This window comes from Magnolia sinica, chromosome 6 (genome assembly GCF_029962835.1).
Source record: "Magnolia sinica isolate HGM2019 chromosome 6, MsV1, whole genome shotgun sequence".
NCBI classification, from domain to species: Eukaryota; Viridiplantae; Streptophyta; class Magnoliopsida; order Magnoliales; family Magnoliaceae; genus Magnolia; species Magnolia sinica.
The window spans coordinates 26,801,361-26,945,539 of NC_080578.1; the positions used below are offsets into that span (position 1 = coordinate 26,801,361).

General features: G+C 37.5%; 3 long non-coding RNA genes and 3 other non-coding genes across 8 annotated transcripts; 3 read left to right on the forward strand and 3 right to left on the reverse strand.

Annotated features, from left to right (window-relative positions):
• Positions 1–17,170: 17,170 nt before the first annotated feature.
• LOC131250375 (small nucleolar RNA R71) lies at positions 17,171–17,277 on the reverse strand. The gene has a single exon (XR_009173301.1). It is a non-coding gene; the product is annotated as a small nucleolar RNA R71 (small nucleolar RNA).
• A 35,999-nt stretch (positions 17,278–53,276) lies between these two features.
• LOC131250488 (small nucleolar RNA R71) lies at positions 53,277–53,383 on the forward strand. Its single transcript, XR_009173410.1, has one exon. It is a non-coding gene; the product is annotated as a small nucleolar RNA R71 (small nucleolar RNA).
• Positions 53,384–63,276: 9,893 nt separating this feature from the next.
• On the forward strand, positions 63,277–65,178 carry LOC131248593 (uncharacterized). 2 transcript variants are annotated; one of them, XR_009172302.1, is made up of 2 exons: positions 63,277–63,968; positions 64,190–65,178. It is a non-coding gene; the product is annotated as an uncharacterized LOC131248593 (long non-coding RNA). The 2 variants fall into 2 exon arrangements; XR_009172301.1 differs by having other exon boundaries at positions 63,277–63,925.
• An 8,797-nt stretch (positions 65,179–73,975) lies between these two features.
• LOC131248592 (uncharacterized) lies at positions 73,976–91,985 on the forward strand. 2 transcript variants are annotated; one of them, XR_009172299.1, is made up of 3 exons: positions 73,976–74,634; positions 74,856–75,942; positions 91,736–91,985. It is a non-coding gene; the product is annotated as an uncharacterized LOC131248592 (long non-coding RNA). The 2 variants fall into 2 exon arrangements; XR_009172300.1 differs by having other exon boundaries at positions 73,976–74,591; positions 91,759–91,985.
• Positions 91,986–100,269: 8,284 nt separating this feature from the next.
• On the reverse strand, positions 100,270–100,376 carry LOC131250191 (small nucleolar RNA R71). Its single transcript, XR_009173120.1, has one exon. It is a non-coding gene; the product is annotated as a small nucleolar RNA R71 (small nucleolar RNA).
• Positions 100,377–136,848: 36,472 nt separating this feature from the next.
• On the reverse strand, positions 136,849–137,803 carry LOC131248591 (uncharacterized). The gene is made up of 4 exons (XR_009172298.1): positions 137,707–137,803; positions 137,420–137,604; positions 137,157–137,250; positions 136,849–137,038 (listed from the first exon to the last, which is right to left on the reverse strand). It is a non-coding gene; the product is annotated as an uncharacterized LOC131248591 (long non-coding RNA).
• Between the last annotated feature and the right edge of the window lie 6,376 nt (positions 137,804–144,179).

Sequence of the window (144,179 nt, forward strand, 5' to 3'; positions counted from 1 at the left end):
CCTAAACCTATATCTTATAACCTAAACCTAAACCTAAACCTTAACCTAAACCTAAACCTAAACCTATTACCTTAACCTAAACCAAAACCTATGACCTAAAACCTTAACCTATAACCTAAACCTCAACCTTAACTTAAACCTAATCTTAAACCTTAACCTAAACCTCAACCTTAACTTAAACATAATCTTAAACCTTAACCTAAACCTATAACCTTAACCTAAAACCAAAACCTAAACCTAAACCTAAAACCTAAATGTATTCTCAAATCCCTAATCCTAAACCTATATCTAATCCTAATCTCAACTCTTTAACCTAAACCTAAACCTAAACTTGAAAACCCAAACTTAAACCCAATCCTGAACCTGAACCTGATTTCCTAAACCTAAACCTTAACCTATTCTCAATTCCCTAAACCTATATCTTATAACCTAAACCTAAACCTTAACCTAAACCTAATCCTAAACCTTAACCTATATCTATAACCTTAACCTAAACCAAAACCTATGACCTAAAACCTTAACCTATAACCTAAACCTAAACCTAAACCTAAACCTTAACCTAAACCTATAACCTTAACCTAAAACCTAAAACCTAAACCTAAACCTAAAACCTAAATGTATTCTCAAATACCTAAACCTAAACCTACACCTAATCCTAATCTCAACTCCCTAGCCTAAACCTAAACCTAAACTTGAAAACCCAAACATAAACCCGATCCCCAACCCGAACCTGATTTCCTAAACCTAAACCTTAACCTATTCTGAATTCCCTAAACCTATAGCTTATAACCTAAACCTAAACCTAAACCTAAACCTTAACCTAAACCTATAACCTTAACCTAAACCAAAACCTATGACCTAAACCTCAACCTTAACCTAAACCTCAACCTTAACCTAAACCTAAACCTAAACCTCGACCTTAACCATAACCTAAACCTATAAACTTAACCTATAACCTAAAACCTAAACCTAAACCTAAAACCTAAATGTATTCTCAAATCCCTAAACCTAAACCTACACCTAATCCTAATATCAACTCCCTAACCTAAACCTATACCTAAACTTGAAAATCCAAACATAAACCCGATCCCAAACCCAAACCCAATTTCCTAAACCTAAACCTAAACCTATTCTCAATTCCCTAAACCTATATCTTATAACCTAAACATAAACCTAAACATATAACCTTAACCTAAACCAAAACCTATGACCTAAAACATTAACCTATAACCTAAACCTCAACCTTAACCTAAACCTTAACCTAAACCTATAACCTTAGCCTAAAACCTAAAACCTAAACCTAAACCTAAAACCTAAATGTATTCTCAAATCCCTAAACCTAAACCTACATCTAATCCTAATCTCAACTCTCTAACCTAAACCTAAACCCAAACTTGAAAACTCAAACCTAAACTCGATCCCGAACCCAAACCCGATTTCCTAAACCTAAACCTTAACCTATTCTCAATTCCCTAAACCTATAGCTTATAAGCTAAACCTAAACCTTAACCTAAACCTTAACCTATACCTATAACCTTAACCTAAACCAAAACCTATGACCTAAAACCTTAACCTATAACCTAAACCTAAACCTAATCCTTAACCTTAACCTATAACCTAAAACCTAAACCTAAACCTAAAACCTAAATGTATTCTCGAATCCCTAAACCTAAACCTACACCTAATCCTAATCTCAACTCCTTAACCTAAACCTAAACCTAAACTTGAAAACCTAAACATAAACCCGATCCCGAACATGAACCCGATTTCCTAAACCTAAACCTTAACCTATAGCCTAAACCTTAACTATAACCTATAACCTATAACCTAAACTCAATTCCCTAAACCTTAACCTAAACCTAAACGTAAAACTTAAACTTAAATCTAAAACGTAAAACCTAAACTTAAACCTAAAACGTAAATGTATTCTTAAATCCCTAAACTTACAACTGGAGTCGCAAATGCCAATAGGGAGAATCTTTCAGCGATTTCACAACCCGCCTGGTGAGTACTCAAGTTTGTATTTGGGTCATGTTATTTAGAACATTTGAATTTCTTCTAGCCATACTTGCAACTTGAATTATTTCATGGGTTTTGGTATCTGAAATTTAACAAATGTCTAACCATTTTTAAAAGAACACTACCACAGAAAATTTCTACATCAACAGTGTCTTAATGCTTGGTTTTGTCCCATTTTCATCTACATATCATTCCTAGGGCAACTAATAGAAAATCTGAACGGTTCTATACTAGCAAAGTAAGCATACATTAAGTTTCTTCCTATCCTATGCAGGGCTTTGACAAACTGAAAGGACATTTGAGAAGTGGGAGGGCATAATAAAGGCACCGACACGATTCAATCTAAAGCTTTTTGCTGACAAAGACACGTATGAAGCCATGGATGAACTTGCAAAGTTGTAGAATAAGACTGCTCACCAGCTGGCCATGGAAGTCATCCGCAACTGAAATGAAAGTGTTTCTCTTGCCTTGCTTTAATCTGAGGCAGCTCATATGAGGCCAGAGAATGGTTCTTGGTTCACCATTGCTGAATGATCTTGTAACTCTTCACCATTAGTAATTGCTTCAATCTGAGGCATCTCATATGTGATTGTAATTGAATGAATGAATGATTATGTAGGTGATAATTGAATGAATGAATGATTGTAATTGAATAAATGAATGATTATGCAGGTGGTAATTGAATGAATGAATGATTGTAATTGAATGAATGAATGATTATGAAGGTAGTAATTGAATGAATGAATGATTATGCAGGTGGTAATTGAATGAATGAATGAATGATTATAAATTTTTTTTAATGTAAGCTATAGCTACGGATATTAACCATAGTTGTTATAAAATTCAGGATATTGCTACGGATCCAACACTACTTTTAGCTACTAATAATGTACGTAGCTGTAGGTTTTTTTTGCTACAGAAAACTTTGCTATGGATTATATCCGTAGCTATTTTAACCTATTGCTACGGATTAGATCCGTAGCTATAGGTTTTAGACCTATTGTTTCAAGACCTACGACGACGGTCGTGCCACGGACGTGCTACGGATTTAATCCGTAGCTATAGGTCTATGGCTACGGATTAAATCCGTAGCCTTTGTCCATTTTTCTGGTAGTGGGCACACTCGGGGTGAGTGCAGCCCATGGAGGAAGTCTCATGTTCGAGACTCCTTACTGGGGGTGATTAATGTGTATTTCACACCAAGCTCGAGTGGGGTAGCCCGTGGGATGCGGGGACACACTTGGGGTGGGCGGCTCATGTGATTTGGGGCCCACGAAGGGGGTTTGGCCAAGGTCCTAACCCATGCGATGTGGGGCCTGGGCTATGAGATAAATGGATTAATTCACCATACTTTAACAGTTCAAGTTTTTAGAGCAAGTGGCTAATTATCTTGCATCAAATTTGGTATCAAAGCTTAGGGTTCTTATAGGGGAATACATTACTTGTTTATGGGTTAGTTGTTGAGTCCTTCATGCATCCAGTCCATCACACGTAGCTTTTAGGAGTCCATAGTCCCTTATTTTGTCAACTATATTATTGGATTTTAGTAACACTACATAGTCCCCTCATATGGAGTCTCATACAATCATTTAGTCCCATATAGTTGTTGTAGAAAGTCTTAGGTGGAGTTAGCAAGTTGTATGCCCACACGTACGGGTCATGGTTTTAGCTAGCACCCTATACTAAATATGGAACAACTGCTAGAGTCACTAAGCAAGCTATCCTATCAGATCGAGTCTTGGGGTAAGTGCTTGGAACGAAGCATAGATCAACGCATTGACCAAATAGAGACCTCCCTCAAGACAAACCCCACCATTAAGGAAGATGGTCAATCTCAGGCAGGTGGCCAGGAGGATAGACTAATGAATGGAGGTAACCAAGGAATCAGTCATGGGCGTGCACCCATACTCCCACCCCATAAGGGATATCAAGACCATTATTTTGAGGGGTACAACATATGCGGCCTCGTGGCTAGAGAGAGTGCACCAAAGGCCAGTGTAGAGTTACCTACTGAGGCTATTTCGGTAGTGGCTGAGTTTCATGATGTCTTTCTTGATGATCTATCGGATGAGTCTCCCCCCCTAAGAGGGATATAAAGCACACCAAAATATGGGATATCGTAATACCTATAGCCGAGTTTGCGTTTAATAGTTTTATCGATAGGTCCATAGGTCTTAGTCCTTATGAAGTCGTTACTGGTTATAAACCTGAGAAACCTATTGATCTTATCCCTATGTCACTGTCCCATAGGCCATCAGAGCCTGTAGAGTCTTTTGTACATCACATTCATTCATGACATCAAGAAATCTGGTAGAAGATCACTACTAGTAATGAACATTACAAATTTTTTGCAAGCTAACATAAACGTTTCAAGAAATTCAATGTAAGGGACTCTGTGATAGTCCGCATCAGGCCCGAGCAGTATCCTCCGAGGGCTGTTCATAAGTTATATGCGCATAGCGCTGGACCTGTCAAAATTAATTATAAAACGAAACGGTCTTAATGCGTATGTGGCAAATCTTCCAACCTTCATTGGAATTAGTTCCACATTTAATGTGGAGGATTTAGTTGCATTTTAAGGGGCCATTGATGTATTGTCCAGCCTTTCGCCTAACCATCCTGATTCATCAAACCTTTCTCTTGATCCATGACCCCCTCCCAACCCATTTTTCTAGTCTCTACTTCCCATACCTACCCGTCCCGACCCATCTTCCTAGCTATTACATCTCATACTTACCCCTCCCAACCCATTTTTCTAACCTCTACTTCCCATACTTACCCGTACTGACTCATTTTCCCAGCATCTACCTCCCATACCTACCTATCCTGATCCTTCCTAGCTACTATGTCCCATACCCACCCTTCCCGACCCATTTTCTCAGCCTCTACCTCCCATACCTACCCTTCTCACACCTAGAGAAGAAATAGAGGATATTCTAGACCATTAGATAATATCCATGTTAGACGATGGGTTTTAGAAATACTTGGTTAAATGGAAGTCATGCCCAGCTTCAAATAGCATGTGACTCATTGAGGAGGAGCTTCAGAGGCTTGATCCTGACATCCTGGAGTGGTTCAGGAGTTTTATTTCGCCAGTGGCGAAATCTTTGCAGCCGAGGAGAATTGATGGGGACATCATGTGCACATGCGCAAGCACACCACCCCTTACGCACATACGTACAAAGAAGGAGGGCCCCACTGTCGATCTGGCTCAATGACGACGTCCATGGAGGGTCTCCTAGTTAGAAGAAAAAGTTCGGTTCAAAAGAGTAAGCCCGATAGTAAAGTAAAGCCCATCATGTGATGTCATGATCATGGCCCATTAGTCGGATTGATCTCATATTTTAGGTCTTGCTTATTGATATTATTTTAAAAATAATAATAAATACTTTAGATTTCTTTGTTTGGTTTTTATTTTAGTTTACTTTATCGCCAAGTAATAGGTTGTGCACATGGCGCGAGTTTTGAGGTATAGGGTTTTCTTATAAATAGGCACCCCTTATAGTTCTTTTAATTCATTAAAGATTAATAAGAATTTTACGTTTTCCTACTCTCTGAGTTGTGAAGCCTACTTCGGTGCGAAGCCCTCCTTTCATCGAAGGGTTAACTACCGTGGTGCGAATCCACATCTATCCCAATTTGCCCCTATCCATTGCTATCTCTACTACTCATCTTCTACCATCTCTTCTTCTTATCTTACCCTATCATCTATACTTCGAATCAATCATCTATTACAACAATTCTCCTCCCCATAGCAGAATTTCAGAACTGGCTCAATAGGAGGGCTGAAACTTTGGTGGAGCACCATATATAAACCGTATATCAGATCGAGCTGAGATTTGAGAGTTTTGGAGTCCACCCCTGGCCGACTAGGGCCAAGGTGACCTTTTTCTGAATAGTGGGCCCCACACACGTGCGGCCGGGATCACACACACGAGCTTCTAGGCTATTGTTGTTATCTATGCGTGCGGTACTTCTCTGGTTCATCTCTCTCCTCTCTTTCACTCCGTTTTCACCCAAAATCCCTAAACCTAACCCTAAATTACTCAAATCTCAAATTTTATGCCCCTTTTCTTACCCTAGGATTCTCCAAATTGAAATTTCTGAATCTCTTAGATTAGAGACTGATTACTATGCATGTGTGGATGATTATTTCTTATCTTTGAGTATCATTTGGTTCATAATTTTTATTGATCCAGCCCTATCATGTGTAGGCCTGGACCCACATAGATTCCTCTTAATTGAATGTTTGGACTTTCATGTGGGATATGGAATTTGTGTAATTGTTTCTGAACTAACGTGATCTTAAGCCTGAAATCCCGCATATCATATTTAATTTTCATGTCCTGCATCAAATTTGGTATCAGAGCAGGAGGTCTCGCGTTTGAGACACATTGCTAGAGGTGATTAATGCAGGGGCATTTTCACATCGGGCTCGAGTAGGGTCGCTTGTGGGATGTAAGGGCACACTTGGGGTGGGTGCGGCCCATGGAGGAGGTCTTGTGTTCGAGACTCCTTACCGGGGGTGATTAATATGCATTTCACACCAGGCTCGAGTGGGGTAGCTCGTGGGATGTGGGGACACACTCGGGGTGAGCGACCCATGTGATTTGGGGTCCACGAAAGGGGTTTGGTCGATGTCCTAACCCATGCGATGTGAGACCTGGGCTATGAGATAAAGGGATTAATTTGCCATACTCTAACAGTTTGAGCTTTTAGAGCAAATGGTTAATTGTCCTGCATCATATGTGCTCAACTCGACGAGTTAATAGAATGAGGTTTAATGATTTTAAATTACATCAAATATATATCTATTAGAATCATAGAACAGGGACTATTGAAAATTCATAAAAACTCTATTGAATCATGATAAAGAGAACAATGATGTTTATCTTTATACCTTGTTTGCAACCCATTCGACACTTGTTTGGGAGAGATGAGTGATTTCGACCAAAATTGCTGTTTTCGACCAAAGTGGGTAATTTCGACAAAAAATGGCCATTTTCGACCAAAGCACATGATTTCGACCAAAATGACCAATTTCGACCAAAGCAGGTGATTTCGACAAAAAATGGTTGTTTTCAACCAAAGCAGGTGATTCTAACCAAAAATGAATGTTTTAAACCAAGATTGTCAATTTTGGCCGATTTTAACCAAGGTTGCCATTTACATTTGATTTTGACCACAATGACTGATTTTCATGCAAATGAAAATGATTATAATAACTGGCATCATAAAATTCAATATCTTTTGGGTGAGCAAGGGGTTTTGAAAACCCTAACTATGAGCATGGACTCGCTTGAAGAGGGCAATGCTGTTCATCACCGTCTCCATTAAGAAGAATTCTAGAATTTGCTAAAGAGGGATCGATGCATGTGTCTTACTATACTAGGAAGCATGCACAATGACCTCATTGACAAGTTCGAGTGATATATCACAGCTCGAGAAACGTGGAATGCCTTCTCTCTTGCATACGCTTGCACCATTGCTACTAGATTAAGATATTTAAGTCTCAAATTTGACACATACAAGATGGCTCCTAATGTCCCAATGATTCAACATCTTAGTTAGATTTCAACAATGATTCATAACTTGAAAGTGATATGAAATGCTCTTATAGATGAACAACAGATCCTAGTAGTATTGTGCACTCTTTTAGATTCCTGAGAATAAATGAAGCTCATTCTAATGCACAATAAGGGCATAAAAACTTTTCCCCAATTATCACATTATCTACAGTTGGAAATTGAACGCCAATCTACATGTAAACATGACGTCTTATTCTGTACAAAGTGTTGAGTGTGAAATATTGTATATTTCCCTCTCATCGTGCATTGGTTATATATATATAAGTATGCTTATTTGATATAATTTTGTGTTTTGCTATGGGAGATGATTTGGAGAGATAAAGATAAAAAAAAAGATGATTGAAGTGAAGAATTAATGATCGAAGAATGACCAAGTGAAAGATTAGATATTTGGAGGTCATTAATGAAGAATTCAAGTGCCAAAGATATAAGAAAACCAAGTGCACATGAGAGAGAAAAGACTGGAGAAATCACAAAGTTCATTAACAGAAATAATAGACTATTTGGTCCCACCTGAGGTTGGCTTGGTCCGACCAAAAGTGCACAGAACAGTCTAGCAATAAATTGTGATTTTTAGATGTAATTTAATTCGACATTCAGTCTAACTGAAGTTGGGTTCAGTTCTACCGAATGAGGGTTCGGTCCAACCTGGGGGAGACAGACTTCATAAGAATTTTTAGAAAATTTAGCTGAAACTAAGAGGCAAATTCGGTTCAACCGAAGTGATGTTCGGTGTGACCGATGTGTAATAACGTGTGATTTTTTGAAGTCGGTGCGGATCAAGTCTATTTAAGGTGATGATTTAGGATATTCTAAGTATGATTTAAGGTTTGGGAGAGTGAACAAGGAGTAGCAAAGCGTCTATGGAGTAGTTCTTCCTCTCTAATATTTTAGTTCTAAGTTTTTTTTAATGGTTTTCTTATATTTTAGTTCAATCATATGTATGGTTGGCTAAATATCTTAGCTAGGCATAAGGCGTGAAACTTGTAGTAGGTTTTTAATGTTCTAGTTTACTTCGATTTAAGTTATTTGGTTTGAATGTTAAACAACTCATTAATATTGGTTTAAATAAAGTTTCAATTTTAATTTACTTTGATCTATTGTCGACTCTATGCACTTTAGATGCTTAGAAGGCTAAAATTGATTGCTCATCCATTTTACAAGTGATTGATCTGTACAATTCATTGATTAATTATAGACTAAAGGCATAATAGATGCTTTAAATTCCTTACGATCAATACTTTGGTGCTTTATGTGGGAACTGAATCAATCGAAGTTCTGATCTATTTAGGTTTTGTAAATGATGAATTGACTGCTTTATTATACGGCTAGATAGGATAGGACTTCGATTTTGGTTAAGTTATTATAACGCCTCGATTTTTGGAACCCAAGTATATGACTCGTTCTCCAAAAACCCGAGTGCTAGTCTATAAAATTCAATGCAAATTTGAACCGCTTATCATTGATCAGAGTTAACAGCAACATAGCTAGAGTAAACCATGCATTGAATAAAAACATTTTGATCATCACAAAATTTTAAATGTAGTGCCCATATAGGACTTATACAATCCCAAATACAAAGTTCATTAATAATAAAAAAAAAACAGAAATCTATCATCTAACGGTGGAGCTCAATATGGGCTGCAGGGACCCCCATCTAGCTCCTTAGCTACCTGATCTACTCTAGCAACCCAGTGCACAGTGTCGGCTCACTCTACACCTGCATCAACTGTTACGGTTTGATAGCATCAATGGCTATCGCAGTGAGGAGCACCCTCTACGATTACACACTCATTATTCATAATCCAGCATAAGCCAAAATATATAAGGAGAGACATATTAAACAATGCAAATTAATATCATGATCATATATGTAGAAATAAGCTAGTTAACATAATCTCAACCTCAAGAAAATGGAATATAAATCGCAATGCAAGGGGACATATTCAGTTAGTCAAATAATCAATCGTACAAACTACATAAAATGACTAAAAAACTAAGCTCCAAACCTTTACTTCACCCGAAAATCATATCGTATGTGAACACCGCAAGATGGCTAAGAAATCGCTAAGTGAACACCCACTCCACCTGGAAATCACAATACGACTGAACACCGTAAGATGAAGAGAGAATAACATACAAACGTCTACTTCATCCAAAAATCATATTGTACTTGAACACCACAAGATGGCTAGGAAATCGCTAAGCGAACACCCGCTTTACCCAGAAATCATTGTATGACTAAACACCGCAAGATGAAGAGACAAGCAACATACAAACTTTAGACCACCCGAAAATCATATCGTACGTGAGCATCGCAAAATGGCTAGGAAATTGCTAAGTGAACGCCCGCTCCACTCGAAAATCACAATACAACTAAACACTGCAAGATGATTAGAAAACCAATAAGCCACAAAAGGGCACTAATAATCCATCAAAACCATGAGGGTAAATATGCGGTCCAAGTTGCGTAAGGTAAATATGCAATCCAAGCCATATAAGGGAAAGTGTGATCCAAGTCGCGTAAGTCAAATATGGACCGCAAGATGGTGAGACCACAACGAGTTATATTTAATTTATCAAGTAGTATCATGTAGTAAGTTTCGTAATTGGATGTAACATGTAACAATCAAATTATTCATGCTTGCTAGAATTAAGGAGATATATCAATTATATGTCACATGAGTCAATTACGCAATAGGTTGGCATATTCACGTAGTGAGATAAATTATCCAATAACTTAGGAGCTACTAACTGTAAGAAAGTAGAGCATCATCTATGACTAGATCGATGAATTCAAGTGTGAAGCTGAAAGGGTGAGTCCTCACCTCGATCAAGTAATCTAGTTACGTGTCCTGTTAGATAGCATGATTGAAGTCCGACTGAGTCAAACCTAGTTGGTAAACATGTGACCACAACCCAATTAAAACATCAAGGAAAGTAGTTAATACCTGGCTTCTATGGTCAGTACACTTAATGAAAACAAATGGAGTGAGTTGTGATTTACCTCGACTTGATATCCTATCTTGGCGACCTGACCCGAACTCAGTCGAAACCAACCGAGTCAACTCGATCGAGACTCAGATGAAAGGAACAACTCTCCTTCTCTTCCTTTCTCTCTCTTCTCTCTTTCTCTTATCCCTTTTCTTCTTCTACTATTTTTTTTCTTTGTTTCCTGTTGGAATGTCCAGTAATGGCCTGGATAGACCCAAACTCAACTCGTCTAGACTCGGTTCCAATTGAGTCGAATTGGTTTCAACCAAACAACAACCTTCTCTCTCTCTCTCTCTCTCTCTCTCTCTCTCTCTCTCTCTTTTTCCTTCCCTTTTCCTTCTTCCTTTCTTCCTCCCTTTCTTTTCTTCTAATTCTCCTCTTTTCTTTTTGCTAGGACGTCTAGCAGTGGGTCTAGACAACTCAACCCAGTGAGTCAAATCTGGCTGACTCAACAATAGTAGCCTCCTCATGGTCTCTCTCTCCCCCTCTCTCTATCTCTCGTTTTCTGTTTCCCTTTTTTTTATTGAAGTTCCAGGAACGCCTGGACTAGACGTAGAGAGTTAGCAGGTCTGATACTTAGACAGCAGCCCACGCGAGCACTCTTGTACTCAACGAAAATGCAGCACCACACCTCTATCTCTCCCTACTTTCTATCCCTGCTGTTTCTAGCAAAGGTTGGGCTCAACGTGAGACCCGGCCTGAACTTAGTTACCGAATCAACCCTGCTCAGGTGGTAATGGCAGCCGGGGCTCCACTCCTCTCTACTCTTTCTTCTCTTTTCTTTTTCTTTTTTGTGGACAAGGGCTGCCCTAAAGGAGCCTTTATAGGCACTAGAAAATCCAAAAACATAGGCTACTAATCTTAGGATTAGTCGCGGTTTTGTGATTCTGACCAGAACAAGAGTTCGGTCTGTTGCAGATTTATTCATGAACCTAGTTACATGGACACAATCATCTGGTATTAATAATATTCGAGTGATATGGCCCATATGCTGGACATTTTTTATTCGAAAATGGGGTCTACTTAAGATGATGGGTTTTCAGTCATATGAGGAAGATGATCAGTAGCACATGGCCGGTGTAGGTGGGTCCCATGATCACTATGGGACCCTCTAAAAGAACGGTTGTTAGGGCTCTTATGATGGGATTGGTTTTCACTGACGGCGGCAGGTGAAAGCTCAAGTCAGTTAAGGAAGCCCTCCATTGAAGGGCTGGGATCGCATGAAGAGCTTTCATGCAGATCGCCAACATGTAAAGGCAAGAAAATCAGAAACTTTCTATTTTTGGAAAGGGATTGGTTGCACATGGCCTACTTGTGCCCGTGATTGTGCGGCTGCACGTGGGAACTCAGATGTAAAACTTTGGGGTTTTGGACGTATTCAAATACCCTATAAGATAGACAGTTTGGATTGTGCATTTGGATGGTAATGGTGCGCCACAATCGGACAAGAATGGACATTGCTTGTCCATCTGTTTTGACGAGAGAAAATTCAAAAGGAAGGGAATTTCCTTCCTCTTTTGTAGCTGACGGGTCAACCGAGTTTGACTAGCACCCTCAGTCCAGTGCACAATGAGTATGCACTTGCTGTGCACATGCACCACATGAAGTGGGGTTCAACTAGTCCACTCTGTTCATTTGTTTTATCAGCCCATATTAGGGCCCAGTCCAAAGAATGAGGCGGATCCATGGCTTAGGTGGCCCATACATGCCAAGTTCGTGTTTGATTAGTGGTTTGTGTGGCCCATGGTAACGTTAAGAGAAATCTGGCCCGTCTATCAAACCCCATGGGTCCAAATATGACCTTGACCAAAGATCAGGTTGATCCAAAAACTCAGGTGGGCCATACTTTAAAATAAAGGGGTTATCTTGTGATATATGAAGATCTGACAGCCAGATTGTCTCAACACAGAACGTTAGTGGTCCACCAAGATGTTTTCACGTAATCTAACTTGTTAATCAGCCCAAATAGCTTAATATGGGCCACTAATCTGGATATGAGGTAGTCCATAGCCCTAGTGGGCCTTAACTGATAGTTTTGCATTCTATCTAGTGATACTTGACGATCCAACGGCCAGATCATGTCCATACTTGTTTTTTCAACATCCTTAAACCTTCCCTACATAATTTAGAGGAAACGTAATGGTTTACTCGTATGTTTTGGTTATAAGTAACACAGATTATAATTCCTTGGACTATGGCCTGATGGACTGCGAATTTGATAATCTAGAGTTTGATATTGACAATGGACTGTTAGATCTGTCTATTAAGGTGATTGAAACACTAGGATGGACTTCGCTTGTGATGTGATGACTCATCTTGAGAATTTAACAAATGGATAGGTTGGTCTACGGATGAAGATCACCATTAACAGTTGGATTTAGGCCCAATATCTACAACACAATCTTATATCATTCATGTCCCCTTTCTAATGCTAAGGATTAATGGATTCAATGATTCAGAGTTGTAAGCATAGGCAATGGATGGTTTGATTCGTTTGTCAAGGAGATTAAAACTCTAAAAGTAGGTCCATTTGGTGGCGTGATGGTCCATATAAAAAAATCAATGGATGGATGCACTAATTTATGGTTGGTAACGATCAATCTACAGTCAGATCAATTTTTAACTTGGTCATTAGTGACACTTCGGGTTCCTAAGGAAATCTTAGTTGGGATTAAACGGTTACCTAAGTATTCATTAGCTGGATTGCATGATTTTAGGTGTGGATTGATCATTGGGTCACCAAAGGTGTAGTGGATGGCAGATCTCATGATTCACGACCCAAGATCGATGGTGTATGTTCGATTTTGGGATGACATGATGGCCCATCTTGGAAATTTATGGATGGATAGGCTAGTTAATGGACAAAGATTACTCTCAACTGTTAGTTCAAGCTAGGATGAGGTCAAACATTCAGATATATTAGGTTGTGTCTATACTAAATTGGATTCTCATGTTAACACCCGAGTATAGAAAGTACGAGGTGTTACAATTTACCCTCCTTAAAGAGAATTTCGTCCCCAAAATTCAATACTTCTACCTTAAATGGGACGAGGACAATCTATTTTACCATGTCTCTTATCACTCACTACCTTCCCTATGAAGTATGATTGTATGCACAAGTGTTCAGGACTGTCTACTAGGACTGGGGTTGTTAAAGAAGAATCTCGCCCACGAGATTCGATCATGCTCATCCCAATTTCTTTCGGTACCAACCATGATCAAGGGTTTGCTCATATGACTTAAAGAAGATTTTTACTATTATTCTATATTTATATATTTGTGTGTGTATGTTTGAAGTTCACGATGACAATTCCACATCATCTAAAAGAAGATTAGTAGTTTTATGTTTTCGGTATTCGGGTTAACACAAACAGATGGTTATGGTTGGTCTAAGCCTGATACAATGATCTTTTGCATGATTAGGACAGTGAGTTCCTTGGCATCAATTCCTAATCCTGGTAAATCTTAACATTCTGCATGATTAGGGCATTGAGGTCATTAGCTTTGCTAGGATTTAGAAGTAGGACCAAACCACGTACACTTCACTTAAATATGATTCCATCTATCCGTGAACCCGTTTATTCAGGATTCATGTGGAATATCGTATAGTTTTTCCTTTTTTTCTATTTTCATATAAGGGGTAAGTGTATGTGGCCTATTGTGCTTTCTCTGCGCATTCTGATTAACTAAGCATTATGCAAATTTAAATTTAAATTCCTATTATGGATTCTTAAGTTCAAAGAGTGCTTATGTTCAATCTAATATACAATGAGGTGGGTATTTGTTTTCTTACAATACCTAAGTTTAGTTCCTGAATTTAGTAAGAGCCCGGGTTTCCATTTCTAAGTTCAAATGCATAACTCTAAAAATTTCAAGGGAGCCTAAAGTTTTGATTTCTAGGTTCACAAGATACCCTAAGGCTAAGGGAATGAAACCTAGTTTTAAGTCTCTAATTTCATCAATGAAACTTTAGAGTATTTAAAGTCATATAAGTCCCTTTTTTTCCTCCAAGGTCTGGTTTATCTAGACTCGCTCTAATACCACTTTGTAATGCCCCAATTTTTGGAACCTGAGTATATGACTTGTTATCCATTAATCTAATCTTAGACTTTGGTTCAGAGTTTGAAATTTAACTCCTATAATTAGTTTATAATAATAATAGAGTGAAGTAGAAATAAGTAATAATTGTCTATTAATACTAACAACATTATTCTTAAAATAAATAACCTACTAATGACAAAATAGGAATAGCATGATAAATGTTAATATCTAATATTTATAATAACTAATACTAGCCAAATTAACCTAACAATGGTTTTTTTTTTTTTAAAAAAAACCTAACAATGGTTAACCACATTTAATAATTGCAATAACTACAGTAAAACTAATAATAATAATAATAATAATAATAAATCAACGATTTACTTTGGGAGAGAAAGCCGACTTACATTAGTTGACTCGGTTCGACCCATAAGCTTGAGTTGCTCCCCATTCGAACAACATAAAACCAAAATGTGATATTAGGCTACATCTTAGTTAAGATTAGGAAATCTATTAACCAAACGAACTACTAACTAGGATTTTAATGCAAAGTGAGAGGAAAAGATGTACCTAGTTGGTTCGAGTTGAATCAACTCAGTTCGGCATCCGAGTTGACTCGGGTTAACACAACCACCAACACCTCTCCTTCTCCCTTGGTTCTCTCTCTCTCTCTCTCTCTCTCTCTCTCTCTCTCTCTTTCTTCTCTCTGGGGATTTTGCTAATGCAACGTCTAGCCCCACAACTAGGCTAAAACCGACCTAAGGGCGATGTGACTCAATGAGTTGAAGTGATCTAGTGACCTAGCTCAACTCGGTCTCGACTCACCCTCTCCCTCTCTTGCTTCTCTCTCTCTCTCTCTTATCTTTCTTTCTTTCTTTCTTTTTCTCACTCTCCTGCTGAAATTTTAGCAACAATAGGACCAAACCCCAAACCCGACTCAATCTAGACCTCCATCTCGAACTGCGATTCTAAGCCGAGTTAAGGCCACTTGACTCGGCAACAACCCAATCCGACTCAAAGAAGCTAACCGAGTCAGCAAGCATGGACTGGTAGTGAGCAACCCACATTCGGGTTCCTAAGGGAATCTTAGGTGGTGTTAGATGGTTACCTAAGTATTCATCAGCTAGATTGCATGGTTTTAGGTATGGATTGATCATTGAGTCACCAAAGGTGTAGTGGACGGCAGATCTTACGATTCACGACCCAAGATCAACGGTGTATGTTCGATTTTGGGATGACATGATGGCCCATCTTGGAAATTTGTGGATGGATAGGTTGGTTAATACACAAAGATTACTCTCGACTGTCAATTCAAGCTAGGATGAGGCCAAACATTAAGATACATTAGGTTGTGTCTATACTAAATTTGATTCTCATGGTAACACCCAAGTACAGAAAGTACGGGGTGTTACAGTTATTGAATTGAATTAAGTGAATTAGACATTAAGATGACTATAGTGGATCCTTAACACTTTAAGTGTTTTGCTTTTATTAATTTTTCTTTTTTACTTTACTCAATTAAATCATTACTTCTTATAATCCAATTCCATAGTTATTTTTAGATTTAATTCTAGTTTTAAATTTTTTTAAAGAACACACAAATATAAATCCATGTGGATTCGATCTCGGTCTCATCGAGTTAAAACTACATTGTAGCCTCGTACTTAGGGTTGTCATCCTTTTAGATAAATCAAGTTTTTGTCGCAATTGCTGGGGACTTTGGCTATATTTTTGTTAAATACTTTAGGGTTAAAATTTGTGTAGGATTAGGATTAGTTTTCTTTATATTTCCAGATTAGGATTTTTTTATAATTTTAGACACTAACATTGGTTGTTTGTTTCATAAAATCTAACATAGAATCGTCAATCGAGTACTATCCTTTCAACTCTCTTGCTTTATTTTAGATTTCTTATTTTTCTGTATAAGCTTTTATTTCTGTAGAAGTAGGTTTAAGTTTAGAATTAGGCTTTGAGTGGTTCATGCCTAAGTGGGTTCGTGGTAACACTCTCCATTTCTTAAGTGAAGGAGGAATAGTTGAAGGACTATCCATCCATTGCCATGTTAGAAAACACCTGAGATCTTTTGAATTGATTGAGAACATGGCTGAGAATCAACCACATCAGCATGCTGATGAACAACAAGATGAGAATGATGTATATGATAGTCCATTAGTTAGAACCTTACATGATTATTTACAACCAGCCAAGAGGAGCACCCCTTCTTACATGATTTTTCCACATAATACAGGAAACGTGGATTTTACACAGGGAGTGATCAAACTATTTTTGAAATTCCATGGACTAAATTCTTAGAGTCCATATTTGCATCTCAAGGAGTTTGTTGAGATCATAGTAATATTACACTTTAACAATGTGCCAGTTAATACTCTAAGGCTAAAATTGTTCCCTTTTTCATTAAAGGAAAAGGACAAGTCATGGCTTCACTCCCTGAGGCCGAGATCGATTGGGAGATGGATTGAGATGACCTAGGAGTTTCTTAAAAGTTCTTCCTAGTTCATAAGACCAACACTCTTAGAAGGGCCATCATGAACTTCTCACAGAAAGAGGAAGAAACCTTCTTACAATGTTGGGAGAGGTTTAAGGATCTTCTAAGTACTTGCCCACATCATTGCAACGAAATTTGGTGGGTCATAAGCTTTTTCTATGATGGACTGACTTTACCCATGCGCCAATTCGTAGAGATGATGTGTAATGAGAATTCAAGAATAAGGATCCTGATGACGCGTGGGATTATTTTGACATGTTACCTGAAAACGTGCAATCCTAAGATACCTCAACCAAGTCGACCCATCCAAAGTTGACTGAGTCCAAGGAAAGGGGGAAATTTACGTCTCAAGTGAAGAAGATGATGTCAATGCTAGGGTGGCCAACCTCACAAGAAAAGGCCATGATTTTGAAGAAGGTGGGAACAGTTAAACCCGAGGAGACCATTGAATCTGTTTGTGGTATTTACACAAGTAACATACACTTAACGTAGGAATGCCCTACAATTTCTGCGTTCCAAGAGTTGTTACATGAGCAATCCAATGCCATGAACAATTACCAAAGGACCTTCAATGATCCAATCTCAAACATGTACAATTCTAGTTGGTAGAACTACTCGAATCTTAGTTAGAGGAAGGGACCAATGACTAATGCTGATAAAAATCCTTAAGGGCCTCTCTACCTTTGATCCTTATCCCATTTTTAATGCCTAAGATAACCCAAGAGGACCTGTTGTAGAAGTTCATGAACGAATATGAGCAATTTAGGCAAAATACCATGCAAACATTCCAACACATTAAAAACATCATTAGGGATATTTGCATCCACCATTCCAAGATTAGAGTCACAATCAATTATTAGGGAGAAGGGGACTCTTCTAGCCCAACCTCTACTTAACCCAAAACCTCAATGTAAAATTAGTGACCCTAGTTCTTCGACTCAACATGTGGAGCAATCCAAGTCTATCACTACTCTTAAAAATGGAAAAATGATTGATAAAAGCATTCTGATAAGGGCTGAGAAGCCTAAGTTCTTGGAAGAATCTAAAGGTGAAGATGAGACTAGCAACACCCCACATGCGAAAGAACTTAAAAAAGAGTATAAGTAGGTGGGTCCATTCCCACAACAACTGATCTACCCAAACCTCTACCCAACACTTAGGATATCTTAGAGGTTCTTAAATAAGTGAAAATTAACATTCCTTTGTTGGATGCCGTAAAACAAATCCTGTCATATGCCAAATTTCTTAAGGACTTTTATATGGCCAAGAAACGACACAATGTTCATAAATATATATTCTCAATAGAAAAAGTGAGTTCCATCACCAAACAGGATGTCCCAAAAATACAAGGATCCCGATAGCCCAACCATCTCATGTGTGACTGGGAACCATCGGATTGAGCATGGTTTACTAGATTTGTGGGCAAATATGAATTTTATTCTCCACCCACTTTACAAACAACTTGGCCTAAGTGAATTAAAACCCACCAAGACCATACTCTAATTAGTTGATCGCTCGATTCTTATAAAAAGAGGGATGATAGAGGATGTGTTTGTCCAAGTCGATAAATTCTATTATCCAATGGACTTTATTATTTTGGACACGCATCTAGTTGTTGATGCTAGCACTCAAATTCCTATTATCCTTGGTCACTCATTCTTAGCCACATCAAACACTTAATTAATTGTAGGAATGCGATTATGAAGCTGTCCTTTAGAAATATGACACTTAAGCTAAATGTGTTCAATATGTGCAAGTAACAAGAGGATGGTGATGATGTCTACAAAATTAACTTGATCGATTTATTCATGGAAGATAAGTCTCTTTTGACTTTGCACTCTAACACTCTAGAGGCGTGCTTGGCCCACTCTACCGATTTAAATGATGATATGATCCTAGAGATGGATGCATTACTTAATGCGATGCCGGCACTTGAAACTAACCGGTGAATACCTGAATTTGAATGCTTACCCTTAACCAACTCAAAACCTACCATCTAGTGTCAAGGCACTAAAGCTTGACCTAAAACATTTGCTTGTTGATCTTAAATATGCTTATTTGGGTCAACATGAGACATAAGCAGTGAGGGAGTGAGATGTAATCAAGATAGGATTAAAATTATGAAAATTGTAGTGAGTGCTGACATGTTCTGACAGGGGACTTAATGAAATAAGAGACGACTGTTCATTTAAATAACAAGTTATATCTTTTCTTTTGCTGGGGGAATCGTTACTGACAGTCCTGGCCTGAAAGAGCCATTAAAGTCGGAATATAAAAATAAGTTGACTAGTATGTTGACTTGTACTCTCAAAGAACATAAGGGAGCCCTTAGATGGACTATTATAGACCTCAAGGGAATTGACCATCTAATTTTTACTCACTACATCCACTTCAAAGATAATACAAAAACATTTAGACAACCATAACATAATCTAAATCCATATATGAAAAAAGTGGTTAAGGTTGATGTCATTCCATAAACTCGGGAACCGAGCTCACTATATTTCTGGCCACCGAATTCGATGTCGACAACCTTCGTAGTATCCTATTCTCGGCTCCTAGCTCCCATACACTAGGTCCCGATCCTGGGATCATACAAGGAGGATTTCATGATAATTTTTTTTTTTGTAAAGGAATAACCATAAGTTTATAAAATCATAAAAAACATCATCATCACATGTCCATTAAATAATCTTTGAGTACAATATTGAAATGAAAATACAAAATATAACTAAAATTCAAAATATCAGGCTCATGCTCTGAGCTCAATGCTACTAATACACAATAGCATCACCTGAAGCGGAAACAAACGTGTATAAGCCTCCTACAAAGCTCAGTAGAGTGCATGTGTGCATGTACAATGCATATAACAATAATACATATATTAGAGTAAGCGAAAAATGATAGAGGGCCAAGCTGCCAAGTCATGATTTTGTTATCCATACCAAGGGTATGCAATGTAAGGCCTACATGGCTGAGTGTCATATGTTAGAGATGCAATGCAAACATGCCAATCCTCAACCAGTCCACATATCGGAACAGTTCGTAACTGGAGACATCACCAGGGTCTAGTATGCTCTAACACTAGTTGCCACCCATCGTGTGCATGACCAAGTGAGTGGAAAAGATTTCATTATTCGCCTCGTCAGTGGTATGTCAATGCCCACTAGGCTCATTGATAGTGAAAGACTCAACCTCGCCACCCATCGTGTGCATGACCAAGTGAGTGGAAAAGATTTCATTATTCGCCTCGTCAGTGGTATGTCAATGCCCACTAGGCTCATTGATAGTGAAAGACTCAACCTCTCTTACAACCCCTTACACCGGAGGGGGGGGGGGAGGGGGGTCGTAGCCTATTGGTATTTGGCATTCGGGCGCTCATGTTATCCACTTGGTCTCGACGTTAGAGCATCCTACTTATATCATAAGATTTAGGGACTTTCACTAAAGGACATCCATAATGCCCTTAAATCTTATGATACCAGTAGGATGCTCTAACGTTGAGGCATGGTATGCAATGCCATGTATGCCATGGATGGTATGCATGACCTCAACATGCATACCATCCATGGTATGTCACAATTACTTTTATAACACATATTTTCGATATGCAATGCGACCATCCATGGTATGCATGTGAAGGCCCCAACTCCATTGTTGTTAGGGCATAAAAGTAATTATGACATACATGATACGAAATGCATGAGTCATACTATCCAAGTCATGCAACAAACCTATGCATACCACGCAATCATGTAGAGTGATCCCATCTCATATAGAGTCCCCTAAGTGTTTCAAGTTGAATGACATGCATATACTATAAACAATCATTATCCACAACAGGCATATGAATGATGTATTTGGGCATATAACTGGGCATGATATCCATTACACTAAGCATGTTATCAGTATGTCCTATCAGGCCAAGTACACAATCATGTGATAATCAGCCTTAATTGGCATATCATATACTGAGAGAGAGAGACCCAAACGACAGGCCTCACTATAAATATAGAGGTTTATGTGGTGTAGCCTACATTAGACTAACATATTCTCTTCATGTAGCATGTCTATAAAAAAATTCTATTAACAGGATGTATGACATAGATAAAACACATACACCAAGGCGTGGCCAACTGGGAATGATCCAGATGGACACCTACATGTGCAACATGTATGCCATAATGCTACTGATCTATTGGGCACATGGCCCATTGATGATATCCCAAAACAATCATATTATCAATGACATCACTATAATTACTTTTCATAACATCCTGAATTTTCACAGCTAGAGTTTATACTCATGCCCGAGAAAACTAGGTGTCAATCATTAAATGAATTGGATGCTTCAAAATTGCACCCTTTTTTTTCATATAGATCACATCCAGTTACATTAATAAAGGTAACCATTCATGAGAATAAGATTGATTGTCTTCATTATTTCATTAGAGTAAAAGAATTTAATAAATTATCAAATGCCATCTCAATGGAAGCTTATTACATTATCGAGTTTGCAGTGAAAATATAAAATGAAATCATAAAACTATTTTCTTATTCATTTAGTATAATCTTTCATAGGGAAATGGTCCTCTAGGTCTTTAATTTATACATCACCTACATCATCTGTATGGTTAGAGAAGGTTAATGCCCTACTCATAGTGATGGTTATCTTTTAAGATTATCATTGATTCAAGAGATTCATAAAAGTAATGCAAGGGTTCTGATACATCCCGTACTCCACAACTATGAGGGATAGCAATATGCGCAAGCAACCTACATGAGATGCATGCCTAACAAAGTATATGTTTTTCATCACACTTAGCGATCCCCTCAATGTGTAAAATGATTTAGAGTTTTCTGGCTCACTCCACATCCCATTGTACGGAGATTCACCGGCGTGTCCCATGTTAATGTGGATTTACGTAGTTATTCTAAGATGATACAATGCATGACTTGGATGAAATACAGGACATAATTTGTTCATGGAGCGACTATTTGTGACATCTAATTTCAGAAGTGATGTAACACACATTGCGAATTATTTACATCAATTTGTGCACCATTACCCAAATTTTATGAAATTACGTGTCGGCCCAGGGACCACTACTCGAACCGCATTACGACCACGATATTTATTTAATCACTAGAAGTGGGATTTCCAACATAATACTTGCACCAAAGAGAAAATCAATTGAATCATGGGAGCTTTGAAATTCCAAGACATATGCCCAGGCCATAAAAGTAGATAATACAAGGCTAATAAAATAAGGAGGAGAGTAGTAATGGCCAACTCAATAAAGAGGAGAGTGACAATGACCAACTCAACAAAGAGGAGAGTAGCAATGGCTAACTCAAAAAAAAAGGAGAGTGACAATGGCCAACTCAACAAAGAGGAGAGTAGCAAGGGCTAACTTAATAAAATTAGTAAAGGCAAGGGCAAGGCTTGTATCCATCGCCCCATATAAAATAATGAAGATCACTCATAATTAACATCATACCATAATCCCAAATGGTAAATATTTATTGGTGTTAAATTAAACAATTGTAGGGAGAGAATCATAGTAGCATGAGAGCATGTAAAAAGGTAAGATCATATCAACTTAAATCAAAGTAAGCTTTAAAGGAATCCCTCATATAAATTCGGAAAGATCATGCATAATTAACATCACACCTTAACCATTATTCCCAAAGAATAAATAATTAATGGTGATAAATTAAATATTTGCAGGGAGGATTTAAAGTATGTGAGGGAATATAATAAATCAAACCAACTCAAGTTAATATAAGCTTAAAGGAATCTCTTACCTTAGCCTTAGATCTAAACCATAGGTAGATATCCATGTAGAAAAGCTTCTACGTAAAAGCTTCCACATGAATTACAACATCACTTGAGTAAGAGGAAGACACCATACATAAGGAGAAGGAAGAGGGCGTCTAAACTTCTCATTCTCATTCTCCTTCTCTATCTGTCTGTCTGTCTCTCTCTCTCTCTCTCTCCCCCCTTGGGAGTTGGGAGCTTGGGCATGTGAGAGGAGAGGGGAATGCACACTCCTTTTTAAAAGGAGTGGGCGTGTGAGAGGGGTCTGTTTCACATCCCACTTGGATTGAGTTTCTCTAATTTTTCTTTTTTTTTTGACAATCTTTATTTAAATCTAATTCATCTATTGTCTCAGGATTGTCGAGTAAAGACAGGGTATATGATTTTCTTAGTGCTCCAAAATTTAGATTGGCCTATTTTGAGAATTCTCCTAACGCGTACCAAAACGAACTTGATCTCAATTAATGGTTCACACTTAATGATCAGGGCCCAATTTTAGGATAAATGTGTAGTTAGGATAGACAAATGGTTAGAAAAAATTTGGTGGTTGATCGATAGTGGAAAAAGCCTCAATCTACAATTTCACCTTTTGTACCAAAAGGAATGAACTAGCTTCAACCTTCAACGGTGTAGGATCATAGATCGGGGCCTAAATTTTGTATAACCTCATAGTCATATGAGATGAGAGTATGGTCTAAATTTGAGTTGCGATGAATGGAAGTAACTAATTAAATTGGAAGATCTAGATTTATAAGGAGTTGTTAAGCCTTGACAAGATAACTTCTCGCCTGAGGAAAAGTTTACCAAAGTAGGGTCTTTATATTTTATACTTGGTCCATATGATGGACAATTCAAATCATTCATATGAAGGGAAATATCCTACTACGACTATCCATGAGGCTTCTTCACTTGATGGACACCAAAATCAACGGTTAAGAGGTTGATTCGTCAATTGGGTCACTTTTACAATGATCTAAGGGCTAAAATTTGACATATATGGTTAATTTATGATACATAGACATGATATAAAATTTTACATCAAACGAATTGTGGGAACCATGTGATCTAGAATTCAGGGGTCTAGGTTAATGGCATTTTCGTAATTATTGCTGATATGAGAGTTTTGAAAAATCTAATAATTCTATATAGTTGTAGGCACATTTCTAAGTAATTCTTATAAAATAAATTATATCTAAATCATTATGAATAAGGAATTATTCACCAAACTAATTAAGGGAATGTACATATATCAAACAATATAATGGATGGTTAGATGACATGTTAAAAATAGAAAACTTGATGGTTGGTACTCTAACAGTGTATATAAGTATATGTATGATTAGTTTTGTAAACGAAAGAACACAAGGTGGTTTTCTGGAGTAATTAGAGGGTAAAACATGTGTATCGTCAGATTTGAGTGTCTTGTTCACATGTTTAAGTTTCTCAGATTGTAGTTCTGATGGTAGGTTAAGCATATTCACAGGTGATTAACAAGATGAATGGATCATAATCTCAACTTGATGTGTGTACAAGTGGATGTGGGGATCAAGTATCTAGTTTACTACAATCGGGTGGTCTAGAATCAGGGCGGACGGTTAGATGTCTCTATCTATTAGTGCACATATATTTGACTGAGCGGTTGGTTATAATGGAAAAGTGAGAATATTTGGGTATGTGATGATCCTATCTGAAAATCAACAATCAGATTGCTTGATCTATGGATGAAGATTATTCCTAACGATAGGATTCGTGTTGGAGAATAGATGTAAGGTTAAGATAGTTAGATTGGTATCATACACATGTACATAATAAGTTAAATTTTATGCTAACACTTGAAAACTTTAAATACTCGGGTATCGAAAATTTCGGGATATTACACTTTTATAGGATGATCTATACCGTCTGAACATTACCGACTTAAATTGTCGGTTACAAATCGTTGGTTAGTCACTAGGATGTGATCCTGTGCTTCTGGCCCATTCGAGTCTTGGGATTTCATCACTTCCAGGCAAATTATATACTTCAAGTGATTTATTACAATCATAAGGTATTACATACACACACTAAGTAGAGATTAAAGTTGATTTAATAATTAAATTCAAACCCTTGAAAATATATTATGAATAGTTACCTATGGATTATAGGGATTTTGAATCTAGGGTGCCAAACATAGCCAAGGAATTTCGAATCCAGGGATCATAAATCTAAGAGAACTCAAAATCCAAGGGATGTCTAAAGCCAGGGATTCCAAATCTAAGGGATGCCCAAAACTAGAGATTTTAAATCCAAAGAGGTCCAAATCCAAGGAGGTCCACCCTCCAAAGGATCCCTGTAGTGTGGATCACCTAAGATCTGGATCGGTCTCATTTTAGGGCCCAAGGCCTAGAATGATCCGACGTGAAACCCACTCCCCCACGTCACATGGGTAGCGCCTGACGTGGGGGCTCTCAGCCCTCTGTTCGTTGTGGTGTGGCCCACCTGAGATATGTATCGACTTTAATTTTGGGCTTAATACCTGTAATGATATGGGGAATTAGATGGACAACATGGATGAGATATATACATCATGATGGGACCTATGAGTGGATCCACTCGGTGGAATTCCCAAAACCAAGCAACGTGTGCTACTAGGCATGGGTAACATGGTCAAGGGTATGGGATTCTTTGATTAATGGGGAGAGAGAGGTGATGGGTTGATTAATTAGACAATCTAGGAATTTATGCAAGTGGGGCTTGTGTCATTCATGCATTGTGTGGCCCACCTTGGGTTGCACCAAACTATAACTTCTAATCTTAGTGTTTCAATGGGGCATGCCATGTGACGTTGGAATTATAGCGCTTGCGTGATCACTAGGGTACAAGTCTCAAGGTATTGCAGTACTAAAATATGGTCACGATCGAAACTCGTCGATCTGGTCTATCTAGAACATGCTGATGCCAAAGTTGAAGCATACAATTAATTAATCGAGGTATGGGTCTTATAGTTAAGGTGTTAAAGTTGTTAGATATGGGTATTATACACCCTATATCCGATAGCCAATAGGTGAGTCCAACTCAAGTGGTGCACAAGAAGTCTGCAATTGCCATCATAGCTAATATGGATAATGAACTCATATCAATTAGAGTCACTACTAGTTGGAGAATGTGCATTGACTACCGGAAGCTGAATATTGTCACAAGGAAGGACCACTTTTCCTTTGCCCTTTGTTAACCAGATTTTGAAAAGATTAGCAGGTCATTCCTATTATTGTTTCCTAGACGAGTATTTAAGCTATAATCAAATAAAGAGCCCTTGAGGACTAGGAAAAGACTGCATTTACTTGTCCCTTTGGCAATTTCTCCTATCGGAGAATGCCATCGGATTGTGTAATGTCCCCACCACATTTTAGCGATGCATGTTGAGAATTTTTTCTAACATGGTGAGGTAATTTTTAGAGGTCTTTATGGATGATTTCTCCATTTTTTGTTGTTCCTTTAATGAGTGTCTTGAGCACTTAAAATTAGTGCTGAAGAGATGTGAAGAAAAGAGCCTTGTGCTGAATTAGAAAAAATATCACTTTATGGTTTATAAGGGAATAGTCCTTAGACACATTATATCGTCCAATGGAATTGAAGTGGATAAAGCTAAAATTAACTTAATTACTAACCTACCGGCTACCACCACTCAAGAGCATATGTGATGTACGATCCTTCATAGAACATGTTAGATTTTATCGAAGGTTCATAAAGGACTTTAGTCTCATCTCTTATCCTTTGTGCAACCTTCTTCAAAAGAAAACTCATTTCGAGTGGAGTGAAAAATGTCAAAAAGCTTTCACAAAGCTCAAGACATGTTGACAAGCACTCTATCATGCAAGTAACCGATTAGAGTATACCTTTTGAAATCATGTGCGATGTTAGCAATTATGCGATTGGGGTAGTATTAGGCCAAAGAAAAGAGAAGAAGCCCTATGTCATCTACTATGCGAGTAGAACTCTAAACCCCACTCAGATGAACTACTCCACTATAGAAAATGAACTCTTAAATGTAATGTTTGCCTTGGATAAGTTTAGGTCATACTTGATCGGATCTAAGATAATCATTTTTACCGACTACGCAGTACTGAAGTACCTTCTTTCTAGGAAGGATGTTAAGCCTCGTTTGCTAAGATTGATCCTTCTACTTTAAGAGTTTGATCTAGAAATCTAACACAAGATGGGAGTACAAAATGTAATGGTTGGCCATCTCTCACGGCTTGTTCTATCTGATTACATGGAGACGATACCCATTAATGACATGTTCTCTAATAAACAACTCTTTAAAGTCTCCCAATCACCTTAGTATGCTGACATTGCTAATTATCTTGCAACAGGTACAATTCCTACTCATTAGACTACGTAAGATAAGAAGAAATTCTTTATAGAGGTATGTAAGTTCTTCTAGGATGATCCTTATCTTTTTCAAATATTGTCCCAATCAAATCATAAGGAGATGTATTCCTGATCATGAACAACACAGTGTCATCTCCTTTTGTCACTTATACTCATGTGGTGGCCACTTTTTAACTAAGAAAATCACAACGAAAGTTCTACAGTATGACTTTTACTAGCCCACTATGTTCAAGGAAACGAAGGACTTTTGTAAAGCTATGAGAGATGTCAAAAATTGGGTGGGATATCTCATCGAAATATGATTCCACTGAATCCCATTTGAATCATTGAAGAATTTGATTGTTGGGGCATTGATTTCATGGGACTGTTCCCCCATATTTTAAAAATCTTTATATTCTCTTTGCCATTAATTATGTTTCCAAATGGGTTGAGGCAATTCCATGCCGGAATAATGACCATCGCATGATCATTAAGTTTATAAAACAAAACATATTATCTAGGTTCGAAATGCCTCAACCCATAATTAGTGATGGAGGATCTCACTTTTGCAATAGGTCACTTGAAACATTAATAAAGAAATATAGTATTTAGCATAAAGTGAGCACCTCCTATCACCCATAGATGAGCAGCCAAGTTGAAATATCGAATAGGGAAATTAAATATATTTTGGAGAAAATGGTAAACCCGGATTGCAAGGATTGGTCACTTTGACTAACTGATGTGTTGTGGGCTTACCATACGGCATATAAAACTCTTATTGGTATGTCGCCTTATAGACTTGTCTATAGGAAAGCTTGTGACTTGCATGAGGAGTTAGAACATAATGGGTATTTGGTTATAAAGAATTTCAATTTTAATCTCAACAAAGCTAGCTCATTGCGTAAATTACAATTAAAGGAACTTGAAGAAATCCAAAATGGGGCCTACGAGAATTCTTGAATATACAATGACATGATGAAGGTGTTCCATGATAAGAATATCCTTCAAAATTTTTTTGAACCACATCAGAAAGTCTTTTTCTATAATTCGAGATTACGTCTTTTTCCTAGAAAATTGAGATCTCGTTGGATCGACCCCTTTAAAGTTTTAATGATTTATCCTCACGAGGTTGTTAAGATAAAGAATCTGACGAATGGAAACATTTTCAAAGTGAACAGTCACCGCCTTAAGCCATTTATTGAGAAATTTGACTTAGAGGATATGTCCATTCCTTTGAAAGATCCTATCTACCAGAACTAACCTTCTATTGTGATGGAGGTCCCTCAATTCATTTCTTGCTTTCTTAGATTAGGTTAAAGTAGTTTAGGTTTTCTTGTGTTTGTTTGTGTTTGTTAAGCGACCTGGGCACCCCTTTAAATGTTGAAGAATTCATGCCATTTCTTTGAACTTTCTCAGGTACTCTCTCTTGCTCACTTTTTAAAATTTTCATTGTCGCATATTATGATGCATTGCATATCCTTTTACATTGAGGATAATGTATATTTTAGGGGGAGGGGGGAGATTTGGTGAATCATAAGCATTTTCTTAGTTTTTAAGCAATTTTATTTAAAAATTAATTCTCAAATTTCAAAACTCTTTTTGAAGATTGATTTTTTTTTTATATACTTGAATATATGTAGTATGATGAGATACAAAGTAATTTTTTTGAAAGTCTAGAATCTAGTTGAATAGTAGATTTTTGAATAAGTTACTTTAATGAATTGATTGATTGGAAGATTTAAACATCAATTGAGTCTAGTTCATAATTCACATTTGACTCATATTCTTTAAGGTTAACTTGAACTCCTAGTGTTTAGCTTGATGATTACTTAAAAGTATTAGGAACTAAGCATGGAAATCTTTATCTACCTTGATATAAAAAGAAGAAAAAGATCAGATGAAAAAGAACAGGAATAAAAACAGGCTACCTTTTGCATGTGCTTAATGAAAAAAGGAAAGAGAAGAACAGAAGAAGAAAGACGATAATGTAAAAGCTAACGATGAAAACTTAAAAGTTGGAAAAATAAGTGAAAAGGAGATAGGTTTAGAATTAATGACTTGCGTTGATCGAACCACTTTGAAGTAATCATCATAGCTAACATCATGGAGGGAAGACTGACTTTTATGGATTATAAGTTGAAATTCACTATGCAAACTAGGAACTTGATGTTTAAAGGTATTGCTGATAAAGAACTTAGTTTAATGGTTTATTAGTGATATTGGGTTTTGGACTAATGATATTTTATCATTGTATCTATGAATTCTATTTACATATTCATTAAATTATATACAAAATGATAGTTTTCTAAGAGAGTTTGAAGTTTGGGTTTTAAAGTTAGCTTTTCGCATATTATGCTCAAGACTAGTAAAATGCTGGTTGGGGTGTGTTGAGTGTTAATATTGTATATTTTTCCTTTATTGTGCATTAATTTTATGTGTAAGGTGTTCTTATTTGATATAATTACATGTGGTTTGCTATGCGAGGTGATTTGGAGGGCTAAAGATGAAAATAATGTTTGAAGTGAAGATTTAATGCTTGAAGAATGACTAAGTGAAGGATTGGAGATTTGGAGGTAATTAATGAAGAATTCAAGTGCCAAAGATTCATGAAAATCAAGTGCAAATGAGAGAGAAAAGTCTAGAAAAATCACAAAGTCCATTAATAGAAATAACAGACTATTCAGTCTCACCTAAGGTTGGCTTGATCTAATCAAAAGTGCATGGAATAGTTCATCAATAAATGTGATTTTCGTATGTAATTCAATTCGACATTCGGTCCGACTGAAGTTAGGTTCGGTGTCACTAAAGGAGGTTCATTATGACCTAAGGGAGATAGAGATTTCAGAAGAATTTTCAGTAAATTTGGCTGAAATCAAGAATCAAATTTAGTGCAATTGAAGTGATTTTTGGTGCAACCCAAGGCTACAATCGATGTGACCAAAGCATAAATTTTTTAAGTTGGTTCGAAGTCGGTGCAAATCAAGTCTATTGGGGGGTGATTTAGGCTCTTCTAAGTATAATTTAGGATTTGGGAGGAGAGAAAGGAGTAGTGGAGCGTCGATGGATCTGTTTTTCCTCTCTAATATTTCAATTCTAAGTTTTTTTCATGTTTTTCTTAAAGTTTAGTTCGATCATGTTTATGGCTGGCTAAATTTCTTACTAGGGCTAAGAGGTGAAGCTTGTAGTGGGTTTTTAATGCTTTAGTTTACTTTGATTCAAGTTATTTAGTTTGAATGTTGAACAATTCATTGATATTGGTTTGAATAAATTTTTAATTTTAGTTTACTTTGATCCATTGTCAATTCCAGATACTTTGGATGCTTAGAAAAGCTAAGATTGATTGCTTATCTATTTTGTAAGACATTGATTTGTAAAATCCATTGATCTATCTTATACTAAGGGCACGATAGATGCTTTGAATTCCCTATGACCAGTACTTTGGTGCCTTATGTTGGAACTAAATCAATGTTTGGATATATTTTAGTTTGTGAATGATGAATTAACTGCTCTATTATCCAGTTGGATAAGATAAGACTATGATTCCAATTGAGTTATCTAATTGAATAAAGTGAATTAGACATTAAAAATAGCTATAACTGAATCCTTGTCACACTCTAATGTTTTACTTCTATTGGTTTTCCTCTGTACTTTAATCAATTACATCATTACTTCTTATTATCCAATTCTGTATTTAGTTTTAGATTTAATTCTAGTTTTAAAGTGTTTTAGAGAATGTACAAACATAAGTCTATGTGGATTCGATCTCGGTATCACCGAATTAAAACTACATCACAACCCTGCACTTGGGCTTGCCATCCTTTTGGATAGATCACAAAGCCCAACAATCCCAATGGTAAAAGACGCCAACATAAACACAAGGGCCATAACTCCTAAGAGAATAACCCGGAAGAAGAAGCATATGTATAAAAGTCACATGATGGCAAACATAAGCGAGGGAAAAGGGGTAGTAAGAAAGACATGTTCAAGGCAAAGTGTTACAACTATGGGACTCTTAGTCACTTAACTCGAGAATGCTATGAGTTGAAGAAGGTATGAGCCGACTTTGATCCTTTCACTTGTGTTTTTGTATGTATTGGGGTTTTGATTGCTCATACATTTGACCATAATTGGGTTTCGATTCAAGAGAAACCTAGCACATGGCTAGGGATCAAATGGGGTTCTCGGGGGTACCGGAGGTGCCTAGCTAGTAACCGGAGAATCTAAATAGGAAATAGTTTCTCTAAGGATGTACAAGGAGTTGGATCATTCCAAAATCACTTATGGAAATGATACACTCTACTCCTTTATGACGTACTCCATGTGCCCGATGTTAGGCACAATTTACTTTATATGCTTTCAATAGTTCACTAGTAAGACTTGATTTTTCTTCTACTTTCTGTTCAGATGTGGTGGACATCTTTTTAGATTCTTCTTATTATGGACACAGTTATGTTTATGATGATTTATTAGTACTTGATTTTGATGATTTATATGATTATAATATACATACCTTTTTGACTTTAGCAGACATTAACTTGCACATTTGGCATGATAGATTAGGTCATATAAATCAGGATAGAATGTGTAGACTTCCTAGAGAAGGTCTCGTAGGTCCACTTAGAAACATAGTTCTTCATACCTATGAGCTTTGTTTGATTGGAAAGTTAATTAGGAAACCATTCAAAAAAGTAATATGCACTTCAACTCCTTTAGAGCTAATCCACCCTGACATTTGTGGACCCCTTAATGTTAGGACCCTCTATAGACAATCCTACTTCATTAGATATATAGACAATTTTACTTGGTACGGTCATGTGTACTTGATATTACATAGATCTAAAGCCTTAAAATGCTTCAGAAAGTACATGCTTGGAATTGAGAACCAGTTCGATAAAAGGATTAAGACTTTACGGACAGGCCATTAATGAGAATATTTGTCTGAGCACTTTTCAAGGCTTTGTGAATAGGAGGGTATTCATAGGCACCAAACTGTTCCTTACACTTCACAATAAAATGGTGTTGCAGAGAGAATGAGTAGAATATTGCTCAACATGGTAAGATCGATGACGGTGTAAGCTAATCTTTCTCTCAAATTCTTGGGGGATGCATTGCTAACTGCTACCTACATCCTCAATCGAGTACCCTCTAAGTCGATTCCAATGACCCCCTATGAATTGTGGTGTAGAAGAAAACTAGACATGACTCATCTATGCCCTTGAGATCAGCTAGTTTCGTTCATCTCCCATCTAAGAAAATTGGAAAGTTAGATTAAAGATCCCTGAAGTGCATTTTCATTTGATACCCTGAGCACTCTAAGGGTTATGTTATGATACATGAACGAGATAATGGAGGAATGATTCAAATAGAGTCGAGAGATGTCGATTTCATTGAGGATGATTTTCCAAGAAAGAAAATATCTCAGGACATTCATGAATACTTCGAGATGACAAGCTCAGAACCTGACTCAGTCCCAATCACCCAGCCATAGCTCGGCGAAGGTGAGGATATTGATCATCCACTTGTTGGTCCAACTGATCTACCAATCGCTATGGATAGTGGAAGGGATCTTTTGCATTGTGAGAGTATACCACATGAGGTCCAGATTGGCTCAAATCATGAACCTAAATTGAGGAGCATTTGTGGATCGAAATTCTATCGTCATTTTAAAATTGAAGGGGAATCATTCATGGTTGCTTCTCCAAATAACAATGAACCTGACTTATACGAAGAGGCATTGTCATTTCTTGTTGTGAAAGAGTGGATAAAAGATATGGAAGATGAGATCCGCTCCATGAGAAGAACCAAGTCTGGAAACTCATTGATCCTCTGACTGCACACAAGATTTTTGGGCTAAATGAGTCCTAAAAGTCAAGCGAAAGGCAAATGGAGTGATAAAAAAGTTCAAGGCCCGACTAGTAGCTAAGAGTTACATGCAGATTAAGGGCATGGATTGTAAGGAGACATTTTCTCCCGTGGTGAAACTCATCTCGATTTGCCTTATTCTAAATATTGTCACACATTTAGATTTAGATCTCTATCAGATAGATGCCAAGACATCATTTCTTAATAGAGACCTAGATGATGAAATCTACGTGTATCAACATATGAATTTCAAGGTCAAGGGATAAGAGAGCAAAGTCTGCCTCCTTAAAAAGTCCATTTCTAGCTTCAAACGATCATTTAGGCAGTGATATATGAGATTTCATCGAGCCATCACATCATATGAGTTTACGATGATCAAGGAAGACCATTATGTGTACGTCAAATAGTTTGGATAGAGTTTTATAATCATTTCTCTATATGTTAACGACATTCTTTGAGCTGAAAATGATAAGGAAATGTTAGTCACTACTCAGAAGTGGGTTATCCTTCAATTTTGTGACAAAAGACATGGGCGAGGTATCTTTTGTGCGAATTAAGATCCATAAGAATTGCTCTAGAAGACTTCTTGGTATCTCTTAAGAGACTTATATAAAAAAGTGCTCGAGTGCTTTCGAATACACTGTTGCAAACCCATTTACACTTTTGTCGAGAAGGGTGGGTTATGGACTTAGTCTAAATATCTACCTCGAGACGAATGTAGAAAAAGCTAAAATGGTACAATTTCCATATGTTAGCGTAGTTGGCAATCAGATGTATGCCATGATATGTAATTGACTAGATATCACTTTTGGAATGGGCTTCATGAGTTGCTATTAGAGTAACCCATAATTGGCTCATTAGAGGGCCAACAAGAGAATATTCTGATAGTTACATGGGACTGAAAATAAACATGCTATGCTACTGGTGTTCAAATCTTCGCCCAGGAGGATACTGTGATGCAAAATAGGGTAGCAATTTTAATGAGCGTAAATCTACTTCTGGATACACGTTCTTATTTAGTGGTGGGGCCTCTCTTGGAGTAGTAAGAAGCAGCCATGTATCATGCTTTATACCATGGAGTCGGAGTATATTGCAAATTTCTCTACCATTCAGGAAACTGTATTGTTAAAGAGATTTCTTTGACATTTGATATGTGTACCACATGTTGATGACCCTGCCACATTGCATTGTGATAGCATATCAACTATTACTTATGCGAATGACCCCAAATATTATGTTAAGTCAAAACACATCCATATTCATTATCACTATGCTCAAGATATGGTGGCGATGAAAAAGATTACCATGCGGCATGTACCTACTTACGAGATGGCTGTTGATTCACTAACCAAGCCAAACGCCTAAGATGTTTTTCAGACTCACATAAGGAGTCCAGCTTTTCGTAGGATCTGATTTTATGACGTGGACATTTTAGTAGGTTTTTCTTTGGCATATTGTTTATATTTGGATCTGTGTATATTTTTTGTTCTTCCAAGGACATGTTGATAGCATACATGTTCATCATGTCCTTCTTTGTGAGACATGGATTGAGATATGTCACTAGACAGAGGTTGTGTATCTCACACAACAACCACCTTGGTGCATGATTGTGAGAAAGATGAGATGTGTGATCGTGAAACTGCGACTATTCTATTAGTAACACATAAACTCAAATTAGGTTTGAGATGAGGTCCTTTGAGGACCGAGTGTGACCGTTCCCACTAGGGTCATGCACCTGAATAAGTCAGATGTTAGACTTTATCTAGATACTTATGAGAACAACTAATTTGAGTGGCTCAGACTAAGCCCCTGGATGACAGTTCTGTTAAGATCGGTATGGTGTAGAGGTTGACATACTCCTTTTTAGAAGCTCTATTGTAACATGCTTTTCATATAACATGTGCTAGAGATGACTGGAAACACCTACATTTGAGGAAATCGATGCGTAGATGTTATGCCCTTATGATTGTTGGCTATGCTTTGAAATGTAGGCTTAATGCTGTTACTCTAGCTCATGTCCAAAGCCATAAAGAAAATGGTATAATAGAACATGTCTGAGAAAGCGCTGAGGCCAATGTTGATAAGTATGAGCGCCATGAGAAGATTGTCTGGTTTTACACCTTACATGTTTATGTAGGAGAGCAAGATGAGTTTATCACCGACGAATATGTCCCTCAACTTGTTCTCATTCATAGCTGCAAATAATTACTAGAAAATCACTTGAGTTGAGAGTATCCCCAAGAAGTTATAGTATATCTAGTCCGGTATAACCGAAACAAGTCTGGGGCAGGTTAGTATTGTGGAAGATGAGATGCATTATTCCAATTGATGAAAATTGGGTATAGTTATTCTCTCTTGAAGTTATGCACTTCATTGGTCGCACAATACATTTTGTGGTATGAAGACCTCTTCTTTTGTAGTTTGAAATATGATCATTAATTGGGTTGATGCCCGACTTGTCCAAGAGGGACATGTAACATATTTCATCCAAGTGGGCCCCGCCTAGCTTGGAGATAGATGTGTGTGGTGGTTACTTCTTTTTTTTTGGAAAAAGAGACTATTTGTTTAAATCAAGAACAGGCCAAGAACGGCTTACAAATTCAGGAAAGGCCGATAACAGAAAGGGAATGGGCCCCCCTATCATATAGATTGAAAGAAGCAAAGACAGAACAACCTGGCTTAGGCCAGGCATATGGAACCTAGACCAACTTTATCGAGGAATAAGAAACCTTTGATGGCGCCTGGAGGGGCATCTCGAGATAGAAAAGTGGTGTTGGACTGGGACTCGCTCCTAAGACGGTCCAAACTGTCAGCGACCGAGTTCGCTTCTCTTGGCATATGGGCAATTTGTAGTTGAAGGGAACAGGAGAGGAGGGAGAATCTCGCCTTCTAGTACCAGATCGGCTAGTAGGCATTAACAGGATCAGAACCTTCACCATCACCATGGAATTGCTAGCTACCTAGATTTTAGAGTAGCCCAGACGATGTGCCAGCGTGAGAGCGTCCAAGATGGCTTTGGACTCAGCCCTCGTATTTGTGCCAATGTTGTAGCCACGAGCAAATCCAAAAAGGAATTTCCCTGATTTGTCTCTCCCAACTCCGCCACCTCCTGAAGGCCCCGGGTTCCCTCTAGATGAGATAGATGTGTGCGGTGGTTACATGGTGACTACCTGCATATTTGCTGAAGAAGTTATGCAACTGCACAACAACCTCTCTTAGTTATATACCATAGAGAAATAGCTTAAAAACAAGAAATTTTCAGCCCATGCAAAAAGATACAGTGATCATCACAAAGAGCCAGCAAAGAAAAGGAAGTTCGGGTTCCATTAACCACACGATTTGCAGTGTGGATTCTTGGCAAGAAGAAGGTTGTTCCTTTAGACACCTTGCTTCATCAGTGAACTAGCAGACCTACTTTTGGTGACATGAGACATATGAAAAGATCCAACATCCAAGCCTTCACCTTCCACTCCGGTTAGATCTAAAGAATCTCTTCGAGCCAGAGGATTTCTAACAAATCTAACATTATTAACGTAAAAAATCTAAGTCCCATTCCACACATGTCATACATCCAAAAACCTAAACATCTATTCAAGCTCAACTATCTTAACCTTAGTTGAAGACCCACCCATTTGGGGTTCTCATTCATATGTTTAGAGTTATTAATTAAATCAAATAATCATGTCCAAAACTTACAATCATAACATTATCATCTCAAACAACATATCATAATTGTTCCAAAAATAACAAAATAACACTAAATTAATAATTAGGACAATCCAAAGTAATCAATTCATCTTCCATTAGGTAAGGCCACATGTCATGTGAATTGTTCACTAGCTCAACAACACCTTATTCTTGGGCCAACTCATTGGCGTCCATTACATCTATATGGTTTTTCCATTAGTAAAACATAATTTGGCTAGGCCTACTGAGAAAACCCAACATAGTTCGTGCACATAAAAATTAAAATAGCATGGAAAACATGAAATGCATGGTAGTATAAATGCAAATGATACATGAATGCATCAGATGGGATAATCATCCATTTGCTTAGGTTGGATGATTGTTAACCCACATCCAGCACTTGGGCAAGCTTCCACCTTTTGGTAGGTATGGGCATGGTCTGCATCCGGTAATGATTCTACCATGATTGACATTTCTTTCAGGAAGGTCCCCCAAGATCAATATGCATATGTTATGAAATGGATGATGATTATGCTTTCCCATTTTTTAATGATTTATAATACAATATATTTTCCATCATATATACCAATGGTAATTAGTGTATAAAACCATAATAAGTTAAACATGTATACATAAGAACATGCATTAACAAATTAGCATGTGAACATATATCGAAAAATTAGCTTTAAACTAAATCAATCATCAAATAGTATATCAAAACAAATTAGACAAATAACAATCAACCTGTTTTAATTTTATTGGAGGGAAACATGTTGGGATTACTTACCTGGATTCGGGGAAAGTGATTCTGTAAAATACTCAGATTGGATCAAATTTAAACTCCTAATAATTATATAATAAAAATTATTTGCTGAACAATTTAATTCACATGGTGGGACCTACCTTTAATTGATCAAGTTCCCATAGTGGGCTCCACAAGAAGGATTACATGCTATCAAATTAAATTCTTTTAGACGCAATACTTAACACATGTTTTTCAATTATCATAGGCTAATATGGGGCTCACTTGATCTCATCAAATTGGCTTACCACTATTATGTGACAAATAATGGTCTCGACATGCTTAATTTAATCAAATCTAAAATTTTAATGGTGCGCAATTTTGGATTCCTAATCCTGGAATCAAACATATATGTTTTAGGTGTCTCTCGATTAGATCAACATCACTGTCGATCAGATCGATGCATCATCGATTGAATTAACTCCAATCGATGGTTTGTTGTTCGAATTGACATGAATCCAAGTTTGAACATTCAGTTTTTGAAAAACTTTCAACCCTTTCAATCAAATCGATTTCAATCGAAGGTCAAATCAATAGAAGTTAGATTTGGTTTGTTTTTGACAAACCGAATCGATAAATTGGGGTTTTTTCATAATTAGTGATTTAATATCCAATTAAGCTTATTGGACATATCCCCACCAATCATTGGCCCTCTCTTGATTAATAAAGCGAGGGAGGTCCATTGATCACTTGATCTGACCACCAATGATCCACTAATTCAAATTTATATAAATTTTGGATAATAGACACTGTCCAATTAGTGTTGCCCACTAGATGGTCAGATTGCTTTGATAACCTGGATGTTAGTGTAGTCTAATGTTAGGAATTTGATATATGGTTTAGATCGGATCAAATCTCACACATTTAGTGCTCAGTAGACATTACATGATTTAGTGGACGTTGGATCCTGAACGAAATTGACTCGCGACTTCAATGAGTTGCCTCTTTTAGGGGCTTTTGTGCTTGTATGTTTGAAAGGGTGTTATATTTGACTAGAGTTTCTAGTATCCAATTACTTCATTTCTACAGTCGGTGAGACCCTATAGAAATGCAAGGAAAGAGGATCTGAAGATTCTCCACTCTAAGATGACTCTTTGATTGGCGTTCAGACATTCAGGTTAAGGATCACGTTTATAGAGAGGGAAGGTATTTGGCATCTCACTTTGCCTGTATAAACATATAGTCTCTACTTCGTAGGATTAAATTATCTTTAAGGATTAGTTTTGGTTCTTGTATGTTGATGATGTGACAATGTGTAATGTTGTGTTAAATGAAATGCCTATGATAAGGTATAGATTGGGCAAGATAAATCTACCATAATTCCTCCAATTACCAAGGCAATTGACTAGTCAACAGAAGTTTCTAATGGGTAGGAGTCGATTACATCCGCAAGCTGCATAGCATATGTTTATATTGGTTGGGTATAGAGTGCTATGTATGTGATGTAATATATGATGATTATGTGATGGGGGCATGTGCAATGCCATGTTTGATGTGATGCCTATGACAAGCTCTAGTACAAGCTAGATAAATCTGCCCTAATTCCTCCACTTGCCAAAGTGTAAACTAATTGACTAGGGTTCTAATGGGAAGGATTTGATTATATTAGTAAGCCACAGAGCATATGCTCGAATTGATTAGGTGAGGGATATGGTGTAATGTAGGATGAATGATCTGATGAGCAGGGGAGTTTGAAAAGGGAGTAGGTGTTGCACAATATGAATGCTAGGTTACAAGAGGCTGATTTGAAGTTGGATGGTTGGATGGACGGTAATGTCACAAGGGTTAGATTGAGTGGCTTGGATTGGACTTAGTCGGCTCAAGAGGCTTAGACTAGGGCTAGACTCTTTCTTCCATTCTCACTCTCCTTGGTGGAGAGATGGGATTGTTGGGATGGCTAAGGAGGCGAGCTTGTTGGTTTCTCTGAATGAGATTCGATGATGAAAATTGAGGGAGCGAGGAATTTATAGCCCCTAAACATGATTTTATCATAATTCCTGTTAAGTCTAGGGTTAATTAGTTGAGATTCCATATTGCCACATGGCACAATTCGGATGGCTAGATTTCTTGGGAAAAGTGTGATTTTGGGCTCAAGAGAGGGGTATAGAGGTATTTTTTTGAACATGCATAGGAGTAGGGGTCTGACACTCATGAGGAGCTCCTCATTGAAGTAGAGGAGGTGCCACGTGTCGGGCGGTAGCCAGGCCACCACCCAAGGCATTGGTTTCCTTCTTCTTTGGCAAGGGTTTTCCCACACATGCGAGGAAGCTCCTCCTGCTGTGAGGCTATCTTGTTGTCTAGGCTGCGGATCCCTACTAGGCTTATGGGCTTTGATTTTGAACTTGATTTTGGGTTTGCTTAGGGGTTGGGTTGACTATGTGATTTGATTGAGTTTTATTTAACAGGTTGACTCAGAATGACTCAGTGAGTCAACTTGACGAGTTAACTCAGTGAGTCAGGTTTTGGGACTCTTAGGATTTAGGTGTCTAAGGTTTTTCAGACCTAGAGTTTGGACTAGGGTTTGGATTTGGGGTTTGAAATTGTGGTAATGGGCTGCAATGCGTCTAAGTGCAGAATATGGCGGAGCTATAGAATGTAGGCCATGTCCAAGGATTAGGACCTCTTTAAAATTTATGGCGATTTAAAATCCTAATTGCCTTACTTAAGCTAATTTGCAATTAAACTAAATTAGGCAATATAACTCTAAGGCTTCCAAGCCAATAGAGGGTCCAATCAGATAGGCTGCACTAGATATGTAAGTAAAGCAACTAGCCTATAAAGATAGTATATATGAGTGTGTGGGATGTGATTTTTATCAATCCTAAGCACTCATCTAATCATGCATAATAATTAACACATAAGCATAATTAAATAAATGTGCAAAGACAATCCCAAACACGATCATATATGGTGGTTCAACTACGTGCTTACTCCACTCCCGGCGGAGGCACTCAACACATGAGTGTACCGAATTTCACTATCGGAGGTTTTAAATCAGGTTCACCTCAAACCTTTACAGCCCTACACAAGGATTCTACAATTTATGCCCTACATAAGAGCAAATGTCCTAAACAAGAGCCTAGACTTTATGTCCTACATAAGGATAAGGGTCCTAATCCCGAATCTGACAATTTAGGCCACACAGGCCAAACTTCTACACAAGAACCTAACAGTTTATATCCTACACAAGGACAAAGGTCCTACACAAGAACCTAGGTTTAGGCCACACAGGCCAAGGTCTTAAATATGAACCTAAGTTTATGTACTACACGAGAATAAAGGTCCTACATGAGGACAAAGGTCTTACACATGAACCTAGGTTTAGGCCACTCAGGCCAAGGTCCTAATCCTAAACCTAGTTTATGTCCTACATAAGGATAAAGGTCCTACACAAGAACCCAACACATAGTCTCCTTTCGGAGGCCTATACAAGGACTTAAGTTGGTTATTTCTTCAGCTAACTAACAACCTAGTCCTACACAAGAACCACGGATTTATGCTACACAGGCCAAGGTCTTACACAAGAACGTAGTTGAGTTTATGGATAGCAAACTCTTAGGCTCAATCCTTCACAAGGAAGGAAGCTAACCTATGGACTCCTAATAATAACACTTACTTTGTAAGAGCCTGGTTCTCATAACCCGAGGATAGCCGCTCCTCATTGAGAACCCAAGTATTACGTTATAAAATGGACCATCATATAACTAATAAATGGTAATTCTCATGACACAAAGTGAGGTAACTGCTACGTAAGGTAAGGATATTATGAGAAACAACAAGGGAGTTCAATACAAGTAAAGGGAAAAATGAAATCTCACAGTAGGGAATGATTATCACATTTCAAGCTAAATACAAAATCTGAAGTACAAAAGCAAGCAAATCCTAGAGCTCCAATGGCTCGACAACATTCACATAGAACTCTTCCTCGCCAAACTCCACCTCAGCCATCCTTGGAAACCCAACGTAGAGGTCTCCACCTATCCTCATTCCTGCATCTATTTGGTGCAACCGCATGATTGGGTGAGTGAAAACTTAGTAGGAATTTCCCACACGAATTCGTACATATCATGTTACTCCAAAATAGTTTAAATCACATATTCAAATTACAAGGAGACGAATCATGAAATTATAAATGAATGTATGGGTGTATGTATGTTTAAGTCATAGATCTAGGGATGTACATCCAGGTGTCAAAATAAAAGGTCGCCCAAGGAGAACTAGCCACCCGGAAAAATACGCAAAGGTACACCCAAGGAGAACTAGTCACCCAGAAAAGACCATGAGGGTGAGTGCGCCCAAGGATAATCTCCTGAAAAAATACACAGGGTACGCCCGAGGAGTGTCTAATCCTTGAAAAGCCTCATGTAAAGAAAGAGCGCCCAAAGTGTCACAAATGCACCTGCTCTATGAGTTTAACTGAAGCTATGAAATTTTCAGTATATCGAACAAAGTGTGGCTTACATTAAGCACTTGGAAAAGCTCCTGTCATGCGTGGATGTCATGCACCATGAAACTCATGTACACTCCATAGGATTAACAAGATTTCTCTCATAACATAATAAAAACTTGAGGTCTTAAATAGAATATCATCATCCAAGCATAGGCTCAATATAAATCATTTACTTTCTCTAAGTCCAAATGAGGCTCATAAATATGACATTTCAAACTTGTTAATTTAGCAAGAGTTTACTCTACATTTCCTATGAAAGATAACATCCCACACATAATAGGATGAAATGTAACATTATGACCCTTGTTACTAATGATAGGATTATGCCCAAAATCAAGCAATTACTTTAATATCATAGAGAATGTAAGGCTAAATTCTAACTACATAGTTATCAAATGTGGGCCTGAGTAAGGGAGTTTAGTGTACTAACTCGGGTTCATCACATCCATATGGGAAACTAAAGAATTAAATTACTATTAGTGTTATTCTAAAACTTCATTAGGATCAAATTATAACAAATCTAATCTATTTAGCAAACTTATCATTGGAATTGAAGCAAGAATTCTTAAATTTAATGCAACTAGTAGAAATATACATGTACTTAAGTAATTTCAAATGTGGCATAATGAATGTACTTTAACTCTTATGAGGCATATTAGAACAACATGATTTAAGGCATTCCCACATGATTATCCATGTCAATTCAAGCTTAAAGGAAACAACTACTATTTACACAATCATAATGTCTTTATACATTTAAGCTTAAAACATTTTAGAATTCAATGAAACGAGGAAGCCATGTGGGATATCCCTCACCTTGGGGTATTTTCTAATTTGAAATGTTCCTATGAAACGTGAATGGTGATCTTGTTTAGATTAATAAAAGGAAAGGTTGTCCTTCAAGGCAGACGATCTCAGGTACTGCCTGTTTGGAAGATGGTAGTTAACAGTGAGTTGTTACCGAGTTGTCTCGGTTGGGGAAACTGGACGAGTCAGCTCATGATCAAGTTGGGAGAAGTTTCACTTGAAGCTTGTGAGTTTTTTAGCCTTAAATCCGGATGGAATTTGTCTTCCATTATCACCGAAATAGAAACTCAAGTCCCAGCTCTCATAGCTGACTGAGTTGGAGTCTGGTTTGAACATCGAGTTAACTTGTTAACGAGTTGCTTGAAATGGAGCTTACAGGGGCTTTTAAGGCGTTATACCTATTTGAGGAGTGGGTATTCTTCAAAGTGAGTTACTGTGAATGGCACCTGGATAGGTTATTTTGAGATTTCAGTAAGTTGCTACTGAGTTAACTCATTAGGGACTGTTTGCAATGGGGTTTGCCGGAAGTGGTTTTGGGTTATACTTGTTACAGGGTGGTCTTATACGATGGTGTAGAGGAGCCTGGTTCAGTCCCACCACGAGTTGGACCACATCAGAGTGTTGATCTCGGGAGATGACCATCCTCAAGGACTTGTCCAAGCTTCAGAAGTTCGGGTCGGGACGATCGGGTTGGAACGAGTTAGCGCCAATCTGACTCGGTCCTAGCAGCATGTTGGCGAAGCAGCTGCTAGGTGAGGGCATTCTCAGTTGTTGAAGACAGTGAGATGAGTCGAACCTGACACCAGACCGATGATTTGATTCCGGACTTGGCTTCCAGACCTGATTCTGGTTGCCGATTGCGGCTGTTGAGTTGGACAGCGACTAGAAACTCGTTCCAGTGACTGCTTCCTCTCTCAGACTCCCCTATTTTCTCTCCTTCTATCTTCTCTCTTTTATCTCTATTCCTTCTCCTTCCCTCTCAATCTTAACTCTCACTCTCTGACCTCTTTATTGTAGACGGGTCACCCAACTAAGTCGGGTTGCAACTGATCGTGCAACACGCTCCTGTGGCGATAGACACTCTTTCACCCTCTCGTTCTATTTCCTTTCTTTTTCCTCTCCTTGGGATTCGCCCTAACAAATGGCTATATATAGCCATTCTATTTCCAGACGCTTCCATGGCTAATCAGATGGGTTAATGCACTTTTAACAAAAGAGGTGCTGAGAGACCAATCATTAGTCGTCTCTCTATTGACTGGATGTGTGCACGGGTTTATACATTCATCCCTGATGGACTTTAAATAGGATGGGCCACATGATAGACAGCATGGATTTGAGAACGGGTCAGGTCTATAGAAGGTTGATTCGCAGGTCAGATTGGAGAAGATGACCCATGATTAATGGCAAATTTGCAATGGTCTGCTGATAATATGATCGGAGACATTTAGATGGTTTGGATTATACCCAAAAGGCTTGTGGGGTCCATCACATGGTGACGGATGGGCTATTGATTATATTTCTTACTAAAGTGGAGTCGGTTCGAGTTATAGCTGTGACTCGTCAAAATCTCGGCTTCCTTATGAGATTTTTCGGATAGCCCTAATCTCAACACCCTAGATCAGCTCGAGAGAAGCTTCCAGAGGCCAACGATCGGTCGAGATGGTTCTTTCCTATAAGTGAAAAGATTTTTTTTTCTGCTTTCAGCTATGGGAGGAGCCGTTTCCGTAAATAGGTGGCATGACGGGGACTCTCGTGTGCGTGGGTGGCAACCGACCATTCTAAACAGTTAGATTCGCCAGCAACGCAAGGGACGTGGATTTTCTCTCCTCGTCAGAACTCCTTTGTGCAGATGATGGATCAGTCCTTGGTTGAGCTCACGTGGGCGGGTGTCGTCCGTGGATTTCACCATGGTTGTGGTCGATGGGACCCTTTCCAACAAATGGACGGTTTGGATTTGGCTATAGGGTTCAAATGGATGGTGGTTTACATCATCAAATGGACGGCCCGTTTTGAATGCATGTCAGGCGGGAGAAGTTTGAGATTTCTCTACTTTTTCATTTCTATCGGGTCAAACCTTGTTTGACCCAAAACTCGATCCCATGTACAATAAGTGTACATGGTTCTGTGCACGTGCGTGATTAAAAAGTGGGGCCGACTGTGTTCACTCCCCAAGTATAGGGTTGTGATGTAGTAATAAACTCGGTAAGACCGAGGTCGAATCCACAGGGACTGATACCTGTACGTTATCTGAAACCAAGTAGAACTAGAACTAGACTAAGATGTGATCTAAACCAAATAGAATTTAAGGAATAATTATGGAATAATTATCTAAAACTTTAAGGAATTCAGAGGAAGGGAAACTAGGGATTCAGAGGATCCACTTGTAGGGATCAGGGAGATCTTATGCCTGCATTAAGATTTATGGAAATCAAACTGAACCTATTTGATCTGGTTTTCAAGAGATGAAAGGTATATGAATTAGAATGGATTCCATCATCTAACCATGCCCAGGAGACAAAGCAAATAACAGGATTAAACTAATTATCAACCAATCAAAAGTACATGAAAGTTAGGAAGAGTACTATCATCCAACCATGCCCAGGAGACGATGGTGAACAACAGGGCCTCCTGACGTCATAAACATCAAAAGAGAAAAAGAGATATTCAAAGCCATTGCAAACCCATTGTAATTTCAGTCACAACAGACCATTAAAGACTGAGAAAATATTCTTTTAATAATCAACTTGAAACCAAGTTTAGTTCAGAAATTCAAATTAAATGCATGAAATAGTGTCTCCCATCTTGCTACAGGCTTCACCTCTTAGCCCCAGCTAAGAGGATTAGCTACACATGGATGGGCTGAATAAAACAGCAAAATAAAAATAAAACAGGGAAAGAAAAGAACAAGAAGGAAAGAGAGAAAAAAACCGCTTTACGCTTCTCTCCGTTTCTCTTCCTTCGTCAAAGCCAAGACCCCACCCTGCTCATCCACTCCTGCAACCGATACACTGTCGTTCCCTTGATCCAGCAGAAAAAAAAACACCTGCTGCTTCCCACGTGCAGCAGCAACCCACGTTCAGCCTTCCTCCGTTTTTCAGCCTCACCGCTCCAACCTTCAAAACCCAGCCTCCACCAGCCTCCTTTCTTCTGTCCTCTTATACAGCACTGTCGTCCGGGAGTCCTACCCGGAATAGGGTGCGAAGACACTCCTTACGCAGTCCATAGGCGTGTGCGTCAATGTGCGCAGCAGACGGAACGCGGAAACACACCTCTGTTTGGCTTGAGATTTTAGACGACTGATCGTCCAGAATTGGAATCGGACTTCTTGGTGAGGTTCAAGATCGCTTACTCTATCATTTGAACGGACTGGATTGTTGATCAAATCAGCATCTTGATCACGGAACGGCCCGAAAATCCCGGTTGCGCGCAACAGGGCTTGGCGCTTCTTGCGTTGGGACGTTGGTGGAGGCCATGATCGAAACCGGTTGAGAAATCCCCACCGTCCATTAAAATCCTTGTGAAAAACCAGTAGGGGAGGAGTAGTTTTCGTAGGTTCTTGTGCAGCCCATTGTACTCACTCAATTCACCGTTCATCCTATGTTTACATGCACGGTACCTGTGTGTGTGTGCATGGGACAAAAAAGAAAGCTAGGTGACGGTTTTGGTCACCTCGCAGAGCATATGGACGGTTCTGATTTCCGATATCTGTGATGGATGGGGCCCACTAATGAAAAACGGACGGACAGCGTCCGTCCGCTGTTGATGCGGAAGAAGAAGACGGGTCAGCCCGTCTTTGACCGGGCTGACCGTCCGGTGCGGCGCGGGCAGCGGTGCACTATGTACACGCGCTGTGCATACGGAGTCCACTGTGATGATCGTGAGAAATCCGCTCCGTCCATCCACTTTGAAACGTGGTTTAAACAGTCTAGAACAATTTTGAAGCATATCCGGATATCAGGCGGGCCCCACATAATGATTAAAGGGGTTGATCTGTCCGTTGGGCCACTTCCACAGTGATCCAGGGGCTAAATTTTTTTATGTACGGTTTATTTATGGTCCTCAAGCCACGTACGAAGTTTCGAACTGATCAGATGGTGGGAACCCTATGATCTTGCATTCTGGACACTTTTCAGGCCACTTGAGCTTCAATTCCTCGATTTTCGCAGACCCCTGGTGTATAATTTCGTCGCTCTTGGTCTTCTAGAGTCCGTTCCTTGCCTTGGTGCTCCTGGAGCGTCAAATCCATGCATTCACCACCCTTTTTCAGTCCATGCTCGTAAATACACTCTGCATCACAAACACGATTAAATTGGGCCATTGAACGGTATCATGCTTGTAAATCCAGGCAATAATTGGGTCCGATATGCAATATTTGACCCTCAACACAACCCCCAGATAGCATTTTGCTAGTCCCAAGCAAAGTATGCGAAAGATAAGTTGAGAATTACAGAACAATTTTTATGCATGAATGTTGGATATTACTTCCTCCTGGAATCAAGTGCACAATAAATTTCATAATCAACTTTAAAGTATTTATGCATTAATTAGAACAATTCTAAACAATGAGTATCATGAGTGTATAATAAAATCTCGGCTTATCATCATTAAGAAATCCAATGGATAATTTTTATGATAACATTGATAATCAAAACAGTATTTAGGACACTCAAAACTTAAACCAGAATTTGCCTTTCAGTTCTTTTTTTTTTTTATCAAGGGGGAGGAGAATTGAATCCACACCTATAGGGAGCAAACCTATGGTGAAAATTATTCGCCTAACCTTTTCCAAAGGTATCTCTCTCTCCTTTTTTTTTCATGACGGGCAAATTTTCCAAGCTGGTTCCTTACATGCTTAGTGATTACCAAGTTAACCCTTTAATATCAAACTGAAATCTTAATGTGAAAGCGAGATGTGACATGTGAACTCATAACTCAATCAATGTTTAAAACTTCCAATTATAGATTAATACTTCAAACTTAACTGTGAAATCTAGTATAATAGATAACTGAATCTAAGAGTCATAAATTACCAACTTCACTTATCTTGTAATTTTAAATCCAAGATGGTTATCAAAATCACTTCAAATTCAACAAAATGTCAGAAATTTTTTTAAAATTTTCACAACTTTTGTACAAGACCAAGAAAATGCTGATTAGGTGACCTAATCTCCCACCCCCAACCTAAAATCTACATTGTCCTCAATGTAAAAGAAATAAGCATGCGATGCACATGGGACAAAAAGTAAATGAGAAGTGATGGAAAGATAATACCTGGATGAAAGAATCAAGAGGCTTTTCAAAGATTTCTACGTAAGAGCGGTCAGCACAAGAGAGAAACCAACAGAAGTAAAATAAAATAACAAAAATACAATCCTACCTATACCACTTTCGTAGGTGCTCTCGATTGCATTTAGCGTATGCAACAAGCCTTTAAACCCCTAGGTTTCCCCTAGTGGACGAGTTGTAGTCTCGTGAGGGTTTGCAGTAATGTTACCCACAAACATTGAACTGACTAATGAAAAAAATGACATAAAATGAAGAACTGGGTTGCCTCCCAGGAGCGCTAAGTTTACCGTCTTCAGCCAGACAAATAAAGCAACTACCCTAGTCCTAAGAAAACAGGAAACTTACCTATACCTCCATCAGACTAGGAGATTAATCCTGGTAAACAGGATCAGTCAGAGGCATGGACATGTCCTCTGAATCAAATTTCTCGACAAATGGTTTCAATCGATGTCCATTGACTTTAAACTCCTTGCCATTGTCGGGATCTCTTATCTCAACGGCCCCATGAGGAAAAACAGTAACAACAATGTAAGGGCCGGTCCAACGAGATCGAAGCTTACCCGGGAAGAGATGTAATCGAGAATTGTACAAAAGGACCTTCTGACCAGGCGTGAATGATTTTCGCAAAATGTGTTGGTCATGAAATGCTTTCATCTTGTCCTTGTAAATTCTCGAATTATCGTACGCATCATTCCGAATTTCTTCAAGTTCATTCAATTGAAGTTTGCGTAGCGAGCCAGCGTTGTCCAGATTGAAATTAAGATTTTTGATCGCCCAGTACGCTTTATGTTCCAGCTCCACAAGCAAGTGACAAGCCTTCCCATAGACAAGTCTAAAGGGAGACATTCCAATAGGAGTTTTAAATGCAGTACGGTATGCCCATAAGGCATCGGTCAATCGGATTGACCAATCCTTACGATTTGGGTTAACCGTTTTCTCCAAAATGTGTTTAATTTTCCTATTAGAAATCTCGGCTTGCCCACTTGTTTGTGGATGGTACGGGGTGCTCACCTTATGAGAGATACCGTATTTCTTCATTAAGCTCTCGAATGGTCTATTACAAAAGTGTGAGCCCCCATCACTAATGATGGCTCGAGGCGTTCCGAATCGAGAAAGGATGTTTTCTTTTAGGAATTTAATGACCGTGCGATGGTCATTCTTTCGACACGGAATCGCTTCGACCCATTTAGTGACATAATCCACGGTGAGCAAAATATACAGATTCCCAAACGATTGGGGGAATGGTCCCATGAAATCAATGCCTTAGCAATCAAATGCTTCAATGATAAGGATGGGATTCAAAGACATCATATTTCGATGGGACAATGCTCCCAATTTCTGACAACGCTCACAAGCTTTACAAAACTCATGAGTGTCTGTAAACATAGTGGGCCAGTAAAAGCCACACTGCAGAATCTTGGCCGTGGTCTTTTTAGCAGAAAAGTGACCACCACGGGCCTGTGAGTGACAGAAGGAGATGACGCTCTGATGCTCATCGTCTGGTACACATCTCCTTAGGATTTGGTCTGGGCAATATTTAAATAAATAAGGATCATCCCAGAAAAAGTTGTGCACCTCGGTGAAGAATTTCTTCTTATCTTGCGCGGTCCATTGTGTCGATATGGCACCTGTAGCAAGATAATTAGCAATATCGAACCAAGGTGAATGGGAGACTACAAACAATTGTTCATTAGGAACATATCATTGATATGGGTCGCCTCAAGGGACTCGAGGTATTAAGGCGAGAAAGGTGATCGGCCACTACGTTCTCTACTCCCTTTTTATCTTTAATTTCCAAATCAAATTCTTAGAGTAGAAGGATCCATCGTATCAAAGTGGCTTAGAATCATTCTTAGAAAGAAGATACTTAAGTGCCGCATGATCTGTGTAGATAATGATCTTGGATCCGATCAAGTAGGACCTAAATTTGTCCAAGGCGAACACTACAGCAGTTTCTTTTCCGTAGTCGAGTAGTTCACCGGGATAATTTAAAGTTCTACTTGCGTAATGAATGACGTAGGGCCTCTTATCTTTTCTCGGCCTAGGACCGCTCCAAGAGCATAATCAAGCGTCGCACATAAGCTCAAAAGGAAGGCTCCAGGCCAGGTGGCCGCATGATAGGTGCGGTGGTTAACGTGCCCTTAAGCTTGGTGAAAGCTTCCCGGCATTGCTCAATCTACTCGCACGGAGCATCCTTTTGAAGAAGATTACATAAAGGACGAGAGAGGAGACTAAAGTCCTTTATGAATCGCCTGTAAAATCCTACGTGTCCTAAGAAGGATCGCACGTCTCGATGTTCTTGGGTGGAGGTAGGTTAGAGATAAGATCGATTTTTGCCTTATCTACCTCGATTCCTTTGGACGAGATGATATGCCCAAGGACAATTCCCTTCGAACCATGAAATGACACTTCTCCCAATTAAGTACCAAGTTCTTTTCTTCACATCTTTTCAACACACATTTAAGACTTTCCAAGCACTTGCGAAAGATGGACCGTAAATAGAGAAATCGTCCATGAAGACCTCTAGATATTGCCCTACCATATCAGAAAAGATACTAAGCATACATCTGAAAGGTGGCAGGGGCATTACATAGTCCGAATGGCATCCTTCGATAAGCAAAGGTGCCGTAGGGACATGTGAATGTGGTCTTTTCCTGGTCTTCAGGGGCTATCTCTATCTGGTTGTAGCCCGAATACCCGTCAAGGAAACTATAATAGGAATGACCAGCTAACCTTTTCAGGATCCGATCAATGAATGGTAAAGGAAAGTGGTCATTCCTCGTGACGGTATTCAACTTCCTGTAGTCAATGCACATTCTCCAACCAGAGTGACTCTAGTTGGCACGAGTTCATTATTAGCATTGGCTACGATGGTGATTCCGGACTTCTTAGGGACCACTTGAGTTGGACTCACCCATTGACTATCAGATATAGGGTATATGATACCCACGTCCAATAGTTTAAGAACCTCGGCCTTAACCACTTCCTTCATGTTTGGATTTAGTCTACGTTGTGGTTGCCGAGCGGTTTTTGCATTATCCTCAAGATATATGCGGTGAGTACAAATCGAGGGATCGATTCCTTTGAGGTCCGCTATCGTCCATCCCAGGGCTCCTTTATGCTCAATGAGAGTAGATATAAGCATACTCTCCTGTTCTTTCTCCAGGTGGGCAGAGATCACCACCGGGTATGTCTCATCTTGACCTAAATAGGCATATTTCAAATCAGAGGGCAAAGGTTTTAGGTCAAGCTTCGGTGGCTTGAGGTTAGACGGTAGAGGCACTACATCGGTTTGTGGCAATTCTTCAAATTGTGGCCTCCACCGGTTAACTTCAAGTACCGGTGCAGTATCAAGCAAGGCACACGTCTCCCTAATCATGTCATCATCAAAATCATGGGAGTGGGCCAGGCATGTCTCTAGATAGTCGGAGGATAAGGTCAGCGGTGTCGTATCTTCCACGAAAGAGTCAATCATGTTAATGTCGTGGAAATCGTCATCATCCTCTGAGTTGCTGCCGTTATTGAAAAAAATGTTTGACTCCAATGTCAAATTTCCAAAAGACATAGTCATGATACCATTCCTACAATTGATAATTACATTTGACGTGGCAAGGAATGGGCGACCAAGAATGACGGGAATCTGAGTGCTCATGTTATTGATGGGTTCGGTGTCCAGGATGATAAAATCTACAGGGTAGTAAAATCTATCGACCTGGACTAACACATCCTCAATTATCCCTCTTGGTACACGAACAGAGCGATCAGCAAGTTGTAGTGTGGTTAGGGTGGGTTTTAATTCACCCAAACCTAGCTGTTTGTATACCGAGTAGGGAATCAGATTGACGCTCGCTCCTAAGTCAAGAAGTGCGTGATCAATTCGATGGTTCCCGATCACACATGATATGGTTGGGCTACCGGGATCCTTGAATTTCTGTGGCACGTCTTGCTTCAGGATGGCACTCACTTTCTCAGTCAAGAAGATTTTCTTTTGAATAATTTTTCGTCTTTTGGTCGTGCATAAGTCTTTCAGGAATTTGGCATATGAAGGTATCTGTTTAACGACATCAAGTAGAGGAATGTTGACTTTCACCTGTTTTAACACCTCTAGGATATCCTGAGAGTTAGAAAGAGGTTTTGGTGAAACCAACCGTTGGGGGAATGGAGCAACTGGCTTCTCTAGAAGTTACGGTTCTACTTTTTGTGGGGCATCACTGGATCCATCATTGTTGTCCTCTTTTGGTTCTTGAGGCTTTTTGGGCCTAACCGGAAGAGTTTTCTCAATGATCTTCCCACTCCTAAGAGTGGTGATGGATTTAGCATGCCCCATCTGATTTGAAGAGCTGGGATCATTATTCTCGCACTGCGGTTTAGGATTAGGGAGAGGTTGTGCAGGAAGTATCCCCCTTTTTATAACCGTCATACGAGAATCTATCTTTTGCATAAAATTTGTGATTCCCCGCATTGCCTGAGCCAGCTCTTGTATGGGATTTTGAACCGGTTCCTCTTGAGGTTTCACTTGATTTGGATTTTAATTGAAGAAACTTGGAGGAGTCGCCGTTTGTCCATTCCTCCAACTAAAGTTTGGATGATTTTTCCAGCCAGGATTGTATGTATTGGAGTTAGGTCCAGTAAAAGGTCTTTGATAGTTGTTTACGGCATTGGCTTGTTCATTCAACACTCCTCGAAAGGCGGGTATTGTAGGACAGTTTTCAGTTGTGTGAATGTTGCAATCACAGATGCCGCAAACAATTTCATTGACCTTATCCTTCTTTCCTTCCATGGCCTCAACTTTCCTTATGAGCGTAGTCACTTTACACTTGAGATCATCCTCTTCTTTCAAGAGATATAATCCACCTTTCTCCTTTAATTGAGTCGGCCTAGACGTGGTGTTCGCCATTGGGTAATAGTCCCATGATTGTGTTTTTTCAGCGAGACTATCGAGGTAATCCCATACCTCGTCGACATCTTTATTAATGAACTCTCCATTACACATTGTCTCGACCATTTGACGCATGGAAGATGTCAGTCCATCATAGAAAAAATTTATAATGCGCCACGTTTCAAATCCGTGTTGTGGGCATGAACTGACCAAATCTTTGAACCTTTCCCAATATTGGAAGAATGTTTCATCTTCCTTTTGGGCAAAGTTCATGATTGCTTTTCTGAGGGTAATCGTTTTATGATGTGGGAAGAATTTTTTTATGAATTCCCTCTGCATGTCGTTCCATGTGCCAATGGATCTAGGACGCAGTGAATGTAACCACGTCTTAGCTTTCTCTTTTAAGGAAAAAGGAAAGAGTTTCAGCCTAATTGTATCCTCAGATACATTAGGAAAACATAATGTAGCTATAATCTCATCGAACTCTTTCAAATGCAAATATGGACTCTCTGATTCAAGTCCATGGAATTTGGGAAGGAGTTGGATAACTCCTGGCTTGATGTCCATTTGTCCTGTGTTTTCAGGAAAAATCATACATGAGGGCGTACTCACTCCCGCCGGTTGTAGATAATCTCGTAAAGTACGAGGCGGGGGTGCCTGTTGCACCTCATTCTCATCTTGGGTATCCTCCACCCTGGGTGGAAGTAGAGGAGGTTGGTCTTCAGCCATAACTTCAATTAACTCAGGGGATTTCGAGTGGTGTCTAGTCCTGCGATGGATAGTCAACCCCTCAACCAATCCTCCTTCAGTCAAGAGACGTCGAGTGTTGTCACGGGCCCACTTGGGCATGAAACACTCGCAGCCCTCAATCAAATTCAAAGCCTAATCCTAAGAAAGGAAAAGAAAAGCTAGAAAGAAAGAGAGAGAGAGTTGGAAAGAAATTACCAAATTGATGCCCCTAAGTTAAGGACCTGTAAAAATAAAAACAAAATAAGTTAGATTCTAAAAGAAGAGGAACAATCTTTTAAAATAAAGGTAGAAGTAAACTAATTTCTAAAAGAAAGTGGAAACTTCTAAAATGAATTAGGAAAGTCCTAAACTAGAAAGTAAATTACTAAAAGAGAACTGAAAAATAGGAAGTAGAGAAAGAGCTTACCGAATTAGAAATTTCTTATTTTAAAAGCCTACAAAATAAGAAGGTTAGTTTCTAAACAAAAATTCTAAAAATAAATAAGGAAACAAATTAGATTTAAAAAGAGTTAAAAATAGAAAGTGAAAAACAAAAGAGAAAAGTTTCTAAAATTAGAGAATTTTTCTAGAAAGAGAAATAACTAACCTAGTTTCTAAAAATAAACTGCTTCCTAAAAATAGAAAAAATAATAGAATTAAAATTTTCAAAATTTAAATCCTAATTCTAAAAGGTAGAAAAAGTAAAGAGATTAGGAAGGAATTACCAATTTAGAAGTTATTTCAGGATCGTACAAAACAGGAAAACAGGTTAGTTTCTAAAAATAAAATAAAATAAAAACTTTTAACCTAAAGTTAGTAAAATCCTCATCCTAACCTAATTCTAAAACTAATTAATTTCAGAAAAAACGTAACCGTCAGTCCCCGGCAACGGTGCCAAAAAACTTGTTCACTCCCCAAGTATAGGGTTGTGATGTAGTAATAAACTCGGTAAGACCGAGGTCGAATCCACAGGGACTGATACCTGTACGTTATCTGAAAGCAAGTAGAACTAGAACTAGACTAAGATGTGATCTAAACCAAATAGAATTTAAGGAATAATTATAGAATAATTATCTAAAACTTTAAGGAATTCAGAGGAAGGGAAACTAGGGATTCAGAGGATCCACTTGTAGGGATCAAGGAGATCTTATGCCTGCATTAAGATTTATGGAAATCAAACTGAACCTATTTGATCTGGTTTTCAAGAGATGAAAGGTATATGAATTAGAATGGATTCCATCATCTAACCATGCCCAGGAGACAAAGCAAATAACAGGATTAAACTAATTACCAACCAATCAAAAGTACATGAAAGTTAGGAAGAGTACTATCATCCAACCATGCCCAGGAGACGATGGTGAACAATAGGGCTTCCTGACGTCATAAACATCAAAAGATAAAAAGAGATATTCAAAGCCATTGCAAACCCATTGTAATTTCAGTCACAACAGACCATTAAAGACTGAGAAAATATTCTTTTAATAATCAACTCAAAACCAAGTTCAGTTCATAAATTTAAATGAAAAGCAGGAAATAGTGTCTCCCATCTCGCTACAGGCTTCACCTCTTAGCCCTAGCTAAGAGGATTAGCTACACATGAATGGGCTGATTAAAACAGCAAAATAAAAATAAAACAGGGAAAGAAAAGAACAAGAAGGAAAGAGAGAAAAAAACCGCTTTACGCTTCTTCCTTTCTTCCTTCAATGCTAAGCCCCCACCCTGCTTGACTTCCTCTCTCACGTTCCTCCTCCACCAAAACACTGCCGTTCCCTTGATCCATCAGAAAAAAAAACACCTGCTGCTTCCCACGTGCAGCAGCAACCACGTTCAGCAGCAGCAACCCACGTTCAGCAGCAGCAACCCACGTTCAGCCTTCCTCCGTTTTTCAGCCTCACCGCTCCAACCTTCAAACCGAGCCTCCCCCAGCCTCCTTTCTTCCGTCCTCTTATACAGAACTGTCGTCCGGGAGTCCTACCCGGAATAGGGTGCGAAGACACTCCTTACGCAGTCCATAGGCGTGTGCGTCAATGTGCGCAGCAGACGGAACGCGGAAACACACCTTCGTTTGGCTTGAGATTTTGGACGACTGATCGTCCAGAATTGGAATCGGACTTCTTGGTGGGGTTTAAGATCCATGGACAGAATTTGGACGGTCCAGATAGAGAATTCGATCCTCCTCTTGATCACGGAACGGCCTGAAAATCCCGGTTGCGCGCAACAGAGCTTGGCGCTTCTTGCGCTGGGACGTTGGTGGAGGCCATGATCGAAACCGGTTGAGAAATCCCCACCGTCCATTAAAATCCTTGTGAAAAACCAGTAGGGGAGGAGTAGTTTTCGTAGGTTCTTGTGCGGCCCATTGTACTCACTCAATTCACCGTTCATCCTATGTTTACATGCACTGTACCTGTGTGTGTGTGCATGGGACAAAAAAGAAAGCTAGGTGACGGTTTTGGTCACCTCGCAGAGCATATGGACGGTTCTGATTTCCGATATCTGTGATGGATGGGGCCCACTAATGAAAAACGGACGGACAGCGTCTGTCCGCTATTGATGCGGAAGAGAGATGGAGACGGTCAGCAGCGCGTTTGACCAGACCGGCTGGTCCGGTGCGGCGCGGGCAGCGGTGCACTATGTACACGCGCTGTGCATACGGAGTCCACTGTGACGATCGTGAGGAATCCGCTCTGTCCATCCGCTTTGACACGTGGTTTAAACAGTCTAGAACAATTTTGCCAGCAACGCAAGGGACGTGGATTTTCTCTCCTCGTCAGAACTCCTTTGTGCAGATGATGGATCAGTCCTTGGTTGAGCTCACGTGGGCGGGTGTCGTCCGTGGATTTCACCATGGTTGTGGTCGATGGGACCCTTTCCAACAAATGGACGGTTTGGATTTGGCTATAGGGTTCAAATGGATGGTGGTTTACATCATCAAATGGACGGCCCGTTTTGAATGCATGTCAGGCGGGAGAAGTTTGAGATTTCTCTACTTTTTCATTTCTATCGGGTCAAACCTTGTTTGACCCAAAACTCGATCCCATGTACAATAAGTGTACATGGTTCTGTGCACGTGCGTGATTAAAAAGTGGGGCCGACCTGATGATCAAAGAGATTTGCACGGTCAGATCTTTAGCAGGGCTAGTTCAAGTATTTTTGTCATGAAGGGTTTGTCGGATTGATGTTGTTAGGTGGTTTGAACTTACGGTTTAGTGTTTTTTTTCTTCATTACTACGTATTATTATTATTATTCTTTACGTGTTGATTATTAGCAATCTAACGGTCAGACTGTCTCTCCATTCAATCATCGGATTTCTAAAGGTCTCTAGGCCTATTTAAGTGAATTTCTATGGTAAGTTCAACTACCAGAAGTTGGGATAATGATGATCACGTAGTGAGTTGTGAATTTGAATGTTTTGAACTGTAAACCCGATAAATTGGGTTCCAAAATTGTTTAATGCAATCTGCTCCATCCACTCATCTTGGACATGACTGTTGTGTCTTCAAGCCAAAGATGGGGTGGGTTTAATGTCATAATGCTTAGTTTATGTGCCTAAATGGGTATCTTTTGACGATTTGAGTCCTAGTCTTTAAGATGATCCAAGATTAGGGCCTTCTATGATTCATATTGGACTTTCTGATTTATTCGTCAGAGCAATTGTTATATCAAGGTGATTGAAATCCTAAAAATAGAGTGTCTTGGTGATGTAGGGATCTGTCTTAAAGAATCAACGAATGTATAACTTGTTCTAGAGTTGAATATCGCTCTTAATGGTCAGCTTTGGACTAGAGCGTGTGAACGTTTAGATGAATTAGATTTGTACTCATTCTAAATTTGATTACTTGGTAACACCCGAGTACTAAAAAGTACAGGGTGTTACATACTTGCTGGATTGAGTCCCTTTTTGTAGCTCCTCTTGGGTTGCTTAATTTTCTCTCTCCTGTGTTTCAATCAGCTCCCTGATGCTCCCTCGATCATGTTGTCACTGCTTCACCAAAGTTTCAGCTCCATGATCTATCTCCTTGCATTTGATGTGTCTTCAAGATTGTTAAGGTGATGAGAGTGGGTTGAATCTCCTACAACTAATGGGTAGTTGTTTATCCTAAGGGATTCAACTAGATGGGTCTCATAAAAGAGTTGGATAATGATTTATCAAGAATGCTTGAGTCCAATCTCTAGGAAATAGAGGAGCTCAAGCACATCTCAATGTTGAGGTTAGAATCCTCATTAGAGTTGTAATCTCAAAGGAGATGGCTTGAAACTCAATGGAGTAGAGGCTAGGGATGAGGGATATACATATGAAATCACCCTACCTCTAGTTACTCCAAAAACCCATAAAAATGCCCAAGAACCATCTGCCTTTTATAAAAAGTTTAAGCTCCAACGGTAAAAATACGAAAAAAAAAATGGGAAAAATGGTCATATCGATTCTATCAAATGTCCTTTGATTCCATCGAAGAGTCTTGTCAATGCCATCGAAAAATTCTAGCCAAATTTCTAGATTGGTTGCTGGACTTCCCTGATTCTCCTTAGATTCCATCGAAGAGTCCTATTAATGCATCGAACATGCCCACAAATCTACTGTTTTTTTTTTTTTTTTGGCTATCTTTTACCAGGTAGATCCATTCCCCTTCTAGCCTTCTTCATCATGTTTTTCTTGGTCTCCTAAGGTTAGGGGATGATCAAATTAACATTCATATTAGGTTAAGATCATCTAGAGGCTATACGATTGTTTTGGGTTAAGGGTTAGGGTCACACAGGCCACCCATTTACCTGTTCTTGCCGCCTTGATGTTTTTGTTCCGCTGTGTCTTTGGTCTTCACTTTCCAAAGGCTCAACCGACTTTACGACACAATGACTAATGTGATTGACAAACCAGGGTGCAAAATTGAGTGCACTAACAGGGTTTAGGGTTGGAGTTTTTCCATCTATTTGAACCGTCCAATTCAATCAGCTTTTTAGCCTCGGGTGGGGTGCTTATATATTCATTATCTAGAATTTCCTTAGATTGATGTGGCCCATATGAAGGTCTGATCGATTTGAAATTTTGGGTCTCAACATATTTAGACCTTCGAAATTTGACAATCGCTGTGGATCTAATTACATGTATTAAGATAGCCTAATACAATTCTCTACACCATGTCGTAATACCTGCATAAAGAATTGTACCTTTCCACTGCATCTTCTAATTACATCAATTCAATAAATGAATTATTTATCCAAACTGTTCATGGTATTTAACTGATAGATATAACTTAAACTACTAAAATAAAAGAAGATCCATTAATCCCATTGACGATTAATACGATCCATTGGATGATCAGTTGGGCCCGATTCTTGAGATCCTTGTATATTTCGATCTTAAAAATTAAATGGATAGATCGAATCATCCATGTACATATTGCAAGAAATAATTTCCTGTGCCGGGATCCCAAGGCTATTGCACAGAGGATAAGAAATTTCTAGTTAGATTATTTAAGTGCAGCTGATGGACGGATGGCTAATCCAAATCGTCCATCATGACGATATATGATTTAACAATGATTAACACAGTAAAAATTAGAAAATAACAACAAGGACCAACCTAGATCAGGCTGTTCTCCAAAATTTGCCTCTCTCCCTCTCTCTCTCTCTCTCTCTCTCTCCCTCTCTCTCTTCTCGGCATAAGTTTTCTTTTTGTTTATTTTCGTTCAAGTAGGACTCTCTCCCATTCACGTGTCCTTAAGAAGGAGAAATCGTTTAAGAAAGGGAGATGTATGAGGGATAAAGGAGAGATTCGATGGCTCTCTATCTCTCTCAAATTTTAAAATTTAAAATTTAGATTTTATTTTAATATTTTTTTAATATGCATTCATTACATGGTGTCCCTCTCTCAATTGTTTTTAAAAAAAATAGAGATTTAAAGGGAATTTATGGGAGGCTCACCCTTGATTTTTTATGGGTCCACTATAATGTTTATCTGAGATCCACTTTGAACTAGATCTCTAATCCCACATTAGGCCTAGGGCCAAAAAATCAAGCTAGCCTGTGATTCAGTTGGGTCATAACAAATGAAACAACTGGAAGAGACATCCACCCTTGGTTTTCATTGGGCTCACCATGATGAATATAGGAAATTCAATCTAACATTAGATGCAACAACAAAGGAAATAGTTGGGAGAGAGATGTCCACCATTGATATTTATAGGGCTCGCCGTAATGATGATATGAAATCACTTCAACCATTAGATGCGCACAAAATTTTAGGCTCAAGGCCTAAACATCTGGCCCATTCGTGATTTAGGTGGGAAAAACTAAGGGCCCATTTGGCCGGGTAGATTGGAAGGGATTGAATGGTATTAGGGTGGATGGAATGGATTTCAAGGTAATGATGGTGTTGTCAGTGGATTATCTTAAGATCCATGGGATTGCTATATCCTGGGATTGCTATATTGAGTCTGTTTCGCACACCTAGCCAATCCCGGGATTAAACCTTCCCATCCCTTCTAATCACTCGAACCAAACACGTCCTAGGCAAATTTGAACGGATTAAGGTGGATTGGATGGGATTTAAAGGTAATGATGGTGTTGTCAGTGGATTGTCTGAAGATCCATGGGATTGCTATATCCTGAGATCAGGTCACCCAGTCTGTTTGGCACGCCCGGCCAATCCTGGGATTTAACTTCCAATCCCTTCTAATACCATCTAATCCCTTCCAATCCGCCTAGCCAAACAGGCCCTAAGGGAAATAGTTTGTAGGGAGAGGTTGCATTATACATTGTTTCCAATTGTGTGGTCCACCAAAATCATGGAATGGGCTGATTTTTGGACTATCAGCGTAACATGGGCAACACACCTAGTTGTTGGGGGTGGATTTCACATAAACATCATGGTGGGGATGACCTGAGCCCCCGACCCCTTTGCTTGCAAGACCCACCCCATCTTTTGTTAAGAAATCTAAAAGAATGTAGTCTAGTGGTAATCACTTAAATTAATGGAATAGGTTAATGAAAACCTTTTTTTAATGTATTAGAATGTAAATTATATAATTAGTTTGTTTTTTTGTATAATTTACTTTAAAAAACAATGATAAACTTAACATACTCTACTATATTTTGCCCATGTCATAACTCAGGTGAATAACATTGTTGCCCCATTAGAGAAAACATGCACAAATGATTTAATGCAGGAACATTCATATTGTGGATCCTACATTGTATTTTCCATCCTAAGAAACTTACAATGAATGGATAATTCTGATTATCCATCTGTGAAAATGAACATAAAACACTAAGAATAAATTTTACATATGGTTTGTTGGAGTTTTTTCAAAAAAACAAAAAAACTATAGACTTGTCTGGATATATCTTTTTTTCTTATAGCAATAAATAAACTACTTATTTAACAAAAAAATAGTTTGGCAAGTAGCTTAACGTAGCTTGTTAATTTTGTTGCTTGTGTTTTTTGATAGTTTGAATTTGGGCATGCCAGAATTGAATTTGCGATTCAATTCAAACCGAAGAACTATGAACCCAAGCACCGAGATAGGCATATATGCAATATATGACCAAGATTAGATGAGATCAGTTGCCCATGCCACTCACTTAGAGTGTAAAATAGGATCATGTGATATTCAAAGGGTAGGGTTCGTCCTCTAATAATAGGTTACACCTTTGCCTTTTGTATAAAAGGACTTTTCATTACAGGTAAAAGAGAAATGAGGAAATGATTCTTATAATCGGCCATGGAGAATGGCTGCATTGACCCAAATTATGGCTAAGATTACCAGTTACTTGATTAATGCTATGGATTATATTATGAAATGTAAACAATGGGCAAAAAGTAAATGATTACACTAGGTAATGTAATTTACTTGGCAGGAAAATAGAGTTATTACACTAAGAAATGTAATTGACGGGTAATTGAAAGGATAATTGAAAGATTATATTTTGGTTTAATTGGGTTGGTGTGAGACCTGTTTCTTGCTGAATTCCTCTACTATTTATAGCTTTACCCTGGTTATCTAGTTCATTGTCACGTTCTGATAGTTGCTATAACCGTTCAACACTACATGACCTTCTTTGCTCATGCTCTTGCCATCTATCTTGTAACTGTGTCTACATGATCGCTCTTTCATCAGCCACTTAAGTAATGTTGTGGCATTGTTTAATGCACTCTAGCTGTTAAATGGCAATAATGGAGATAAACATTACTCCTCACATCGCTTCACCTTTGGAAAAAAGTAAAAGCAATGTATGATGCTTCATTAATGCAGCAATACCCTCATACATGTGGTGGCATCACAGTAACCGTCTCTGGCCGATACATCCTCACACATCAGTCGTAACCACCCCTTTTCAAAATAAGAGCCAAACCCATTACGACACATGTATTTACATCGTACCAAGTAAATTTATAATGATGCCCTAATAAATGTTCTACCGCCTCAACTGATATAAGCGCTATTTCAATTATTCTTTCATTTTATGCTTCCTTTCTTCTTAGAACATTTTGATTTTCTTCTCATTCTCATACTCTAGCAATGCTTGCACTACCAAAAAAATGAGCAAATGATACAGACCACGTAGATTTTTAGCTACAGATATAAACCGTAGCTAAATTGCTACGGATTATATCCATAGCAAAAAAGTTGCTACACCACTAGAAATTGATGGTCTTGTGAGGGACTTTTTGATGCCCACCATAATATATGTGTTCTATCTGATCTATCCATATGTTCTGAAATATAATTGTAGAATATCATCCCAAAAAGTGAAGTAAATGGAAGGCTCAAGTGGACCACACGATATGAAACAATAGAGATTAAATCACACATGATTCCTATGGTGTGGTCCAGTTGGACCTTCAATATACCTCATTTTTGGGATCATTCCCTAAATATATTTTCTAAAATAAATGGGTGGAATGGATAAACCATATACATCATGGTGGGCCCCACGTAGGTACCGAATCCACGCACAAAATCATTGGGCGTGCGCTAAAACAGAGTCGTAGGCCCAAACGAATTTATAGCACCCCATTTTCCCATCTCTCTCACTCTCTCACTCTATCTCCACGCCCAAAACGGAATCGCCCTCTCACTCTATCTCCGCGCCCAAAACGGAATCTCCCTATTTCCACCCAAAACCCTCTCTATCTCTCTCTCTCTCTCTCTCAATCATCCCATTTTCAAAGCCCTAGCAATATCTCTCTCTCTTGCTATCTCAACGGATGTGGAAAGGTGAGCGATTTCTCCTATTCTTTTTATTGATTTCCTTATGCATGTTTTGTGAATCTTCTCTGATTCTCGACCGCACCTGATCAGTTCATCCCAGCCGTTCGTCTCCCATCTCTTCCCTATAAAAACCAGTATCTCTGCCCAAGGTCGTCTCTCTTTGATTTCTCTAGAATTTCAGTCCTCCCACAAGCAGGAAGAGAGATTGTGAGGGTTTCTCGACGGCCTTCCCAAAGGTTAGTGAGAGTGTTGCTATTCTTCCCTCCCCTTTTCATGAATCTGGGGTTTCGATCAGTCCTTTTGTAATTTAGGGTTTTGATCATTCCTTTTGCAAATTAAGGGGTTTTGTTGATGTTTTACATTTCATTCTACTATTCAGTGCAGATCGTAGCTATAAATCGTATATCTGATTTTTTTTGGTTGTTTATGATTTGTTGTTAGATCTGTTACTATCTGTTGAGATCTTTGATAGATTTCCTTGATGTTGTTTTTGAAGATCTGTTACTTGTTTTATGATATTGGTTTATGTTTCTCGTAGATCTAATTGTTTTGGAGAGAGATTAGCTTTGGTTGAGCTTGTTTGGATCTTTCTAAATCTGATTTTACTCAGGCCCCTATTCAGTTGCTTCTTGTGAGGTGGTGAGATTAGGCAGATTGATGTTGTGTTATTGTTTTGAATTGTCTGTTTATGGCGTCTCATGTGGTTAGAGGATTTGGTTTTGAGATTTCTCCCTTTTTTGTAGAGGTCTTTGCCTAGATCACAATTGGGATGGATGAGAATTGGATTTGAGTTGTTCTTATATCACTCTTTTTCTTGATTTCAAGCAGGGATAGAATACTAATGAGGAGTGCCTCATTTGGTTATGTTTATAGCTCTGCAAGGAATCGATCCTGGTTAGGAAAGCCTTTGGAATGGACTATTGTGTAGTTTAATGAGGTTTACAGGGCTAGATTTTTTCATGCTTTGCGTATGGGTGCATTTGGTGGCACCAAATGTCATGAAGTTCATGATATTTTGCACCAAATTAGACTTATTGATCCTGAAATATCATGATATTCGTTGCACCAAACGTACACCAGGTGTTTGATTTTGTAAATAAGTCTTTTTTCCGTGATAATGAAGTTATGGGTATGCTTATTGTGGGTGTTTGCAAGTAGGATTTGTAGTTCTATGACTAGAAGCAATGTTCGATTTGTGGGTATGCGATTCTCTCGTCGTATAATTTGTAAAGTAAACCCTAGATTTTTCTCAAATCGCAACAAAGAAGAGAATCATAAGAAATCTCTCCCATTTTTTTCCATCTGTTCTTCTCAATTTCGTGAAAGTTATCTGCAATTTGTGATCAATGATAGGGTTTTTAGTGAATATGTCCTCGGTCGAGGGCATAGAATGCGTGTTTTGTTTTTTCGATTTTGATGGTTTCTATGTGTATTTTCTCTGATTTTTCTGTGGATCGAGTAGAGAGTACTTTTGCTTGCATTTTCTCTGTTTGTGAATTCTTTCAGCATTTGGATGTAGAACGAGTGGTGTTTGATTCTTTTCCTTCATTTTTGTATGCATTTAGGGAGTTTTTGGTTTTGATTATTCCTTCTTGGTTAATTTCTTTGATTTTTCTTTCAATCAGGCTGGGATGGCTGTATTTTTAGCTTGCTTTTATGTATGTTTGCTTATTTTGTAAGATTGACTGTAGATTGAGTTATTTTCGCTTTCATTTTCTTCATTTTTTTTTAAAGAATCGGACAGGAAATATGAACATTTCAGTTTTGATTGCATGTTTTGTTTGTTACCCAACTGAATGTAGTTTTTCCTTATCAATTTTGTAAGATCAACTATAGATAAGCAATACAACCCATGACAAAAAAAAAAAACAAACAAAAGAGTAGAAGCAAAGAAACCTCAGTAAGAGCTCCAGGCAAGCAACCCAACTTAGTAAAGGTCTCCATTTCATTAAATCCTCTTTTTTTCTTCTTGTTTTCTTTTTTCTTTAGGGGCTATTCAAAGACATGTAATAGTTGGGGCAGAAATTTTTTTTCCTGTTGCAAGAACTTGTGCTCCCATTTGGACACTTGATTTGACTTGGCAAGTTTTTCTGTCCCTAAAAGTCCCTATTTTTGGATTAAGCTGATATTTTTGTTTTTACTCCATCCAGGTCCATGTGACCTTATGAACAACTTTGGTTCGGTCTCATTCTTTGCTCCATACCTCATCTATTAAGCAAAAAGATCCACTGATAAGTAACCTTGTGTGAGTATTTAGTCGTTTTCTCACTACAAGAAATCCAACTTTTAGCAACAAAAATTTTCGTCGCTAAAAGTCAAATTTTCGTAGCTAAAAACTTTTAGCGACGAAAATTTTCGTTGCTAAATTCATTGCTAAAACACCAAAGTAGAAGGGTTTTATCAGCGAAAAATTCGAATCGTCGTCAAAGGTAATATTTTTAGCGATGAAAATTTTCGTTGCTAAAAAAACATCACAAGACTTTTAGCAGCGAAAATTTTCGCTGCCAAAAATATACGTTCCATTTTTAGTGACGAAAATTTTCGTCGCTAAAAAAATATCACAAGACTTTTAGCAGTGAAAATTTTCGCTGCTAAAAATATACCTTAAACTTTTAGCGACGAAAATTTTCGTCGCTAAAAAAATTGTACAAGACTTTTAGATAAGTTCAACTTTTAGCGACGAAAATTTTCGTCGCTAAAAAAACTTTACAAGACTTTTAGCAACGAAACTTTTCGGTGCCATAAATATCTAAAAAAACTTTACAAGACTTTCGCTGCTAAAAATATTCGTTCCACTTTTAGCGACGAAAATTTTCGTCGTTAAAAAAACTTACAAGACTTTTTAGCAGCGAAAATTTTTGCTACTAAAAATATTCGTTCTACTTTTAGCAACGAAAGTTTTCACTATATTTCTTGAACTTTTAGCGACGAAAATTTTCGTTGCTAAAAATAATTACAATACTTACAAAACTTTTACCTACGAAAAGTTTCGTAGGCAAAAGTCTCTTACTCACTTTCCCCAAAATTGTTGGAATATTATAGGCTTCACCTCTTAGCCCTAGCTAAGAGGATTAGCTACACATGAATGGGCTGAATAAAACAACAAAATAAAAATAAAACAGGGAAAGAAAAGAACAAGAAGGAAAGAGAGAAAAAAACCGCTTTACGCTTCTTCCTTTCTTCCTTCAATGCTAAGCCCCCACCCTGCTTGACTTCCTCTCTCACGTTCCTCCTCCGCCAAAACACTACCGTTCCCTTGATCCAGCAGAAAAAAAAAACACCTGCTGCTTCCCACGTGCAGCAGCAACCACGTTCAGCCTTCCTCCGTTTTTCAGCCTCACCGCTCCAACCTTCAAAACCCAGCCTCCACCAGCCTCCTTTCTTCCGTCCTCTTATACAGCACTGTTGTCCGGGAGTCCTACCCGGAATAGGGTGCGAAGACACTCCTTACGCAGTCCATAGGCGTGTGCGTCAATGTGCGCAGCAGACGGAACGCGGAAACACACCTCCGTTTGGCTTGAGATTTTGGACGACTGATCGTCCAGAATTGGAATCGGACTTCTTGGTGGGGTTCAAGATCGCTTACTCTATCATTTGAACGGACTGGATTGTTGATCAGATCAGCATCTTGATCACGGAACGGCCTGAAAATCCCGGTTGCGCGCAACAGGGCTTGGCGCTTCTTGCGCTGGGACGTTGGTGGAGGCCATGATCGAAACCGGTTGAGAAATCCCCACCGTCCATTAAAATCCTTGTGAAAAACCAGTAGGGGAGGAGTAGTTTTCGTAGGTTCTTGTGCGGCCCATTGTACTCACTTAATTCACCGTTCATCCTATGTTTACATGCACTGTACCTGTGTGTGTGTGCATGGGACAAAAAAGAAAGCTAGGTGACGGTTTTGGTCACCTCGCAGAGCATATGGACGGTTCTGATTTCCGATATCTGTGATGGATGGGGCCCACTAATGAAAACGGACGGCAGGCCGTCCGCTATTAAGGGAAGAAGAAGCGGTGCCCGTCTTTGGCCCCGACCGCGGCAGTGCGGCTGCGGCACTATGTACACGCTGAAGGGTCCACGTGATGATCGTGAGAAATCCGCTCCATCCATCCGCTTTGAAACGTGGTTTAAACAAATTAGAACAATTTTAAGCATATCCGGATATCGGGCCCCACATAATGATTAAAGGGGCTGATTTGTTGTTGGGCCACTCCATAGTGATCCGGGGCTAAATTTTTTTATGTACGGTTTATTTATGGTCCTCAAGCCACGAAAGTTTCGAATTATCCGATGGTGGGAACCCTATGATCTTGCATTGAGGATTTTCGTGCCACTTGAGCTTCAATTCCTCGATTTCCGCGGACCCTGGTGTATAATTTCATCGCTCTTGGTCTTAGAGTCCGTTCCTTGCCTTGGTGCTCTGGAGCGTCAAATCCATGCATTCACCACCCTTTTTCAGTCCATGCGTAAATACAACTCGCATCACAAACACAATTAAATCGGCCATTAAACGGTATCATGCTTGTAAAACTATGCAACAAATTGGGTCCGATATGCAATATTTGACCCTCAACAACCGATGTGTAATGCAGGGCCGTCAGATCTTTAGCAGGGCTAGTTCAAGTATTTTTGTCATGAAGGGTTTGTCGGATTGATGTTGTTAGGTGGTTTGAACTTACGGTTTAGTGTTTTTTTTCTTCATTACTACGTATTATTATTATTATTCTTTACGTGTTGATTATTAGCAATCTAACGGTCAGACTGTCTCTCCATTCAATCATCGGATTTCTAAAGGTCTCTAGGCCTATTTAAGTGAATTTCTATGGTAAGTTCAACTACCAGAAGTTGGGATAATGATGATCACGTAGTGAGTTGTGAATTTGAATGTTTTGAACTGTAAACCCGATAAATTGGGTTCCAAAATTGTTTAATGCAATCTGCTCCATCCACTCATCTTGGACATGACTGTTGTGTCTTCAAGCCAAAGATGGGGTGGGTTTAATGTCATAATGCTTAGTTTATGTGCCTAAATGGGTATCTTTTGACGATTTGAGTCCTAGTCTTTAAGATGATCCAAGATTAGGGCCTTCTATGATTCATATTGGACTTTCTGATTTATTCGTCAGAGCAATTGTTATATCAAGGTGATTGAAATCCTAAAAATAGAGTGTCTTGGTGATGTAGGGATCTGTCTTAAAGAATCAACGAATGTATAACTTGTTCTAGAGTTGAATATCGCTCTTAATGGTCAGCTTTGGACTAGAGCGTGTGAACGTTTAGATGAATTAGATTTGTACTCATTCTAAATTTGATTACTTGGTAACACCCGAGTACTAAAAAGTACAGGGTGTTACATACTTGCTGGATTGAGTCCCTTTTTGTAGCTCCTCTTGGGTTGCTTAATTTTCTCTCTCCTGTGTTTCAATCAGCTCCCTGATGCTCCCTCGATCATGTTGTCACTGCTTCACCAAAGTTTCAGCTCCATGATCTATCTCCTTGCATTTGATGTGTCTTCAAGATTGTTAAGGTGATGAGAGTGGGTTGAATCTCCTACAACTAATGGGTAGTTGTTTATCCTAAGGGATTCAACTAGATGGGTCTCATAAAAGAGTTGGATAATGATTTATCAAGAATGCTTGAGTCCAATCTCTAGGAAATAGAGGAGCTCAAGCACATCTCAATGTTGAGGTTAGAATCCTCATTAGAGTTGTAATCTCAAAGGAGATGGCTTGAAACTCAATGGAGTAGAGGCTAGGGATGAGGGATATACATATGAAATCACCCTACCTCTAGTTACTCCAAAAACCCATAAAAATGCCCAAGAACCATCTGCCTTTTATAAAAAGTTTAAGCTCCAACGGTAAAAATACGAAAAAAAAAATGGGAAAAATGGTCATATCGATTCTATCAAATGTCCTTTGATTCCATCGAAGAGTCTTGTCAATGCCATCGAAAAATTCTAGCCAAATTTCTAGATTGGTTGCTGGACTTCCCTGATTCTCCTTAGATTCCATCGAAGAGTCCTATTAATGCATCGAACATGCCCACAAATCTACTGTTTTTTTTTTTTTTTTGGCTATCTTTTACCAGGTAGATCCATTCCCCTTCTAGCCTTCTTCATCATGTTTTTCTTGGTCTCCTAAGGTTAGGGGATGATCAAATTAACATTCATATTAGGTTAAGATCATCTAGAGGCTATACGATTGTTTTGGGTTAAGGGTTAGGGTCACACAGGCCACCCATTTACCTGTTCTTGCCGCCTTGATGTTTTTGTTCCGCTGTGTCTTTGGTCTTCACTTTCCAAAGGCTCAACCGACTTTACGACACAATGACTAATGTGATTGACAAACCAGGGTGCAAAATTGAGTGCACTAACAGGGTTTAGGGTTGGAGTTTTTCCATCTATTTGAACCGTCCAATTCAATCAGCTTTTTAGCCTCGGGTGGGGTGCTTATATATTCATTATCTAGAATTTCCTCAGATTGATGTGGCCCATATGAAGGTCTGATCGATTTGAAATTTTGGGTCTCAACATATTTAGACCTTCGAAATTTGACAATCGCTGTGGATCTAATTACATGTATTAAGATAGCCTAATACAATTCTCTACACCATGTCGTAATACCTGCATAAAGAATTGTACCTTTCCACTGCATCTTCTAATTACATCAATTCAATAAATGAATTATTTATCCAAACTGTTCATGGTATTTAACTGATAGATATAACTTAAACTACTAAAATAAAAGAAGATCCATTAATCCCATTGACGATTAATACGATCCATTGGATGATCAGTTGGGCCCGATTCTTGAGATCCTTGTATATTTCGATCTTAAAAATTAAATGGATAGATCGAATCATCCATGTACATATTGCAAGAAATAATTTCCTGTGCCGGGATCCCAAGGCTATTGCACAGAGGATAAGAAATTTCTAGTTAGATTATTTAAGTGCAGCTGATGGACGGATGGCTAATCCAAATCGTCCATCATGACGATATATGATTTAACAATGATTAACACAGTAAAAATTAGAAAATAACAACAAGGACCAACCTAGATCAGGCTGTTCTCCAAAATTTGCCTCTCTCCCTCTCTCTCTCTCTCTCTCTCTCTCCCTCTCTCTCTTCTCGGCATAAGTTTTCTTTTTGTTTATTTTCGTTCAAGTAGGACTCTCTCCCATTCACGTGTCCTTAAGAAGGAGAAATCGTTTAAGAAAGGGAGATGTATGAGGGATAAAGGAGAGATTCGATGGCTCTCTATCTCTCTCAAATTTTAAAATTTAAAATTTAGATTTTATTTTAATATTTTTTTAATATGCATTCATTACATGGTGTCCCTCTCTCAATTGTTTTTAAAAAAAATAGAGATTTAAAGGGAATTTATGGGAGGCTCACCCTTGATTTTTTATGGGTCCACTATAATGTTTATCTGAGATCCACTTTGAACTAGATCTCTAATCCCACATTAGGCCTAGGGCCAAAAAATCAAGCTAGCCTGTGATTCAGTTGGGTCATAACAAATGAAACAACTGGAAGAGACATCCACCCTTGGTTTTCATTGGGCTCACCATGATGAATATAGGAAATTCAATCTAACATTAGATGCAACAACAAAGGAAATAGTTGGGAGAGAGATGTCCACCATTGATATTTATAGGGCTCGCCGTAATGATGATATGAAATCACTTCAACCATTAGATGCGCACAAAATTTTAGGCTCAAGGCCTAAACATCTGGCCCATTCGTGATTTAGGTGGGAAATGGTCTTTAGGGGCCCGTTTGGCCGGGTGGCTTGGAAGGGATTAAATGGTATTAAGGTGGATGGCATTGATTTCAAGGTAATGATGTTGTCAGTGGATTGTCTTAAGATCCATGGGATTGCTATATCCCGAGATTCCTATATCAAGTCTGTTTGGCACACCAAGCCAATCCCGGGATTAAACCTTCCCATCCCTTCTAATCCCTCGAACCAAACACGTCTCAGGCAAATTTGAACTGATTAGGGTGGATTGGATGGGATTTAAAGGTAACGATGGTGTTGTCAGTAGATTGTCCTAAGATCCATGAGATTGCTATATCTCGGAATCAAATCACCCGGCCAATCCTGGGATTTAACTTCCAATCCCTTCTAATACCATCTAATCCCTTCCAATCCGCCTAGCCAAACAGGCCCTAAGGGAAATAGTTTGTAGGGAGAGGTTGCATTATACATTGTTTCCAATTGTGTGGTCCACCAAAATCATGGAATGGGCTGATTTTTGGACTATCAGCGTAACATGGGCAACACACCTAGTTGTTGGGGGTGGATTTCACATAAACATCATGGTGGGGATGACCTGAGCCCCCGACCCCTTTGCTTGCAAGACCCACCCCATCTTTTGTTAAGAAATCTAAAAGAATGTAGTCTAGTGGTAATCACTTAAATTAATGGAATAGGTTAATGAAAACCTTTTTTTAATGTATTAGAATGTAAATTATATAATTAGTTTGTTTTTTTGTATAATTTACTTTAAAAAACAATGATAAACTTAACATACTCTACTATATTTTGCCCATGTCATAACTCAGGTGAATAACATTGTTGCCCCATTAGAGAAAACATGCACAAATGATTTAATGCAGGAACATTCATATTGTGGATCCTACATTGTATTTTCCATCCTAAGAAACTTACAATGAATGGATAATTCTGATTATCCATCTGTGAAAATGAACATAAAACACTAAGAATAAATTTTACATATGGTTTGTTGGAGTTTTTTCAAAAAAACAAAAAAACTATAGACTTGTCTGGATATATCTTTTTTTCTTATAGCAATAAATAAACTACTTATTTAACAAAAAAATAGTTTGGCAAGTAGCTTAACGTAGCTTGTTAATTTTGTTGCTTGTGTTTTTTGATAGTTTGAATTTGGGCATGCCAGAATTGAATTTGCGATTCAATTCAAACCGAAGAACTATGAACCCAAGCACCGAGATAGGCATATATGCAATATATGACCAAGATTAGATGAGATCAGTTGCCCATGCCACTCACTTAGAGTGTAAAATAGGATCATGTGATATTCAAAGGGTAGGGTTCGTCCTCTAATAATAGGTTACACCTTTGCCTTTTGTATAAAAGGACTTTTCATTACAGGTAAAAGAGAAATGAGGAAATGATTCTTATAATCGGCCATGGAGAATGGCTGCATTGACCCAAATTATGGCTAAGATTACCAGTTACTTGATTAATGCTATGGATTATATTATGAAATGTAAACAATGGGCAAAAAGTAAATGATTACACTAGGTAATGTAATTTACTTGGCAGGAAAATAGAGTTATTACACTAAGAAATGTAATTGACGGGTAATTGAAAGGATAATTGAAAGATTATATTTTGGTTTAATTGGGTTGGTGTGAGACCTGTTTCTTGCTGAATTCCTCTACTATTTATAGCTTTACCCTGGTTATCTAGTTCATTGTCACGTTCTGATAGTTGCTATAACCGTTCAACACTACATGACCTTCTTTGCTCATGCTCTTGCCATCTATCTTGTAACTGTGTCTACATGATCGCTCTTTCATCAGCCACTTAAGTAATGTTGTGGCATTGTTTAATGCACTCTAGCTGTTAAATGGCAATAATGGAGATAAACATTACTCCTCACATCGCTTCACCTTTGGAAAAAAGTAAAAGCAATGTATGATGCTTCATTAATGCAGCAATACCCTCATACATGTGGTGGCATCACAGTAACCGTCTCTGGCCGATACATCCTCACACATCAGTCGTAACCACCCCTTTTCAAAATAAGAGCCAAACCCATTACGACACATGTATTTACATCGTACCAAGTAAATTTATAATGATGCCCTAATAAATGTTCTACCGCCTCAACTGATATAAGCGCTATTTCAATTATTCTTTCATTTTATGCTTCCTTTCTTCTTAGAACATTTTGATTTTCTTCTCATTCTCATACTCTAGCAATGCTTGCACTACCAAAAAAATGAGCAAATGATACAGACCACGTAGATTTTTAGCTACAGATATAAACCGTAGCTAAATTGCTACGGATTATATCCATAGCAAAAAAGTTGCTACACCACTAGAAATTGATGGTCTTGTGAGGGACTTTTTGATGCCCACCATAATATATGTGTTCTATCTGATCTATCCATATGTTCTGAAATATAATTGTAGAATATCATCCCAAAAAGTGAAGTAAATGGAAGGCTCAAGTGGACCACACGATATGAAACAATAGAGATTAAATCACACATGATTCCTATGGTGTGGTCCAGTTGGACCTTCAATATACCTCATTTTTGGGATCATTCCCTAAATATATTTTCTAAAATAAATGGGTGGAATGGATAAACCATATACATCATGGTGGGCCCCACGTAGGTACCGAATCCACGCACAAAATCATTGGGCGTGCGCTAAAACAGAGTCGTAGGCCCAAACGAATTTATAGCACCCCATTTTCCCATCTCTCTCACTCTCTCACTCTATCTCCACGCCCAAAACGGAATCGCCCTCTCACTCTATCTCCGCGCCCAAAACGGAATCTCCCTATTTCCACCCAAAACCCTCTCTATCTCTCTCTCTCTCTCTCTCAATCATCCCATTTTCAAAGCCCTAGCAATATCTCTCTCTCTTGCTATCTCAACGGATGTGGAAAGGTGAGCGATTTCTCCTATTCTTTTTATTGATTTCCTTATGCATGTTTTGTGAATCTTCTCTGATTCTCGACCGCACCTGATCAGTTCATCCCAGCCGTTCGTCTCCCATCTCTTCCCTATAAAAACCAGTATCTCTGCCCAAGGTCGTCTCTCTTTGATTTCTCTAGAATTTCAGTCCTCCCACAAGCAGGAAGAGAGATTGTGAGGGTTTCTCGGTGGCCTAAGGTTAGTGAGAGTGTTGCTATTCTTCCCTCCCCTTTTCATGAATCTGGGGTTTCGATCAGTCCTTTTGTAATTTAGGGTTTTGATCATTCCTTTTGCAAATTAAGGGGTTTTGTTGATGTTTTACATTTCATTCTACTATTCAGTGCAGATCGTAGCTATAAATCGTATATCTGATTTTAATTTTGGTTGTTTGTGATTTGTTGTTAGATCTGTTACTATCTGTTGAGATCTTTGATATATTTCCCTGATGTTGTTTTTGAAGACCTGTTACTTGTTTTATGATATTGGTTTATGTTTCTCGTAGATCCGATTGTTTTGGAGAGAGATTGGCTTTGGTTGAGCTTGTTTGGATCTTTCTTAATCTGATTTTACTCAGGCCTCTATTCAGTTGCTTCTTGTGAGGTGGTGAGATTAGGCAAATTGATGTTGTGTTATTGTTTTAAATTGTCTGTTTATGGCGTCTCATGTGGTTAGAGGATTTGGTTTTGAGATTTCTCCCTTTTTTGTAGAGGTCTTTGCCTAGATCACAATTGGGATGGATGAGAATTGGATTTGAGTTGTTCTTATATCACTCTTTTTCTTGATTTCAAGCAGGGATAGAATACTAATGAGGAGTGCCTCATTTGGTTATGTTTATAGCTCTGCAAGGAATCGATCCTGGTTAGGAAAGCCTTTGGAATGGACTATTGTGTAGTTTAATGAGGTTTGTGGGGCTAGATTTTTTCATGCTTTGCGTATGGGTGCATTTGGTGGCACCAAATGTCATGAAGTTCATGATATTTTGCACCAAATTAGACTTATTGATCCTGAAATATCATGATATTCGTTGCACCAAACGTACACCAGGTGTTTGATTTTGTAAATAAGTCTTTTTTCCGTGATAATGAAGTTATGGGTATGCTTATTGTGGGTGTTTGCAAGTAGGATTTGTAGTTCTATGACTAGAAGCAATGTTCGATTTGTGGGTATGCGATTCTCTCGTCGTATAATTTGTAAAGTAAACCCTAGATTTTTCTCAAATCGCAACAAAGAAGAGAATCATAAGAAATCTCTCCCATTTTTTTCCATCTGTTCTTCTCAATTTCGTGAAAGTTATCTGCAATTTGTGATCAATGATAGGGTTTTTAGTGAATATGTCCTCGGTCGAGGGCATAGAATGCGTGTTTTGTTTTTTCGATTTTGATGGTTTCTATGTGTATTTTCTCTGATTTTTCTGTGGATCGAGTAGAGAGTACTTTTGCTTGCATTTTCTCTGTTTGTGAATTCTTTCAGCATTTGGATGTAGAACGAGTGGTGTTTGATTCTTTTCCTTCATTTTTGTATGCATTTAGGGAGTTTTTGGTTTTGATTATTCCTTCTTGGTTAATTTCTTTGATTTTTCTTTCAATCAGGCTGGGATGGCTGTATTTTTAGCTTGCTTTTATGTATGTTTGCTTATTTTGTAAGATTGACTGTAGATTGAGTTATTTTCGCTTTCATTTTCTTCATTTTTTTTTAAAGAATTGGACAGGAAATATGAACATTTCAGTTTTGATTGCATGTTTTGTTTGTTACCCAACTGAATGTAGTTTTTCCTTATCAATTTTGTAAGATCAACTATAGATAAGCAATACAACCCATGACAAAAAAAAAAAACAAACAAAAGAGTAGAAGCAAAGAAACCTCAGTAAGAGCTCCAGGCAAGCAACCCAACTTAGTAAAGGTCTCTATTTCATTAAATCCTCTTTTTTTCTTCTTGTTTTCTTTTTTCTTTAGGGGCTATTCAAAGACATGTAATAGTTGGGGCAGAAATTTTTTTTCCTGTTGCAAGAACTTGTGCTCCCATTTGGACACTTGATTTGACTTGGCAAGTTTTTCTGTCCCTAAAAGTCCCTATTTTTGGATTAAGCTGATATTTTTGTTTTTACTCCATCCAGGTCCATGTGACCTTATGAACAACTTTGGTTCGGTCTCATTCTTTGCTCCATACCTCATCTATTAAGCAAAAAGATCCACTGATAAGTAACCTTGTGTGAGTATTTAGTCGTTTTCTCACTACAAGAAATCCCACTTTTAGCAACAAAAATTTTCGTCGCTAAAAGTCAAATTTTCGTAGCTAAAAACTTTTAGCGACGAGAATTTTCGTCGCTAAATTCGTCGCTAAAACATCGAGGTAAAAGGGTTTTATCGGCGAAAAAATCGAATTGTCACCAAAGGCAATATTTTTAGCAACGAACATTTTCGTCGCTAAAAAAACATCACAAGACTTTTAGCAGCGAAAACTTTCACTGTCAAAAATATACGTTCCACTTTTAGCGACGAAAATTTTTGTCGCTAAAAAAATATCATAAGACTTTTAGCAGCGAACATTTTCGCTGCTAAAAATATACCTTAAACTTTTAGCAACGGAAATTTTCGTCGTTAAAAAAACTGTACAAGACTTTTAGGAAAAATATAAGTTCAACTTTTAGCGACGAAAATTTTCGTCGCTAAAAAAACTTTACAAGACTTTTAGCAACGAAACTTTTCGGTGCCATAAATATCTAAAAAAACTTTACAAGACTTTCGCTGCTAAAAATATTCGTTCCACTTTTAGCGACGAAAATTTTCGTCGTTAAAAAAACTTACAAGACTTTTTAGCAGCGAAAATTTTTGCTACTAAAAATATTCGTTCTACTTTTAGCAACGAAAGTTTTCACTATATTTCTTGAACTTTTAGCGACGAAAATTTTCGTTGCTAAAAATAATTACAATACTTACAAAACTTTTACCTACGAAAAGTTTCGTAGGCAAAAGTCTCTTACTCACTTTCCCCAAAATTGTTGGAATATTATATACACCTGATATATATTATATTTCATCATATTCACATTCACATCTATATAAACCCAAACTAGCCATCTAAACATAAAAGTACATTCATCCAAACACAAACAATCTTATCACATCACAAAGAGTTCAAAGAAGTTATTAAGAATAGAAACATGACCAAATGACAATAAGCCGACTTATAAAAATAAATGGTTGAGATTTTTAAACCAAATTATCATTATGGTTTCAAGGAGGGTCCATTTATCTCCCCAATGTTGAGTCATCTCAAAAGCAAAGGATTAGTAAAAAGCCAAAAACCAAACAATAGTATTGCAAAGGACCAGTGCAGCTAAGTTACAATGAAGACAGCACACTGAGAAATGGAGAAATTACAACGATTGCTTTATATTAGGAGGCAAACAGAACTAAGTACAATGCAGCTGAAGTCTTCACATATTGGCATATAGCAAAGTGTAGAAATTTGCACATGAAGACACCCTTAACATGCAATAACTAATAGATAGGGCTAAAATGTTTAGATCTTATGGCCTTATGACAATGACAGCCAAGAATATATTGCAAAGTTTAAGTTACATGAACCTTCACATTATTGCAAGACTTAATTAGTCCCTTTCATTCCCACTCAACTGCACACATGGTTTATGGATGGTTCATTCCCACTCAACTATACACATGTTTTTATGGATGGTGAATCAAGAACTATACATCTGATGAGTCATAATGCATGTGGTTGTCCAATGCTACAGTACACGAGGATTGAGTTCATGTTCTGATGGGTTCCTTGCTTGTTTGGCAAGAAAAAAATAATAAAAAAAAAACCTGGCTTAAAATGGTGTTACCTGATACCAAGCTATAACCTTTTCCTGAGAGAATCTACATACATATGAACCTGCAAAAATCAAGCAACAAGAAACATCTTAATGTGGACATAGAATTTCTTCATATTTCTAACATTTTTGGTTCTCAAACTCTACATCAGAAACTTATGTCAGGAACTTCAGGTTTTCTCAGATTACTCAGTATTGCAAAACTCAAAAAATGATTTAGCCTCAAAGTAGACACCAACTTGGTGAAAAAGGCCACCACCAATCCACCAACAAAAAAGGGCATCCACCTAATTTTGGTTGTGAAAACAAACCTGTAGTAGATTTTATTGTTGCTCTGTAAGTTCTCAGCATTGAAAATCTGAAGATCATTGCTAGCATCACTTGATTTCTAGTAAATGAATCTTCATGCACTTGATTTCTTGGCTAGTACAAGAAAGCACTTGAAAGTATTAGAAAAGACACCCAAAGAACAAGTATTTTCCTATTTCTGAAATATGAAAAAAAAAATGCAATTTGGATTGAAAGATGAGATGGACATATTAACTCCACCTGTCTTCTGCCTGTTTTTGAATTAGAACTTATGGGAGTATAGAATTTCTAGAATTTCTCAAGGCTAGGTAGCCTAGAGTGATAAAAATGCAATAAGGGTTCAATTTTAGGCTTCCATATTGGACGTTATCCATTTCAACTCAGTTTTCTGGTTTTTATCCAGTCTGTACAAAGATATAAAGTGAGACAAAAAATAAAAATAAAAATTGAAACTTGGTATGGATAGCTCATTCCCGGCAAAGAATTAAGATTGACCAGGTTTTGCTTCAGTTTTCTGAGGAAATTAAACAGTATATGCATATGGTACATATCACCAATTGTGCCACTCGTTCAGCATTCCCACACTCATGCCAAAATCTGTTCTGGCTCTAGCTGCTAGCTAATGCTACGTCACTCCCATGTGTTCACAAGTTCACCCTTTCCATTTATAAATGAATAATTTACAAATAAAAGTAAAAATAAATAAAATTTGTTGAGTCCCATTTAGCAAGAAAATGTGTGACATTTGTAGCATTTGTTGTCTAAAATGTAGTTACCATTAAAACATGAGCTAGAATTCAAATAGTGCACAATTCTTAATGTCTGGTTCTCATCCACCATATGGCATAAATGCATGGCAAGTTAGCAACCCCAGACAATACAAATTACCCTTTAATAAAAATAAAGAGCATACAAAATAACAAATTGAGGCCCCATTGTTGAATGTAGCCCACATCCACACTTGATTCTGCGATCTTAACAATCTGATATTGCTCATTGAATTCGGGCCTTTAGCCATTTTATTTGCTAAATGCCAATTTGATAGCTAAATGGTGCTGAACTACCATTGTATCTTCAGTATAAATCTTTAGTGTTTCAGTAAGCACAATAATCAATAACTTAAATGTGCATTTTATAAAATGTAAGCACTTAAAGATTGCTTCCCAAGATCCTTCCATGAGTACTACACTACATTCTTCAGTATTGCGACACTGTATCCACATGAAACTAACCACACATGCGCATTATATAGGAACACAATTAATAGCATAAGCACTCATCCTAGCATGATCATGGGACCTGTGACTGCATAAACAACACATGACCATCAAGCAATATGCAAAGATCTGAAACAATCAAGTCAAGGACCTTAAACGAATAATTTCCACATAAATAGATTCCTAGTTGAATTCTTACCTCAAGCACACCATCAAGATTAATTTCTGAAAGGGTCTGAGCGTCTGTTTTGGTCATAATTAAAAGATATGTTGCTAAAGTGTTTAATTTCACAGATATTCAAAGCATGTATTTTTACTATTTGTCAAAAGATCGGGATATATCAGCCTTTTCGCTTCACAATCCCACAACCATTTGATGGGCTACTGACTTGGTATTTCATCTCATGAAATCAAAATAACTATTAAATAAGGGTAGCTAATGACCTGCTTCTTCTTTTTCAGCGACTCCTCTGCAGCAGCTATCTTATCTGCACATGCTTTTCAAGATCAGATAGCATGCTCTTTTCTCTCTTCCCTGAAAACCAATACAGTCTCGCATATCAATTAACAGTACTTTTTATGTGTAAAGTAAATTTCTAAAATTGTGATGTTTCCTAGCATTCATAGTTGGAAAGTAACCATCAGTCACATGGCAGCAACGTTGCTTTCCAGTTGAACTTGAAAGGAATATTGCTGTCATTTAGAGCTCAGGTCATGAATGATGAGGGAATTAAGATTTGGTTATTTCCAAATTATTAGACTAACAATTGTAGAGCTTTGCTAAGCAAACACACATGTGCAATAAAGCTCATGTACATGCCAGAAATGTGCCAACATGGCACATGGATGCAAAATCCAATCCATCCATTAGGTTGGTCCAACCCTGTACATGTTTTCCCAAAAAACAAATCTGGTCCACTCGATACATAGGCCGCAAGATATATTGGGGCCTATGCCAAGATTGGAAATAGGTGGATGTGTTAGAGAACTTCAGCCAAGATTTTCAGAGCTGTACGTTTGTTTGGATCTCAGATCTATCATGTCATGCCGACACATGAGCTTTATTACAACAGAGACCAAGAACCATGCAGGTTAGGATGGGTGAGTTGGTACAAGTTGAAGGCTCAAAAGGAGGTGGATGGAGGTAGCAAGAAAAGTCTTGATGATCTACAGTCTAACTGAAGGACTAGCCCTTGAATGGAATGGTGGAACAAGATTCATGTAGCCGATCCCAATTACTTGGGGTAAGGCTTAGATGATGATAATGATAATTGCAGGAGTTACTGGAAAGGAACTCATGAGATATTTTCTGTTTCAAAATTACAGGTATGGCATTTCCATAAGTGGATTTGCATAAGGGCTACATCATATTGAAAGATTAAGATCTCCATGGCCAGACTACTCCTTGTCAAGGGACACATAGTTCCATTTCCAAGGAGGGGCTCAAAGGCTTGATATAAGCAACAAACAATGAAAACAAGGAAAATGAGAAAGAAGGAATATGTGTTAAGGATTTGGAATAGAAGAGCAACGATCCCCACTTTCATAAATAAGGCAGATTTCTCTTGTTTTGAGCTTGTTTTCTGAAGCCAAACTACAGTGTTTGATCTATTAATACTTTGTAAGTACTAACTTCTTGAGTTTATTACTTTGATTATCAAGCACTGCAATCTCGTTCCAGCAGTGGTGGTAGTGCTGAATATGTAATAGTTAAATATCTCCATCAGCATTCTCTTGTAAGAAAAAACAAATAAATTTGTCTAAAGTTGGTTAACACAGATGGGAGAATACAATGTGCAGCTGATGGAAAAAAAAATCCATCTAAAATTGTTGAAGAAAGAAGTTAAACATAATGATCAAGATGGAACTCTTAGATCAGCTGATAAAAATTTAAGCTCCCATTGTTGTGAGTGATGGTTTCCCAGTCTGGTTCAGTGTTGGCTTATAAAAATTTAAAAGCCTGCAAGTGTGCTTGCAACATTCAACCTTCAAGCATCGCACATGCAACTATGAAAAAGTGTACACACACCATAGCCTACATTTGTTACCATACATTTGGCCTATCACTAAAATTTCTACAAATACAAAACAAAACAAAACAAAACAAAAAAGCAGCGGTATATTTGTTGATTTTTGAATATGTTGCACCTGATAGCCATTTTATTCAGTTTTCAGTTGACCGACCTATCTCACTTTGAATAGTATTATGTAGATCAGATTTAGCAGAGACAGAACTTAGCCTGAATTTATTCAGGATGAAATCCTCTAACTATTTTTACATTTTTACAAAAGAAGTGAGAAATGTTTTGAAGTAACAATAAGGTTAAGGTAACCATGACAACCTGGGAGGAAAAATATTTGAATAGAACTGTTGAATAAAGAGCTTATTTTCCACTTACCAAGAGAAGCATTTACTAGACCCCCAGAACTGGTCTTTAGTGACCAAGAATCGTCACCATTCCTAACAGCAAAGAATGGAAGCCTGTTAATCACCATCAATATTCATTGTTTTAAACGCCTTGTGTCTTTGTTTTTCCTTCCCACAAAGATGCTGGAAATTAGCGCCTTGAACAACATCAACAAACACAAAGCAATATGACAACATTTAACAATCAAATTTCAGTGGCTTAATTAACATTAAATGACACAACAATCAGATATTCACTAGTTCAAACAGAAACTATATTACACAGAGGATTTGTTTTTCTTTTTTGCACAGCACATTAACAACTCATTATTTGCACACGCATGTAAGGTGTAGTTCATCTGAATTGATAATCAGGTGAGCCCTGATTGGACATTTCCAGCCCTTGGACTCGAGCACCTCCTTTAGGGGAAAAAAAGATAGTGAGAGGAACATGGGTTGATCTGTTGTAATTTTCCCTAAAAGTCCTCAAATTCAAAGGCTGAAAATCCTCAAAGGCTGGTGGTCCCATGATCAGAAAAATCTATAAATGAAGTTTACCTCATGGTTGGAATGGTTGCCTTATTTTCTATGTCCTGCGAAACTGGTGAAGAGGTGGATGTAAGGCCTCTGTCGGTGCTTTGATTAACCCCATTATCCTTTCCAGTATTAGCATTCCTCCCACTACCAACAGTTGATCATATGTAATTAAGTCAAGGACTTAAAACTTGGAAATATGACAATGGTAAAAATAATAAAAAAGAGATCATTCCAGTAGCTGATCAGCATAGTGCAAGTTCTGAATGAACAAACCTGATGGTGCAAATGCAATATGATGCAATCGTCGATCACCAAAAAAAAAACAAAAAGGGTAAGGTCTTCAACTCTAACCAAGTAGCATGAATTTTACAGTAGTAAAAGAAGGTTTGTTGAGAAAAGGTTGGAAGCCCCACGAGTCTTCTTAGAGATTAAGGCTTGCTACTCTCCAACAATCTCCACCATAAACATGGAACATATACACTTATATACGTAAGAAAAGGATTCAAATGAACATATCCAATAAATGAGAATTGAGAAAATAAAAATCACCAAGAAAATAAATTTTTTTTTTTTAAAGGAAAACTAAATTCATACATTTTGGTGCAGTTCCCATAGAGACAAGTCCTGTACGAACCTGGCCCCCATGGTCCCAACTTGATCTAATTTTAGGTCTGCAAGTCAAACACGGGCCTATTTTTAAGTCCACCAAATGAACAGGACAGGCCCAGTCCAATTTTGACAGGCCCACCAATTATACATGTCTTAGTCCTCCCACCCAATGAATCACGCAACAAACGTGTGAGTTTGCACATAGGAAATGCTTTTTCAGCCTTGAATGTATCCAAAGCCGCATATACTCCACCAATCTCACCTTGCCAAATCACTTCCTACAGGTAAAACAGTCAATCAAAAACTATCGAGTAGGAGTATTTTTCACAACATGGGCATGGATTATGTGGATGTGACCATGCCAAAAGAAGAACAGAGTAAAGGGAACTGCAGAAATAATCAACCATGCTTTTGGAATGAGAGGGACCTTGGATTCATCCTACATGTCAAATGTAGACATCAAAATCCCTGCTCATGATGGAAAAATAGATTATTATTATTATTTAATAAAGATCGACATAAATCCGGTACTACAGGTAGATTACGATACACAGCAGATAACCCATTTCTTTTTGACAGTCCAACCTTTTTTTTCTTTTTAAAGTACACCAGGACAACAAAGTCAACTGATTTTCTGCTCCCACTTAAAAGTTAGACAGTTCTTTAAAACTTGTAAAATCTGATAAGGATACAGAAAAACATATATGAAGTTATTAGTGCAAAAGTCTACCTAAAGAGAAAACCAATTCACTGAATGCAATAGCCAAGCTATTGCAGTTGCATTCACCAGTCTTGGGTTTGAGTCACTTGACCAGTGCTAATGCCCATTTCAGAGTTATCTTAGTTTTCAATGTCTTTCTAAGAACTGAAATAACACACTACAGAAAATGTGAATGTCACAATTTGGTGAATCCTGGAGGGAGAACCATCATAGTTGAATGCAGTTACAGACTGGGTATTGATGATTTGAGTATTTTTATGAGTTTGCCAGGATCTAAAGAACCAACCTGTAAAAAGATTATAAAGCTTTGGCAAATTTAGCAAATGCATGGCTAATGTAAATGGTGATGCCAAAGTCGAAACAAGAATGGAACCTGCAAGGGAGACATTATTAAGTGATTGCAACATGCTCATTTCTGTTTTGATAAATGAGCCCGCTTGTCATTTGAAGCCAGTTTGATGGACTTTCTGCTTTCCACCTAATATAGAGTGGGGCTTCCACGGTTTCTGAATTGGGTGCATTTTTGCCATTGAAACAGGGCACAATTACCTAATATAGAGTGGGGCTTCCACAGTTTCTGAAATCTTGACTCTCTAGGAACTAAATATCTATTATAATGAGTTCATACAATGGACCAAAATGTGAAGGGACTGAACTTGCCTTCTCTAGATGATGGCGAAGATAAATAACATCATGCATTACCTTAATAGCAGCAACCCAAGATGATAACAACACGAAATAAATGAGTTATCATAGGGCCGGATTTGAACAAAATCTACATGAGCTAGAAGTAAAATTGCATGGTGTTAACAACAAAAACAATAACAATTATGACACGATGAAATGGTTAAAAGCAAAATAATATTTTTTTTAGAGGAAAGATGTTGGCTGATTTCAGGAAATAACTGAGCCCATGGGTGCAACATCAGTTGCAAGCTCACTGTTTTGCAGGAGTTAGCAAAATCATTTATAAGGAGAAGAGATTAAATTATGATCAATTTACATTCCACCTTCTTTTGGTCCAACCATGCCAGGAATGTATCTGTGCCATGTTCTACATCAGTCTGCTAGTTTCTGTTATAGTAGTGTAAGCATGCAAAGTACAAACAAACAACTAACCAAAAAGTAAACAGCTTATACTATGGAAAAAGTAAAATGTTTACACTATGGCTGTCTTCTTACAAGGAAGATGGAGTATAAGAAAAATAGCATTTGCCTTTTAGGGCTTGTTTTACATATTTATGATAGAAAAGAAGAAGAGAAGGGAAAAATAATAATTTATACTTACTAATTCCTACAAAATCCCTAAACATAATGAAGCTTGATGATCCTATTCATCCATTCTACAGATCCATAATAGGCATATAGAGATTATTGTATGTCAAATAATATCCAAAGTGTTGGTTTCGGAAGATGGAATGTCTAATGTTCCTCGGCCTTGCCAGTTCCTTTAATCATCCATCTTTCTTTTACATGAGACCACTAGAGACCTCATCAACCTGATTTTTGGCTACATGGAGGGGTCCACTTGATGAATGCCCCAAACTCATACATGTTGCCACACTTGCATGTATTGGGAGTAGGAACCAAATTCCTACAATGATTAACCCTGCCAGGGCTCTAAGATAATATATAGATAGATGACAAGCACATCATTATTTAGTTAAAGAAAGCATGGAATTCCATGAGTTCACCAAATACAATAACAGAATAACCATAATGATTTGAAGCAACCTGCATAAGATACCGAGAAATTAAAGCTTAAAAGAAAATACAGATTGGTAAAAATATAAATATACTAATGAAAACATGTGCACTTAGAAAACAACACAGGTTATAACAAAACCTCAATTATGAGATGGCTTCTTCTGTTTGAGCCACCAAAAGAGAGGGGGAAATTGATTTCCTTTTAACAGTTACATAGAAAACTACACTCGTAACCAACTCTAGATGGAAATTTATTTCCTTTTAACAGTTAGAGAATGATTGAAAGATTAGACCAAAACCAATCTAATGAAAGAGATGATATGACATTCAACCAAAAAAATAAAGTGCTAGAAGTGAAATTTCTTTTATTAGAATAATAAATGCATACAAAAAATATATAATTTACTATTAAAACCACCTAGACCCAAACTGGACAGTACCTAGACCTGATTTTTAATCAGGTCCTAAAGTTGAGACCTGAACCAGTCCCAATTGCTTAATGGGTCCCATAAATGAGACCCAGATGTATTAACATTGGGTTGGATTCATCAGATACCCATTGGCTGCCACACATGCAATTGAGTGCAATATTAGCCACATACCAAGTTGGTGCAAAAACTCTCTTGATTGTACTCATGTCTGGTCTTCTCTAAGCCCAACCATGGAGATGTTTGCATACGTCCCTTTGGCAAGCAATCTCAATTAGCAGATATGATGGTCCTTGGCACTGATTTCTGAGTGGGAAGCTTCTTCAGCCATTGGATGAGGGACACCCATTTGGATGTATATGCTATTGCCCCAACCCTAGTAGGGTTGTTTTGAATCCAACAGCAGGCCACAAACAAATCCATCACCAGCAGTTAGGCCTGAAAAACATATTTTCAGACGCAGCCTGATTAAGCAAGCAAGTCTTCTCAGTTCAGATAATTCAGCTATAATACTGACAAAATTGGGCAAAGAAATGTATTGAAAACCAAAATAGTTGATTGAGTTATTCGGGATGCATGGCTTTGTTCCAATGAATGTTTATGATTTGGAGGGATGTTACTGCAATGTGCACGCTTCATGGAGTTTCATGAAGTGCTAACTACGACATCCCCATTGCACATGTGATTCATGTCTATGGTTATCAAGACTGTTGATATCATGGGCCATAGTCCACGAGTCAAGGCAACTAGAAACCCATTCATGACATATAGATGGAAGATTAACAAAAGTTTGCATAAAAAATGAGCACTTGTCTACATTCAATTGGAAAACCCAATAAAGATTGGGGCTATTGGATCATCCAAAAACAAAGTTCAGGAAACTGAAAAGATCTTCCAGTGCTGTGACTGCAAAAGAGACAGTGAATCAGCAAATATTCTTTGGCATTTTCAAAATCCCGTTATCTAAAGTCTCGGGCATGGTGCGAGATTTTTGCTCTCTTGTTTCTCCTCTCAAATGCCTTAGAGCTTCCAATCCCTTCCATTGATCAAGGCGAGAGCTCTGCCTTCCCATGAGAGATGTGCTCATCCATGTAGAGCTTTCTTTTTTTGGATGATGTCTCACTTACCTCATTCCCACTCACTGAAAATTCCACAAAGACATGCCATGGTTTGCAAACTATAAACAAGCACCTAGAAAGAAACAAAAATATAATATAATGCTTACTGCAGGAAAATACACACACACACACAAAAAAATAATAAATAAATAAAAATAAAAATAGACCGCATTATTCTGATCTAGCTGTCTACACAAGTAAATTTGCCTGTATTGTACTACAGGCTGTCCACTTCTTTAAATGGACCATCTTTTTACCAAATGATATTCCAAACAATAAATATGGATAAACTAACCACAGTTCAACAAAAAATCAGATATGAATTAGATATGAATCAAATGATAACAGAACATTCCCCATTGCATTCAACAAAAAATCAGATATGAATCCCCAAAAAATCCCCAAATCTGTTAATTAGGGATTTTCAAATATGAATCCACAAAAAATAAAAAAATCAGGGATTTTCGATTCTGAATCCTCAAATCCGAATCCCATACAGGCAAATTAGGGATTTCAAATCCCAAATCCATAAATTAGGGATTTCGAATCCCAAAATCCAGAAATTAGGGATTTCCGTCAACGGTGAGAACGGTCAGAGAGAGAGAGAGAGAGAGAGAGAGAGAGAGAGAGAGATACCCGATCACGGTCCACCGATCCACCGAGAGAGACAGAGAGAGAGAGAGGATGCACGAGAGAGAGAGCACCGAGAGAGACAGAGAGAGCGACAGAGAGACAGAGAGAGAGAGAGGGCACGGTTGAGAGAGGGACCGAGAGAGAGAGAGAGAGAGAGGGTGCGCAAGGTAGAGGAGATAGAGAGTGAGAGACCGAGAGAGGAGAGTATATCTCGCTCTCTCTACTCGCGCTGACACCAACGCCCGTGGCTGGTGGTCGGTGTTGTGTGGGCCCCACGATGTTGTATGTGTTTCATCCCTGCCGTCCATCTATTTTTCCATATCATTTTATGGTATGAGACAAAAAATGAGGTATATCCCAATCTCAACTAGACCACATTATAGGAAACAGTGTTAAATGAGCGTAGACCATTAAGTTACTTTTGGGGGCCATATACATTTTTGGATCAATCTGATATTTTTTTTCCCTTCATCTAGGCATGTATGACCTAATCAATAGATTTAATGTCAAATAAAAAGTACAATGGACCTTAGGAGGGTTTTAATGGTGGATATCCAATCACTATTGTTATCATGTGGTGTGGTCCACCTAAGATTTATATCCCTCTCATTTTTGGTATCAAGCCCTGATTTTTTTTATTTTTTATTTTTTAAAAATTTATGTGAGGGAACACCAACACATCTCCCATGAATGTTGTTTCTCCACAAGGACTCTTGTATTTATTTATTTAGAAATGCTCCGCTGCCTACAAACACAATTAGTTATAGTGCTCCCATTTTTATTCAGAACCTAAACGGTCCAAACCATTGATCAATACGGTTCATCAGGTCTAATCCATATTTCAAGAACTACCATGAAAATATCACACTGATTTAGTAAATTTGACCATTCGGTAAATGGAATTAAAAATGGACGGTTAAGATCATTTATGCAAAAATAGGTCCAATCAACATTTCGATTCATCCATTTGTTAGGATTATCATGGTTTGCTTATAATTGTAAAGAATCACATTTGTGCAAGTGACAATTAAAAACCCATGTAATTCCATTTTTTTAATCATCAATTAAGCTATTTTTGAATTTACTAGAATTTATTTCTATTTTTTCTCGTGGATTCGAGGAATCTTTATGAAGAATATAGAAAAGCTCTGTGGAATTGGAATAATTATCCACTTTGAGGAAGACAGTGATCGACCTCATCACGTCCATACCTGCGTCAGTCGTTATAAGGGTTTTGATAGAGAATGGTGCCCACCATACCATAGCCATCGAGGATGGGTTTAGAACTCGAAATACATCTTAGATGATGAAATAAACTGTTCATATTCTAGTCTATACTAAGAAGCATTCGCTGAACTAATGATTGTCTAGGACAGAAAATTTAGAACATTGAGAACTAAAGATCAAATGGCTCATATTCGAATCCAAGCATGATAGGTTAGGATCAACAATGAAGCATTGCTACCATAGCATCTATGGCATGATTATAACAAAAACAGGGAAGATCATAGTTTAGGAAGCAAAACAGATTGAAAACCCACCCCAGCAATGTATGCTAATAAGGGACACCGTGAGTTGTCAAAATCCTCACTGCAAAATGCATGCCAAGGGATGGATGACGAAATGCATCATGGGAAGTTCTTGTGACCATAAGCTATGTGGGCCCACAGAAATGTAGTAACAAAACCGCTTTGTTCATGATTTTCTCAAGCTCGTAATGGGACAGGGTCTAAAAATCGGGCAGGTTCAAAACTAAGCTAGGCCACTCCGAGTGAAATACTGAGAATGGAAACGTCCACCATTGAGACTTCCTAGAACCCATTATGATATTTATACACCATCTCAACCATTAATAAGGTTATCATCACACGAATAAAACCATGGGCACAAATATCATCCCGATGTCCTACCAAGTTTCCAATGGTGGATGTTCCATCCTGGTCGTTTTGTCTGACGTGTGGCCCACTTGAATTTTAAATCTACCTGATTTTTGAACTCTTCTATGGGCCCATATAGCTTATTACCATTGAAGCGGATTGCGTAGTGAATAACTCACTACGAGTAAACTCTGTGAGGTCCACCATAATTTATGTATTTTATCCTCTCCATCCGTTAATTTTAATAGATAAATTTTCGGATTGAGACTAAAAATGAGGCATATCCAATGTTCATAAGGACCACACAACAGGATACAATTGAATTAAACATCTACAGTTGAAAAATTCTTGGGAGCCTTAGAAGTTTTGGATCAAGCTTATATTTGTGTTTTAACTTCATCTATGTCTGTATGATCTTATGAACAGGTTGGATGACAAATAAACATCACTGTGGGGCTTAGAAAGGTTTTTACGATGGAAATTATTATCCCCATTGTTTCCAGTGATATGATCCACTTGATCTTTTGGGCTCAACTCCTTAAATTAGATAGAAAAACGGATGGATGACATGGATAGACCAAATACATTCAGGGCCTGTTTGGCCAAGCAAATTAAGAGGGATTAGGAGGGATGGGATGGTAAAATCCCATGATATGCCAAACGAGCCAAACAAACCCGATGAATTTGTCCCGGGATATGGCAAACCCATGGATCACCATGATGTTTATTATAGTATATTTCAAAAAATAAAAATAAAAATACAAATTCTAAATTTTTATTTTCAAAATCTCAAAAAATTTCTCATATTTTATTTTTTTTTCCTCAAAAATTTCAAAATGTTGATTTTTTTTTTTCCAAAAGCATCATTTTGTTTTCAAAGTTTTTCTCAAACATTGTCAAAGTTTTTCTCATTGTCATATTTTTGCATTTTGCTCCATTTTTTTGTTCAAATCGTACCAAATTAGTGCCAATAGGTGAGAAATGCTTGATTCTTCATGTTTTTCCTACAAAATCAAGGATTTGAACGTTCGATTTCAAAATTTGAGGGCAGGTGATCCAATTTGGGAGAAATTGGTGAATTTGATTTAAACATCTGAAGTTATTTACTGTTCAATCTGAACTAATTAAATTGTCCAAAAAGAGTTGATTATAGCTTCAATTAGTGGATCTCCCTAATAATTTAGTAATTTTATTTTTCACAGATAAATTTCAATTTACATTTAAAAATAACATTTTTTCCAAAATGTATATTTTTTTACTCTTTTAATAAAATATCATTTTTATTATAAAATATTTCAAAAAAATTAAAATACAAATTTAGAATTTTTATTTTCAAAATCTCAAAAAATTTCTCATATTATAATTTTTTTCTCAAAAATTTCAAATTTTCTATTTTTTCTTCAAAAGCAACATTACTTTTAGCGACAAACATTTTCGTTGCTAAAAATATTATTAGCGACGGTTTTGGTTTGTCGTTAAAAGTCAAGGCCAAAAGTAAACTAACCGAAATACAAAACACTTTTAGCGAAGAAACTTTTTGTCGCTAAAAGTAAATTTCTGTTTTTTAGTGATGAAAATATTCGTTCCTAAAACTCTTAGAGGGAAAATTTTTAAAAAAGCGGAAAATTACTTTTAGCGACGCAACTTTTCGTCGCTAAAAATCTTAATGGTTCGTCGCTTAAAGTCAGGGCCAAGATTTTCTAACCGAAATACACAACTCTTTTAGCGACGAAAATATTCGTTGCTAAAACTCTTAGCGGGAATATTTTTTAAAAAGCGGGAAAATTATTAGCGACGGTCTTGGTTCGTCGCTAAATGTCAGGGCCAAAATTTTCAAACTGGAATACACAACACTTTTAGTGACGAAAGTTTTCGTCAATAAAAGCAGACTTTTGATTTTTAGCGATGAAAATATTCATCTCTAAAACTCTCCTGGAAATTACTTTTAGCAATGAAACTTTTCGTCACTCAAAATATTATTAGCGACGGTCTTGGTTCGTCGTTAAAAGTCAGGGCCAAAATTTTCAAACTGAGATAGATGTTTTGGCGATGAATATTACTCTTTTGGAAATTAATTTTAGCGACAAAAATGTTCGTCGCTAAAAAAATGATTAGCGACGGTTTTGGTTTGTCGCTAAAAGTTAGGGTCAAAATTTTCAAACTAGAATACACCACACTTTTAGCGACGAAAATATTCATCGCTAAAACTCTTAGCTGAAAATTTTTTAAAAAAGCAGGAGATTACTTTTAGCGACGAACTGTTTCGTCGCTAAAAGTCCCATACATGATTTTTAGCTACGAAAAGTTTCGTAGCTAAAAGTAATCGTCCAAAAAATGTTTTGAGCCTGTAGCGACGAATATTTTCATCACAAAAAGTCTCATCCATGATTTTTAGCTATGAAAACTTTCGTTGCTAAAGGTACTCTTTTAGCGACGATAATTTATTTCGTCGCTGAAAGTCACTTTTAGCGACGAAAAAAAATTTCGTCGCTAAAAGTTTCATCGCTAAAAACCCTCTTTCTTGTAGTGTCTCTCTTTTAAATTAATTGATGTATTGTATCTTTCATTGTGTTTTTTTTTCTCTGTCATTTAATATACTTTAGTTTTTCTTGTATTTTTATGGAAGTTCGAGACAGCAAGATCTGGGCACAATTTGTGGTTGAGGTGAAAACAGAAAACCCAAAAGGCTTCCATTTATGTAGAAGATTAGTCCTTGTTTCTTTCATATTTTTCCCCTCAAAATCTCAATCACCTGTTCTTAATTATGTTGTAGGCAAACCGTGAGATTACCAGGCTGGATATATTTCTCTCTTGTTCAACTTCTACAAGAAACAACAATGGGTAGCATCAGTTCTGCTGTTGCTCCCGATGGTGAAGTTCTAATATTTTCCAACTATCAAAAATCTCCCATGCCACTCCCAATCAGCTTAGCAGACATAATGCAGTAATTTTGGCATGTGGGTCTGATCTGGAATTATTGTGAGTAGGCGACTTATCTATAGTTAAATAACTGGATCCTTATGGCTCTTCTTCCTATTCTTCTTCAGACGAGCTTTTAGACCCAAAGGAGTCTTGGCAAGCTGAGGAAGGGTTTTGAGGTACTCTTTTGACATCAGACATCTTTCTTTTTGTTTTCCTTTTTGTTTATGGTAGAAAGCAGGCATGTAATCTAAAATTGTGTCATTGATGCAAGATCTAAAAGGTGTCAGTGCTTCAAGGTGACATGCCGAGGTGAGATGCAATTCTTTTCTCCCAATCCTCTCTGTTCATATTTTAGCTTTCTACCTTTTCCTCTGTTTTATTAGATATCTAGGTTTCTATTGATATGGCATTGGGCATGATTTGGTTAAATTCTTGAAATTTCTTTGGAGTTTATGTTTGGGTTAGTTGGCTGCACACCCAGTTCTCACAAGCACCTAGTTCTTGAAATTTAAGTCTTTTTTTTTTCTCTATGACTTGTAATTGGCACTGAAGATTGCGAAGTTCTTCAGAAACAGGTTATGAAAGTCTAAACACTTTCAATCTGTTGTGGTATTAGATGTTTGTTGAGGTGACAATTGGCTTTGTAAAAGATGCAAAGCATCGTATTGATGTTCAAGGATTCAATGTTTATCACAAGAATGGGCTTGTAAAGGTTTGCTTATTGGTCTTGTATTCTAGTTATGTAATTGGGATGAAATATTGTTTACATCATCTTAAAATTCTATTTGATCTTTTCATTTCCCTTGTTGCTGACATGTGTAAATGGTTTAGGTAATAATGGTCCCTCCCTCAAAAACTTGATGCTACTTTGAAATAATATTATCAGCATATCTCCTAGTTATGAACATGGTATAAACCTAAGTTATATTTTGTGGTAGAGAATATGGCAGATTGATGCTGTGATTCCTTTTTTAATGGAATGATTTTGAAGTGGTTGTCTAAATGCGTTCCCTCCTTTTTCTTTATTTCTTCAGGACAGTGTACCATTACCCATTCTGCAACTTATGCCGCCTTGGAAAGGGACTTGGTGCTTACTTCTTTCAATGCATGACAAGTAATTGTTGCCTAAGGATGAAGTTAGTCGAGCACATTTGCCGGGAGAAAGGTCTGGAGACTAATTGCCCCATATGTTATGATTTCTTGTCACTTCAAGTGCATCAATTAGAGCCCTTCCATGTGGCCATTTCATGCATTCAGCTTGTTTTCAGGTCGGCCCATCTCTTCTTTGCTTTGATTTTAAATTGCATTATGTGTGAGTTTCCACCTTGTTCTTTCCTTTTTCCCATTTATTAGGAAGTGGAGTATGATGCATGAACTCAACTCCTATTCTCCTTTTGCATTGTGTTCAGGTGCACACATGTAGTCACTACACCTGTCCAATATGCAATAAATCCTTGGGAGATATGGCGGTGAGAAAGCCTTTTCCTGTTTCTCTTTAATAAGCATTACATGGTTCAGGGACTATACTATCTGCTTTTCTCGATCTTTCCCTAAACTTCCTCAAGTCATGGTGATTTATATCAGCCGGTATGTACATTGATCAGTTGGTAGTTTTTATTTCCACTTAAAACAATGAATAACTAATGAGGTAAAAAGCTCTCAAGGTTAGTTCATTTCCACTTAAAACATCGAATAACTAGATAAATCAACCGATATGTACATTAATTAGTTGGTAGTTTTTTAGCTTTATCTCGTTTTTCTACAGTGAAGCCTGAATTCATGGATAAATCAGCTAGTATGTACATTGCTCACTTGTGCGATAATACCCAAACTGTACTTCTATTTTGCTGTTGATTTATAGGTTTGATTTGGAACTGCAGATATTTCCATGGGATGTGTCTCGCATTTGAGCATCAACGTAGGCAAAAGCAATCCTAACAAAAACAAGACTGATTCAATTCCATCTTCAATAGACAACAAGGTGCATTCTAGCACACACTTCTCATTGTAATTGGTGTATTCTTGCACATATTTATTTTAAAATTTTGATGCATTCAATTGTGAAAGGATTTATGACTTTGAAAATGAAAGAGAGAGGCTTATTATGGAGAAGGACGCAGTCATTCAAGAGCTTCAACATAAAATTAGTGATGCAAATGTTGAGAGAAAAAAATTGAAAAATGAGGTACCTGTAGTGGTTATTCTATTCCTATTTTATTTAACTTGCTTGATCTATGAAATTGTGTATGTGTTCTTGGTAGAAACCCACTCTTTCCCATTCACATAGATTAAGCGAATGGAGATGGAACAGAAAGATTGCTCCATGAAGGTAGATAAACTACTAGAAAGGCATAGTTGGATTGCAGCTGAGAAACAATTATTTGGAAAAAGTGGGACAGATTATGACTTCTCATCTCGTGATCCTTGTAAATCAAGGGAGGAGCTTGAGAAACTTCAAGTTGAACAATCTGGGTGTGTGATTAGATTACTTGTTGTGTTGTTTCCTGTACTTCTTTGTTTTCTTTTCCATGACAATGAAATAGTATAATTCAACACCTAATTGATGTTTGGTTTTGTATTTTTTTTGAAAGAAGAAGGTTAATGGACATACATCTCAGTTAATCTGATTGATTGTTTTCAGCCTTGAGAAGAGGGTCAACAAAAAAGTTATGGCAATGTTCGAGAAAGCTGAAGATTAATACAATGACTCATTATCCAAGAAAAATATCATTGAGGTATATTGTTGTATTTCTTAGCCTGTAAAGGATCTCATGTTTATTTTTATTTTTTTTTTAAAAAAAATTGAATTTGTTTATGTCTGAAGTTGTTTGTTTACTATATTCTTCTCTTGCTTAGAATGATAAGTCAAAAATCAAGAAGGTGATTGAAGAGCTTGATGAAAAGAAGGAAACACTAAAAGTTACTTGGGTTAAAGTGAACAAGTGAGTCAACACTTCTCTGCTCTCATGTTCCAGTTCATATTTTGTGCTTTCTAGTTGAAAATCAAGAATGCCATTTACTTTTGTGGGTATATTTCAGTGAAAGAAATTTCCTTTCTAGATTATGTTAGTGTGTGTGATTTCAGCGTTTCAGATGGCTGAAACTATGAACTAAATTATAGTATCCGCCTTCTTTGGATCCCTAGATCAGACAAATTTGGTGGATCTCGGGGACAGGCCGTGTTTATATATTTGCTCAAAATTAATGGAGCAGACCCGGATGTGTGTCGGAGCTATCCGGATGAGCGGGGGTCCCTGGAAGGTGGGAATCACTGTTATGACCATGACGAAGCTGTCTATTTCCTATAGACAGTATTGGAGGGGCCTGACCATTTGGACAGGCCGTGTTTATGTATTTGCTCGAAATTAATGGAGCAGACCCGAATGTGCGTCGGAGCTATCCGAATGAGTGGGGGTCCTTGAAAGGTGGGAACCGCTATTATGACCATGATGAAGTTGTCCATTTCCTATGGACAACATTGGAAGGGCCTGGCCATTTGGACAGGCCGTGTTTATATCTGTATTTGCAAGGACCACACCCTTAACCTAAAACCCAAACGTAAACCCGATCTCGAACCCGAATCTAATTTCCTAAACATAAACCTTAACGTATTCTCAAATCCCTAAACCTAAACCTATACCTAATCCTAATCTTAACTCCCTAAACTAAACCTAAACCTAAACTTGAAAACCTAAACCTATACCCGAACCTAAACCCGATTTCCTAAACCTAAACTTATAACCTTAACCTAAACCTATTCTCAAATCCCAAAACCTAAACCTAAACCTTAACCTAAACCTAAACCTTAACCTATAACCTAAACCTATAACTTAAACTCAATTCCCTAAACCTTAACCTATAACCTAACTTAAACCTAAACCTATAGCCTACATTGATAACCTAAACCTAAGCCTATAACCTAAAACCTAAACCTAAACTTAAACCTAAACATAAAACCTAAATGTATTCTCAAATCCTTAAACCTAAACCTACACCTAATCTTAATCTTAACTCCTTAACCTAAACCTAAACTTGAAAACCCAAACCTATACCCGATCCCGATTTCCTAAACCTAAACCTTAACCTATTCTCAATTCTCTAAAGCTATAACCTATAACCTAAACCTAAACCTAAAACCTAAATGTATTCTCAAATCCCTAAACCTAAACCTACACCTAATATTAATCTTAACTCCTCAACCTAAACCTAAACTTGAAAACCCAAACTTAAACCCGAATCCGAACCCGAACCCGAACCCGATTTCCTAAACCTAAACCTTAACCTATTCTCAATTCCCTAAACCGTAACGTATAACCTAACCTAAACCTAAACCTATAACCTACACTTATAACCTAAACCTAAACCTATAACCTTAACCTAAATGTAAAACCCGAACCTAAACCTAAACCCGATCCCGAACCCGAATCTGAATCCCTAAATCCTTAGCCTAAACCTAAAACCCAAACGTAAACCCGATCTCAAACCCGAACCTGATTTCCTATACCTAAACCTTAACATATTCTCAAATTCCTAAACTTAAACCTACACCTAATCCTAAACTTATAACCTTAACCTAAACCTATTCTCAAATCCCAAAACCTATAACCTTAACCTAAACCTTAACCTAAACCTAAACCTTAACTTATAACCTAACCTTATCCTATAACCTAAACCTATAAACTAAAACCTAAACCTAAACCTAAAACCTAAATGTATTCTCAAATCCCTAAACATAAACATACACCTAATCCTAATCTCAACTCCCTAACCTAAACCTAAACCTAAACTTGAAAACCCAAACCTAAACCCGATCCCGAACCTGAACCCAATTTCCTAAACCTAAACCTTAACCTATACTTAATTCCTTAAAGCTATAACCTATAACATATAACCAAAACCTAAACTTAAACCTTAACCTAATGTTGAGGGTCAAATATTACATATTAGACCTCAGTTATTACTTGGATCTACAAGAATAATTCCGTTTAATGGCTAATTTAATCATGTTTGTGATACAGGGCGTATTTACGAGCCTGGACTGGGAAACGGTACTAAAAGCATGGATTTAACACTCCAGAATCATCAAGGTAAGGGACGGACCCCAGGAGACCAAGATCGACGGAATTACATGCCAGGGATCCGCGAAAATTGAGAAACTGAAGCTCAAGCGGCCTGAAAGTCATGGGTTTCTATCATCTGTTCGGCTCAAAACTTTATTCATGGCTCGAGGACCAAAAAATAACCGTACACGTCAAATTTTAGCCATTGGATCCCTCTGGAAGTGGCCCAACGCTCAGATCAGCCCATAAACCATTGATTTTGGGCCCACCTGAGATCTGGATATGCTTAAAATTTGGTCTCAACCCATTATCTGAGGAGACAAGACGGATGAACGGAGCGGATTTCCTGGATCCATCATCATGGACTCCAAACGAGTTGGACGTGCATATAGTGCACACGCACGTGAGCTGCACCGGACCAGCCGGTCTGGTCAACCCGACTCTGACACGTCTTCTTCTTTCGCAGTAACAGCGGAAGGACGCTGTCTGTCCATCTTTCAACAGTGGGCCCCATTCGCTCTCCAGATGTTAAATCCGGACCGATCATTCACTCCAGAGTATAGGCATAACCATCGCCTAGGAGGCGGAATTCCAGAAGACAATGGAGAGATGATTTCAGCTGTCCAAACGTAAGATGAACGGTGGAAGAAAAATATCTGTGGACCACGCCAAAAATCGACAAAAACTAGCCCATTCTAGCCAAGAAATCGAGAGGAATCTGATGGATGGGGTGGATTTCATTAGAAACATCACCACGGGTCCCAGCGAACACGTCAGTGCGTCCACGTAAGCCTTACGCGTGTCCAGGAAAATCGGAAGTTGTGGGCCACCGTCCGTGAACGGATCATCGATCCAAACCGTCCATTTGATCATAAAAGGGGTGCTTATACTCGCCACGCTGACAGATTTCAAAGAGGGGAAGACTCCTCTCAAACTGAGTCCAAACGTAATCAGTTAAGCGTTTCCTGTTGCAGGAGCAGAGTTCCGCAAGGAATCTGCCGCGAAGGATTTCGCAATCCGGCCAGGCCTCTCCTGCACAGCCCCTGGCACCTATAAAGAGAGAGAAGAAAGAGGGAGAGGGGGATCGATCAACCGGGATCTAAATCTTGGACGAGTGGAGCTGTGAGCAAGGAAGAAAAAGAGAAGATTTTGGCTGCTGGACGTGAGGCTGGAGGAAGTGATATCTGTTCTTCTCTTTCCTTCTTGTTCTTTTCTATTTCTTTTTCTATTTATTTACTTTATCTAAAGGGTTCTAGCATGATCATGCTAGGTTAAACCTCTTAGCTAGGGCTAAGAGGTGAAGCTTGTAGTGAGATGGAAGACTCTATTTTTATGCCTTGATTTAACTATTAAATTTATGAATTAAATTTGATTTTAGTTGATTATCGAAGGAATATTTTTAGTCTTTAATGGTCTGTTGTGACTGAAATTACAATGGGTTTGCAATGGCTTTGAATATTTCCTTCCTCCTTTCATGTTTATGAAGTCAGGAAGCCCTGTTGTTCATCATTGTTCCATGGGCATAGTCGGATGACAGTACCCTTCCTGATCTTCATACATTATTGGTTGGTTGGGAATTAGTTTAATTTTGTTGTTTACTTTGTCTCCTGGGCATGGTTTGGTGATGGAATCCATTCTAATTCATATACCTTTCATCTCTTGAAAACTATATCAAAGGAAGTCCAGTTGATTTCCATGATTTTTGAAGCACGCATAATATCTCTCTGATCTCTGCAAGTGGATCCTCTGAATCCCTAGTTTCCTTCCTTTGAATTCCTTAAGTTATTCCACAAATTATTCCTTAAATTCTATTTGGTTTAGATCACATCTTAGTCTAGTTCTAGTTCTACTTGGTTTCAGATAACGTACAGGTATCAGTCCCTTTGGATTCGACCTCGGTCTTACCGAGTTTATTACTACATCACAACCCTATACTTGGGGAGTGAACAAGTTTTTGGCGCCGATGCCAGGGATTGACGGCTACGTTTTTCTAAAATTAATTAGTTTTAGAATTAGGTTAAAGGTTTTTATGTTATTTTTAGAAACTAACCTGTTTTCCTGTTTTGTAGGATCCTGAAATAACTTCTAAATTGGTAATCCCTTTCTAATTCCTCGACATTTTCTATTTTTAGAATTATTATTTGAGTTTTAAAAATTTTCTTATTCTAAGCTGTCTTTTAATTTTAGAAATTTTCTATTTTCTAGTATTTTTCTATTTTTAGGAACTAGTTTATTTTTAGAAACTTGCCTCTTTTGTTTAGAAACTAGGTTAGTTATTTCCTTCTTTAGAGATTCTTTCTAATTTTAGAAACTAACTCATCTTTCCTTCATTTTTAGAAACTCTCTAATTCTGGTACTTTCCTTTTTAGAAACTAACTTTCTTATTGTGTAGGCTTTTTAAGGTAGAAATTTCTAATTCAGTAAGCTTTCTCTCTACTTTCTATTTTTCAGTTCTCTTTTAGTAATTTACTTTCTAGTTTAGACTTTTCTTCTTTTAGAAACTGACTAGTTTGTTTTCTTTTGCAGGTCTTTAACTTAGGGACTTCAAGTTGGTAATTTCTTTCCGTTCGAATTTGATTGAGGGCTGCGAGTGTTTCATGCCCAAGTGGGCCCGTGACAACACTCGACGTCTCTTGACTGAAGGAGGATTGGTTGAGAGGTTGACTATCCATCGCAGGACTAGGCACCACTCGAAATCCCCTGAGTTAATTGAAGTTATGGCTGAAGACCAACCTCCTCTACTTCCACCCAGGGTGGAGGATACCCAAGATGAGAATGAGGTGCATCAGGCACCCTCGCCTTGTACTTTACGAGATTATCTACAACCGGTGGGAGTGAGTACGCCCTCATGTATAATTTTTCCTAAAAACACAGGACAAATGGACATCAAGCCAGGAGTTATCCAACTCCTTCCCAAATTTCATGGACTTGAATCAGAGAGTCCATATTTACATTTGAAAGAGTTTGATGAGATTATAGCTACATTATGTTTTCGTAATGTATCTGAGGATATAATTAGGCTGAAACTCTTTCCTTTTTCCTTAAAAGAGAAAGCTAAGACGTGGTTACATTCACTGTGTCCTAGATCCATTGGCACATGGAACGACATGCAGAGGGAATTCATAAAAAAATTCTTCCCACATCATAAAACGATTACCCTCAGAAAAGCAATCATGAACTTTGCCCAAAAGGAAGATGAAACATTCTTCCAATGTTGGGAAAGGTTCAAAGATTTGGTCAGTTCATGCCCACAACACGGATTTGAAACGTGGCGCATTATAATTTTTTTTCTATGATGGACTGACATCTTCCATGTGCCAAATGGTCGAGACAATGTGTAATGGAGAGTTCATTAATAAAGATGTTGACGAGGTATGGGATTACCTCGATAGTCACTACAAGAAAGAGGGTTTTTAGCGACGAAATTTTTAGCGACGAAACACATTTTCGTCGCTAAAAGTACACTTTTAGTGACGAAATAGTTTTTCGTCGCCAAAAGTGTACTTTTAGCGACGAAATTTTTAGCGACGAAAATTTTCGCAGCTAAAAATCATGGATGAGACTTTTAGCGGCGAAAATTTTCGTCGCTAAAGGCCGCATCCACCTTTTCCACCAAAACGAATTAGATTACTTTTAGCTACGAAAATTTTCGTAGCTAAAAATCATCGTTGAGACTTTTAGCGGCGAAAATTTTCGTCGCTAAAGGCCGCAACCTAAAAACGAGTGGATTACTTTTAGCTACGAAGATTTTCGTAGCTAAAAAATGTGGATGAGACGTTTAGCGACGAAATTTTTCGCCGCTAAACGGTGCAAACGTTTTACTTGTAGCTACGAAACTTTTCGTAACTAAATATCGTAGATGTGCTTTTTAGCCACGAAAATTTTCGTCGCTAAAGGCTGCAACAAACTTTTCCGCGCAATGGAATGGATTACTTTTAGCTACGAAAATTTTCGTAGCTACAAATCGTGGATGAGACTTTTGGCGACGAAAAGTTTCACCGCGAAAGGGTGCAAACGATTTACTTTTAGCTACGAAAAATTTCGTAGCTAAATATCGTAGATGAGATTTTTAGCCGCGAAAATTTTCGTCGCCACACACACAATTTCTCGAATCAATTACTTTTTGCTACGATATTTTTCGTAGCTAAAATTTGTGAATGAGAATTTTAGCGACGAAAATTGTCGTTGCCAAAGGCTACAAACAATTTTCCAAAAAATTACTTTTAGCTACGAACCATTTCGTAGCTAAAAAACCTAGATTTTACTTTGATCGACGAAAAGTTTCGTCGCTAAAGGCCACAACAATTTTAAAAATAAGGATAAGACTTTTAGCGAGGAAAATATTCGTCGCTAAATACTTTTACCTACGAAATATTATATAACAGGTGTTATATAATATATTTCATCATATTCACATTCACATCCATCTAAACCCAAACTATGTAAATTCATCCAAACATAAACTACATTCATCCAAACATAAACTGCATCCATCCAAACACAAACAATCTTATGGAAAAAAAACAAATGAAAAGAGAAAGAACATATAAGAGGTGATCCAGACAAATGAAAAGAAATCAGGTTTAGGTTATAGGTTATAGGTTATAGCTTTAGGGAATTGAGAATAGGTTAAGGTTTAGGTTTAAGAAATCAGGTTCTGGTTCAGGTTTGGTATCGGGTTTAGGTTTGGGTTTTCAAGTTTAGGTTTAGGTTTAGGTTAAGGAGTTGAGATTAGGATTAAGTGTAGGTTTAGGTTCAAGGATTTGAGATTAAATTTAGGTTTTAGGTTTAGGTTATATGTTTAGGTTTAGGTTATAAGTATAGGTTATAGGTTTAAGTTTAAGTTACGTTATAGGTTAAGGTTTAGGGAATTTAGAATAGGTTAAGGTTTAGGTTTAAATTAGGTTATAGGTTAAAGTTTAGGGAATTGAGAATAGGTTAAGGTTTAGGTTTAGGAAAATCGGGTTCGGGTTCGGGTTCGGGTTTAGGTTTGGGGTTTCAAGTTTAGGTTTAGGTTAAGGAGTTGAGATTAGGATTAGGTGTAGGTGTAGGTTTAGGAATTTGAGAATACATTTAGGTTATAGGTTTAGGTTATAAGTGTCAGTTGTAGGTTTAGGTTATAAGTGTCGGTTATAGGTTATACCTTTAGGGATTTGAGAATAGGTTAAGGTCTAGGTTTAGGAAATCGGGTTCGGGTTCAGGATCGGGTTTAGGTTTGGATTTTCAAGTTTAGGTTTAGGTTTAGGATAGGGAGTTGAGATTAGGATTAGGTATAGGTTTAGGTTTGGGGATTTAAGAATACATTTAGGTTTTAGGTTTAGGTTTAGGTTTTAGGTTTTAAGTTTAGGTTAAGGTTATAGGTTTAGGTTAGGTTTAGGTTATAGGTTGTAGGTTATAGGTTATAGCTTTAGGGAATTGAGAATAGGTTAAGGTTTAGGTTTAGTTTTGGGAAATCGGGTTCGGGATTAGGTTTAGGTTTGGGTTTTCAAGTCTAGGTTTATGTTTAGGTTAGGGAGTTGAGATTAGGATTAGGTGTAGGTTTAGGTTTAGGGATTTGAGAATACATTTAGGTTTTAAGTTTAGGTTTTGGGATTTGAGAATAGGTTTAGGTTAAGGTTGTAAGTATAAGTTATAGGTTAAGGTTAAGGTTTAGGTTTCGGCTATAAGTATAAGTTTTGGGATTTGAGAATAGGTTTAAGTTAAGGTTATAAGTCTAGGTTTAGGTTATAGGTTATAGGTTAAAGTTTAGGTTTAGGAAATCGGGTTCGGGTTCGGGATCGGGATCGGGTTTAGGTTTGGGTTATAGGTATAGGTTTTGGGATTTGAGAATAAGTTTAGGTTAAGGTTACGAGTCTAGGTTTAAGTTATAGGTTAAGGTTTAGGTTTAGGCTATAAGTATAGGTATAGGTTATAGGTTAAGGTTAAGGTTTAGGAAATCAGGTTTGGGTTCGGGATCGTGTTTAGGTTTGGGTTATAGGCATAGGTTTTGGAATTTGAGAATAGGTTTAGGTTAAGGTTGTAAGTATAGGTTATAGGTTAAGGTTAAGGATTAGGTTTCGGCTATAAGTATCGGTTTTGGGATTTGAGAATAGGTTTAGGTTAAGGTTATAAGTCTAGGTTTAGGTTATAGGTTAAGGTATAGGTTTAGGTTATAGGTATAGGTTTAGGTTATACGTTAAGGTTTAGGTTTAGGAAATCGGGTTCGGGATCACGTTTAGGTTTGGGTTATAGGCATAGGTTTTGGGATTTGAGAATAGGTTTATGTTAAGGTTGTAAATATAGGTTATAAGTTAAGGTTAAGGTTTAGGTTTCGGCTATAAGTATAGGTTTTGGGATTTGAGAATAGGTTTAGGTTAAGGTTATAAGTCTAAGTTTAGGTTATAGGTTAAGGTTTAGGTTTAGGTTATAGGTATAGGTTTAGGTTATAGGTTAAGGTTTAGGTTTAGGTTATAGGTATAGGTTTAGGTTATACATTAAGGTTTAGGTTTAGAAAATCGGGTTCGGGTTCGGGACCGGGTTTAGGTTTGGGTTATAGGTATAGGTATTGGGATTTGAGAATAGGTTTAGGTTAAGGTTATGAGTCTAGGTTTAGGTTATAGTTTATGGTTTAGGTTTAGGCTATAGGTATAAGTTTCGGTTATAGGTTAAGGTTTAGTTTTAGGAAATCGGGTTCGGGTTCGGGATCGGGTTTAGGTTTGGGTTATAAGTATAGGTTATAGATTATGAGAATAGGTTTAGTTAAGGTTATGAGTCTAGGTTTAGGTTATAGGTTTTGTTTTAGGTTTAGGTTATAGGTATAGGTTTAGGTTATAGGTTTAGGGAATGGTTTAGGAAATCGGGTTCGGGTTTGAGATTGGGTTTAGGTTTGGGTTATAGGTATAGGTTTTGGGATTTGAGAATAGGTTTAGGTTAAGGCTGTAAGCATAGGTTATAGGTTAAGGTTAAGGTTTAGGTTTAGGTTTCGGCTATAAGTATAGGTTTTAGGATTTGAGAATAGGTTTAGGTTAAGGTTATAAGTCTAGGTTTAAGTTACAGGTTAAGGTTTAGGTTTAGGTTATAGTTATAAGTTTAGGTTAAGGTTATATGTTAAGGTTAAGGTTATAGGTTTAGGTTTAGGTTTAGGTTAAGTTTATAGGTTTAGGTTTAGGTTAGGTTATAGGTTATAGGTTTAGGTTTAGGTTATAGTTATAGGTTTTGGGATTTGAGAATAGGTTTAGGTTAGGTTATAGGTTATAGCTTTAGGGAATTGAGAATAGGTCAAGGTTTAGGTTTAGGAAATTGGGTTCGGGTTCGGGACCGGGTTTAGGTTTGGGTTTTCAAGTTTAGGTTTAGGTTTAGGCTAGGGAGTTGAGATTAGGATTGTAGGTTTAGGTTTAGGCATTTGAGAATACATTAAGGTTTAGGTTATAGGTTTTGGGATTTGAGAATAGGTTTAGGTTATAGGTTTAGGTTTAGGTTTAGGGATTGGAGAATAGGTTTGGGTTATAGTTATAGGTTTAAGTTTAGGTTAAGGTTATATGTTAAGGTTAAGGTTATAGGTTTAGGTTTAGGTTAGGTTATAGGTTATAGCTTTAGGGAATTGAGAATAGGTCAAGGTTTTGGTTTAGGAAATCGGGTTCGGGTTCGGGACCGGGTTTAGGTTTGGGTTTTCAAGTTTAGGTTTAGGCATTTGAGAATACATTAAGGTTTAGGTTTAGGTTTTGGGATTTGAGAATAGGTTTAGGTTATAGGTTTAGGTTTAGGGATAGGGATTTGGGTATAGGTTTAGGTTATAGGTTTAGGTTTAGGTTAAGGTTATAGGTTTAGGTTTAGGTGAAGTTTATAAGTTTAAATTAGGTTAGGTTATAGGTTTTGGTTAAGGTTTAGGTTATAGTTATAGGTTTTGGGATTTGAGGATAGGTTTAGGTTATAAGTATAGGTTTAGGTTAGGTTATAGGTTATAGCTTTAAAGAATTGAGAATAGGTCAAGATTTAGGTTTAGGAAATCGGGTTCGGGTTCGGGACCGGGTTTAGGTTTGGGTTTTCAAGTTTAGGTTTAGGTTTAGGCTAGGGAGTTGAGATTAGGAATAGGTATAGGTTTAGGTTTAGGCATATGAGAATACATTAAGGTTTAGGTTTAGGTTTAGGTTTTGGGATTTGATAATAGGTTTAGGTTTAGGGATAGGGACTTGAGAATAAGTTTAGGTTATAGGTTTATGTTTAGGTTAAGCTTATAGGTTTAGGTTTAGGTGAAGGTTATAGGTTTAGGTTAGGTTAGGTTATAGGTTTTTGGTTAAGGTTTAGGTTATAGTTATAGGTTTTGGGATTTGAGGATAGGTTTAGGTTAGGTTATAGGTTATAGCTTTGGGGAATTGAGAATAGGTCAAGGTTTAGGTTTTGGAAATCGGGTTCGGGTTCGGGTTTAGGCTAGGGAGTTGAGATTAGGATTAGGTGTAGGTTTAGGTTTAGGCATTTGAGAATACATTAAAGGAAAAGGTTTAGGTTTTGGTATATGATAATAGGTTTAGGTTATAGGTTTAGGTTTAGGGATAGGGACTTGAGAATAGGTTTAGGTTATAGGTTTAGGTTTAGGTTAAGCTTATAGGTTTATGTTTAGGTGAAGGTTATAGGTTTAGGTTAGGTTAGGTTAGGTTATAGGTTTTTGGTTAAGGTTTAGGTTATAGTTTTAGGTTTTGGGATTTGAGGATAGGTTTAGGTTAGGTTATAGGTTATAGCTTTAGGGAATTGAGAATAGGTCAAGGTTTAGGTTTAGGAAATCAGGTTCGGGTTCGGGACCGGGTTTAGGTTTGGGTTTTCAAGTTTATGTTTAAGTTTAGGCTAGGGACTTGATATTAGGATTTGGTGTAGGTTTAGGTTTAGGTTTAGGGATTTGAGAATAGGTTTGGGTTATAGTTATGGGTTTAGGTTAAGTTATAGGTTACAGCTTTAGGGAAATGAGGATTGGTCAAGGTTTAGGTTTAGGAAATTGGGTTCGGGTTCGGAACCGGGTTTAGGTTTGGTTTTTCAAGTTTAGGTTTAGGTTTAGGCTAGGGAGTTGAGATTAGGATTAGGTGTAGGTTTAGGTTTAGGCATTTGAGAATACATTAAAGGAAAAGGTTTAGGTTTTGGTATATGATAATAGGTTTAGGTTATAGGTTTAGGTTTAGGGATAGGGACTTGAGAATAGGTTTAGGTTATAGGTTTAGGTTTAGGTTAAGCTTATAGGTTTATGTTTAGGTGAAGGTTATAGGTTTAGGTTAGGTTAGGTTAGGTTATAGGTTTTTGGTTAAGGTTTAGGCTATAGTTATAGGTTTTGGGATTTGAGGATAGGTTTAGGTTAGGTTATAGGTTATAGCTTTAGGGAATTGAAAATAGGTCAAGGTTTAGGTTTAGGAAATCGGGTTCGGGTTCGGGACCGGGTTTAGGTTTGGGTTTTCAAGTTTAGGTTTAGGTTTAGGCTAGGGAGTTGAGATTAGGATTGTAGGTTTAGGTTTAGGCATTTGAGAATACATTAAGGTTTAGGTTATAGGTTTTGGGATTTGAGAATAGGTTTAGGTTATAGGTTTAGGTTTAGGTTTAGGGATTGGAGAATAGGTTTGGGTTATAGTTATAGGTTTAGGTTTAGGTTAAGGTTATATGTTAAGGTTAAGGTTATAGGTTTAGGTTTAGGTTAGGTTATAGGTTATAGCTTTAGGGAATTGAGAATAGGTCAAGGTTTTGGTTTAGGAAATCGGGTTCGGGTTCGGGACCGGGTTTAGGTTTGGGTTTTCAAGTTTAGGTTTAGGCATTTGAGAATACATTAAGGTTTAGGTTTAGGTTTTGGGATTTGAGAATAGGTTTAGGTTATAGGTTTAGGTTTAGGGATAGGGATTTGGGTATAGGTTTAGGTTATAGGTTTAAGTTTAGGTTAAGGTTATACGTTTAGGTTTAGGTGAAGTTTATAGGTTTATGTTAGGTTAGGTTATAGGTTTTTGGTTAAGGTTTAGGTTATAGTTATAGGTTTTGGGATTTGAGGATAGGTTTAGGTTATAAGTATAGGTTTAGGTTAGGTTATAGGTTATAGCTTTAAAGAATTGAGAATAGGTCAAGATTTAGGTTTAGGAAATCGGGTTCGGGTTCGGGAACGGGGTTTAGGTTTGGGTTTTCAAGTTTAGGTTTAGGTTTAGGCTAGGGAGTTGAGATTAGGAATAGGTATAGGTTTAGGTTTAGGCATATGAGAATACATTAAGGTTTAGGTTTAGGTTTTGGGATTTGATAATAGGTTTAGGTTTAGGGATAGGGACTTGAGAATAAGTTTAGGTTATAGGTTTATGTTTAGGTTAAGCTTATAGGTTTAGGTTTAGGTGAAGGTTATAGGTTTAGGTTAGGTTAGGTTATAGGTTTAGGTTAAGGTTTAGGTTATAGTTATAGGTTTTGGGATTTGAGGATAGGTTTAGGTTAGGTTATAGGTTATAGCTTTAGGGATTTGAGAATAGGTCAAGGTTTAGGTTTAGGAAATGGGGTTCGGGTTCGGGTTTAGGCTAGGTTTAGGTTTAGGCATTTGAGAATACATTAAAGGAAAAGGTTTAGGTTTTGGTATTTGATAATAGGTTTAGGTTTAGGGATAAGGACTTGAGAATAGGTTTAGGTTATAGTTTTAGGTTTAGGTTAAGCTTATAGGTTTATGTTTAGGTGAAGGTTATAGGTTTAGGTTAGGTTAGGTTAGGTTATAGGTTTTTGGTTAAGGTTTAGGCTATAGTTATAGGTTTTGGGATTTGAGGATAGGTTTAGGTTAGGTTATAGGTTATAGCTTTAGGGAATTGAGAATAGGTCAAGGTTTAGGTTTAGGAAATCGGGTTCGGGTTCGGGACCGGGTTTAGGTTTGGGTTTTCAAGTTTAGGTTTAAGTTTAGGCTAGGGACTTGATATTAGGATTTGGTGTAGGTTTAGGTTTAGGTTTAGGGATTTGAGAATAGGTTTGGGTTATAGTTATGGGTTTAGGTTAAGTTATAGGTTACAGCTTTAGGGAAATGAGGATTGGTCAAGGTTTAGGTTTAGGAAATTGGGTTCGGGTTCGAAACCGGGTTTAGGTTTGGTTTTTCAAGTTTAGGTTTAGGTTTAGGCTAGGGAGTTGAGATTAGGATTAGGTGTAGGTTTAGGTTTAGGCATTTGAGAATACATTAAAGGAAAAGGTTTAGGTTTTGGTATATGATAATAGGTTTAGGTTATAGGTTTAGGTTTAGGGATAGGGACTTGAGAATAGGTTTAGGTTATAGGTTTAGGTTTAGGTTAAGCTTATAGGTTTATGTTTAGGTGAAGGTTATAGGTTTAGGTTAGGTTAGGTTAGGTTATAGGTTTTTGGTTAAGGTTTAGGCTATAGTTATAGGTTTTGGGATTTGAGGATAGGTTTAGGTTAGGTTATAGGTTATAGCTTTAGGGAATTGAAAATAGGTCAAGGTTTAGGTTTAGGAAATCGGGTTCGGGTTCGGGACCGGGTTTAGGTTTGGGTTTTCAAGTTTAGGTTTAGGTTTAGGCTAGGGAGTTGAGATTAGGATTGTAGGTTTAGGTTTAGGCATTTGAGAATACATTAAGGTTTAGGTTATACGTTTTGGGATTTGAGAATAGGTTTAGGTTATAGGTTTAGGTTTAGGTTTAGGGATTGGAGAATAGGTTTAGGTTATAGTTATAGGTTTAGGTTTAGGTTTAGGTTAAGGTTATATGTTAAGGTTAAGGTTATAGGTTTAGGTTTAGGTTAGGTTATAGGTTATAGCTTTAAGGAATTGAGAATAGGTCAAGGTTTTGGTTTAGGAAATTGGGTTTGGGTTCAGGACCGGGTTTAGGTTTGGGTTTTCAAGTTTAGGTTTAGGCATTTGAGAATACATTAAGGTTTAGGTTTAGGTTTTGGGATTTGAGAATAGGTTTAGGTTATAGGTTTAGGTTTAGGGATAGGGATTTGGGTATAGGTTTAGGTTATAGGTTTAAGTTTAGGTTAAGGTTATACGTTTAGGTTTAGGTGAAGTTTATAGGTTTATGTTAGGTTAGGTTATAGGTTTTTGGTTAAGGTTTAGGTTATAGTTATAGGTTTTGGGATTTGAGGATAGGTTTAGGTTATAAGTATAGGTTTAGGTTAGGTTATAGGTTATAGCTTTAAAGAATTGAGAATAGGTCAAGATTTAGGTTTAGGAAATCGGGTTCGGGTTCGGGACCGGGTTTAGGTTTGGGTTTTCAAGTTTAGGTTTAGGTTTAGGCTAGGGAGTTGAGATTAGGAATAGGTGTAGGTTTAGGTTTAGGCATTTGAGAATACATTAAGGTTTAGGTTTAGGTTTTGGGATTTGATAATAGGTTTAGGTTTAGGGATAGGGACTTGAGAATAAGTTTAGGTTATAGGTTTATGTTTAGGTTAAGCTTATAGGTTTAGGTTTAGGTGAAGGTTATAGGTTTAGGTTAGGTTAGGTTATAGGTTTTTGGTTAAGGTTTAGGTTATAGTTATAGGTTTTGGGATTTGAGGATAGGTTTAGGTTAGGTTATAGGTTATAGCTTTGGGGAATTGAGAATAGGTCAAGGTTTAGGTTTAGGAAATCGGGTTCGGGTTCGGGTTTAGGCTAGGGAGTTGAGATTAGGATTAGGTGTAGGTTTAGGTTTAGGCATTTGAGAATACATTAAAGGAAAAGGTTTAGGTTTTGGTATATGATAATAGGTTTAGGTTATAGGTTTAGGTTTAGGGATAGGGACGTGAGAATAGGTTTAGGTTATAGGTTTAGGTTTAGGTTAAGCTTATAGGTTTATGTTTAGGTGAAGGTTATAGGTTTAGGTTAGGTTAGGTTAGGTTATAGGTTTTTGGTTAAGGTTTAGGCTATAGTTGTAGGTTTTGGGATTTGAGGATAGGTTTAGGTTAGGTTATAGGTTATAGCTTTAGGGAATTGAGAATAGGTCAAGGTTTAGGTTTAGGAAATCAGGTTCGGGTTCGGGACCGGGTTTAGGTTTGGGTTTTCAAGTTTATGTTTAAGTTTAGGCTAGGGACTTGATATTAGGATTTGGTGTAGGTTTAGGTTTAGGTTTAGGGATTTGAGAATAGGTTTGGGTTATAGTTATGGGTTTAGGTTAAGTTATAGGTTACAGCTTTAGGGAAATGAGGATTGGTCAAGGTTTAGGTTTAGGAAATTGGGTTCGGGTTCGGAACCGGGTTTAGGTTTGGTTTTTCAAGTTTAGGTTTAGGTTTAGGCTAGGGAGTTGAGATTAGGATTAGGTGTAGGTTTAGGTTTAGGCATTTGAGAATACATTAAAGGAAAAGGTTTAGGTTTTGGTATTTGATAATAGGTTTAGGTTATAGGTTTAGGTTTAGGGATAGGGACTTGAGAATAGGTTTAGGTTTAGGTTAAGGTTATAGGTATAGGTTTAGGTGAATTTTATAGGTTTAGGTATAGTTGTAGGTTTTGGGTTGAGGATAGGTTTAGGTTAGGTTATAGGTTATAGTTAGGGAATTGAGAATAGGTCAAGGTTTAGGTTTAGGAAATCAGGTTCGGGTTCGGGACCGGGTTTAGGTTTGGGTTTTCAAGTTTATGTTTAAGTTTAGGCTAGGGACTTGATATTAGGATTTGGTGTAGGTTTAGGTTTAGGTTTAGGGATTTGAGAATAGGTTTGGGTTATAGTTATCAGGTTTAGGTTAAGTATAGGTTATACTTTAGGGAATTGAGAATTAGGTCAAGGTTTAGGTTTAGGAAATCGGGTTCGGGTTGGACCGGGTTTAGGTTTAGGTTTTCAAGTTTAGGTTTAGGTTTAGGCTAGGGACTTGATATTAGGATTTAGGTGTAGGTTTAGGTTTAGGCATTTGAGAATACATTAGGGATTTGAGAAAGGTTAAATAGTTTACTTGAGAAGGTTATAGATAATGAAAGAGTAGGTTTAGGTTAGGAGCTCGGGAGGGAGGTAGGTATGTCAAGAAGGTTATATTAGGTTTATGTTAGGTTGTTAAGGTTTTTAGTAAGGTAGGTTTAGATAAGGCTATATAAGGTTTAGGTTATAGTTATAGGTTTTGGGATTTGAGAATAGGTTTAGGTTAGGTTATAGGTTATAAATTTAGGGAATTGAGAATAGGTCAAGGTTTAGGTTTAGGAAATCGGGTTCGGGTTCGAAATTGGGTTTAGGTTTGGGTTTTCAAGTTTAGGTTTAGGTTTAGGCTAGGGAGTTGAGATTAGAATTAGGTTTAGGTTTAGGGATTTGAGAATACATTAAAGTTTAGGTTTAGGTTTTGGGATTTGAGAATAGGTTTAGGTTATAGGTTTAGGTTTAGGTTTAGGTTTAGGGATTTGAGAATAGGTTTAGGTTTAGGTTTACGTTTAGGTTAAGGTTATATGTTAAGGTTAAGGTTATAGGTTTAGGTTTAGGTTAAGGTTAAGGTTATAGGTTATAGCTTTAGGGAATTTAGAATAGGTCAAGAGTTTAGGTTTAGGAAATCGGGTTCGGTCGGAGTTTAGGTTTGGGTTTTCAAGTTTAGGTTTAGGAATTTGAGAATACATTAAGGTTTAGGTTTAGGTTTTAGGATTTGAGAATAGGTTTAGGTTATAGGTTTAGGTTTAGGGATAGGGATTTGGGTATAGGTTTAGGTTATAGGTTTAAGTTTAGGTTAAGGTTATACGTTTAGGTTTAGGTGAAGTTTATAGGTTTATGTTAGGTTAGGTTATAGGTTTTTGGTTAAGGTTTAGGTTATAGTTATAGGTTTTGGGATTTGAGGATAGGTTTAGGTTATAAGTATAGGTTTAGGTTAGGTTATAGGTTATAGCTTTAAAGAATTGAGAATAGGTCAAGATTTAGGTTTAGGAAATCAAGTTCGGGTTTGCAATTTTATGTTTAGGTTTAGGCTAGGGAGTTGAGATTAGGAATAGGTGTAGGCTTAGGTTTAGGCATTTGAGAATACATTAAGGTTTAGGTTTAGGTTTTGGGATTTGATAATAGGTTTAGGTTTAGGGATCGGGACTTGAGAATAAGTTTAGGTTATAGGTTTATGTTTAGGTTAAGCTTATAGGTTTAGGTTTAGGTGAAGGTTATAGGTTTAGGTTAGGTTAGGTTATAGGTTTTTGGTTAAGGTTTAGGTTATAGTTATAGGTTTTGGGATTTGAGGATAGGTTTAGGTTAGGTTATAGGTTATAGCTTTGGGGAATTGAGAATAGGTCAAGGTTTAGGTTTAGGAAATCGGGTTCGGGTTCGGGGTTTAGGCTAGGAGTTGAGATTAGGATTAGGTGTAGGTTTAGGTTTAGGCATTTGAGAGGAAAATGTTTAGGTTTTGGGTTTGATAATAGGTTTAGGTTTAGGTTTAGGGATTTGAGAATAGGTTTAGGTTATAGGTTTAGGTTTAAGTTAAGGTTATAGGTGTAGGTTTACGTGAAGTTTATAGGTTTAGGTTAGGTTAGGTTAGGTTATAGGTTTTTGGTTAAGGTTTAAGTTATAGTTATAGGTTTTGGGATTTGAGGATAGGTTTAGGTTAGGTTATAGGTTATAGCTTTAGGGAATTGAGAATAGGTCAAGGTTTAGGTTTAGGAAATCGGGTTCGGGTTCGGGACCGGGTTTAGGTTTGGGTTTTCAAGTTTAGGTTTAGGTTTAGGCTAGGAAGTTGAGATTAGGATTAGGTGTAGGTTTAGGTTTAGGTTAAGGTTTAAGTTTAGGTTATAAGCTATAGGTTATAGGTTTAGGTTAAGGTTTAGGTTTAGGTTTAGGTTTAGGTTTTAGGTCATAGGTTTTGGTTTAGGTTAAGGTTATAGGTTTAGGTTTAGGTTTAGGTTAAGGTTATAGGTTATAGGTTAAGGTTATAGGTTTAGGTTTAGGTTAGGTTATAGGTTATAGCTTTAGGGAATTGAGAATAGGTCAAGGTTTAGGTTTAGGAAATCGGGTTCGGGTTCGGAATCAGGTTTAGGTTTGGGTTTTCAAGTTTAGGTTTAGGTTTAGGGATATGAGAATACATTAAGGTTTAGGTTTAGGTTTTGGGATTTGAGAATAGGTTTAGGTTATAGGTTTAGGTTTAGGGATAGGGATTTGGGTATAGGTTTAGGTTATAGGTTTAAGTTTAGGTTAAGGTTATACGTTTAGGTTTAGGTGAAGTTTATAGGTTTATGTTAGGTTAGGTTATAGGTTTTTGGTTAAGGTTTAGGTTATAGTTATAAGTTTTGGGATTTGAGGATAGGTTTAGGTTATAAGTATAGGTTTAGGTTAGGTTATAGGTTATAGCTTTAGGGAATTGAGAATAGGTCAAGGTTTAGGTTTAGGAAATCGGGTTCGGGTTCGGGACCGGGTTTAGGTTTGGGTTTTCAAGTTTAGGTTTAGGTTTAGGCTAGGGAGTTGAGATTAGGAATAGGTATAGGTTTAGGTTTAGGCATATGAGAATACATTAAGGTTTAGGTTTAGGTTTTGGGATTTGATAATAGGTTTAGGTTTAGGGATAGGGACTTGAGAATAAGTTTAGGTTATAGGTTTATGTTTAGGTTAAGCTTATAGGTTTAGGTTTAGGTGAAGGTTATAGGTTTAGGTTAGGTTAGGTTATAGGTTTTTGGTTAAGGTTTAGGTTATAGTTATAGGTTTTGGGATTTGAGGATAGGTTTAGGTTAGGTTATAGGTTATAGCTTTGGGGAATTGAGAATAGGTCAAGGTTTAGGTTTTGGAAATCGGGTTCGGGTTTCGTGTAGGTTTAGGTTTAGGAATTTTACATTTGAGGAATTACGTGTAGGTTTAGCTTTAGGAATTTGAGAAGGTTTACATTAAAGGAGGAAGGTTAGGTTTTGGTGATGATAAGGGAGGTTTATGTTAAGTTTAGCTTTGATATTAGGTTTAAGGTTATATGTAGGGATTTGAGAGGTTTAGGTAGGAATAGTTATGGGTTAGCTAAGTTTGTTAAGAAAGGTGGGATTTGATTGATAGGTTTGAGAATAGGTTTAGGATAAGGTTTAGGAATTGAGAATAGGTCAATGTTTATATCGGGTTCGGGTTCGGGACCGGGTTTAGGTTTGGGTTTTCAAGTTTATGTTTAAGTTTAGCCTAGGGACTTGATATTAGTTCTTTGTAAGGTTTAGGTCAGGGATTTGAGATTACGTTAAATGCTTGAGTTAAGTTAGGTTACACGAAAATAAAAGTCGGGACCGGGACCGGGTTTAGGTTTGATTTTTCAAGTTTAGGTTTAGGTTTAGGATAGGGAGTTGAGATTAGGATTAGGTGTATAGGTTTAGGGTTTAGAATACATTAAAGGAAAATGGTATATGATAATAGGTTTAGGTTTTGGGATAGGGACTTGAGAATAGGTTTATGTTAAGGTTAGGTTAAGCTTATAGGTTTATGTTTAGGTGAAGGTTATAGGTTTAGGTTAGGTTTTTAGGTTATAGGTTAAGGTTAAGGTTTAGGGATTTGAGAATAGGTTTGGGTTATAAGTTTAGGTTTAAGTTTAGGGATTTGAGAATAGTTTTAAGTTTTAGGTTTAGGTTTAGGTTAAGGTTATTGGTTTAGGTAGGTTAGGTTATATAGGTTTAGGTTAGGTTAGGTTTAGGTTTATAGGTTTTTGGTTAAGGTTTAGGTAGGTAGGTTTAGGTTAGGTTATAGGTTTAGGTTAGGTTATAGGTTATAGCTTTAGAGAATTGAGAATAGGTCAAGGTTTTGGTTTAGGAAATCGGGTTCGGGTTCGGGACCGGGTTAGGGTTTGGGTTTTCAAGTTTAGGTTTAGGCATTTGAGAATACATTAAGGTTTAGGTTTAGGTTTTGGGATTTGAGAATAGGTTTAGGTTATAGGTTTAGGTTTAGGGATAGGAATTTGGGTATAGGTTTAGGTTATAGGTTTAAGTTTAGGTTAAGGTTATACGTTTAGGTTTAGGTGAAGTTTATAGGTTTATGTTAGGTTAGGTTATAGGTTTTTGGTTAAGGTTTAGGTTATAGTTATAGGTTTTGGGATTTGAGGATAGGTTTAGGTTATAAGTATAGGTTTAGGTTAGGTTATAGGTTATAGCTTTAAAGAATTGAGAATAGGTCAAGATTTAGGTTTAGGAAATCGGGTTCGGGTTCGGGACCGGGTTTAGGTTTGGGTTTTCAAGTTTAGGTTTAGGTTTAGGCTAGGGAGTTGAGATTAGGAATAGGTATAGGTTTAGGTTTAGGCATATGAGAATACATTAAGGTTTAGGTTTAGGTTTTAGGATTTGAGAATAGGTTTAGGTTAAGGTTAGTTTAGGTTTGGGTTTTCAAGTTTAGGTTTAGGTTTAGGCTAGGGAGTTGAGATTAGGATTAGGTGTAGGTTTAGGTTTAGGCATTTGAGAATACATTAAAGGAAAAGGTTTAGGTTTTGGTATATGATAATAGGTTTAGGTTATAGGTTTAGGTTTAGGGATAGGGACTTGAGAATAGGTTTAGGTTATAGGTTTAGGTTTAGGTTTAGGTTTAGGGACTTGAGAATAGGTTTAGGTTATAGGTTTAGGTTTAGGTTAAGCTTATAGGTTTATGTTTAGGTGAAGGTTATAGGTTTAGGTTAGGTTAGGTTAGGTTATAGGTTTTTGGTTAAGGTTTAGGCTATAGTTATAGGTTTTGGGATTTGAGGATAGGTTTAGGTTAGGTTATAGGTTATAGCTTTAGGGAATTGAGAATAGGTCAAGGTTTAGGTTTAGGAAATCGGGTTCGGGTTCGGGAACGGGTTTAGGTTGGGGTTTTCAAGTTTATGTTTAAATTTAGGCTAGGGACTTGATATTAGGATTTGGTGTAGGTTTAGGTTTAGGTTTAGGGATTTGAGAATAGGTTTGGGTTATAGTTATGGGTTTAGGTTAAGTTATAGGTTACAGCTTTAGGGAAATGAGGATTGGTCAAGGTTTAGGTTTAGGAAATTGGGTTCGGGTTCGGAACCGGGTTTAGGTTTGGGTTTTCAAGTTTAGGTTTAGGTTTAGGCTAGGGAGTTGAGATTAGGATTAGGTGTAGGTTTAGGTTTAGGCATTTGAGAATACATTAAAGGAAAAGGTTTAGGTTTTGGTATATGATAATAGGTTTAGGTTATAGGTTTAGGTTTAGGGATAGGGACTTGAGAATAGGTTTAGGTTATAGGTTTAGGTTTAGGTTAAGCTTATAGGTTTATGTTTAGGTGAAGGTTATAGGTTTAGGTTAGGTTAGGTTAGGTTATAGGTTTTTGGTTAAGGTTTAGGCTATAGTTATAGGTTTTGGGATTTGAGGATAGGTTTAGGTTAGGTTATAGGTTATAGCTTTAGGGAATTGAGAATAGGTCAAGGTTTAGGTTTAGGAAATCGGGTTCGGGTTCGGGACCGGGTTTAGGTTTGGGTTTTCAAGTTTAGGTTTAGGTTTAGGCTAGGGAGTTGAGATTAGGATTGTAGGTTTAGGTTTAGGCATTTGAGAATACATTAAGGTTTAGGTTATAGGTTTTGGGATTTGAGAATAGGTTTAGGTTATAGGTTTAGGTTTAGGTTTAGGATTATAGTTATGTTTAGGTTATAGTTATAGGTTTAGGTTTAGGTTTAGGTTTAGGTTATAGTTTAAGGTTTTATAAGTATAGGTTTAGGTTAGGTTATAGGTTATAGCTTTAGGGAATTGAGAATAGGTCAAGGTTTAGGTTTAGGAAATCGGGTTCGGGTTCGGGTTCGGGACCGGGTTTAGGTTTGGGTTTTCAAGTTTAGGTTTAGGCATTTGAGAATACATTAAGGTTTAGGTTTAGGTTTTGGGATTTGAGAATAGGTTTAGGTTATAGGTTTAGGTTTAGGGATAGGGATTTGGGTATAGGTTTAGGTTATAGGTTTAAGTTTAGGTTAAGGTTATACGTTTAGGTTTAGGTGAAGTTTATAGGTTTATGTTAGGTTAGGTTATAGGTTTTTGGTTAAGGTTTAGGTTATAGTTATAGGTTTTGGGATTTGAGGATAGGTTTAGGTTATAAGTATAGGTTTAGGTTAGGTTATAGGTTATAGCTTTAAAGAATTGAGAATAGGTCAAGATTTAGGTTTAGGAAATCGGGTTCGGGTTCGGGACCGGGTTTAGGTTTGGGTTTTCAAGTTTAGGTTTAGGTTTAGGCTAGGGAGTTGAGATTAGGAATAGGTATAGGTTTAGGTTTAGGCATATGAGAATACATTAAGGTTTAGGTTTAGGTTTTGGGATTTGATAATAGGTTTAGGTTTAGGGATAGGGACTTGAGAATAAGTTTAGGTTATAGGTTTATGTTTAGGTTAAGCTTATAGGTTTAGGTTTAGGTGAAGGTTATAGGTTTAGGTTAGGTTAGGTTATAGGTTTTTGGTTAAGGTTTAGGTTATAGTTATAGGTTTTGGGATTTGAGGATAGGTTTAGGTTAGGTTATAGGTTATAGCTTTGGGGAATTGAGAATAGGTCAAGGTTTAGGTTTTGGAAATCGGGTTCGGGTTCGGGTTCGGGTTTAGGCTAGGGAGTTGAGATTAGGATTAGGTGTAGGTTTAGGTTTAGGCATTTGAGAATACATTAAAGGAAAAGGTTTAGGTTTTGGTATATGATAATAGGTTTAGGTTATAGGTTTAGGTTTAGGGATAGGGACGTGAGAATAGGTTTAGGTTATAGGTTTAGGTTTAGGTTAAGCTTATAGGTTTATGTTTAGGTGAAGGTTATAGGTTTAGGTTAGGTTAGGTTAGGTTATAGGTTTTTGGTTAAGGTTTAGGCTATAGTTGTAGGTTTTGGGATTTGAGGATAGGTTTAGGTTAGGTTATAGGTTATAGCTTTAGGGAATTGAGAATAGGTCAAGGTTTAGGTTTAGGAAATCAGGTTCGGGTTCGGGACCGGGTTTAGGTTTGGGTTTTCAAGTTTATGTTTAAGTTTAGGCTAGGGACTTGATATTAGGATTTGGTGTAGGTTTAGGTTTAGGTTTAGGGATTTGAGAATAGGTTTGGGTTATAGTTATGGGTTTAGGTTAAGTTATAGGTTACAGCTTTAGGGAAATGAGGATTGGTCAAGGTTTAGGTTTAGGAAATTGGGTTCGGGTTCGGGTTTAGGTTTGGGTTTTCAAGTTTAGGTTTAGGTTTAGGTTTAGGGAGTTGAGATTAGGATTAGGTGTAGGTTTAGGTTATAGGCATTTGAGAATACATTAAAGGAAAAGGTTTAGGTTAGGTATATGATAATAGTTTTAGGTTATAGGTTTTAGGTTTAGGATAGGGACTTGAGAATAGGTTTAGGTTATAGGTTTTCAGGTTTAGGTTTAGGTTTACAGGTTTATGTTTAGGTGAAGGTTATAGGTTTAGGTTAGGTTATAGGTTTTGAGAATGTTTTGGTTTATAGTTATAGGTTTTGGGATTTGAGGATAGGTTTAGGTTAGTTATAGGTTATAGGTTTAGTTTAGGGATTTGAGAATAGGTCAAGGTTATAGGTTTAGAAATCGGGTTAGGGTAGAACCGGTTTAGTTTGGGTTTTCAAGTTTATGTTTAAGTTTAGGCTAGGACTTGATATTAGGATTTGGTGTAGGTTTAGGTTTAGGTTTAGGGATTTGAGAATAGGTTTGGGTTATAGTTATGGGTTTAGGTTAAGTTATAGGTTATAGCTTTAGGGAAATGAGGATAGGTCAACGTTTAGGTTTAGGAAATCGGGTTCGGGTTCGGGACCGGGTTTAGGTTGGGTTTTCAAGTTTAGGTTTAGGTTTAGGTTAGGGAGTTGAGATTAGGATTAGGTGTAGGTTTAGGTTTAGGCATTTGAGAATACATTAAGGGAAAAGGTTTAGGTTTTGGGATTTGATAATAGGTTTAGGTTATAGGTTTAGGTTTAGGGATAGGGACTTGAGAATAGGTTTAGGTTATAGGTTTAGGTTTAGGTTTAGGTGAAGGTTATAGGTTTGGGTTAGGTTAGGTTATAGGTTTTTGGTTAAGGTTTAGGTTATAGTTATAGGTTTTGGGATTTGAGGATAGGTTTAGGTTAGGTTATAGGTTATAGCTTTAGGGAATTGAGAATAGGTCAAGGTTTAGGTTTAGGAAATCGGGTTCGGGTTCGGGACCGGGTTTAGGTTTGGTTTTCAAGTTTAGGTTGGGTTTAGAGTTTAGGTTAGTGTAGGTTTAGGTTTAGGGATTTGAGAATAGGATTGGTTATAGGTTTAAGGTTTAGGTTTAGGGATTTGAGAATAGGTTTAGTTATAGGTTTAGGAAGTTTAGGGATTTGGGTATAGGTTTAGGTTATAGGTTTAGGTTTGTTAGGTTAAGATTATAGGTTTAGGTTTAGTGGAAGTTTAGGTTTAGTTAGGTTAGGTTATATAGGTTTAGGTTAAGAGTTTAGGTTATAGTTATAGGTTTTGGGATTTGGAGGATAGGTTTAGGTTATAAGTATAGGTTTAGGTTAGGTTTTAGGTAATAGCTTTAATGAATTGAGAATAGGTCAAGGTTTAGGTTTAGGAAATCGGGTTCGGGTTCGGGACCGGGTTTAGGTTTGGTTTTCAAGTTTAGGTTTAGGTTTAGGCTGGGGAGTTGAGATTAGGAGTAGGTGTAGGTTTAGGTTTAGGCATTTGAGAATACATTAAGGTTTAAGTTTAGGTTTTGGGATTTGATAATAGGGTTAGGTTTAGGGATCGGGACTTGAGAATAATTTTAGGTTATAGGTTTATGTTTAAGTTAAGCTTATAGGTTTAGGTTTAGGTTATAAGTTTAGGTTTAGGTTAGGTTAGAGGTGGTTGGTTAAGTTGTAGGTTATAGGTATAGGTTTTGGGATTTGCGAATAGGGTTTGGTTAGGTTCTAGGTTATGGTTTAGGGAATTGAGAATAGGTCCGGGTTTAGGTTTGGGTTTTCAAGTTTAGGTTTAGGTTTAGGCTAAAGAGTTGAGATTAGGATTAGGTGTAGGTTTAGGTTTAGGCATTTGAGAATACATTAAAGGAAAAGTTTTAGGTTTAGGGATAGGGACTTGAGAATAGGTTTAGGTTATAGGTTTAGGTTTAGGTTAAGCTTATAGGTTTATGTTTAGGTGAAGGTTATAGGTTTAGGTTAGGTTAGGTTAGGTTATAGGTTTTTGGTTAAGGTTTAGGCCATAGTTGTAGGTTTTGGAATTTGAGGATTGGTTTAGGTTAGGTTATAGGTTATAGCTTTAGGGAATTGAGAATAGGTCAAGGTTTAGGTTTAGGAAATCAGGTTCGGGTTCGGGACCAGGTTTAGGTTTGGGTTTTCAAGTTTAGGTTTAAGTTTAGGCTAGGGACTTGATATTAGGATTTAGTGTAGGTTTAGGTTTAGGTTTAGGGATTTGAGAATAGGTTTGGGTTATAGTTATGGGTTTGGGTTAAGTTATAGGTTACAGCTTTAGGGAAATGAGGATTGGTCAAGGTTTAGGTTTAGGAAATTGGGTTCAGGTTCGGAACCGGGTTTAGGTTTGGGTTTTCAAGTTTAGGTTTAGGTTTAGGCTAGGGAGTTGAGATTAGGATTAGGTGTAGGTTTAGGTTTAGGCATTTGAGAATACATTAAAGGAAAAGGTTTAGGTTTTGGTATATGATAATAGGTTTAGGTTATAGGTTTAGGTTTAGGGATAGGGACTTGAGAATAGGTTTAGGTTATAGGTTTAGGTTTAGGTTAAGCTTATAGGTTTATGTTTAGGTGAAGGTTATAGGTTTAGGTTAGGTTAGGTTATAAGTTTTTGGTTAAGGTTTAGGCTATAGTTATAGGTTTTGGGATTTGAGGATAGGTTTAGGTTAGGTTATAGGTTATAGCTTTAGGGAATTGAGAATAGGTCAAGGTTTAGGTTTAGGAAATCGGGTTCGGGTTCGGGACCGGGTTTAGGTTTGGGTTTTCAAGTTTAGGTTTAGGTTTAGGGTAGGGAGTTGAGATTAGGATTAGGTTAAGGTTAGGTTTAGGGATTTGAGAATAGGTATGGGTTATAGGTTTAGGTTTAGGTTTAGGGATTTGAGAATAGGTTTGGGTTATAGTTATAGGTTTAGGTTAGGTTATAGGTTATAGCTTTAGGAAAATGAGAATAGGTCAAGGTTTAGGTTTAGGAAATCGGGTTCGGGTTCGGGACCGGGTTTAGGTTTGGGTTTTCAAGTTTAGGTTTAGGTTTAGGTTAGGGAGTTGAGATTAAGATTAGGTGTAGGTTTAGGTTTAGGCATTTGAGAAGCTTTTAAGGTTTAGGTTTAGGTTTAGGGATTTGAGAATAGGTATAGGTTATAGGTTTAGGTTTAGGTTTAGGGATTTGAGAATAGGTTTGGGTTATAGTTATAGGTTTAGGTTAGGTTATAGGTTATAGCTTTAGGGAAATGAGAATAGGTCAAGGTTTAGGTTTAGGAAATCGGGTTCGGGTTCGGGACCGGGTTTAGGTATGGGTTTTCAAGTTAGGGATTTGAGAATAGGTTTGGGTTATAGGTTTAGGTTTAAGTTTAGGGATTTGAGAATAAGTTTAGGTTATAGGTTTAGGTTTAGGTTTAGGTTTATGTTTAGTTTATATAGGTTTTTGGTTAAGGTTTAGGTTATAGTTATAGGTTTTGGGATTTGAGGATAGGTTTAGGTTAGGTTATAGGTTATAGCTTTAGGGAATTAAGAATAGGTCAAGGTTTAGGTTTAGGAAATCGGATTTGAGAATAGGTTTGGGTTATAGGTTATAGGTTAAGGTTTTAGGTCATAGTTTTTGGTTTAGGTTAAAGGTTTCAGTTTAGGTTAAGGTTTAGGTTAAGGTTTAGGTTAAGGTTATAAGCTATAGGTTTAGGGAATTAAGAATAGGTCAAGGTTTAGGTTTAGGAAATCGGATTTGAGAATAGGTTTGGGTTATAGGTTATAGGTTAAGGTTTTAGGTCATAGTTTTTGGTTTAGGTTAAGGTTATAGGTATAGGTTAAGGTTTTGGTTTAGGTTTAGGTTTAGGTTATAAGTTATAGGTTTAGGGAATTGAGAATAGGTTAAGGTTTAGATTTAGGTTTTGGATTTAGGTTTAGGTTTTAGGTTTTAAGTTAAGGTTTAGGTTTAGGTTTAGGTTAAGGTTGAGGTTTAGGTTATAACTTAAGGTTTTAGGTCATAGGTTTTAGTTTAGGTTAAGGGTATGGTCCCTGCAAAGCAAATACAGATATAAATAAGGCCATCCGATGCAAATGCCAGGCCCCTTCCAATGCTTCCATAGGAAATGGATGACTTCATCATGGTCATAATAGCGGTTCCCTCTTCCAGGAACCCCGCTCTTCCGAATAGCTCCGACGCACATCCGGGTCTACTCCATTAATTTCGATCAAATACATAAACACGGTCTGTCCAAATGGCCAGGCCCCTCCAATGCTGTCCATAGGAAATGGACAGCTTCATCATGGTCATAACAGCTGTTCCCACCTTCCAGGGACCCCCGCTCATCCGGATAGCTCCGACGCACATCCGAGTCTGCTCCATTAATTTTGAGCAAATACATAAACACGGCCTGTCCAAATGGCCAGGCCACTCCAATGGTTTAGGCTTTCTTTACCTTCCATTGAATGCTTTCAAGGTGCAGATGGCCATTGAAACACACATACATCTTGGGAATTGCTTCTCAAAACCGCAGACTAGTTTTGTTTTGAAACTCGTTCATCTCACCTAAAAACCTGTCACATAATGAATCACGGTGACCACAATGATAACTATTGTCTATGCACTATAATGAACAAATTATTATTATTATTATAGATATCTGTAATTACAACATGGATGTTGGAGTCACCTATGAATGGGTAGAATGGCATATAAAGATTATAATCGACCTTAGAAATATAAATGTCATTATAGATAACTGTAATTACAACATGGATGTTGTGTGTGTCTATTTCATATGCACCTCAACATATATGTCTGTGTGCATGTGCAGGTGTGTGTCCATATATATATATATATATATATATATATATATATATATATATTGTATTAGAGAAGGGAAGGGATTATTTAAATCATTAACAAAAGAAATATATGAATATTAAAAGATGTTGACTTCTTCATAAAATGCTCAAGCCTATAAAGAAATGGAACTGTCACCCATGAACATCTACTATATAGAATTTCTTAAGGGCCATAGAAGTTTTGGATCAAGCTTATTTTAATGTTTCCCCTTTGCCCATGCCCGTATGATCTTATGAATAGGTTGCATGACAACTAACCATCTGCCAAAGGTTCATATAAAACCTCTATTTTAAGGAATGGCTAGAGGTCGGTGCTCTGTGGACCCCAACATGAAGTATATGTCCCATCCATGCTTTCCATACATTTTTTCAGATAATTTTATACTATGAACCCAAAACTAAGGTAGATCAAAATCTCAGGTTGGTCACACAGTGTTGATTGAAATCTCACCATTAAAAACTTCTTGGGGTAAGCTGATATTTGTTTTTTGCCTTCATGCAGGTCTGTATGGCCTAATATACAGGTTGGATGTCAAATAAACATTACAGTGGGCCCTATGAGGTTTTTAATGGTAGACATTCAATTACTACTATTTTCCCATGGTGTGGTCCAAATGAGATTTTGATCCACCTCATTTATATAATAAATATTTAAAATGACGTGTGAAAATGAATGGATGGTGTGGATAAAACACATAGATCATGGTGGGGCCCACATAGCACCGACCACTAGCCATCAGGCTGATGGCAGCATCACTAGCCAAACCACGTCCCTATTTTAAATGGTTAGCTATCTCATTTATCTATATATAAACAATGTATTTTGCTCAGAAAGTGGAACTATCTCATTCAAAATTTGGCAAAATTTGCAGTGGATGTGGACATTCATCATAGCCTTTCATATATGGGCTGTAATGCTCAATCTAAGATTTTTATATTTTGGCATTGCTCATTTAAATTTTTATTAAATAAATGCCTTAGATCACAAAAAGATCCCAAATCTAATATCCTCATGTATTTTACTCTAGTATTTAGGGGTGTCTTTTAGAAAGATTTTTTTTTTAAAAATCTTTTCTGCAACTCTCATTCAGCTTATTGTAAATGTTATTTAATTGTTTATGTGGGGCCTACTAAAATGTATGGATATGTTAACTTAGTCTTACAATGATGAAGTTCATCCTGATGTTTTTCTTTTACATGGGCTCAGTCATTATGTATTAATGATTTGTCTTAGGCATTGCTTGTTTGTTTTGCACATTTTCTGGAGTGAAACAGCTTTGTTTTTGTAGATGATAAGTAACACCAAAACAAACAGCTAGACAAGGCTTCAGAAAGCTTAGATCCCTACAATGCTGAAAGTATGGAGAACAAATCCCTAATCAAAGAAAGTGCCTTACTAATCCCAATTAAACTCTATATGTTCTTTCAAAAGATAAAGTCCAAACAAATCTGAATCAGATAGACTAACCAGCCTGAGAAAGCAGTCAAAGAAGGCAAAACATGGAAGCCGTGAATGAACTTCCCAAAATCCTAAAATCCCCCATTTTGGGGTCCTAATTGTCTTATTTGTTTGGACAATGAGAGAGATTGAGAGAATCCCTAAATCCAGCCAATGAGAGAGATTGAGAGAATCCCTAACCAGCCTAATCAAAGCAGTCCTCAAATCCCCAAAATCATAAAATCCCTAAATCCCCCATTTTGGGGTCCACATTCAAATCGAGAATCTACAAACTACTAACTCCTAATTTCCTAAATCGGCATTAATATTGAGAGAGATTGAGAGAGAGAGATATACCTCGCTGTCGTGAATGAACTTCAACCGAGCCGACGGAGAGAGAGAGAGAGAGAGAGAGAGAGAGAGAGAGAGAGAGAGAGAGGCCGTGCGTGGGTAGGGCGCTCGGCAACGGTCCGCAAGAGAGATCAGAGAGAGAGGAAGAGATAGACGGAGAGAGAGAGGAGGCGAGAGAGACAGAGAGAGGAGAGGGCGGAGATAATTTAGTGTGGGTGTATACAGAACACGTGTGAGATCGGAATCGTTCATCTGTCGGGCCACACCACGGATGGGACGTACGGAAACGGATTGGCTACTCCCCCTGACACCAGCCATTGGCTGGTGGTCGGTGCTCTGTGGGCCCCACCATGATGTATGTGTTTCATCCATGCCGTCCATTTATTTTTACAGATCATTTTACGGTGTGAGACTAAAAATGAGATATATCCCAATTTTAAGTGGACCACATTACATGAAACAGCGTTGAATCAGCCTCAACCATTTAAAAAAATTTTGGGGCCATATAAGTTTTGGATCAAGCTGATTTTTGTTTCAATGGTGTGAAATTTTAGAGAGTAAAAGATGCTAGCTTAATTCCCCCACTGTCATCAATGATTGTAGATGAGAAAGCTGGAGATTAATACCGCCGGATCAAGGGCTAGAATTTGCCTGACTTTCGAGAGCGGATGGCCAACCTACATACTTTGGCATAGTGAGTAATCTCTCTAAGTCCACGTGGGATGTATATGTATTGTCCACGCCATATCCATCCGTTTTATCAGCTTATTTTAGATCATGACCCTAAAATTGAAGCATATCCATAGTTCAAATGGACCATTTCAGAGGAAACAACAGAGATAATGACCATCCGCCGTTGAAGCCTTCCCAGGGTCCGCAGCTATGTTTACATGCCATCCAACTTGTTCCATGGGTTACAGAGACATGGATGAAGGGAAAATACAAATATCGGCTGGATTGAAATTTTCTATAGCCTCATGGAAGTTTTCAATGGTATACATTTAATTCCCATGGTTTCTGCTACCGTGGTCTACTTCTAGCTTTAGATATGCTTCAATTTTGAGTGCATGCTCTTAAGATGGCAGCAACTGTATTTATACACTTTCAAGGGCGGTAGTGTATATAATAATGCATCTTGGATAGTGACCGTGTATTACAGAAGACATCTTCTTTCGGATGCGGCTGAAGTTGAGACCTTAAGCAAGGGTGATTTTTTGGGCCTAAAGCATTCCATAGTCTTCAAGTTTATACATATGTACAGTCCATTTTTTACCATAACAATGTATCCATCCAATTTTCTAGCTCATTTTAGCTCATGCTTTCAAAAATTAATAAAATAATAATCTCATGTGGACAACACCACAAGAGACAGTGATGACCGAACGCCCACCATTAAAAACTTCTTGGGACCTATCATAAGTATATCTATATTGTTTTTTTTTCATCTAACCGGTTGACACGGTGAAACGTAACAGGTAAAATACAAACATCAACTTGAACAAAAACTTTTGTTACCCATGTAAAGCTTTTAATTTTATTACTTCTTTTTCCAATGTTATGATTCACAGGATATTTGTATCTCTTTTTCCAATGGTATGATCCACCGGATATTTGTATCTGGTTAATTTTTTGTATAGCATTGCAAAATAATGATCCGAGAAAACGGATGGATGGCATGAATATACAACACATTTATCGAAGTAGGCCTCGGAATGAACATCAAGTCGGTTCAAACGGTGTACGCGTTTTGGCAACAACCGAGGGAAAGGTTGAGAAGTCAGTCATTAGGTCTTTTTCTTCTATCTTTCTTATTTTATTTTTCGTAATGTTGCATAAGCACCCCAATTAAGTACTACTGAATAAGATCTTTGAGCCTCACCACAGTGTATGTGTTTTATCCACTCCATCCATCTATTTTTCATGATCATTTTACAAAGTAAAACAAAAAAATGAGGCAAATCCACATCTTATGTGGACCACATAATAAAAACTCAGTGATGATGATTGTAAACAATTAAAAACTTATTGGAGCTCCAAAACTTTTGAATCAAACTGATATATATATGAATCTGTTTGACTTAATCAAAAGGTTGGATGGAAAATAAACATTCCAGTGTATCATAGGAAGTTTTTATGGTATAGTCTTGAGTTTTGATACACGATTTTGCAATAAAATGAGTTGAAAAAACTATTGCACGGTAGGTATATACATGCATCAAGGTGAGCCATGGTCATCTCAACTATATATGCCAAGGGGTGATGCGTCTTCCACCATCATTGGTCTTTTCCTTTTCTTTTTTCTCTGTTGTTTTTATATGACGCGTCTTCTACCTTTTGTCTTCCAGTGGTGTCATGCCTCATATAAAAACGACCTGATGAACAGTTGGGATTCAGTGACCACCGTTGAAACTATATATTTTAGTTACTTTGAATTGCAGTCACTTGTATGGAGAATTTATCTTTGACTATTCTTGGGCTGATGCCTACTACAGTTTTTTGGGCAATTGAGTTGAAATAGATAATGTCAATATCTTTGTACAGACTGGATAAAAACCAGAAAACTGAGTTGAACAGGATAACGTCCAATATGGAAGCCACGTCGATGCACATGTTCATGTCGATATTTGTTTTATAGCTGGCAAACAGTTATACTTTTATGCTGCAACATGTAGAGTTTTGTTCTATGAGAACTCGCAATCAATTCATCTTAGTTCATATTGAAATTTAAGAGTCACAAATCCGGAAACCTGTAAACATGCCGTTTGGTTGACAGATAGTGATTGGATATCCACCATTAACTGTCCGTTGGTTTTTTCCTTTTAAGCTTTTATCCACACCACATGTAAATTATAGTGATTGGATATCCACCATTAAAACCCTCATAAGGCTCACTGTACTTTTTGTTTGACATATAATCTGTTGATTAGGTCATACAGGCCCAGATGATGGGAAAAATAAAAACCAACTTGCTTCATTCATTATAGGTAGCAAATAAACCTTACATTGGACCCTAAGAAGTTTTTAATGGTGTGGTCCACCTGAGATTTATATTGCCATGTGATATGTCCATACCTTACAAGATCCTCCAAATTTCTAAGAATATTTGATATTATTAGTCTCAATTTCATCATTAAATTTCAATTAAATACTTTTATTTAGTATCATTTTTAAATCCTAATTTCATTTATTCTGTGGGGCCCACATGATGTATGTGTTTAATCCATGCCTTCCCAGTGAGGTCAAGTTGTGTGGGCCCAACCATGGCGTGTGTCAAACATCAACAACATGCATTTGATGGGTCCCCTTTAAATCATGGGATATCCCAAAAATCAGCCATATACGGAACTCCAGTGGGCCATACCATCTAAAATCATGTGAAGACATGCCTAAAACATATAAAAGCACTTGGTGGGCCCCACCTGAAATTTGGATGTATCTTAAACTTGGTATGACCCCTCGTCCAAGTGGCACACACATAATGGATGGGCTGGATTTGTGGACCACATATCTGTGGGCCCAAAAAATAATTATGAACATTTTAATGGAGGGTAATCCCTCTCAACTTCTGTATGTGGTGTGGCCCACACAAGTCATAGATTGATTTGATTTTTAATCCTTGGGCCCAACATACGATGATGCATCTGACTGATGGGGTAGATGTTTGACACGCATCATGGTGGGGCCCACAGACCCATACCAGACCCCGCCCCAAATTTGGGCGCGCTCTCAAATGGTGGCCCGCCCAAAGAAAACCCCCAAAATCAAAACCCCCAAATCTCTCTCTCTCTCTCTCTCTCTCTCTCTCTCTCTCTCTCTGTCTCTCTCTCTCGCCCTCGCGCGCGCAGGCTCCATTACTAAACCCTATCTCCCTCCCGATCTTGCTCCAACTCTCTCATCGTCCTCCCTCTCTCTATTCAGTCCCCAATCTCTCTCTCTCTCTCTCTCAGATTCAGCACCTCAGAAAACCTCAGAGGACCCTTCATCATCTCGATTGGAGTTCCATTATTGACTTGTCTCGGTGCATCTGGAACTACTGGTTTCCCTCTTTGTTGCTAGATTGAGAGGCGCCATTGCAAGAACTCCAAGAAGAAAAAGGTATATGCTTCTTAAAAAAACATTGGATTTTCTGTTTTAGATCGTTTTCTTCATGAAATGCATGGATTTGGTTTCATTTGTGGTGGTTTCTGTCTCTATTGGCGGTGAGATCTGGATGATTGGATCCGTGTTGTGGTCTGATATGAGTGGATTTGATGTGATCTGGTATGAAATTAATTATAAAAATTTAATGGATTCTTTTCCTCCTTTGGCCCAGCTCATAGAATAGAAACTGTTTCTTGCAAATGACATTGTTTATGTTATCAATGAAAATTTAACGCAGGCTAAGGTACCTGCATCTGTCCTGCCTGAATCGACTATGTAACCCACAGGGAGCAGCTGCGAATTTCGTAGGACATCTTGTCCCATTTGCCAAAAGTTCTTGTGAAACTCCTTGTACATTTGCATTGTCTTGAAGATCTATTCCCTAGTTTTCATATTCCATGAATAATCAGTGGTCAAGAATGGTTTATACATCACTTCTCTACCGTCGATCACATCTGCCATGGCATATTTTATGCAGTGAAAATCTGTCTTATGGGATTAAGATTCAGATGTTTCTTATTCTCCTATTCGAGTTAAACAATCTTAGTGGCCAATGGCCCACACAAAGATGAACAAGCGCCTAACAACGGGGCCACGTTGCATGTGGGGAATTGATCGACACCTGGAAGAGTAATGCTGTGGTGATGATGCAAATTTACTTCCTCCACTGGGCGCAGCATTGTTCATTGAAAAAGGACATAAATGAGAATCATGACCTACTTCAGATGAGAAATGACCACCTACATGTGCATGTACCACTTTTGTGATGCAGGCCATTTTCAGCTGTTGGATGGGTTTTGCTAATGTCCACACCTTCATGGGTCGTTAGCAACATCCCCAAGGCTGGAATGGAATGCCCAATCATCAATTTGAATTTCCATTCTTTAATACTATTAGGGATAAGCCATGGTGCAAAAATCATGCAAATAGGATAATTGTAAGCATTTTCATCAATAGCATGGAAAATGGACAGTCAAGATTGAGTGGAGAGACAAAATAGGTCCAATCATTCTCCTCTTGAGCCATCTATTTGATAGATCCCTGTTTGTATTGCTTATAATTCCAAGGCATCACTTTGGTTTGATGATTCGAACCATGCAATCTATGGCTCATAAAAAAACAATTGACTAGAATAAATTGGTTTCATTCATAGGGTTAAAATCATTCTATCAGTGTAATTCTTGCACCATGGCTTTATCTCAATGGGACTATTTAATGAACTGTTCCGGTTGATGGTTGAGCATCACACGGATAAATTAAATGAACTGTCCGGGTTGATGGTTGAGCATCCCACCTATAAATTGATGGTTGAGCATCCCACCTATAAACTAAAAGCTTTGGGGATATTGCTAACTTCTCCGCGAAAGGTGGTAACATTAGCAAAATCCTTTATTTACTTTTCAGGACTGGTGCACATACCTCTATGTGATCAGTTCATCCATTGCTAAAGACCCATCGTGGCCATTTATTGAAAATGTTTTCTTGTTAGGAAAGTGCAAAAACACCGTTTTTCTTTGAATGAAACAGAGATTCTGTAGAAGTGAATTCAAATTGGAAGTGGTCCCTATTTTAGAAAATAATAGAGGGTAATAGCATTTTGCAGGGTGACATATATCACCAGGTTTTGAAAGTATCATGATAAATACACTAAACGATGTTACCAGAAGGAAATGCTCCACAATTTAAGGTGGAAGAAAGGATCCAAATTTTGATATCTTGAAAATAATAAAAGAAATAATTAACCTGTTTTAAAACATTCTTGAAGCCTCCATTTTAAAAACACAAAATGAAAAGCTAAATAAAATTAAAAAGAGAACGAGTAAAATTTGATTTGTAAATAAGGATTTGAATCGTAACTTGTAGGATTCATCTAAAAGGGAATTCAAAGTGGGATTCAATTCATTTTGCCTGGGATTCGGCTTAAATTGCAAATCATATGATTTTGATAACTATGAGAAGAATTATTTATTTAATCATCTATGAACTACCATCATCATAGGATTTGCTTGAAAATCATCATTGGTGTATTCTACTATAAACATATCCCTGTGCATGGCCATGAACTAATTAGGCGAGATCCCTTATTTTCTTCAAATATTTTATAATACTATAACAGTCTTCCAATGACTCAATCTTGGATTGCTTTATTATTGGTCAACCTCTCACACTGAGGCAATATCTAACCTTGTAAACGTCATCACATACATAAGACTTCCAATAAGATACTTGTAGGGAACAATATTTTTTATATGGTGTTTATGATGCTTAAATCAATCCACTTGGATGTGTGGTAATGATGCAAATATCAGCCCACTAGAACATGTGTTTGTTTCTAATGCTTAAATCAGTCCACTTGTCCACTTGGAATATGACACCCATACACATATACTCCAATTGTACACATGGCATAACATATAAACACAAATTAACCACAGATTGCTTAATAAAAAATTTAGTGTCATGCATGCATTGGATGTGCAAACTTAGAATTCTTAATAATTAACTTAGCATTTGCGTTTGGCATGAGATATGTTTTCTAATACTTGTGATGTAGTTCGAAATTGATTGTTTAATTTGCCAAATATGGATTTGCTTTGTATCTAAATTTGAATTTACATTATTTTTCATTCGGCTATTGTTGATATGAAGAATGTATTTCTTGTAGCAGAATATTTTTAGGATAAATTATTCATATATCATTTTCTTATCATAAATTATTCATATTACAGTTTATAGTTGTGACTTGTAATTTATAGATTTGTAAGTTAGATAATTAGTTACTCGTTTGAGGATTCATGTGGCTATACATAGATATAGTATGTTTTTGGTGGCATAGAAATCGCTCAAATTGTCCCTTTTTAGACAGTTAAGATTAGATGGATAGTATGCTTTCATATAACCTATTTAAATATTTATATGCCTGATCCGTGGTCCATCTCCCTGTTTCTCTCTGGATATGTTTTTTTCGTTTCATATCCAATGTCAAATATCTTTACATTGTTTTAGATATTTGGCATCGGAATGTAACGTAAGATCAACTTATCTGGAGAGGCATGGGGAGATGCTGCCGGATTTTCGGCTTGGACGTTTAAGTGGGAATATGAAAGTATTAAAATCTATCCAACCTTGGACGAGTAACTAATTTAGGATTTAATTGTATCATCTCCAAATTGATGGAGTGGACCCGGATGTGCGTCGGAGCTATCTGGATCTTGAGCGGGGGTCCCTGGAAGATGGGAACCGCTGTTATGACCATGATAAAGCTGTCCATTTCCTATGGATAGCATTGGAGGGGCTTGGCCATTTGGACAGGCCGTGTTTATGTATTTGATCGAAATTAATGGAGCAGACCCGGATGTGCGTCGGAGCTATTCGGAAGAGCGGGGTTCCCTGGAAAGAGGGAACCGCTATTATGACCATGATGACACTGTCCATTTTTTATGGACAGCATTGGAAGGGGCCTGGCATTTGCGTCGGATGGCCTTGTTTATATCTGTATTTGCTTTGCAGGGACCATACCCTTAACCTAAACCAAAACCTATGACCTAAAACCTTAACCTATAACCTAAACCTCAACCTTAACCTAAACCTAAACCTTAACTTAAAACCTAAAACTTAAACCTAAATCCAAAACCTAAATCTAAACCTTAACCTATTCTCAATTCCCTAAACCTATATCTTACAACCTAAACCTAAACCTAAACCTAAAACCTTAACCTATACCTATAACCTTAACCTAAACCGTTTCTAGAAACAAAAGAGGCAAGTTTCTAAAAATAAACTAGTTCCTAAAAATAGAAAAATACTAGAAAATAGAAAATTTCTAAAATTAAAAGACAGCTTAGAATAAGAAAATTTTTAAAACTCAAATAATAATTCTAAAAATAGAAAATGTCGAGGAATTAGAAAGGGATTACCAATTTAGAAGTTATTTCAGGATCCTACAAAACAGGAAAACAGGTTAGTTTCTAAAAATAACATAAAAACCTTTAACCTAATTCTAAAACTAATTAATTTTAGAAAAACGTAGCCGTCAATCCCTGGCATCGGCGCCAAAAACTTGTTCACTCCCCAAGTATAGGGTTGTGATGTAGTAATAAACTCGGTAAGACCGAGGTCGAATCCCAAGGGACTGATACCTGTACGTTATCTGAAACCAAGTAGAACTAGAACTAGACTAAGATGTGATCTAAACCAAATAGAATTTAAGGAATAATTTGTGGAATAACTTAAGGAATTCAAAGGAAGGAAACTAGGGATTCAGAGGATCCACTTGCAGAGATCAGAGAGATATTATGCGTGCTTCAAAAATCATGGAAATCAACTGGACTTCCTTTGATATAGTTTTCAAGAGATGAAAGGTATATGAATTAGAATGGATTCCATCACCAAACCATGCCCAGGAGACAAAGTAAACAACAGAATTAAACTAATTACCAACTAACCAATAATGTATGAAGATCAGGAAGGGTACTGTCATCCGACTATGCCCATGGAACAATGATGAACAACAGGGCTTCCTGACTTCATAAACATGAAAGGAGGAAGGAAATATTCAAAGCCATTGCAAACCCATTGTAATTTCAGTCACAACAGACCATTAAAGACTAAAAAATATTCCTTCGATAATCAACTAAAATCAAATTTAATTCATAAATTTAATAGTTAAATCAAGGCATAAAAATAGAGTCTTCCATCTCACTACAAGCTTCACCTCTTAGCCCTAGCTAAGAGGTTTAACCTAGCATGATCATGCTAGAACCCTTTAGATAAAGTAAATAAATAGAAAAAGAAATAGAAAAGAACAAGAAGGAAAGAGAAGAACAGATATCACTTCCTCTAGCCTCACGTCCAGTAGCCAAAATCTTCTCTTTTTCTTCCCTGCTCACAGCTCCACTCGTCCAAGATTTGGATCCCGGTTGATCGATCCCCCTCTCCCACTTTCTTCTCTCTCTTTCTAGGTGTCAGGGGCCGTGCAGGAGAGGCTTGGCTGGATTGCGAAATCATTCACGGCAGATTCCTCGCGGAACTCTGCTTCTGCGCCAGGAAACGCTTAGCTGAATGCGTTTGGACTCAGTTTGAGAGGAGTCTTCCCCCTTTGAAATCTGCCAGCGTGGTGAGTGTAAGCACCCCTTGTATGATCAAATGGACGGTTTGGATCGCTGATCCGTTCACGGACGGTGGCCCGCAACTTCCTGCAACTTCCGGTTTTCCCGGACGCGCGTAAGGCTTACGTGGACGCGCTGACGTGTTCGGTGGGACCCGTGGCGATGTTTCTGATGAAATCCACCCCGTCCATCAGATTTCTCTCGATTTTTCGGTCAGAATGGGCTGGTTTTTGTCAAGTTTTGGCGTGGTCCACAGATGTTTTTCTTCCACCATTCATCTTACGTTTGGACAGCTGAAATCATCTCTCCATTGTCTTCTGAAATTCCGCCTCCTAGGTGATGGTTACGCCTATACTTTGGAGTGAATGATCGGTCCGGATTTAACATCTGGAGAGTGAGTGGGGCCCACTGTTGAAAAATGGACGGACAGCGTCCGTCCGCTGTTACTGCGAAAGAAGAAGACGGGTCAGAGTCGGGTTGACCAGACCGGCTGGTCCGGTGCAGCTCACGTGCGTGTGCACTATATGCACGTCCAACTCGTTTGGAGTCCATGATGATGGATCCAGGAAATCCGCTCCGTTCATCCGTCTTGTCTCCTCAGATAATGGGTTGAGACCAAATTTTAAGCATATCCAGATCTCAGGTGGGCCCAAAATCAATGGTTTATGGGCTGATCTGAGCGTTGGGCCACTTCCAGAGGGATCCAATGGCTAAAATTTGACGTGTACGGTTATTTTTTGGTCCTCGAGCCATGAATAAAGTTTTGAGCCGAACAGATGATAGAAACCCAGTGATCTTGCATTCTGGCTGCTTTCAGGCCGCTTGAGCTTCAGTTTCTCAATTTTCGCGGATCCCTGGCATGTAATTCCGTCGATCTTGGTCTCCTGGGGTCCGTCCCTTACCTTGATGATTCTGGAGTGTTAAATCCATGCTTTTAGTACCGTTTCCCAGTCCAGGCTCGTAAATACGCCCTGTATCACAAACATGATTAAATTAGCCATTAAACGGAATTATTCTTGTAGATCCAAGTAATAACTGAGGTCTAATATGTAATATTTGACCCTCAACATTAGGTTAAGGTTTAAGTTTAGGTTTTGGTTATATGTTATAGGTTATAGCTTTAAGGAATTAAGTATAGGTTAAGGTTTAGGTTTAGGAAATTGGGTTCAGGTTCGGGATCGGGTTTAGGTTTGGGTTTTCAAGTTTAGGTTTAGGTTTAGGTTAGGGAGTTGAGATTAGGATTAGGTGTATGTTTAGGTTTAGGGATTTGAGAATACATTTAGGTTTTAGGTTTAGGTTTAGGTTTTAGTTTATAGGTTTAGGTTATAGGATAAGGTTAGGTTATAAGTTAAGGTTTAGGTTTAGGTTAAGGTTTAGGTTAAGGTTATAGGTTTTGGGATTTGAGAATAGGTTTAGGTTAAGGTTATAAGTTTAAGATTAGTTGTAGGTTTAAGTTTAGGGATTTGAAAATACGTTAAGGTTTAGGTATAGGAAATCAGGTTCGGGTTCGAGATCGGGTTTACGTTTGGGTTTTAGGTTTAGGCTAAGGATTTAGGGATTCAGATTCGGGTTTGGGATCAAGTTTAGGTTTAGGTTTAGGTTTACGTTTAGGTTAAGGTTATAGGTTTAGGTTTAGGTTATATGTGTAGGTTATAGGTTTAGGTTTAGGTTAGGTTATAGGTTACGGTTTAGGGAATTGAGAATAGGTTAAGGTTTAGATTTAGGAAATCGGGTTTGGGTTCGGGTTCGGGTTCGGATTCAGGTTTAGGTTTGGGTTTTCAAGTTTAGGTTCAGGTTAAGGAGTTGAGATTAGGATTAGGTGTAGGTTTAGATTTAGGGATTTGAGAATACATTTAGGTTATAGGTTTAGGTTTAGGTTATAGGTTTAGGTTTAGGTTATAGGTTATAACTTTAGGGAATTGAGAATAGGTTAAGGTTTAGGTTTAGGAAATTGGGATCGGGTTTAGGTTTGGGTTTTCAAGTTTAGGTTTAGGTTAAGGGGTTGAGATTAAGATTAGGTGTAGGTTTAAGTTTAAGGATTTGAGAATACATTTAGGTTTTAGATTTAGGTTTAGGTTTAGGTTTTAGGTTATAGGCTTAGGTTTAGGTTATCAATGTAAGTTATAGGTTTAGGTTTAGGTTAGGTTATAGGTTAAGGTTTAGGGAATTGAGTTTAGGTTATAGGTTTAGGTTATAGGTTAAGGTTTAGGTTTAGGTTAAGGTTTAGGTTATAGGTTTTGGGATTTGAGAATAGGTTTAGGTTAAGGTTATAAGTTTAGGTTTAGGAAATCGGGTTCGGGTTTGGGTATAGGTTTGGGTTTTCAAGTTTAGGTTTAGGTTTAGGTTAGGGAGTTAAGATTAGGATTAGGTGTAAGTTTAGGTTTAGGGATTTGAGATTATGTTAAGGTTTAGGTTTAGGAAATCGAATTCGGGTTCAAGATCGGGTTTACGTTTGGGTTTTAGGTTAAGAGTGTGGTCCCTGCAAATACAGATATAAACATGACCTGTCCAAATGGCCAAGCCCCTCTAATATTGTCCATAGGAAATGGACAGCTTCATCATGGTCATAAAAGCGGTTCCCACCTTCCAAGGACCCCCGCTCATCCGGATAGCTCCGACGCACATTCGGGTCTGCTCCATTAATTTCGAGCAAATACATAAACACGGCCTGTCCAAATGGTCAGGCCCCTCCAATGCTGTCCCTAAGAAATGGACAGCTTCATCATGGTCATAAAGCGGTTCCCACCTTCCAGGGATCCCCGCTCATCCGGATAGCTCCGACGCACATCCGGGTCTGCTCCATTAATTTCGAGCAAATACATAAACACGGCCTGTCCTCGGGATCCACCGAATTCATCTGATCCAAGGATCCAAGGAAACCAGATACTATAATTTGGGCCATAGTTTCAGCCATCTGAAATGCTAAAATCACGCACACTAACATAATCTAGAAAGGAAATTTCTTTCATTGAAATAAACTAACAAAAGTAAATGGCATTCTTGATTTTCAACTAGAAAGCACAAAATATGAACTGGAACATGAGAGCAGAGAAGTGTTGACTCACTTTTTCACTTTAACCCAAGTAACTTTTAGTGTTTCCTTCTTTTCATCAAGCTCTTCAATCACCTTCTTGATTTTTGACTTATCATTCTAAGCAAGAGAAGAATACAGTAAACAAACAACTTCAGACAAACAAATTCAATTTAAAAAAAATAAAAATAAAAATAAACATGAGATCCTTTACAGGCTAAGAAATACAACAATATACCTCAATGATATTTTTCTTGGATAATGAGTCATTGTATTAATCTTCAGCTTTCTCGAACATTGCCATAACTTTTTTGTTGACCCTCTTCTCAAGGCTGAAAACAATCAATCAGATTAACTGAGATGTATGTCCATTAACCTTCTTCTTTCAAAAAAAATACAAAACCAAACATCAATTAGGTGTTGAATTATACTATTTCATTGTCATGGAAAAGAAAACAAAGAAGTACAGGAAACAACACAACAAGTAATCTAATCACACACCCAGATTGTTCAACTTGAAGTTTCTCAAGCTCCTCCCTTGATTTACAAGGATCACGAGATGAGAAGTCATAATCTGTCCCACTTTTTCCAAATAATTGTTTCTCAGCTGCAATCCAACTATGCCTTTCTAGTAGTTTATCTACCTTCATGGAGCAATCTTTCTGTTCCATCTCCATTCGCTTAATCTATGTGAATGGGAAATAGTGGGTTTCTACCAAGAACACATACACAATTTCATAGATCAAGCAAGTTAAATAAAATAGGAATAGAATAACCACTACAGGTACCTCATTTTTCAATTTTTTTCTCTCAACATTTGCATCACTAATTTTATGTTGAAGCTCTTGAATGACTGCGTCCTTCTCCATAATAAGCCTCTCTCTTTCATTTTCAAAGTCATAAATCCTTTCACAATTGAATGCATCAAAATTTTAAAATAAATATGTGCAAGAATACACCAATTACAATGAGAAGTGTGTGCTAGAATGCACCTTGTTGTCTATTGAAGATGGAATTGAATCAGTCTTGTTTTTGTTAGGATTGCTTTTGCCTACGTTGATGCTCAAATGCGAGACACATCCCATGGAAATATCTGCAGTTCCAAATCAAACCTATAAATCAACAACAAAATAGAAGTACAGTTTGGGTATTATCGCACAAGTGAGCAATGTACATACTAGCTGATTTATCCATGAATTCAGGCTTCACTGTAGAAAAACGAGATAAAGCTAAAAAACTACCAACTAATTAATGTACATATCGGTTGATTTATCTAGTTATTCGATGTTTTAAGTGGAAATGAACTAACCTTGAGAGCTTTTTACCTCATTAGTTATTCGTTGTTTTAAGTGGAAATAAAAACTACCAACTGATCAATGTACATACCGGCTGATATAAATCACCATGACTTGAGGAAGTTTAGGGAAAGATCGAGAAAAGCAGATAGTATAGTCCCTGAACCATGTAATGCTTATTAAAGAGAAACAGGAAAAGGCTTTCTCACTGCCATATCTCCCAAGGATTTATTGCATATTGGACAGGTGTAGTGACTACATGTGTGCACCTGAACACAATGCAAAAGGAGAATAGGAGTTGAGTTCATGCATCATACTCCACTTCCTAATAAATGGGAAAAAGGAAAGAACAAGGTGGAAACTCACACATAATGCAATTTAAAATCAAAGCAAAGAAGAGATGGGCCGACCTGAAAACAAGCTGAATGCATGAAATGGCCACATGGAAGGGCTCTAATTGATGCACTTGAAGTGACAAGAAATCATAACATATGGGGCAATTAGTCTCCAGACCTTTCTCCCGGCAAATGTGCTCGACTAACTTCATCCTTAGGCAACAATTACTTGTCATGCATTGAAAGAAGTAAGCACCAAGTCCCTTTCCAAGGCGGCATAAGTTGCAGAATGGGTAATGGTACACTGTCCTGAAGAAATAAAGAAAAAGGAGGGAACGCATTTAGACAACCACTTCAAAATCATTCCATTAAAAAAGGAATCACAGCATCAATCTGCCATATTCTCTACCACAAAATATAACTTAGGTTTATACCATGTTCATAACTAGGAGATATGCTGATAATATTATTTCAAAGTAGCATCAAGTTTTTGAGGGAGGGACCATTATTACCTAAACCATTTACACATGTCAGCAACAAGGGAAATGAAAAGATCAAATAGAATTTTAAGATGATGTAAACAATATTTCATCCCAATTACATAACTAGAATACAAGACCAATAAGCAAACCTTTACAAGCCCATTCTTGTGATAAACATTGAATCCTTGAACATCAATACGATGCTTTGCATCTTTTACAAAGCCAATTGTCACCTCAACAAACATCTAATACCACAACAGATTGAAAGTGTTTAGACTTTCATAACCTGTTTCTGAAGAACTTCGCAATCTTCAGTGCCAATTACAAGTCATAGAGAAAAAAAAAGACTTAAATTTCAAGAACTAGGTGCTTGTGAGAACTGGGTGTGCAGCCAACTAACCCAAACATAAACTCCAAAGAAATTTCAAGAATTTAACCAAATCATGCCCAATGCCATATCAATAGAAACCTAGATATCTAATAAAACAGAGGAAAAGGTAGAAAGCTAAAATATGAACAGAGAGGATTGGGAGAAAAGAATTGCATCTCACCTCGGCATGTCACCTTGAAGCACTGACACCTTTTAGATCTTGCATCAATGACACAATTTTAGATTACATGCCTGCTTTCTACCATAAACAAAAAGGAAAACAAAAAGAAAGATGTCTGATGTCAAAAGAGTACCTCAAAACCCTTCCTCAGCTTGCCAAGACTCCTTTGGGTCTAAAAGCTCGTCTGAAGAAGAATAGGAAGAAGAGCCATAAGGATCCAGTTATTTAACTATAGATAAGTCGCCTACTCACAATAATTCCAGATCAGACCCACATGCCAAAATTACTGCATTATGTCTGCTAAGCTGATTGGGAGTGGCATGGGAGATTTTTGATAGTTGGAAAATATTAGAACTTCACCATCGGGAGCAACAGCAGAACTGATGCTACCCATTGTTGTTTCTTGTAGAAGTTGAACAAGAGAGAGAAATATATCCATCCTAGTAATCTCACGGTTTGCCTACAACATAATTAAGAACAGGTGATTGAGATTTTGAGGGGAAAAATATGAAAGAAACAAGGACTAATCTTCTACATAAATGGAAGCCTTTTGGGTTTTCTGTTTTCACCTCAACCACAAATTGTGCCCAGATCTTGCTGTCTCGAACTTCCATAAAAATACAAGAAAAACTAAAGTATATTAAATGACAGAGAAAAAAAAACACAATGAAAGATACAATACATCAATTAATTTAAAAGAGAGACACTACAAGAAAGAGGGTTTTTAGCGATGAAACTTTTAGCGACGAAATTTTTTTTCGTCGCTAAAAGTGACTTTCAGCGACGAAATAAATTATCGTCGCTAAAAGAGTACCTTTAGCAACGAAAGTTTTCATAGCTAAAAATCATGGATGAGACTTTTTGTGATGAAAATATTCGTCGCTACAGGCTCAAAACATTTTTTGGACGATTACTTTTAGCTACGAAACTTTTCGTAGCTAAAAATCATGTATGGGACTTTTAGCGACGAAACAGTTCGTCGCTAAAAGTAATCTCCTGCTTTTTTAAAAAATTTTCAGCTAAGAGTTTTAGCGATGAATATTTTCGTCGCTAAAAGTGTGGTGTATTCTAGTTTGAAAATTTTGACCCTAACTTTTAGCGACAAACCAAAACCGTCGCTAATCATTTTTTTAGCGACGAACATTTTTGTCGCTAAAATTAATTTCCAAAAGAGTAATATTCGTCGCCAAAACATCTATCTCAGTTTGAAAATTTTGGCCCTGACTTTTAACGACGAACCAAGACCGTCGCTAATAATATTTTGAGTGACGAAAAGTTTCATTGCTAAAAGTAATTTCCAGGAGAGTTTTAGAGATGAATATTTTCATCGCTAAAAATCAAAAGTCTGCTTTTATTGACGAAAACTTTCGTCACTAAAAGTGTTGTGTATTCCAGTTTGAAAATTTTGGCCCTGACATTTAGCGACGAACCAAGACCGTCGCTAATAATTTTCCCGCTTTTTAAAAAATATTCCCGCTAAGAGTTTTAGCAACGAATATTTTCGTCGCTAAAAGAGTTGTGTATTTCGGTTAGAAAATCTTGGCCCTGACTTTAAGCGACGAACCATTAAGATTTTTAGCGACGAAAAGTTGCGTCGCTAAAAGTAATTTTCCGCTTTTTTAAAAATTTTCCCTCTTAAGAGTAACGAATAAATATTTTCATCACTAAAAAACAGAAATTTACTTTTAGCGACAAAAAGTTTCTTCGCTAAAAGTGTTTTGTATTTCGGTTAGTTTACTTTTGGCCTTGACTTTTAACGACAAGCCAAAACCGTCGCTAATAATATTTTTAGCAACGAAAATGTTTGTCGCTAAAAGTAATGTTGCTTTTGAAGAAAAAATAGAAAATTTGAAATTTTTGAGAAAAAAATTATAATATGAGAAATTTTTTGAGATTTTGAAAATAAAAATTCTAAATTTGTATTTTAATTTTTTTGAAATATTTTATAATAAAAATGATATTTTATTAAAAGAGTAAAAAAATATACATTTTGGAAAAAATGTTATTTTTAAATGTAAATTGAAATTTATCTGTGAAAAATAAAATTACTAAATTATTAGGGAGATCCACTAATTGAAGCTATAATCAACTCTTTTTGGACAATTTAATTAGTTCAGATTGAACAGTAAATAACTTGAGATGTTTAAATCAAATTCACCAATTTCTCCCAAATTGGATCACCTATCCTCAAATTTTGAAATCGAACGTTCAAATCCTTGATTTTGTTGGAAAAACATGAAGAATCAAGCATTTCTCACCTATTGGCACTAATTTGGTATGATTTGAACAAAAAAATGGAGCAAAATGCAAAAATATGACAATGAGAAAAACTTTGACAATGTTTGAGAAAACTTTGAAAACAAAATGATGCTTTTGGAAAAAAAAAATCAACATTTTGAAATTTTTGAGGAAAAAAAAATAAAATATGAGAAATTTTTTGAGATTTTGAAAATAAAAATTCAGAATTTGTATTTTTATTTTTATTTTTTGAAATATATTATAATAAAACATCATGGTGATCCATGGGTTTGCCATATCCCGGGACAAATTCATTGGGTTTGTTTGGCTCGTTTGGCATATCATGGGATTTTACCATCCCATCCCTCCTAATCCCTCTTAATCTGCTTGGCCAAATAGGCCCTGAATGTATTTGGTCTATCCATGTCATCCATCCATTTTTCTATCTAATTTAAGGAGTTGAGCCCAAAAGATCAAGTGGATCGTATCACTGGAAACAATGGGGATAATAATTTCCAACGTAAAAACCTTTCTAGGCCCCACAGTGATGTTTATTTGTCATCAAACCTGTTCATAAGATCATACAGACATAATGAGGTTAAAACACAAATATAAGCTTGATCCAAATCTTCTAGGGCTCCTAAGAATTTTTCAACTGTAGATGTTCAATTCAATTGTATCCTGTTGTGTGGTCCTTATGAACATTGGATATGCCTCATTTTTAGTCTCAATCCGAAAATTTATCTATTAAAATTAACGGATGGAGAGGATAAAATACATAAATTATGGTGGACCTCACAGAGTTTACTCGTAGTGAGTTATTCACTACGCAATCCGCTTCAATGGTAATAAGCTATCTGGGCCCATAGAAGAGTTCAAAAATCAGGCAGATCTAAAATTCAAGTGGGCCACACGTCAGACAAAACGGCCAGGATGGAACATCCGCCATTGGAAACTTGGTAGGACATCGGGATGATATTTGTGCCCATGGTTTTATTCGTGTGGTGATAACCTTATTAATGGTTGAGATGGTGTATAAATATCATAATGGGTTCTAGGAAGTCTCAATGGTGGACATTTCCATTCTCAGTATTTCACTCGGAGTGGCCTAGCTTAGTTTTGAACCTGCCCGATTTTTAGACCCTGTCCCATTACGAGCTTGAGAAAATCATGAACAAAGTGGTTTTGTTACTGCATTTCTGTGGGCCCATATAGCTTATGGTCACAAGAACTTCCCATGATGCATTTCATCATCCATCCCTTGGCATGCATTTTGCAGTGAGGATTTTGACAACTCACGGTGCCCCTTATTAGCATACATTGCTGGGTTGGGTTTTCAATCTGTTTTGCTTCCTAAACTATGATCTCCCCTATTTTTGTTATAATCATGCCATAGATGCTATGGTAGCAATGCTTCATTGTTGATCCTAACCTATCATGCTTGGATTCGAATATGAGCCATTTGATCTTTAGTTCTCAATGTTCTAAATTTTCTGTCCTAGACAATCATTAGTTCAGCGAATGCTTCTTAGTATAGACTAGAATATGAACAGTTTATTTCATCATCTAAGATGTATTTCGAGTTCTAAACCCATCCTCGATGGCTATGGTATGGTGGGCACCATTCTCTATCAAAACCCTTATAACGACTGACGCAGGTATGGACGTGATGAGGTCGATCACTGTCTTCTCAAATCCCTAAACCTAACCTTTAACCTAATCCTAACTTCAACTCCCACCCTAAACCTAAACCTAAACTCAAAACCCAAATCCTTAAACCCATCCCAACCCGAACCCGATTTCCTAAAACCTAAACCTTGACTCATTCTCAATTCCTAAAGCTATAACCTATAACCTAACCTAAACCTATCCTCAAATCCTGCAAAAACTCATAACTATATTCCAAATTTTAACCAAAACTTATAACCTAACCTAACCTAAACCTATAACCTTCACCTAAACATAAACCCATAAGCTTAACCTAAACCTAAACCCTATAACCTAAACCTATTCTCAAGTCCCTATCCCTAAACCTAAACCTATAACCTAAACCTATTATCATATACCAAAACCTAAACCTTTTCCTTTAATGTATTCTCAAATGCCTAAACCTAAACCTACACCTAATCCTAATCTCAACTCCCTAGCCTAAACCTAAACCTAAACTTGAAAACCCAAACCTAAACCCGGTTCCGAACCCGAACCCAATTTCCTAAACCTAAACCTTGACCAATCCTCATTTCCCTAAAGCTGTAACCTATAACTTAACCCAAACCCATAACTATAACCCAAACCTATTCTCAAATCCCTAAACCTAAACCTAAACCTACACTAAATCCTAATATCAAGTCCCTAGCCTA